The sequence below is a fragment of the Liolophura sinensis genome, chromosome 8 (genome assembly GCF_032854445.1).
Source record: "Liolophura sinensis isolate JHLJ2023 chromosome 8, CUHK_Ljap_v2, whole genome shotgun sequence".
NCBI classification, from domain to species: Eukaryota; Metazoa; Mollusca; class Polyplacophora; order Chitonida; family Chitonidae; genus Liolophura; species Liolophura sinensis.
This window is the reverse complement of record NC_088302.1, coordinates 19,893,880-20,038,058: the sequence shown is the minus strand read 5'-3', so window position 1 is coordinate 20,038,058 and position 144,179 is coordinate 19,893,880. Positions and strand designations below refer to the sequence as shown.

At 38.6% G+C, this 144,179-nt stretch overlaps 3 protein-coding genes across 3 annotated transcripts; 1 reads left to right on the top strand and 2 right to left on the bottom strand.

Annotated features, from left to right (window-relative positions):
- Nucleotides 1-9,334: 9,334 nt before the first annotated feature.
- On the bottom strand, nt 9,335-30,167 carry LOC135473284 (myosin-IIIb-like). The gene is given in 11 exon segments (XM_064753132.1): nt 9,335-9,447; nt 10,048-10,141; nt 10,349-10,419; nt 10,765-10,882; nt 11,613-11,733; nt 12,508-12,655; nt 13,606-13,696; nt 13,698-13,721; nt 16,154-16,381; nt 19,328-19,393; nt 30,069-30,167. Coding segments are annotated over 11 exon segments (1,173 nt in total).
- Nucleotides 30,168-63,342: 33,175 nt separating this feature from the next.
- LOC135472708 (isocitrate dehydrogenase [NAD] subunit alpha, mitochondrial-like) lies at nt 63,343-75,064 on the top strand. The gene is made up of 11 exons (XM_064752344.1): nt 63,343-63,429; nt 63,854-63,898; nt 64,559-64,642; nt 65,777-65,949; nt 66,690-66,819; nt 67,577-67,710; nt 68,092-68,194; nt 69,306-69,370; nt 70,664-70,745; nt 71,886-72,038; nt 73,645-75,064. Exons 1-11 carry the CDS (start codon nt 63,394-63,396, stop codon nt 73,723-73,725), a joined length of 1,086 nt encoding a protein of 361 aa, XP_064608414.1. The 5' UTR covers nt 63,343-63,393; the 3' UTR covers nt 73,726-75,064.
- Nucleotides 75,065-84,425: 9,361 nt separating this feature from the next.
- LOC135472761 (furin-like) lies at nt 84,426-141,004 on the bottom strand. The gene is made up of 24 exons (XM_064752426.1): nt 140,470-141,004; nt 125,242-125,346; nt 117,098-117,202; nt 109,538-109,666; nt 107,838-107,914; nt 107,030-107,118; nt 106,032-106,204; nt 105,423-105,635; nt 104,848-104,948; nt 104,569-104,672; nt 104,028-104,145; nt 103,058-103,365; nt 101,798-101,922; nt 101,036-101,124; nt 99,991-100,181; nt 99,349-99,511; nt 98,618-98,797; nt 96,374-96,495; nt 93,647-93,746; nt 90,506-90,721; nt 89,298-89,503; nt 87,899-88,005; nt 86,356-86,539; nt 84,426-85,796 (listed from the first exon to the last, which is right to left on the bottom strand). Exons 1-24 carry the CDS (start codon nt 140,668-140,670, stop codon nt 85,453-85,455), a joined length of 3,750 nt encoding a protein of 1,249 aa, XP_064608496.1. The 5' UTR covers nt 140,671-141,004; the 3' UTR covers nt 84,426-85,452.
- Nucleotides 141,005-144,179: the final 3,175 nt, after the last annotated feature.

Genomic DNA, 144,179 nt, shown 5'->3' with positions numbered 1-144,179 from the left:
CTAGTTCCTGAATCCGTCAGTATACTATACAGATGAGTTTGTTGACAAGGAAGCCTGTATGTATACACACCAGTGGTTATTTTGGGGAAACGGCTAAATCTCTTTCCAGAACCGATCTGGGTTAATTCGGGATTTCCAAACAGCAACTGTTTGTAGGCAGACGCCTCGTCAACATTGCACGCATTGCGTCACCATCGACTCATCTATTCCTCTCTGCCACCACAGTTGCATGTAGCACAGTTATCGCTGCTATGTGAAACATTTCGTTTGACAAGTAATTAAAATCGCCGAATTCACTTTTTCAATCTTTGATCGTAATTAGCTACACCAAACAGCCACATTCTTCCCTTTCCCCCAAATGGGTGGAGGATGACTCGTCCTTTTTTTGGCCTAAAAATAAAGCTGAAATAACCCAGAACAATGAAATTTGATTCTATCTGCTTTGCATTCAGGATCGGAGTGATTAACTGATGTACATGTTCATAAGGTTAGATAATGAATGCATCGTCAAAGGACTCCAAAGCCCGCAAATTCCGGGTGCGAGCTGACTCTATGCGTATGTCAGGAAGACAAAGGTTTCGGCTACATCATATTATTTATTTTTTATTGAAGAGAATTTATGAATGTTTGACTTACAGAACCATTATCTAGTTCATAATAGTAAGAAGCTGAGCACATAAACGTTGAAAAACGCTATCGCTCATCTCCAACAAATTATATAGGGATAGAAAGAAAACTGCAACAAACTTATTGTACGTTGGATTTGAACAGGCTATACCCTACTGCCCAAAGTCCTGATGGCCGCGAGCACTTTTTCTTTTATATAAACCCTACACAGGTAGACCAATTCACCAGAACGAAATGATATCCTATAGAACTTGGTGCATATACTGGAACAGAGCAGCATCAAACCTTTTCTCCCATGGCATACGACTGCAATGCACACAGTGCCCTATATCAGCAAACAAACTGTGTAAATATACCGTAATCACGTCTGGGCTATGTCATTTGTGATAGCTAAATAAGCATGGATACAAGATTCTCCAACGCCCAGTCCCTGCATTGACATTCATATACAACCAGGATACATGTATAAAGCATTTACGAATAATTACACGTATTTATATATGCGTGTATAGGCCCTTTCCCATACTTTGTGTCATTGACATATTTGTGTGTGCATGTGACGTCAGATCTTAGTTAACCCGCCCAAGTTTTCAGTTTTGCAGGTACATGCCTGCAAGTTTTAGATGTGTGTCATCATAGTAAATTCTACCAGTCAGATTTGTAATTTGTTAGAATTGTTTAGGTTTTGGTCCAGGCTAAACATAAAGATCATTAGCTTTAGGCCAACATCCTCTTAATTCGAACATAAACGTTGGCATCAAATATGATCTAAACAGCTTTAATCGACGCCTATGCGAAGTGGATCGGTGAAACGTGAGCTCGTCCAAATTTGGGACTAGCCAGCTAGTCCTCCAACAGGTTGTATAGTGTGGCCGCGGAGTTTAGCGCGACGATGCAGCAGTACAACGATGTAGTGCTGTTCTGTTACATAACCCCATTAAGATATACAAACACTACCCAAAGTACGATTATCATTTAAGGGTTCGTGTGATGACGTGAAATGTCGAGATTTTAACTCCATGAATCAACACACGAATCCATAACCATGTCTGTTCCGTCACATATGCTCATGCATGTATTCTTTACAGTCCATAGTGTCAAAAATACATGAATAGAATCTATGTTTAGAATTTGTAGACTGTGTACATACTGGTGGTAAAGACACATTTAGACACATTGTGGTGAACATTAAATCTATACTAAATGCTCAAATACTCCACTTGCTTTGGACGCAGAAGAAAGAAGCCCACTGCCCAACCCCACCCGCCCACAAATGTGTTGGCGTAGTTTATTTACAAAGGCTTCAAAATGTATAAGCGTCATGACCTGAATAACCACCAGTGGACCGGTTTCACTGGGCGAATATTGCGTTAGTATGTCATAACGATGTAAAGAAGCGAGGTAACGTATATGTAGTCACACCATAACGATGTGAAGAAGCGAGGTTACGTATATGTGGCCATACCACAACGATGTAAAGAAGCGAGGTTACGTATATGTTGTCATACAATGCATAACTAAGTAAAGACACGAACTTACGCGCAAGTAGCTATACCACAGCGGAGTAAAGACTCGTGACTACGACAGCGTAACTATTCTGACGGAGTAAAGACGTACATGTAACTATATTCATTTATTATTTGATTGATGTACTCAAGAATATTTCATTTATACGGCGGTGGCTAGCATTATCGTGGCTTGCTAACTCGGCCACGGAGGCCACCCTACCCTAACAGTGGCGTAAAAAGATACGCAGTTTCTTACACGTAACTACAGCCTTATGGAATACAGACAAGATGTTGTATAGACGTAACTATACCCCACGGCGGATTACAGAAACTAAATAGTGGGCAAGTTCTGTATACCTTTTACAGTCGCCCTGATAAAATGTCCGCATAATGTGAAATATGTTGAGTAGTAAAATTATACTTTAGCCATTTATTTCGAGTTAGTCGGCAGGTTTTATTGCACATAACACGAATGTCTTAACCTCTTACAGACATTTCCAGACCAAAGCCTTCCTACAGATAACCTTCAAGTATTAACATTGCAAACTTTGATTAATGCGATTAACTTTGATTGCAACTGCTGAAGGCTAAATTCGTTAGCTGTAAAAGCTGGAGAAATTCGCTTGTAATGCGTGTATGTATTTGTGCAGTGTTCGTGCTTATGATAGAGCGCGCGCGGTTGCGAAGGACAACAGCCGGTCGATGACGTCACAGATACACAATCTCTGCACTCAGCGCGCGCCTTCACTATACTGATTTCATGCCATTGTCTTAGTTCAACATTGTCTTGAAGTCGACTTGAATGAACCATCCATTGTTCATTCTTAAATGCCGTATTTACCGTTTCGACTTTGATTCACAAAGTTGAAAGCTTCCTGAAATTCGACAGAAGCGTGACATGAATGACTCTTCTGCAACAGAGCGGTAAACTTGCAAAGAAGCGAGTCCTAGAGTTCTCGGTAAACTGCACGCATGTGCGTATGTGTGTCTCCACAGAGGAACTGCCTCCACGCCTTTAGCCCGCTTTCTTTACACAATCGGGCCAGTGGCTAGTGGCGAAAAACTTCAATCCCGCTCTCGCTGTTTGTCAATAGAACAGACTCGATGTGTGTTTCGCGAAGCTCACGTGTCAACGTGGCTAGCTTCCCTCTGAGGGAAGTACGCCAGCTCGAGCTTAGATTCACCGAAATCAACAATACTTCAGATAGGCGGATCGGATCGAAGGATAAATCGCGAGAGTTTCTTCTTAGTCCTTTGACGTTGTCTTTGCCCACCTCTTCCTCGGTTGAGGTTAATGGGATTAAAATGAAGGCAATGTTCTACAGTTGGACGAATGAAAAACGGTGTTTATCGTAGTTAATTCGAACTTGATCCTGTTGATTCTATATATCTGTCGTTTGCCATTTCTTTGATTGCACAGCGTTCTACCTCTTGACGAATGACACAAGAAATTGTTTAGATTACCTGACTTCGTCCAAACAGCGAAGCAGGTAAATAGTCGGAAATCGGCCTCTTTGTTTCAGGAGTGGTCAGAGTGCTATTGTTGACGTGTCTTCTCTAAGCTCATAGAATCCTAAGATTACAGCGGGCAGGCGAGATCTCGACCTTACAATGTCCCCCATGACTTCCCTGCTATGTAAGAGATACAATCTATCAGGGTTTACGCAATGGCACGCCTGTTGACGCTTCCACTCATGGTTGTTGAAGCTTAAAGTGAAACAATACACCTAACCTAAGAAACCGTCAGTTGGATGACTGAAAATTATATGCCATACTACTTTTATATATATTTCATAGATATATTTACCTTATGCATTCTATACATGACATGTTTTAGTGCTTATAGGTGTCAATGACACCTAATATGGCCGACAAAAGGCATCACAGAATTCATGCATTTAATCCTATTTTATTTAGTCCCAAAAATATCTTAAACAATAGAGCAAAAAAGAAGCTTTAGATTTATTACCCAATGAGTTTTCCAACGATGCTTACTGTTGTATTTCTGTTGTAATACTTTACTTTAAGAACCTCTTAGCTCATTAGCAAGCATTCGTAGTTAAAGGTGATGAAAATGGTATAAACAAATTTTTAAAACAATTTATCTCGGTATACATTAGTAAAGCCGCGCTCACACGGTGCGAGTATGGGAACGCGTGAACTGAAAGCCAAGTTTAGTTGCAAATGTTGTATAATACAGAAATATCATGTGACAGGAAAATTTTTAATTTACCTGATTAACATTATCACACCAGTGTGTTATATTAACCTCATTAATCACTATGGTTACAACATATCAGTACATTATCACTCGATAATAATTACAACGTGAGGTTACTTATAAATGTCATAATTTGCAAGGAGTTAAAGTGTACATGATTATTCCTGTTAAGATGTCACGGTTATTACTTAATCCGACCTCAGAAGACGAATGGCAAGCTTTTTTATCTCCCTTTCTATGTATATTTCTTTATTAAATTATATTTTTCCACCACTACATATTTATTCCATATAGATGTTTACATACGTATATACCGATCAAACTTTATTTAATTATAAAATCATTATTTTTATGACTAGGGAAGAATTACAGTTCATTTCACGGTTTTGCCGATTATTTATAGTAGTAAAATGAAACTGTAGTAAAATGAAATGTTGTGATAAAAAGTTTGTACAAGTCGTAATGAGAACGATGCCTACAGTTGCTAAGTAAACAGTTCTTATCGATTTTTGCAGCCAATGTCTATAGACATCCAATGTCTAGAAGACAAATCGAACTCAGACCGATGTCCACAATGAGTATGCTTCTGGATAAGTTCAGGTTAAAATGGAGTTCCATTAACTTCACACGAACTAGGATTAGTTTATCTGTCAAAATGCAAGAAATATTTTTTTTTATAAAAACGCTTGCACACGTCAGCAATAATGTTGACAGACGCGCTTGAGATATCTTCTCGGTTTCCAAAACAAATAGCCCCGCTCAGTGGTGCGTCAGGAAGAAGATCCGAGAATGCAGAAAATAAAGTCCCCCAGAATTCGACCTGTTGGTTCCAGATTCGAGTTCTCATTTCAAGCTATTAAACACTGTATCACAAAATAAACCAAGTTCAGATTCTGACGAAAGTGTTGATCGTTCTTGAAATACTCAACAGACAGTTTGTTAAAACATTCGTCACGTGATAAAGACATCGCGTGTTAAAAACAAGGGAAGTAATTCCTGACATTACTATCGTGTCAGCGCACAACTACCAGGAAATACCGTGATGAACATGGAATGTGAAAATGTAAACACATCGAAAACCTGTCAAAGGAGCCGGCACATGAAAGCTGAACTGAGAGTCCGGTAAAAGATGTCACCACTTTAGGTAAAAAAAAACAAAACAAACAATATCGACTGTATAGGCCTAGCGAACCAATGGTTCGTTTAAATATGTAGCCCGGAACCATATTTGTTGTTATTATATTATTATTAAGTATATTAACTATATTAACATTAAGTATAATATCCATGGAATGACCGACGCACACGTTTAATTTCAATGCAGTTAATACAATAACAATGCCTGTGGGATTTTCTATTTGGTCTAAATGCACGTCAGTCAGAGAAAGTTGCTGTGGTAAAAATGTGATGCCTATTAGGGCATGCAAATATAGGGAAGTAAAGGACAGTCCGTTTACTTTACTTTTCCCATGACTGAGCAAACATTGAGTCTATATATGTCAGGAAAAGGGAGATAACTTTTGTGTTCTCTGTGCAACACAATGGATAACATGAATAACCCTTCTCTATTGCAATCTCGAATCGAATAATCCGTAATAATCCATACGACTGACCACAGCAGAATGTTTGGTCACTGTGGTAAAAATCAGTCGCTGTCATATATATTTAGCTCACCTATGGCCCGTTCTACAAAGCAATCGCGAGATAACACATAGTGAAGAGATATGTCACGTGGGGTCGAGTTGCGGCAACTTTGTACAACGCGCCCAAGGAATCTCCAGAGCCCTACGATCGCGTGAGTCCCCCCCCTCCACCCCCCCCCCCCCACCCCCGCTCTATCCGGTTTCTTCCCACCATAATGTGGTCGCATCGTATGATGAAATATTCTTGAGTACGGTGTAAAACACCAATCAAATAAATAAATCAAATTATGGAAACGTCATGGAAGCAGCAAATATTACGAAACACTGTATTGATGAAAATATTATGGATTGTAAGGACGCATAGCTTTTAAAGAGAGGTTATTTCAATTACAGGCCGTCTGTTCATCTGTTGTGATTTATAGCTCTGGGCCCAATTCCACAATTTGAAATATGATTTCAGAACTTATTTTCAAGTCTGTGAATTAAACTTTTGACCACCTCATCAATGCTATCTTATGACAAATTTTGCAAAAATTCAACTTCCATTACAGAAAACTAAACATTGTGACAACGTTTTAATTTTGACCGAAGTCAGAAATGTCTTTGTGGAATCTGTCCTAGAGCTTACAGTGTATGGCAACTAAAATCCAAACTTGTCTCCCCCAACCTCCATTCAACACCACAAGAAAAATACTGAGACAATTTTTGTTATCTGTTTTAATAGAGACAAATCTAACTCGCCCAAGCTTATTACATTTATTTTGTGCAATCTGAACCAGTGCTAATGTTTCCAACACTAAATGCCCCAGTGCAACGTGTTTCGTGTGTCACGCTGCATGCTGTTTCTGATGCATAGAGTGTCTTTAGTTCGTCTGAATGACGCTGCAACATCTAGTTGTGTGATACGTAATCGCTTGACCATCATGACGTCATAAAAAGCGGGTAATATTACAAAGGGGAGCAGCTAAAAAAGGTTTGGATAATTGATACTAATGCTAGGAAACTTCTTCTATTATGTGCTTTAAAATATTTTTAAAATCCCTCAAAGAACCCCGCAAAGTTGCATTAAAACCAAATGAGGATTATTTTACTAATGGCAAAGATATTGATGTGATTGAAATAAATTGGTTAGGCATAAATAGTAGCCTGCATTTGAAACATTGCCATCAAGGGTCAAGGGCTGATAATTTTTCCTGTGGAGTTCCTCAGAGTATACTATTTCCATTGCCTGGGGCAAAGGGTAGTAACAGGACGCCTAGATTCGAACACGTGACTTCACTGGCCAAGAGCTGGTAGTCCACGGGAGAACCAATCAAACATCTGAGTCAGTGACATCACCAAATACACGAGCGGTATCAATAATTCTAGACCAGTGACGTTCAATATATTAATTAATTTGCATTTTTTTTTTAAACTTATTCTGGCTAAGACCTTATTGCTAGGATGTGTTTAAGTTGCTGGTCTTACAAAACACTTATACTAACAGTTAGAATAAAACCTTAAATGAGGTAAATTAACAAGAGGCCGTATTTCATTGGTCATATGTGAGCATTTGACAATTATCACACCGTCGTACCTGGTCCTGGATTTACTTCCATACTGCAGTCTTTTATATTATACCCAATCCTAAACTATGCTCTCTGGAGTTGCGTCCCCTTGAAGGGTAAATGTATGCAAGTAAATATGTTCAGTAATTGTACTGCGTTCAACCAGGGACTATCAAGTAAACTATGATGGAGCGGTACATTTGGAAGACTTATCCCGCATTTTTCAGATTTTAGAGGTAAACCGCTACAGTATTGAATTTTCAGCTTATCTGACCTAAGTTACATTTTTTCAGATGAAAATCCAATAGCGCATGTCCTGGATATCTAATACAAGGCAGGCTGGTAGAGTTACAGCATGCTAGATAACATGTTTGGAAAAAAAACCGTTGTTGGAGAGTGTTCCGGGAACACAGCATAATTCTTCCATCAGGCTCCTTTGATGTAAGGTTAGATATTTTGAATAAAATTGAGACATCTTGCATCAGAATAGGTTTCAAAAACTGGTTGATTGTGAATGTTGATGGGCAGTACCAATAGAGGAATGGTGGATTAGACTCAAAGATATATACATGTACAAATGTGCGATATACCATTTCCCGTAAACTTTGACCCGGAAATTATTTACTTACCGTTCCTGCGTAGTGTGTGACGGAGAATCAAGGTTGCTTGTGAAGGACCTCTGGAAGTTGACGGGGTCAGTACAGTTTGTGGCCATCTTCTCCACGAGCGTGGCGTCCCGAGGCTTGTGGGAAGCGGGATTCTTCGTCCATGATTGCTAACAGACCCAGTGGTTTCTACAATAATGGCATAAATACAGACGTTGTGGCTAACAGACCCAGCGGTTTCTAACAATAATGGCATAAATACAGACGTTGTGGCTAACAGACCCAGCGTTTTCTACAATAATGCATTAATACAGACGTTGTGGCTAACAGACCCAGCGGTTTCTACAATAATGGCATAAATACAGACACTGTGGCCAACAAACAAACGTTTTACGTCAATGACATAAACACAGACGCTATGGTTATGGCTAACAGACCAGCGGCTCTACCCCAATTGCTTTAATACAGACGTTATGGTTATGTCTAACAGACCAGCGGCTCTACCCCAATGGCATAAATACAGACGTTGTGGCTGACACACCAGTGGCCAGATGTTTCTACACCAACGTAATGCGTTAATGCGATATTAACAACGTAATTATAGTGTCCATGCTCGTGGACATTCATACAGTTCTTGTACAGTAACATGATCCAAAAGCTTACAGCTAACTGCTGCGATAGACAATAGCGAACAGTAAAGTGGTAAACTGGTATAACTAACAAAGTGGTTACAGCTTAAGCCCTGAGCTGATTGTGTAACTAGCCGTGTGAGTGGTAGTTACATGAATTTCCATGAAAGAAAAGAACTTCACACAAAAAATGCTTATATACAGCACCCGTCTTTCCATTTTCGAATGTTTGATAGAGCTTTTATTCTCGACGTTTCACTATTTGCTATTTCACAAATATAAAATAAATAACATGATATAAATTTGTTACTATTATAGCATTTACATGAACAGTCAGAACAAAATTCTAGCTGAGGTACGTGTGACCAAGTTGTCAATTATCGTCCTGCTTTGACTTCTGTGAAAATATATATAAAACTGCACATAAATACACACTTACAGCCAGAAACATGCTGAGGAGTTCCTTGTTGTTTGGATGTTTGATATGAGTCCAGGGAACTCTCTCTGTCTCATACTCTCTCTGTTCCTCCACAAACAAATGATCGTTGAAGTAATTATTGCATCTGCTCATTGGCCACGTTGATGCACAACTGTTCAAAACTGTTGTTGGTGAAGTTTTCAAATCCAGACATATCCAATATTCCCACGCTCAAGTCGAGTTTTTTGCCTGGACAAAAATGACATCATATAAGAAATATATTTCTACATAGTATTATTAAATTTTGGACGGATTCTTGTACAAAAGCAGTCATCGTTTTTAAAGTCAAGAGGTATCTTGCGTTAAAATAGTTATTAAACTTACTTCGAAGTTTTTTCTCTTATTTTAACATTTGTCTATAATCCGTCTGGTTACTGAACACTTATACATCATTATATATTCTGACTCACAAATTCGTGTTTCATCATTTTAATTGCATTATCCGGTTTTGCGCATTCTTTCGCCTTTTAAAGACAACATCAGAACCTTCTTGTGTAGTTTGATATAGTGAGAAACTCATCTCGAAGTGAAAACAAGCCGACGTTACTTATGAAACTTTCATAATTGGACTAGCTTGTTACCTGATGTCATGCATGGAAAACATTTCATTCCTGAGAGAGCTTTTTTAGCAAACTGACATTGCCAGAGAACAATGATCAATTGAGCTTGAACCAGATTTGTGAAATACTCTTGAGTGTGGAGGTAAAACTACAATAAAATACATAAATAAATATAAAAAACTTACTTATATTCGACCTGTGGTTTCAGACGCATGTTGATCTGACGTACAATCAGCCAACAGCCGTGCGTTACAGCGCCTTGGCGATAGCATCCCGACCCATCCTTCGCTTGGTGGAGGTTTTTGTTCATGATGACTCGCTCCCTGAAACAGTAAAAGTATTTTGTCATCACTTACTAAATCATCCACTGTTATCATTACATTGTGTCATCATCAAATTGTGTTAACTCGTAAACAAATAAAGAAAGAAATAAAGAAATCTAACCGAACTCCCCTTACAACCTCGGACTTGACACCAAGGCGTTTCATTAGCCATCCCACACATATTGCAATTTGTACTGCAATGCTCACCTCTGGTGTATGTGGCACTGGAGAAAGGGACTCCGCCACGGCCGCTTCGTTCAATCCCATCAATTTACACACTGTAGAGAAATAAATGTAATATACAGACCCATTTAATTCCACATAAGTATGATAGCAAAATATATCCTTTTGGATACAGAGTTACGGTTAAAAATGGCCAATAATGCTTGACTTACGAAGTAAAAAATGACCTGAGAGTATCCTGCAAGAATCTGATTATCCTATAAGGAGTTATCTGCTTAATAAAGACAATGACTAATCGGATACCATGTAGCATTTTATGCAAAGACACACACACTGAAACAGGGCTACTGTACTCAACCATCATTGCCTTTATACAAAACACACAGAAAAAAATCAACGGATACTGATTTTGTATATTTTGTATATTCAGGACAACATACCAATGTGTAATGGCAACTCGTCCACAATATAGACAAGGTCCGATTCTTCGTGTTTTGGCAAGGTGATATTTGTGGTGTGGAGAACAGCGCCCAGCAAAGTGAAAATCATTGAAATCTCCTGTAATCAAAATGAAGAAGATTAAGAATAAATCAATCCAAGTTTGGTTGGGTTCATTAATCACTGAAGAATAACCTTTAGATTGGTTAATTATTGAAGAATAGCATTCACATTGGTTAATCCCTCTAGAATAACTTTAGAGTTTTCTTAATCATTGAAGAATAACTTTTTCTATTGGTTAATCACCCAGGAATAGGTTTTACATTGGTTAATCAATGAAAAAATATAACTTTCACATTGGCTAACTCTTGAAGACAAGACCTTACATTGGTTAATCACTGAAAATATAACTTTCGCATTGGTTAACTCTTGAAGACAAGATCTTACAGTGAATTAACCAATAAAGAGTAGCTTGTGTACCAATCCATCACTGAAGAATAATTTTACACTGGTTAACCCTTGAAAACTAGACCTTATATTGATTAATCAATAAAGAGAAGCATGTGTATCAGTCCATCACTGAAGAATAACTAACATTGGTTAACCACTGATATATACTTTCTCATAACACATCCTCTTTTAGATGTCATTCTTAAGTCACTTAATATCATGAAAGAAATTTGACTTCAAAAGAACTATACCCTCCTTAGACAACATTTTGTTACCAATGGCTCTGCGTTCATTTGACCAAGATGGAGAATCTTCTAACCTTGGCATTATCGACTAATCCTGTGTTATGACGTACCGGTGTATATGAGATAAAATGGTGTCTGAATCTAAATGTACCCACCCATTCCGTGAAGCCCACAAGTTTTAGGATGTTCAGTTGTTTGTGGAACATCAGTCTGTGGCTTTCTATATCAGCAGCTGAGTTGAATACCGGTCCTCCGCGGGCCTCGTCGCGAAGTATCCTGATAACAGAAAAGATCCGGTTGTCTCCCTTTAGTGACGACATTTCAGTTGTTACACGCTTAAAGCAACAGGTTAACCTCTCTTCGCCAGTATGGAAAGGTGACTTTTGCTTTAACTATCACTATTTTATAGATTATTTAAGTAGCAAAGTCACTTGTAAGAATACCGACTTCAAGATCGTACCTACCCGGACTAGTTAGACCAGCTGTATAAAAGCTGTAAAGAACATCGTAGTCCGATCTCTTGTTCAATCCAAGCATATACTTTTGTAATTATAGAAATGCTTGATCTCATCTAACCATGCGTTGTGCCACTTGATAACGACGTTAGTAACTAAACCCAAACGTCGTGTTTACAGACCTAAACCAAAAAGTTGTACATCCATATGGAACTTAGTGTTAGTGTACTTCCTCGCCAACTTCTATAAATGCCACCTCCACTACCAGTCCGATGAATTTCCATGTTTAAATCTGTCTTTATCAGGAACGTTTGTCTATATATCACGGCGTTCAGTGTTTGTGGATATGGCAAACTGAGAAACAACCGCACATCCAGAGGTACATGGCAAACATCCTGACTTAAAGCCGCAAGAGAAACCAAGCAGCGAGAGCTGGATTTGAACACGCGTCCTCACTGTCCAAAGCTAGGAAGTGAAGAAAAGCTAGGAAGTGAAGAAATTTGTTAACTTGTAATTGATTACTTCTCACCTGTAACCTTATTAGTTCTCAGCCGTAACCTAATTAGTTCTCACCTGTAACCTGATTAGTTCTCACCTGTAGTCCTCAGGTGTTTCCAGGTAGTAATTACTCAGCTCCTCTCGTGTCATGCCGGCAAACAGGTAATAGAAGATGTGGAAGCTCCTCTCGCCCGCCCCCTGTTGGGTAACGCGAGTTTTCTCCAGTAGGTAGTCCGTGATCTTAGCTAAGTAAAATAAGGAGATATGTCATAAGATGTGTAACATCAATTCCAGTAACCTCTCAGATCTGGGTTGTTACGTTTATAGTGCATAAACTACTGGTATCAAGCCTTCTGACAATACAACGCAAGGGGAGACAGCTCTAGAGTTTAGACATGGGTGGGATTCGGGCCAATATGGGACAGGCTCCGAAGCATGTAAGTCAGTTTTAGTATGGCTTAAGTATAAAGCTGGTTCATGAAAGCATGTGTGGCTATCTGTAAAAAGATATTTAATCTTGCACTATTGTTGTCAAATAAAAATCATGATACACCATACTCAGATCTATGTTTGCTAATCTGCATTAAAAAACATGACTTTCTTGCCTTATGCATAAAAGAATAAGTGTTGTATTTATTTCTTTGGTATTTCATGCCATACCTAAAGAATATTTTGTTATGTTACGTGTAACAGATTTATGAGTTCAGGAAAAGCTCGGACGAGATCGTCACACTTCGCCAGGGGCTATGGCAACCCGTGTGACGTAATATCGAAGCCGAACTACAGATAGCTGCACTCGAACACACAGCCAGTTTGCTTTTAGGCTAGTGGTAGCTGACATAACATAGATTTTTCAGTCAATCTGGTTCAGCCAGCCTGTTTCAGTCAACCTTGCTCAGCCAGCTTAGTTCAGCCACCCTTGTTTGGCAAACTTTTTTAGTTTAATTAGCCTTCTACAGCCGGCCTTTGTTAGTTCAGTCAACTTTTTTACTTTAACCTGTCTAGTTCAGCCAGCCTTTTTGTTCAGCCAGCCTGGTTCAGCCAGTTGTTAATCAGTCTTGTTCAGGTAGCCGTGTTCATCCAACCTGGTTCAACCAGCCTCGTTTAGCAAGCAAGATCCCGGAAATTAATGTATTGTTGCCCCCAACAAGCTTGGATATTGTGCTATTAGAACAACATATATGGATTATATTACCTCCTGTAAGTATTCCAGCTGGTGTGAACTTCAGTTCTAGATATTTGCCAAACCGACTAGAGTTGTCATTCATTGCAGTTTTGGCATTCCCCAAATGCCTCTAACAATGGATTCACCTGAAATAGATAATTAAAAATGAAATAAAGGTTCAAAGGTCAAATGTGGGAGCTGTCTGTAATCAACACTGCATCATCCTGTCACAAATAATCACAATCATAGTTTGCATATAACAATACATATTGCTGCAGATTAATTCATACTGAAGGAATCACTTTCCAACCACACCTGTTCATAAGGCACAGGTACAAGTATTCGCTATTTACCAAAACTTCTGAGCAAATCAAGGTAAAATTGAAAGATTCACAGAGATAACAAACCATGGCACTAACAGATAAGTTGGTAATAAATGACCCAATAACATCATACTGAAAGATTGTTTCTTACAAAAGAATGAAAAAATATTTATGGGTATTTGTGAAGCTGCTCTGGTCACAGATGAGAATGGCACTAACAGATAAAAACAAAAATGGTCTTCACTAACGATTTTCTACGCAAATTAACATGGGATTAATGTTCAGTAAAACTGGTATGAACAGACAATTTGTTTAGATTTAGTTCCAAACTTGTTGTAACATCAAGTTTATTTTTTTCATCTGACCAAAAGCTGAAACCAAGGTTAAAGGCAAATCGAATCGATACCAAAGTAGAGCCAGAGTAAATCTGACCAATGGGATTTGAGGTTTGGGGTCCGTGTTCACACAAATGTTGACCCCGTCGATAAACCTACAGGAGATCAAACACAGAGATTTTGAGAAGATGTGGGTGGCCAAAGGAAGGAAAGATTAACCTGGGGTTTAACCCGAGATATACAACTGGACAAATTGAGGTCGCGAATATTTCCTGTATTAAGACCTGAAGAGATTTTGAAACTTCTGTCTCTCTTTTTACCAAGTCAAAATAAGTTATTATTGGGACTACCTTATGGTAACCAATGTTAAAGGCAAAAACACACTAAATGTAGTACACCTCAGATGAAAGACCATTAAATACTGTTTGAAAAATTCCAGAGAATAGTTTGATTTATAGTTTGAATATTTTTCCACCCAGTAAAATGCAGTTAAAACTTTGGATATACCCTGGCCTATATTGGGACCAGTGATGTCATTTCAGCTTTTTGCCACTTGACACACTTAGATTGCTATATTTCATCATTCAAAACTCTCCATTTAGAGCGATGAATGTATTCAACAAATCGACCTTGAAACGAACTATTTCAAGACAAAAATAGTGCTTTGACGTATATATTGCACTGATACCATCTTGGTCCCAGCCGACCACCGTAGAATCCCGTGTTTTAAATGTATTTTAGTCAGTAAGAAAAATTCTAAAAAAATAAATCAGATTATTTTCCCGGGCTGTGTTCAATGGTCATTCATCTGTCAAATACATTATTATAGTGTTTTCTTCGCATTTGGATTAAAAGAAAGCTAAAATATGAAGTAAGGTTCAACATAAAGACAACTGAAAACAATGCGTAAAAATACTTTCATTTATTTTTCTTCCGATTTTTTTGAGTGTGTTGAAAGGCATTTTGGGCCATACTGACAGTATAAAAGGAACTCTGACGTCACATCACCTTTTTTCCTGATGTTCACCAGAAGGAAGAAATGTTTGGTAACATTATTTCAGTAACCTTTCTCCCATGAGTAAAAATAGTCATTCTAACATTCAGTGTCATGATTAGAGTTGGATAAACTTCCTGTGACGTCAGAGTCCCTAATCTCTGATAATATGGTCCCTAAAGTCCACCTTAGAAGTCAAATGTTTGAGTGCCTTTACTTCTATTCACAAAAATTAAACAAAAAATAAATGAAAGCATCTTTATGCATAGTTTTAAGTGGTCTACTTAATGATGCCTACTTCCTTTTTCAAGGCCTTTCACTTTAAAGAGATACGTAGCCATATTAGTGAAAATAAACTTCGGTTACAATCGTTTTGTGGAATTAACAAGTTACCCCAGCTGAAACATTCTAGCTATGGGGTTTTGCTTTTATTGGTAACCCTCCTTTCACTGAAGTCCTTACTGTTTCCATGTATAATCCATATCTCAGATTCGATCAGAAAGGAACAACTTGTTCCTTATATATATATTTTCAAATTTCCGTGGTTTCTCTCAGAGTCAGTTGGTTTACCCTGTTACCTATCTAGACATCCTAAGAGTTCAACTGCTGAAGTGACCCTGATATTGATAAAAGTTACAAAGTGTATTTGTTTTGTCCATTTCCATTAACTTTTACCATGTTATAGTAAGCAGTTGTTTATTCTTTAAGACTTTGAGCCTCTTCCATCAGTGGAATTGAGAAGCTGGAGATACACAGGTATTTTTATGGATAACGACGTATCTCCTGAGAAAATTGTATAAACGTTTCTAAGAACAGTTGTTTATTAATAATCATAATCATTCATGATCATATGTCCATTAAATGTGCATAGCGCATTATTGTGTAGTAAATGGCATGTGCTTTGTGGACTCAATTCAGTGGCTCACCTCGTTGATTTTGGCCTCCAGGAACGGATGGCTACTCTGACATATGAAGGTTATGTGCTGAACCATTAACTTAGAGTTCTCCGTCTTTCCAGACCCAGACTCCCCGCTGACCAGAATGCATTGCGGCGATCGTCTCTCGCGCATGCGCTTGTAGGCGTGGTCAGCCAACCAGAAGATATGGGGTTTCAGGTCACTCCGAAGTTTGGCTTTCTGGTATTTGTAGTGATACTGAAACAGAATAATGACAAAGGATAAATAATTGGAAATAAAATCAACATGATCTTCCTTCTTCCCGTACAATTCATATGGTCGGAGGCTCCATTTACGTCCTCGTTGGTTTTGCTATGTTTTTATGTCAGGAGGTTTGTCATGTACCCATTGCCATGGGTGATCAAAAATCAAAACCATAATAAAGGAGAATCACAAACCATCTCCAACCAACTTGAATATCCAGTCCGTAAAAAGAGTTCTTCAAAGATGGACAGATTCATCAAAGGAAGTATATTGAAATGGTGTAGTGAATTGCGAGTGTTAAAGACAAAAAAACGCTAACATGCAGTAGTTTTCAGATGAAAGACCAATGAACATTGTCTATAAAAATGATTCGATTTATTTTTTTAGAATTTTTTAAACAATAGTCAAAAGCATTTGGAAGTTTAGATTTTACAGTGGCCTTTTCTGAGATATATTGCTAGTAGCGCCGACACATTAGGTTTTTTGCCAGTTCACTCACAAACTTCTAGGTTTCACCATTAAAAATGCATACACATATAGATTTATGAATACATTCGCCGAATATGCTTTGAAACGACCTGTTTGAAGCAACAAATCCTTTTGTGCGTCACATTCCGGACCACCGTAGTATCTGAACTAAATCGAACTACCCAGGACAGTTTTTAGTGGTCTTACATCTGATATAAACTTCGTTTTAGTGGGTTTTTTTATCTTTAATACATTTTCTGCAGTTATTTTCTATTTTTGAACAGTCTGACTAAGTTAACGACGGGAAAATAAACAGGTCAGTAGTGAAAATAATATTTGTGTTTAACATACAATGCTATTTATTCATGTACTGTCCGTTTGGGGAAAACATTCGTACATCCACTAGTTTTTGTTTATAAAACATTTTCCAGCATGTGTGACTTTCTCCAACAAATGAAATCTACTTATTTACTTTGTACTTTACAGTGTACTCAAGAATACTTCACGTCAGCTATGTTTGTGTGCTGATTGCTCTGGACAGCGACCAATATGCAATGTTCTCTTACATGACTTCGTGAAACGTGTGCGATGTGTGAAAACCTTCAATGTACGTGCGTGCGGACAACGCGTGCAATGTGCACAGGAACGTAAAACGTCTCACGTGACAGAACCTGGACCTGCTTAGCTATTACAGTTAATGTTTACATAAATTACACATACGCATCTTTAGCATCTTTTCATTATTGGCGGACATTATTTGGAATCCTATCGATATTAGTGTTCTGGCAAACCAAGGTTGCGAGTCTTGCTTGTTGAACACGAAGTCAATGTGCTATCAATGCTAAAATAGCCGTTGCTAAAACATTTCGTTAGATCTACATATCACACAAGGTCACAGACGTGGATATACATGATACATTCAACCAACAATTCATGCATACCCACGTGACAATAATTTGTTACGAAAAACTCGAGTAAAGTCTGATAGCTAAGGCTATGTGCCTAAGAACCACCAGTACTGGAACAATGGCAGCATTCATGATACTGAGCGTTGGCGCGCAGTTCAAACAGTCCGAGACATCCGCGTTGTTTTCTGCCAATACCTGCATTGCTTTAATCAAACCACGAAGACATTCAAACGTGCTTAGTGCATACTTTCCCTGATTATCTTCAAAACGTGCTCAACCGTTGCACTTCACTTGCATGGACGCAATATTTTGAAAACTTTTGTCATAGCGTCAAACTAACGGTGAACCGTGAGTTATCCGAGGTAAGGCGATTTTTCTTTGAGACTGCATCTCCAGAAACAATGCCAGTTTGTGGAAACGGAGGTTTTTCGAATTAAAAACTGCAAAAAAGCCATTCATGTATGACTTTCATTGTCAGCTCCAATTGTCCGGAATTGTGCTGCATTGTTTCTGATGATTCGAAACAGACAAGAACGAAAACCAGGACATTCATACCGCGTGAGTTTTGTTGGGAACCAATCTAATCGGCAGCCGTAGGGATAAAGAACAGTCTGTTTGTTTCACGTGTGTGATGTCTCCATTATTCAGGTTCAAACTACGAAAACAACCCTTTCGGAGAAACAATGACGTGGAATTAACAAGTGTGTAACAAAGAAAAGCAAGTGTATTCCACTTATCATCTGGATAAGAATTTTTGCCTCATTTCAAGTGGGAAGACAAGATATATTCTCCACAAGCTACATTGTTAAAGTGACGTTCTGAGGAAAGTTTAAGACGAACATTCAATCGTCAGATCTAAGAAAATGACCTAAGTCAACGAAGGTAATGTTGACAATGACAATACAACTTATAACGTGACATGTTATAGAAGCTAAAGTGCCTGTGTGATGAAGGTTTTCACATTTTCACAAAGAATAATTTCTGATAACGGTGGTACGGTAAACTGGTAAAACTAATGATGACATTTACAATGATGACGATTTAAAGTTATTTTCGTGGTATAGCATGGTAAATGATGACAATGATATTGATGATGCAGTTAATTATTATGCTGCTTGTGACAATGATACTGTTTGCGACGACAAATAATAGAACTACAGTGTTGTTGTACCACATATGCACTGCGCTAGGTAAGCGATTATGCCGCAACCCTCAGTACCGATCTGAACTATGAGCTGTAGTTCGTTAGAAACATGATTGTTAGCAATAACACGGCAGAAATCACTCCGTACATCATTGTTTTTTCACAAGTTTACAAGCTTTCGAAAGCAACATTTTCCATCATCAGGTAAGTGACATATAGTGTATATACACTATCCTCCATAGCGTGTACCACTTTGCAGTTGTCACCTGATGATGGAAGGAGTTACTTGTAAACTTTTGATAAAGTAATCATGTACAGAGCGATTTTTGTCATGTTGTCTCTATCAAACATTGTGAAAATAACTCATGCCCATATATTCTTAATTTAGACCGTGTAAAAGTTTGAGCTGATAGCACCTACCTGTTTTCCATAGATGTTGAGCCTTTTGAAAGGGTTGACAGCAACAACAACATCGCCGATATATGTCTAGAAGGAGAAAAGAAAGTGATTATTTAAAAATAAAAAAATGTTACATTGTAAAGCTGCAAACTAGTTTGTATAGATTTTATGGGTGGATAGGGGATAGTCTGCAATCTTTTCAACTCATTTGCAGTCTTTAATATACAGAGCATCACAGTCTTTCGTTGAGTACTATTGCTTTCAATAAAACACAGTCTGCTACAAAGTATTACAGATTCGTAAGGTACCATTACTTCTTTAGAAGAACGCAAACCTCCACAAAGTATTATACATGTAGTTTCGATAAGTACCACAAGCACAATACACAGAGGATATTTACAACGGATCTAATACCTTGCATTAAACAGATATCTAATCGGAAGTACGTCTCAATTTATTATTTATTTGATTCGTGTTTTGTGTCTCACTTACTACTAGAGAGGCAGCATGAGCTGAACTTGAGCTCACGGCGATCACATTGATGAAAGTCTACTGGGTCATTGTCTGCAATAACACGCTAATCACTTGGCCACAGAGGCCCCGAGGTATCCTTCAAGGCATTCAAAGCTTCTGTGTACTCTCCTTTCAATGCTAGCCATTCATTTCTTTTGCTGACTTTTTCCTATTTTTTTTTCACCTATCATTGACTGACCTCGATAAAATAACCAAAAAGCCTGCTCAAAGAGAAAGGCTTGAGCCATGTACACATTTAGATAATTTACGTAATTGTCTGTGTCAAGTGAGAAGCAATCTGGGGGTAATTACGTGTTCATCTAATGTAACTTGGATGCTGCATCTGTCATTGTTCCGCTGTGAAACCCGGATATCGTCATGTACATAGGGCTTGGGGTACATGCTCCACTTAAGCCCAGCCAAGGTGAATTTCATTACCTCGTTTAATAGGATGATTCAGAGTAAGGACCCACCCGAGACTAGAGGTGGTTAAAGACAGAGAAACAGCCTTAAGAGTTTAGAGACGAGGGTTCTGTATTGGTTTCAAGGGCCACATCTGAAGGTTTTTGTAGTTTTTCAGACAAGGGAACTTTTGATCGGCAGCCGTTTTGGTATTTCTCCTCTAACCATGCACTAGTTCCAAATAATTGTACAAAAGACGGATTGTTTTACAATGTAAAAATAAGAAATGCAAATATATAAATTTTACGGCCCGGATAATTATCGATTCTCTGCTGCTACGCTGCAGTGTTTATAATCTACCGCCTTGCTTCACGAGTACAGCTTTACAGAAACTGTGACGTATCACAGAAAAGAACACCGCTTGGGCCCTCTTGTTTTAGGTGCGCTACATTGCCCATTGTACATAAATGGACTAAACAGAGTTTTTCATGTTTTGAGTGTATGTTTCATATGACTACAGCGCCACGACTGGAGAATCTTGTTACTCCATCAAAAGCCTGTCAGGATGAAGACCATAATCGGCTGTATTATTCAGATCAGTTACGCTATACACACGTCCTGATGCTAGATTCAACAAACAGAAGGATATTTCGTTATGCGGGTTACTTTGTTACGTGTTGCACCAACTATATGCGTTCATAGTAAAGGTCTTGAGCCTCTGCATTCATTATTCGGCATGAGTATCCAGATCTCACGCACACGTGTGTTATGAACAGTTTTTCTATTTTTACTCTCTGCACAAAACCCTTTTATCACGATTTAAAGATAGCTTTTGTGCAATCATTTGCTCGAAAAATATTACTATTTGAAGTTGGTTTCAAGTTCGAACACATATTGTTTGAATGTTCTTAGCACTGCTTATAATACTCCTCTGCAAGCCGCTGCAATCACCCAACAAATATTACATAAAGCTGCTGGTTTAGTTACACGTGTTCAGCCTCTGTATATGTATTATTTGAACACGGGTCAATTTTCACTGCCCTTACAGATATGCCTTGTGCAACTGAAGGCCAGTAGAGGTCGCCTCAGGCGATAGAATCAATTCTGTCAACATGTTTAATTGGCAAATTAGGATAATGTCAGCAAAAAAGGCTGATACGACTTCCACACACTGCTTTCGTTAGCAAAATTCATGTACTGTTTCAGTGTAATGAACCCTAATTTTCTACACGAAGATGGTGTAAAATGAGTTACTCTATGGCAAATTAATCGATGGATTCATTACATACATATACCAAGTGGTATTTGTAAATATAGTGTGATCCGTGTAGCCAAATTGTCGGAATTTGTAGACACTTTAGTTCTTTGTCACGATTCTGTAATTTTCCGAACACTTTTTTTTAATTTTATTTTAACAATATCGTCCTTTATGCTTTGGTGTCCACTTCATACGATCGGCCAGGCTAAATTTCAATAACGTTTCTATTTAATGTAAAACAGTTCTCTAAGATATTCGTTTAGTAGATCTATGTGTCGGTTGACGTTTTACAGGCTTCTGACCAATCATGATGTTCCTTGAGGCCAAATAACTAAAATGTACAATTAAAGGAATATCTTTGACCCAGTTGGATATTAGTATCAATATTAATGTAAAAATGGGGGGGGGGGTGTCAAATTAAAATCAACTTTATCAACTGTTCTTGTTGTGAGTAACTATTTACTTGTTGGCCATGAAATGTGTAACACAGGACTTTTCCTCAGGTGAACAGAATCTATATACTGTCTACATATTAAAAGTATTTATTATTTATTTGTTTGATTTGTGGTTTATGCCGTACTTAAGAATATTTCACTTATGCGACACCGGCCAGCATTATGGTGGGAGGAAACCGGGCACAGTCCGGGGGAACCCACGACCATCCGCAGGTTGCTGGCATATCCACGACCATCCGCAGACATATTAAAAGTAGAAAATATTCCAAACGTTTGATAACGTCTTACCCATATTCCCACGGGTAGGACGCATGTTTGTATATTGTGTTATGAACTGTCAAGTTTTCTGTGGCGTTCTTAAAATCTTCCTGGAAATCCGGGGAGCATTAAAAAAATCTAAAGTACAGAGTGAAAAAACCCGGTCGCCCTATAGACACGAGATTTCGCGAGATTTAACCCGCTCCCAAATGACTTCCGCCTAGACTCCTGCCTTGTGACCTACATGAATGAAACTGGGTGAGAAAGGCAAGTTACCGAGAAACGTCATGCTGTACACACACAGGGGCGATACACACCAAGTCAAACTGGTCACACGAGGTGTGAAAATTGCAGTGAAAGTGAAAGTGTGGGACAGACGGAAACGCCATCTTGTAGTCTGGTGGGCGTGGTAAGGTTAATTGATGTAATCGTTAAACATACAGACTACGTGTTTACCCTGACAATAGACCAGCCCTAGACAAACAAATATGAACAAGGACACATACATGTCCCCTCAGCTAGAAAGTGACTTTCCGACGGACAACGTCATTCTTTAACAACGGGTACGTAGTGCCTACTATTCGCGTTGCCACCGATGTTTTCGTGGCAAGGTTTGTTTGGGTCAACCGAATTGACAAACAGCATAACAGGGTGGACAGGGAGTCAAGTACGAAAAGTCACACTCAAGTCCAGAAGACAGAATAATGGCAGCGCGTGAGGAAGTCGGTTTTAAAATATCATCAGCCGTAAAGTGGGATGATCCTTAAATGCCTTCGGCTTGACTGGTATTTTGAGGGACATGTGACTTCTTTAAACCCACGCACTTTTTACCTTTGAAATTTTCGCAAGAGGAGTTAAGTTATTGATGTTAACGGCAGCTCCTTTTCGTTTCACGCCGCCATTAGTGTGTCTGCAGATCACCTCTCCCCCTTCCCCGTCCCCCTGTCTTAAACTTTCTCCACACTACCGACACACCTTAACACAGGTTCGATAACGGTAAGGGAATACTCGATGGGGACACAGCGTCTTGAAAGCATTCAAGCATTCAGAAACAGTTCCGGTTGTTTACAAGGTTAGAACATCACCAGCACGTACTGCGTTATGATATGGTTTAAAAAGTTCATTTCCCGGAACGAGCAACTTCAATGACGGACCGTGAAATATTTAACACCTTGTATCTTAAACTGTTCTGTTCACTTAACAAAGGAACTTTGTATGGGATGTTGCAGCATGTTTTCTCTATACTTACACTACTGCTGTTTAAAGCTATAGCAGCTCACCTAAGTTTTCACTTGTATCACAACAGTCGGATTCACAGATGGAGGAAAACGGACACTGGAGTTCAACCTTTTCTAAGTCTTTCTGGGGCGGTATGGGCCGTACTTTGCCGTTTACCAGTGAACATTTGCCAACATTTGCCAACTATGGCACGGTCTTCATTGCTCTGGTTTTGCCTTCTATATTTTAAAACTTCCCTGTCCAGAGTCTCATACGGTATGTCAGTATTTAACAGAATGACCACAGTCAGAGATCTACGAAACGATTTTATCCGTTTATTACATATACTCATTATTTTGTTTTGTTTGTGTGTGTGTTTTGTTTTTTGTTTTTTTTTGGGGGGGGGGGATTGTCCTATTTATAAAAATATAAATCTGTGGGAAACTTGGTATGAACAGTGGTGGGCTACCAATGGCGGAGATGAAGTGCAGAGGACATAGAATTTCCCAGGAATGCCCATGGGTCAGTATATACCGGAATAACTTTGTCTTTACTATTGGTTATCATAAGAGACAGTAAGATATTGTTGATTGTCCGAAAACGTTGTGTACTAGAAGGGGGTTGACTCGCTATAAACTCAATGTCAGATGTGACAGTTTAGACATACACAGCTACACATGCACCTGTTTAAGGGCATTCCGTGCGTTTTTTTGTTAAAAAGTCCACAGAGTTTTATCCCTCGGCATTTGTAGAATAACAGCGTTAATAAAACCGTGTTGTAATAAGTCATTTGTCAATGCCCAGGAATGTTTTCATGGCTCATCGTATTGTTGTCAGAGATGTGCGTTTAAGTTCGGAGGCAAAGGTTATCAGCAGAGGTCAAATCGTCCGGAAAGATGGACAGTTCCTCGACGTTCAATATCTCTGTTCTTAGCCCTATCCGTGTGTGTGTGTGTGCCATCAGAACCTCGCGGAGTAAAAAGTCGTCGCTTCTTGACAAAGACACGGTGCTGATAGCCTACGGTGTTTGATGACAAAACACGGTGGCCGGGTTCACAGACTGGCTCATCTTTTGGTCATCTTCTTGTCAGAATCTGTCTGAAGATTTGTAGGCCCAAGTGACTATATACATTTTACTTCTCACCCCTGAACCAGGGGTTATGCGTGCTTAGCGTCTGGTGCCTTTGGGTCACTTAAGTCTTTTCTGTTAAAACAAAGGCAGACTAAAGAATACCTCAATGTCCAGCTTTATGATGTCTTTTCAGGCGAAATATACATATTATAGCTAATTTAATACCAGTTCAACAGGTCTTTATAAAGTAATATTTAATATACTGACATAATTTAATGTATTTTATGTCCCATTTTGAGCATAAAATGCTTTGTTAAACCCATGTTCGACTAAACATAGAAGTCAGATACAAAGTATGTCCCTTGCCTCAAGTCCTTTTTTCCTACTGCAAACGATTTTCTCCGAGATTTCCACGGTTCTTAAGAACATTCAGGATTACAAAATCCGCTATGGATGGCAAATCGTGTCAGGGTGCTAAAACCTACCCAAACGTGCCTGTGCTTTGTCCTCAACCCAAAGCACACGCAATGTACCCCAAATTTCTTGATGCCCGTGTAGTTGGTCGAATGGGAAGAGAAACATCTTAGTGGTAGTATTATAAGCCGAATCACAAATCCAAAATCACATATTTGACGTTTCTGCCGTTTCCTTTGAATTTCGTGGGTGGTATGGATGTTTTCTTTTATACTTATTTAAAGTTGATAGTTTAGATATCTAAATGCTAGGAAATAGAAACACCTCAAAACGTCACATTTCTGACGCAACCCTTCACCCCAATGTTATGTAAAAAAGCACTTTTCACAGATATCTGAAAGAATGTGTGTACAAATAGCTGATGGTAGTACTACAGGGGCAAAGCTGTTGTGCTGTATGTTGGTTTAAAATGTTCTTGGCCCAGTGTCCGGAATGGGAAAGATATCCCTGAAGTGAGGAGAGTGTAAAATCACGATACATTGGCTATCAGATGGCGACAGAACATGGAAACATATGTTAGACTTCCTCATACGCTGTGTGTATGTTATCATGTCCAAAAGTTGCTTTGCTGTTTTCTTCCCTTTGTGAAAAGAAAAAACGAGAAGGTTTCCAGCGGACTCACCAACCCCATACACAATCAATACTTTTCACGAAGATTAGTTCACCCAGCACACTTAAGGCGAGGTGGGGGCCGATGGCGGCGGGGGAGGGGGTGGGGGTTGATGGAGCCTAAGTATGTCACTCGATCCATTCACTAGCTGTGATGGTTTCGTTTTAAGTTCATAACATGACTTCAGCAATGAGTGGGTTAGAAACCAAGTGTTCCTACCCTCCTCCACACCCCTGCCAACTTTTAGTCGTTCACGAATTATCCGGTTTTGACATAACAAAAGCAACATCCAGCAATCAGGACCATGGTCCCCGTTCAGTTACCGCCCGCCACTGTCAGGATTTGGCCATGGCATTAATATGCAGTCATACGTCTCTTGTCCAACCGCACTATCCGTGATCAAACCCAACACTACCCCCACATTTTCGCCTTAGGAATTTAAACAACTAATTTGTCGTTAATCGTCCTTTCACGTCTTCGTTGATTTGCCGAGAAAACACAACATCCGTGGTGTAGAATAACGTCAACCGAAGACGAACGACATGTCGTACAAGTGAATGAATCGACAGAATTGTTAACGGACAATCAGGAACGTGACGGGACAGAGGCACTACATCCTATTGCACGCCAGCTTCCTCTCGCCGACTGTCAATAAAGAAAAAAAAATCCTCCGACCTCATATAACATTTGCATGATTTTGTACAATTGTCATTTAGGATCAATTGTATTTATAACATTAACTATTGCAGTGTACGATGAAACGATTTGCCTAATTTGGAAACGCAATTTCTCCATGTCCCACACGGCATTTCCTTACATAACACGCCCGTTAAGTGTGAAGTTCAGAGATTCCTTCCTTTCTCGTTAGATAACCACCTGTCACAAGTGGTCCGCCAACATGTATTTACGCTATATTAAAGTTTGTGGTCGGTGCAAAAAAATCTACGATGTATCAAGATTAAAAGATACTTTTAAAATGTGGGCTTTGTAAAGCAGTCTCCTAGATTAGTGCCTCCTTTGAGAATAGTGTTTTCCAACATCGAACGGGTTTCCAAGCAACAGGAAACACAGAACTACGCATGTCTTGTCTAGGTTCATTATGGAGCATTCAACATGTAGCACTTAGTTCCCATTTGGAGTACAAGTAAACGAAATGTAATTGTCATATACCATTAGAATTAGCATTGGTTACTTTTAAATAATCTTCTAACAAGTACTGAAAGTAAACAGCCCAACTTTTCCTCAGTATGATGCTTTTGGGATATTATTTGCAACTGCGTATGATTCTATTTCTACTAAAATTTATTATCTTCACAACGAATTCCAGTTCAATAACATCAGCTAAGGACAAATTAAGAGTCGAGAAGATAAAGCCCATAAATTTAAGATATTGATATATAATGTTTCAGAAAGAAAATTTTTGACTACCCTCTGCTACTTTTTTTTTCCGTTAATTTTTTATTAAGGGTTCCAATAATTCGGTATTGCTCTGAAGCTACCTGGGGGACTGACCTGGAGAAGAGTTATTTGTCTAATAAAATAACAGTATTTATTTTAGCTTTCATTTCATTTCGTCACAAAGTTGTCAGCTTCCAAAAATGTTTACAAGTCAGATCTCGTTCAATGCCACTATCTGGATTCGGGTAATATTTCTCATTCGAACGACAATAAATCATTGCGCAATATTGACTGCTTGTGATCATAGACATCCCGACAAAAGTATACAGAGACCCGACGAGGTGAACGCCGTCATCGACCGCTTACATTCTTCTCTGGACGATTACGTATCCCACCAAGGTTATATCTGTGAGTGTGATGCAATTCAAGCATCAAGGATATTGTTCATGTCGCGACGTCTCATCCTTACATCTGAACATATTTTTGTTGATCAGTATACCAATGAAAACTGGCTTTATACAGATGCACGGCGACATCTTATGATATTTTCTCTTTGGTCTCTGTCGCCAGCCATCGTCTAGCTAGGTGGGTGACCAGGGCTGGGGAAAACCTGAGACACAGTTAAGATATTGACATGGTTTGGCCTTGGATGCTTTTAAGATCACCTGTTAGAAATTCCTTACCCTGCTCGAGCTATCGCAAGGATCATATCATCGAGCTTTTTTCTCAGTTCTGCGCCCTCGCGGGTGTCGTTTTTCTGTCGCTGTGGTAATGCCGAATAGCCATCGCTGTAAGGTGCTAAAGTCTTAGACACAACCCTACAGAATTCATAAATCATTGTTTCTGACGCACAAAGTAAATCGCAACGGATGTTGATCAAATATAAGCATTTGGGCAGTTGCACTTCTGTAGTTGACACATAATGCGTGCAGTGAAAAGTTTTTGTAATCGTGAAGTATTATATCAAGGCATTTTTTGAGAATTTCTGTTATTTCAGAAATAATGTGATCATTAATAGTTTAACTCTTAGCAAAAAAACTTTTTAGCAAAAAAAAAAAATTAATTCCATTTACAAGGCCAAATGGGTGACCAAAATGGTGGACAAAGATTTATGAATATACAATCTACATTAATCAGACTTAGTATTTGTTGGTCTGTTTTATTTGTGCTTTAGATAATCTTTGACCTGAGCTTTAGAATACTTTTTCTGTGGACTTCAGGGATAGCTAACAGGCCTACATCAATACAAATCCAGTGAATCCTTATAGTAACTGTTGAAACACTGATAAATCTGAAATAAAATCCCATGATGTCTAGATACAAATGAAACAGTGCAAAGAACTACAGCATGGCCATTGAGACCAAAGCAGTGACGACATTGTGATATAGTTGGCAAATGGCCACACGTAACCAGTGAAGCCCTTGTCAGTTTAGCTCAGTTAGGGTTTTATTGTAGCTATTGATATAAACGTAAAAAGTAGCATTTTATACACCCCTAAATTGGAAGGTTAAGATGTATTAGGTAAAAAAAATCAGTGATAGTGATTTCAATTTATTAGACGTTTCTGGTAAAACAGGACTCAAAATGCTGTGTTGTCATCACAGGCTGTGTGAATTATAGAAATGCTAAGAATAGCTTCAATCTGACCAAATTTAACTGCGCATTTTTTGCAGCTGAATCTGACAGTCGGAAGTGCAGTATTTTTGTGTGTGGCAAGGTTAAGTCTTTTTGGATTTGATATTATCCTCCAGGTATCCAAAAAAGAATCCCTGATCAACTGAGACAAGGTTCCGCCCTCTTTGAAAACACGGATGGTGACAGACGGGTATGTAACAGGCAATCTGCATCGTGAAGTTTTGGCCGGGCTACAGACACTAAAGCTGTGTAAGAATTCTAGGTGTGGTAAAAGAAGCCGTTAGGATCTCTCCGCATTAGCCTACAGCCAAATGCTAATTTTGGCACACAAAGATATTTGGAAGGAAAATCTGATAGCAAGGGGATCGATGGGACTTGGGTGTGTATTGAACTTCTTATTGATGGCAAAGATTGGTCATTTCTGGCTCGGTCATTTGATGGCTAAACATCCGGAGAAGTGATCACAATCTTGGTGTGGTCAACAAAACTGCATTTCAAAAGAAAATGGTGAAACTTTGACGTTTTAAGAGTGTCGTATGCATGTCAACATATGTGCACGGCGGCTGTCAATATTACAGGGGATGGAAAACATTTTTATATATGTAGCATAAGGGTATATTTTTTTACTTACGTCATAAGATCGACTTTTTTTCGCATAAACCTTTCCAATATTCCAATAATTTATTTTCCAGGCCATTTTTAGTGACGTTTTTCAAAGTCGTTTACTTTGTGTTAGGATTGTTATGCCGTATTTACACTACCGAATTATTGCGTATACCTACATGGGTGTTTAACTTTACACCTTGATCAACAACCCGATAGATGAACAATGCTGATATTGACTGGGCGGCATTGACCTGACATTGACTGGAACGTACTTTAAAAAATAATATAGGTTTTGTACATCTTGTACAACTCCGGGTGGTTTGAGTGAATACATGCAGAGAATTTAATTTGTTTTGGCCGTTTTTCTAGTTTTGGACAGAAACCACGTTTCACGTATTGGTTGTAACTACACACACAGCTTCAGAGAAATAGATTCAGATAGATTTACAGCAAAGGTTCTGCATTGTCCTTACCTTATCATTACATAATTTTGGAAAATCTTTCGGTTGTGTACAAAAGACATAATGAAATGTCAGGTTTACAGCCCATGTTGTCGTTATTTATGTTTGCCTTTATTAGGTATATAGCACAGAATGTTGCTATGAACAATGACTGAGATCAGCTTCACTGCATGACTTGTCTCTCTGATGGTTGCTGAAGGGAAAATTTCACTGCGTACATATATCGAATTTGTGGTTTAATGTCAGTTAATGACGCTGAAGACTCAACAACCTGGGGGCGATTCCATAAAGGCCTTTCGGGCGTATACGTCAAAATTTAATACATGTCCACAGTGTTTATTTTTTGGTACTCAACGTTGAAATTTTGACGCATTTGTGGAATTTAAAAGTCCTGTACTCACGTAGTATTGATTGCTGGCATGCCTCGATCGCAGATGTTCCAGAATAGCCCTTGCGTCCAAGCAAGGCAACGTGGCCAGGTCGTTCACCGTCTTCGTCATCTTGATTGGTTAATCCGTGTTAACCCAAGTGACAGTTATCAAATGTTTCGCCTGTTGAATAAACAGAAAAAATCACACTTAAACCAAGCTGTCATAAAATATAAAGTACTACACCAAGGATAAAACCACAGCATCGAGTGATAGTTGACAAATGGTCACATGTAAACGGCGAAACCCAGCCTATTGTCAATATGCCTCAGTTAGGACTGGAAAATTGAAAAAGAGCCGGTAAAAATCGCAACATAGCTAATAAACTTTAACAAAGCAAACAAAAAAACATACATTTGTCTTAGCATGGCATCACTGACGAAGGTACCAACGACAAGTGTTTCTCGAACTCAATCAACCCTGACAAAAGCTTTCCGTCCAAGTTACAAATGTACCCTGAAGCGTCCATATAGAAAATAATCATGTTCGGATGTTAGATTTTTCTACGGCACGTTTTGAGACAGCGTATTAGAAATGATTGCAGCTCCACTTCCTGTCTTCTTTCTAAATCCCGCGGAGATTGGCTTGTTATTAACACGCTGAGGTCACAAGGTGTCCTGACATCGTACGGGATTTGGACCGGAGGAGGTAAAAGATCCGTTATACCCATCAGTCGCACTCGGATTGGAAGCCTTCCAGAAAAGTCACGGACTACATGTGATATTCCAAGTTCCTGGTATCCCTGCATATCGCACACTGTCCTTTTCATGTCCGGATTTGGAGGATACTTTTGTTTCCCGTTCAACACTGAGTGTGGGTTGGGGAGGTTACTGTTATTGTTGTAAACACTGAAGGTCTTAAAAGATTTGGTTCGACTTTTGGGAAATTAAACACCTTGATTTTTTTTATTAAAATATCCTACTGTTGCTTTATATATGGAATTGTACAATTAGGTACTGTATAGTATTTCTTGGAAACAATATAGCCAACTACGTTTCCACTTTTTAAAGTACCAGTAACACTAACTCAGATATTTAGGGCATGTAAATTCCTCATAGTCGGTAGTATTGACGATTTTAACCAGATCTCCCTAGATTTAACCATGGGGTTTCATGTGACATTGTGTGACAAATGATCATAAAGCCATGTACGTATAATCTAAGCCTTGTCAAGACCAATTACACCTTTGTCTAATAAACACAAATCTCCAAGGCATTTTTATTTTAAAATTAACAAGAAAAGTGAACAACTTATTCCATTCATCTAGCGAAATGTTGTAGATTCAATGTAGTATTCGAATTTAGACATTCTATGTTTTACAGGGGAACGATTGTTTATGGGATTTATTTTTGGATTGTGTTGCCAAACACCATTCTACAACAAGCTGTGCATCCTCAATAAAAAGCTAATCTTGAGTAAGAAGCGCAAAACATTTAACTAATTATGTAGTCAAAGTTGTGGCAAAATGACAACCATGCCTTGGTTGTGACCTTACATGCTTGTTTAACGTCCATAGGGGATCACCTTGGCCTACCGGACATCTGTCAAACAGGCACAACAACAACGTTTGCTCTCAGTTTCGCTTGTACATGATTCTCTCCAGCGCACATATGTATTTCCAGTTCAGCGTCAATGTTGTCTTAATTAATTAGGCTAAACACGACACACAAAACCCGACCTTCACCCAACTCCGCATTTTTAACTTGACCGGAACAAGTCTCTGGAAGGTCAAAGGTTACGATCATTCTGACATAAGGGTCATTTATTCGCCATATAACATTTGGTTACGCCAACTTTGGCCTGATTTGGTTTGTTTAAAGCCTATATTTGTAACACAAAACCAAAAAACTCAGAACCACGGTTATATATGTATAATACGAAGATAAAATTAAACATCTTTAAATTTTGCTTGTTGGTTATGCATATATTCAGGAAAAGGAATCTGTGGGCGTTGACAATAAACAAAACAAAAAAGACTTGGATATTGTCTTTTTTCAACACTGCTTTGCGACGTATATATGTGAACTTTAGCAATTCTGCGTTGCTGTTTAGCAGTTGGGATCTCTCGCAACCCAGCAAGGTTATTGACGCAGGACAGTTTGTGGGAATGTCTACAGAGCTCGGCGAGTCTATAAACAACTTTCTCCCTTATGGGTGATTTACAGCTGTCCCTAGATACACGTCGCCTGCACAACCAAATGCCACTCACAGTCGCAGAGGAATATGTCCTGTATGTTCTAAAACATGATAGCTTTTCTATTCGAGAAAAAGAAGTTAGTGTACAATTTGTGAATTTTTCGTGGAATTGACCTCGTTGTGTGGGAAGAGGAATTGCGAAATCCCTAGGTCTGTCACCTGAGTGCGACTTCACAGCCACGTGTTACGTACTGCAAGAAACCAACTGTGTGAAATAAATCATGTGTCTAAGAAAAGAGACATGTGGAACTCCCAGAATGTATTTCTACACACACCACGCTTTTTAGCATAAAGGAAACGTGGAAAGGCTGAGCTTGATTTTGGAAACATGTGTGAAGTGTCAGGAGACGATACCTGTGAATTACAAAGTTGTGTTGGCCGTCAAGATACTCTATTTGCCAAAGTAACAGCCTCTCTAAAAGACATTAACTGCCTCATTGCAGGGCCTCGTTGTAGCAAATATATAAACACCTTGCGTTATATTTAGATTCGCTTTGGACGATTGAGAAGAACACACTGAGTGCGAAATGTTTGAGAACAAATATTCCCCTGGATGGTAATGGGACTAGCGGCATTATGTGGCCAGTTTTGGTTACATAGAGTGCCACCACCGAAGAAGGACTCTGACAGTCTTCGGCAAAATACCGTTATGACACTATCAAGGGACACATTTAAGTGCATGTCAGGGTAGTTAAATCAGGAATCGTAAAGCATTCCCCAGTGTCAACAGAGGGGTAGTAATGGAACACACTGCATGTAGTTGGCAGGTAATTCCCACGCTGTCATTTAGGGTGAGTTGAAGTGAAAGACTATTACATGCACATGTAAACAAAGGGAAAACATCTTTTTGTTATGAAAGGCATACAAGTCATCGTGTCTCTATTTCTTCCTCGTAAACATTATTTTATTGCTCAATGAGCAGCCAACTGCGTTTTTAATGTGTTGCATTTGGCTAGCTTATATAAGAAATTAGGAAGTAACTGAACAAAACCAGTTTCTGTTGGCGCTGGTGTACTGCTCGTCGACCATAATGGACCTTACAGGTTGATAATGGTAAGAGCCAATTCCGAATCATCAATTAGCATAAACCAAGAAAGAACTAAGAAAGTATTTAGATTAAGAAATTAATGCCGAGTCATTTAAAGAGAAGGCGCCAAGAGTTTTCAAGGACGCCGGACAGACAGAAGGAATGTTCTTGACGCTGGCATGTTAATCAGCATCCAAATCACTATGCTAGTTTACATTGTCGTTAATCAAAAATATATATTCCGGTTGCTCTTTGATAGCAACTCTTCGTATAGGCACATATTTCCAACAACACTGTATTCCAGCACGATACATGTAGAGCCCTAGCACTTTGCAGGTTATGTGATTTATTTATTTATTTGATTGATGTTTTACGCCGTACTCAAGAATATTTCACTTATACGACGGCGGCCAGCATTATGGTGGGCGGAAACCGAGCAGAGCCTGGGGGATACCAGCGACCAGCTGCAGGTTGCTGCAGACCTTCTTACCTACGATCGGAAAGGAAGCCAGCATGAGCTGGACTTGAACCCACAGCGACAGCATTGGTGAGAGGTTTCTGTGGGCATTACGCTGCGCTAGAGCGCTAACCAACTGAGCCATGGAGGCCCTTAGCAGGTTAAGTGGAATTAGTCACAACTATCCCTAGTCCTAACCTATCCGCCTACAGTGTGCGTGTGTGTGTGTGTGTTGGGGGGGGGGGGAGTCCCCATTGCCACCTTGTATTGTTACCTCATAGATTGATCATCCTTTGGAATTTCCGCTTGATTGAAACCCCCTAACAGCAACGAAGGCTAAGTTAAATAAGCCATCCTTACTCCTTGTTTTATCAAGCGATTCTGACGCGTCCGTGCTAATGCCTGATTAGGTCAGAAACGTAGCCTTCTCTCTGTTGTAATTGCGTTTCCGGTTTTCACAGTTTACACCTGTGCGAGACAGTCCATGATATGTCAGCTAGCCGCCTAATTAGTGAAAATAGGTACGGTCTCACAACACACAGACATATACACCTACAGGCTGCTCTTAAAATGGAGACCACGGACTTAAAAGAAAACGAAAACGGAAGTCTTTCTGACTCAGCTTCGATGAAAGCCATAAACGATGCTCCTAGCGTAAGGAGAAACATGATGAAGATTGTGGAAAGATGTCTGTAGAAGGTCGACAGACAAGACAGCTCATTGGAAGGGTTTATCAGCAAATTAAATGACACCCAATGTCTGACGATTTAGGGCCTCTGTGTCCACAAAGAGATCAGCGAAAAATAACAAGCGCTGTGACGTTACGTTTGGACTTGAAAGTAATACAAAAATCAAGGGTAAGTTCAGATGTTCTGTTGTATTTTACTACGATGCCAGTAACAAAAATGGTATCGCTTTTTGGATGTTCATATGGCTGTTACTGATTTTCTGTACCTTCAAATTTAAAATACATTTTGTAGATTACTCCCCTGGCAACTGGCAGTGATTTTTTCCTACATTTCCATCGTTTACAAATTACTTATTAAACTTATAAAACGTTTAAAAACGTTTATTGTTTTAGTATTAACTCTACAACTGAAGAGAAAATTATAAGACTGGGCTACTGGAAAAATAGTATGTATAAAACACTGACGTTGCTTTACATTTTTTGTGTAATTCATCTTAAATTTCACATTTCTGGTTCTCATACAGTTACTCGACAAAGACACTTGCTACAAAATCTGAAAGTTTCTGTTTAGGGTGCCATTTACCTATACAGTCTGTACAACAGATTCTTGTTGTACATATCGATGAGATGTTGACGGTGTCCAGCGAGCTTTCAGGAAGAAGTGCATAGGAGAACCCGCTGTTTTAAGGCTGGGGATTGAACACAGTTGGCTATTGATTAGGCTAACTCTCGAAAATGCCCCCTTCTCCAAACAGTTCTTATTGAATTAAAACTGCATCGTGCCTAGGTTCATAAACCTGCCCTTTAGCAGAAGACAGTCAGAGAAAGCTGTCTGAAGCGATCAGAAACCGAGCCGTCCTCCAAATCAAGTCCTCAGCCGCTTCCTGTATAAGCTGAGGTCATGATGCTTACTCTATTACACAATGCCAAAGGGATTTTGTATTTACAATCCAACTCTTTTATGACAGTTGGTTTTTGGATATTTGTCGGGCTAATCTTGTGCTAAATAGTAGAGAGTTGAAGCTAAACTCAGTGAATATCTGCTGAGGTAGTGGTTAGTCGATATCTCTATCTCTATAACACAGCCTTCATAAACCTTATATGGTGACATCACAGAAATTGTCACGTTTACATTTATCTGTTTCGCAGCCATCACCCGCATATTCCCACGTTGCATAAAACAAATTCTGTAGGTTGGCCATGGTGCCAGTGCGCGTGTACCCTAGCACTGGTGGTTTATCATACTGCTACATTTTTAAGCATACACATAAACAGTCAAGGTGAGAGTCTACCTGGGGTGGATTGACACGCGACCCGATTTCGCTGGCAATATGACTGACCACATGCCAATTATCACGTTGTGGTCTCTGCTCTGGTTTTAGTCTCTATGCTGTATAGTCTTCTATATTCAGTCGAACTTTTGTTCGATGTGGTCATGATAAGATTGTATGTGGGTACGATTAAACAGGAAGCATTTTATCATTATGAATGCACCTAATATTTCAAGGGCCGCTTGCACAAGGCGATTGTAAGCTAAGCTGACTGTTAACACATATTGCCATGGTAGTTACGATCAACTTAAACCCCGTCCAGACTACCCAACATCACTCAACTCTTGTTGACTCAACAAGAGTCACCTTGAAGTTGAGTCAACAAGTTGAGCCGAGTTGAGTAGTCTGGGAGGATTTTTCAACTCCGTTCAACAACACTGAACACCATCCAACTATGTTGAAGCGGAAATGTGCATGTGTATTTTTTGTAAACAAGTTCAGACAAGTTTAGTGAATGACCGTCTTAACGCTCGTGACCTGGGCAAAATGGCGGCGCCAAAGGCGAAAGAGAGAAACTGGTCTCACGATGAGATATTTCCTTGATACAATAAGCGCAGCCGATAAAGCCACGACACGATTCTTCCGGCATTCAACTTGTTGTTGAACCATGTTGGATAGTCTGGACGGGGTTTTAGCCTGCGATCGCTATGTGCAGTTTAAATTTCACAAAGTGGCGTAAGACATTTATTAAACGTACATTTGGAAGCCTCTGTGGCTCAATTGGTTAGCGCAATAACGCACCGTTATGACCTAGGAGCCTCTCACCAATGCGGTCGCTGTGAGTTCAAGTCCAGCTGATGCTGGCTTCCTCTCCGGCCGTACGTGGGAAGGCCTGCTAGCAACCTGCCGTGGCTTTCCCCCGGGCTCTACCCGGTTTCCGCCCACCATAATGCTGGCCTCCGTCGTATAAGTGAAATGTTCTTGAGTACGGCGTAAAACACCAGTCAAATAAATAAATATCGTACATTTGTGGTGATATTTTGAACTTCTCTTTTACCGTACCGTTGTCCAATATGTACGATTATTGCACATATACGACATCTTTGTGAAGCTAGGCCCAGGACTACAATTTTTCCGCCGATGGGCTGTCAGAGACAGATACATCCCAATCTGTGGGACCTTCATAATAGGGGATAATTTGTGTGTATGTAAACCCAAATGGAATGTGTGAAGAAAATCTCTGCGCAAAGAATCTTCGTTTGTCGAGTCTTTGTCGTCAGTTGTGAGAAGGCAATGGCAAAGAGCTGAGTTCGTCCAAACCCCAAATCACTGTCAGGGATAAATCCGCCTGTATTTGCTGAAAAGGTGTACCTCTGCCATTCAGCCATCTGTTTCGTGGGCCGGCCGCCACCGCAATGCTCTCCCAATTTGCTCGAAGGGCGATAGAATGGAAATGGAGAAACGGACCGAAAATGAAGGCATTCTAAATTTTCTAGCATCAAAAGATGGAGGTTACGGCATGCACAGACGACAATTACTTTCGTCAAGTGCTAACCAATGTAATATCTCTAGTGGGACTCGCGGCCTTCGCTAACCAAATAATCACAAAAAGGAGTTCAGTAAATGTCTACATCACACATGCCATTCTCACAGCACGGTGAAGTGTAAAATGGATTCCCATCGAGTATCGTACCACTGGTTTGAAACCAGTCCTTAGTGATTTCTATTCCATGTCCCAAAATGATTTATGTTGTAACTTACCTTGCCTTATCAACTGCTCTTAAGATGAATTACAAAAACAGTTAGCATGCATACTCAAATCAGGACGGACAAATGAAATAAGTCTTACAGTTATGAAGGAGAAAATGTTAACAGAACCATTTTATAGACGATCAGAGGTAAAAAGCAACATTTTAATCTCCATTCAGAATATATTAACGGATTTCTCCATAGAATTTCTGACATCCTATTTTATGATTTTAATTCTTCTGCGCTGATCAAGATTTGACAGCTAGAACCGATATACTTTTTCATGGATCACAGTGACGTGAAACTGTTTTACTTTAAGCGTTGTCAGGGTTGCTTCCCACATAAAAATATAATATTTACGTATCATAATCAACTTTAATCTACTACATACCACCTATTTCACTTTCACGAATGCAAACTGTGTAGAAGAGCATGTATTAGTACGAGTACGACAGTACGGGTAAACTGTAGCATTTTGCGTCGCTAAGAAAAAAGGACGGCTGACACATTAGATGCTAAAGCTATTTGTGTTGTCAGGGCTTCGATATGAAAACGATCATACACTTTTATCGACAATGTTTTTCTTTTCATGGCAGCCCGTGTTTGGTCATCCCTTCCTGTGTTCATTTCTTCCATATTTGGACAATTTTGATTGTATCGGACATTTCACTTCTGGCTCAGTGTTACACTAAAAACATCGGTCGCCATTTTGCACCTCAAATACTATTTTACCCTGGAATAACAGTAGTCTGTAAAACACATTACAATCAGTTTTTTGTGTTTTTTTTTAACATAAAAGTCGCAGATACGCTGAAATAAAGGCTAATGCTGACAAGTGGAGTTAAAGCTTCGCCCGTTCTCAATCCGTGACATCACTGGGGGAATGCGTACACATCTAAAGACTGTCAAGTCAGGGGAAAATTGTCACCTGAACGAGGTGTATGCCTGCTGCTTCAAAAGTAAGCCTAAATGTTACAAGTTGGGTAACACGAACCCGGTCACGTAATGCGGGATTCACCTGCATGTGGACAAACAAACTTGCTCTTACTTACATCTACGCCAACAGAAACCGCTGTGTATAGTCCTCAACACGATGTACTTGCCCTAACGCAGTGTCGTTCTCAGATTTTACAGCGACTTCTCTGGGTCTTCTGTTCTTTCACAGACTGAACATTAAGATGCAACTTACCCCAGAGCAATTATTCCTCTTGATCGGCAATATGTGTGACCGGGTTCATCTCTCTCAAGGTATCTAACTGTGTTTTTGGTAAACCCTTCCAGATATGATCCGTAAAGATTTGTAGCCTCCGCCACATGAGTATGCGATCGTTCGCTACTCTAACATTGCTCCGCAATACATCTGTTTGCAATGAGACGGGATCAACGATTGGTCCGAATCAGCCAAAGAAAAGACTCTGTGTGCTGCGGTCTGAGAAGACCCGGTACTTTACCAAGGACGGAGGCTGTTGTTTCAAGCATGCGCGTGTTTGTTTAGTGTGTGCATGCGGCATTGCCAGCAAGTCTCACCTCGGTATCACTTACCGCCCCATGATTACGTGCACAGGTTTTACAAGCCGACAGGTGGGAAATCCGTACTCACCTGTGTATCTATATTCACATAGCTAACGGATAGAAAGAAGTTCCTTCCACCATTGAAAAGTTTTATTTGATAAAGACATGACATCATATGAGCCAAAAAAGAAACCTCACCCTCACTGCGTGATACTTTTTCAAAAATACATGTAATGCGATAAAGTTCACCTTCTTCAGGAGTGTTCAGTCGGATATGGTTAGTTTATTGGAGGGAAAATCTTGTAGCAAAGTAGAATGGACTAATTAAGCACCGTCTGTACAAAATATAATAAAGGACGGAGAGCATATAGAAAGTAAAACAGGTGCAGTCAGGAAAGTGTGGTTGTGGGAAAAGTGTCATACGTGTGACGATAAAGATTAAGGGCTGAATAGGGTATACAGTTGATGGCCCCAGATTCCCGAGTTGCGATATATTTATGTTTACATAAGACTTTTGTGTTCCCAACTTTACTTTCAAAGTAACGCAAAATAAACATTTTCAGTCACTTTTCAAATTTCTGCTTTCTTCAATATTGCCTTTGTGAAATTGGCGTCTGTTCTGTAATGACTTCGTTTCCTTTGCTTCATCAACCGAATATTGAAATTAACATAGACAGGAAAACATGAGAAGTTTTTAAAAGTTTGAATGACGATGATAAATGATGAAGTAAGATTCCAAAGTTGTGCATAAAAACTGTTAAACCAGAATGACAACGCTTGTCCAATCTCGTACAATCCTAACAGCTTTGTTGTGATTATCAATTACGAACGTCCATTTTACGCTCCAAGAATGGTGTTTGAACGACGAAATTGAGGGTTAAATTACACGCCTTTACTATAAAATTCTTTTGTTGTGAGTAAATTTGGACGGGGTGTCCATAATCTGTGGCGCCCAGCTTCACTGTTGTGTCCAATTTTGCTTAAACCGAGGCTACGTAAAACGTACATCTATAAATCTGTCCAAAAAATGGCCACGCTTGATACGTGAACAGTTGTAATCATAGCGCAGATGAGACATGTTTTGCCTAATAAAAACATATAATTTTGCATGGTACACAATACTCGTTAAAATTTATACACATCCAGACCATACCACCCACCTCGAAAAACTGTTACCATTTTTATACTTGAATTGAATCGGTCCTAATGTCTTACTTTATATACTTACTTATTCTGTTCGGGATTTTATTGAACTTTGATTAGGAAATTGATTCTTCAATTATTGATCTGGAACGTCTATTATATAATAGTTGAGTATTGGTATAAATGAATATCTGTTATGACCTCTTGATCTTCAGGAGTTCGTTTGCAAATCATAGCCAATATTACGTGAGACCACGAAAGAACTTTATACATCATTGTTGTCCAAACATTGCTGCTCTTCCTTCATTGGAAAAAATTAATATTATTTCAAAATTTTAAGGTCACCGTTGTTGTAGCAATGAGGTCCTTGGCATAATAGAGGTGTTTTGCTGCGGGTCAGTTAGGGTAAGGATTTGGACCTGCGTTCCATAGCGCACTTAGGCCCTGTCAGTAATGAGACCCCTGGGATCACTGCACTGTTTACGATGCTTGGACGGGCAGTGGGGATGAATCTTTTTCTGATCCATATCTGACTGGGGTGATTCAAGAGTAAACAGGGCTTCATTTGAAGGGGAAGTGAAACTCCTGCCAAAGTCTTAACGACGTTTTTGTAATGATACCTCTGGAGATATTATCCGCATTAAAATTTTATATCTGACTGAAATTCTCGGAATATGTCTGGTCACTTCGTTTTCTGGCGCGTGAACCTTGTCGCTACAGGACGTGTGAACGCAAAGAAACACGTCGGCCTTTGTCACCAACTGAAACCTTTCAACAAAACGACGGACCTCTGTCCGCACGCAGAATCCCCTCTAAAACCTGTAAACGTTTGATCTACAACGCAAATCAAGGGTAACTTTACAAATGATTCCTTTATTCCTTACTACGTATTTTCGCACTATTAGCAGTCACCACAAAGACGCCAAAATCTTTCATGAAACGATCAGATTCTCAGCAGAGCGTTAATCCGCGAATTTGTCCGCTCCTCTATCCTCTCACCTTGGTTCGGAACACAGATATATTGTGGCAATTAAAATGGGATGGTCATGAATTATGTTGGTTTGTTTGTTTCTGTTTTAGTTTGGTTTTTTGTGTTGTTGTTGTTCTGTTTTGTTTTGTTTTTTTTTTTTGTTTTTTTTTTGTTTGTTTTTTTTCAACGCTGTTTTTGTGTTATGTGTAGACAATGTTAGTCCTTATATTTACAGACAACTGTGACTTTGGATGAATGATTGACGAATGAATCGGCAGGATCACACAACGAGAACTTGTGGAAATTAGGGAATATGATTTTCTATGATTTTGAAATCAAATTTCTATGATCACAACTTTTAATTTTTTTATGATATTGCCTTCGCGTTTAAATGCAGTTTTCCAAGCGTTATGAAATGGAATTAAATCAGCTTTCTTTACAGGCTATGAAAAGAAGACAGCATGTAGTTATAAAAGAATCCACAAATGGTATTATCAAGTTTGTTTGCCTGGAAATAGGCTCAAGGGCAAGTAAAATGTCCTGCACGTATGTTACTGTATAAATATTATTTTTACAGAGGCCAACTCTACGGTACAAGAAAAAGCTGCCATGTAAATAACATTGTAACTTTTTCTAATAATGTGAATAACTTAAAAATTTGCTGTTATGTAAAATTTATTCACAGGCTTCTTTCAGATGGAATATTGCTACAGAGGGTTGTTATCTTTGGCAGTTTTCCACAAAAAAATGACGTTTAAGATTTCTTACATGGTGGCTATTTGAGCACCACATTTTCCACAGTCGTTCCGTATTACTTTCAACATCTAAGAATTAACCCAATATAAATCTGGATTGACTCGCAGTTGGGTGATCGGAGATGAATTTACAAAATTTTTATTCTTTAAAATTTTTCAGTAAAACCCCTCCGTGTTGTTAAATGAACGTTTCTCTACATGCGCTATTCAACATTACTGCGCAAATAACGTTCAAAACAAACAACATAATTGTTTGCAGATTTGGATCTTGATGTTGTCTCGTTTGGTGGAACTGATGTTACTGGTTTACATTTGATCTTAAAACAAAATCATGTATGTTTCCTTTTAAATGCATGTCATTGATAACACCATTCATCATGAATAAATGAAGATTGGTGGCGGCAAAATTTGACGTAATATTTCAGCTTCTACCATTGATTCTGTTTTATTCATTATAGTCAGCTTTTTTGACTTTTTCAACTCTTTGTAAAATCATTCACAGTCACTATCCAAATTATCTTAATTTAGTGACATGTAACACCACCAACCCAGCACATTGATTTGATGGGTTGAACTTCCATACCAGTATTATTGTCAGGAAAATGCATCTATAATACTTTTCCTAATTCATAATTTAATCTACATCAGCTTAATCTTGTGCTGAATATAAGCAACAAGTTGAGAGAAAAGGACTACAGAAACAAAATAACTGAAACCTAGACAAAATACGTTTTCATAGTGAGGCTATATTGTCTTTTTGGGTAGAAAACTGCACAGTCGTCTTCGTTGACAAGGAGGTTGGCCAGTTCAGGCCTATTAATTGTTTGATGATGTGCTCTCATTATAAATATGAATTTTGTCACATCCGTCAATTTTAAAGTCCACTCGGGGCATGATATGACACACTACTGGAGTGTTTGTCTCTGAAGTCCATGGACAGACAAGTCCGTATCCGTAAAAACAACAAGAAACCGTTTCTCATACTCCGTGCCCGCATGTTTGCCAAGTCCGATGTTTGAGATGTGTCAGTTGCGATGTGTTCTGACCCCTGCATTCTCATGAAGATGTCACAACACGGTTGTGTCTTCTTGTGCTGTCTGTAAGAAACTTTTTCGAACATTCCAATCGCAAACGACTCATTCCCATCAACCAGAAATTAAATACTAGTCACTTGTAATATAGCCATATATGTTGAAAGAATAAGAAATCCTAACAGCCTAAGTAAACCCACGGCCATCCGCAGGTATCTGGCAAACCTTCCCACGTACCACTCACAGCGACCGCATTGGAGGTATGCTCCAGAGTTATTCCAATGCACTAACACGCTAACCACTCGGCCATAGATCCCTTGGATTATTACATCAGTATAACCTGGCCAGTAGCTCTGGTTTATTCCGGGCAATACGGTTTAAGCCTTGCCTAGTCTTATAAATGAAAACTGCCTTGGCTTAAGTGAAATATTCTTGAGGACAGCGTGAAACACCAATGAAATAAATAAAAAATACATTAAATTAAATTTTAAAACTAAGGAATATCGAAAAATATAAATAAATAAATAATTATAGGCCTGGCTCTCTGGATTAAGACTACTTAGACTCCACTGATTTCTTCCAACAGCGTGTAACACTCGTTTTAAAAAAAAATAAATTAAAATTTCTAAATCAACGAAAATTTCACGGTTAAAGTGGCACACGACCATCGCTGACTAGATTTCGATTGCCAGTTTTCAGGTTTCCAAGTTCGATGTTCGTGAAGATCATTATTGTAAATACATTATAGCAACCAGTAAACATCATTTTGTGAAAATGTTTTACATTGCCAACTGTGGATATCTCGTCAAGGAGGTGAAAAGTGCTGGCCTCTACCTGATTTCTGTTGTCTTGGTATGTGTACGCTGGTGCTGTTGGAATGTCAACGAAATATTACGGGAAATGGTTACGTGGCCTGTTATCTAACACTTCATCTAGGCAGGAGAATAGGTGTGGGGGGAAGGGACAGGGTTCTAAATCATCAACTGGTTGTAATGGAAGGAACTGTCCTCTCACCGGAAGATGGGTGTGGACTTTGGGCAGGGCACCGGGGCTCATTCTCACCAACAACATCACGTCTTTAGTCTGAGATGCAGTTGGGAATGCATATCCAGTCATCTGAACTCGTCTTCTCAGTGTAAACATATTACCTTTGCATAGACGAGCACGCAGGGTCAATATTTACGATATACGGATGACAAACATTCTCGTTCAAGAAACCATAACAAATCACGACTCATCTTCGTGGAATTCATCTACCTTGTATTATAGTTCGAACGCTGGGAGAGTGCCCACCCCACACATAATTAACATAGTAAAGGTTTTTCATCGATTAATTTCAGACTTCACAGAACCAAGAGATAGTTCCCAAAAAGACATTTTAAAAAACATCATCAACAATGCCATAAATATAGAGCTAACTTCCTCAAAAAATAATAAATAACACAAAAATATGTTTAATATTTAAATGCCAGGCAAATTTCATTTCCTCGTACCATCGTGCTTTTAGATTGTCTCTTATGTCAGTGATGTCACCCTTGGTTATAGGGCAGTATATACACAGTGCCATGTACAGCCGCTACGGGTACAGCAGTTTGCCTACGGTTAAGCTGAACACATCGAGTATAAAAGACTGCAGCACAGAGACTAAAACCTGACCGATGACAACAGTGGGACAGTGTGACACGCAGCCGATTAAATACGGACTCTTTGTCAGTTTACACCACGGTTAGGATTTTATCTTTTCTCATCCTGTAAATGTTAAAAATTAGCACCATACACAGCCCCTAACGCCACGGCTTAAGAATAATTAAGTCCAAAAAATTGATTTTAGACATCAATTTTTAAGACGTCACTACGTCTAGAATTTTTAAGACGTCTAGAATTACTCACATCTTTGTGTTGTCATCGCATTCAACAAACGATCCCACAAAAATGATGCAACAGGACCAGGTCTGGGAGGCTAATAGTTCACCAGCAGAATCCTGGAACTCACGACGCTCCCTACCCGATTAACGCCTGCATGTTCCATTCAGTAGACCTATGTTTACACAGCGCAAATCTTGACTCATTGTGAGAGCGTTGTTTTGTCTAGATAGATAAAATCATGTTTTGTGCAGTTTTATCATTCATTTAACCTTCAATACTTCTAATTAATATTTAAAGTGTGAAGATTTCGTAGTAACTCAAAACTGATATAGCCGAAGCAAGACATTACGGGAACAAGGAAGATTATAGGTATTGCCATAACTAATTGTAAAACATCTGGCGCCAACAACATGATAATAAAAGAAAATCATCATTTTCTTCCCATAAATACAATAATGGTTCTTATTACAGTGATTTTTTTCATTAAAAAAACGGTCATCAATATACAACATTCACCCTTGTCTCGGTTCATATATCGAACGTAAAATTATCTTTATTATGGATTAATTCAACTTTTTTTCACGAAGTACGAGTTTGAACTTTGATTTAGGTATCATGTCTAGATAGCATAATTTCTGCATCACTGATGGCTGATTCTTTCATATTTGCTACCAGCTTTATTTACCAAGTATAGGGATTTATTAGATATATTCCTTTCAGAACTCGTGTTTTAAGCTTCTGTTGGAAATGGGTCCTTGCGATCATCGACTTGGTCCAGGAGTGGTATACGAATGTCGGACTTGACGCTTCGACTTTCATATACCAGTATCAACTACGTTACCGATAAGATGATTTCATATTGTATCATCAACTTCTGCAAGCCACCGTTTTGACAGGGAATTTCTGGGTTCCCCTACTTTTACTGTCCCTGGGCATGGTGACAATAAGCCGTCGACTACTCTCGTTTGAGGTGTGCAGTCAAACGTTCGTTTAAGACCACTTGTCTTCCACCAATATGGAGTGAGTGAGTGAGTGCTTAGGGTTTAACGCCGTACTTAACAATTTTTCAGTCATATGACGACAAAGGAATCCTTAGAGTGCATGTAATGTGCCTCCTTGTTCCAGGACGGATTTACACCGCTCTTTCCTCTAGTGCTGCTTCACTGAGACGCCTTACCGAATCCACCAATATGGTGTTCAAAGCAGTACGTCATTTTGTGGGATCGTTTGTTTAGAAGTAAACTGACCAAGGCTTTGTGTTTTACCCTCGGCAATGCGGTATTCTCCATCAATAAAGCTGAGCGTTATCGCTTAAGTGAACAATTCTTAAAAATAACGTTAAGCATCAAGTGAATAAATAAATAAGTCTATGTGCCACAGAATGATAATAGCGTAAAATTTCATTCTTAGAAAAAAAAATCATTTTCACAGATAAGCGCATGACTGTATAAAATATTTCCATGCATTTGTGATAAATAAGAGGTGTAACCAACAAGAAAGTGTCTTTATGACTGGGCTCATCCTGATGGGGACACGGTTACAAAGAAAGATTTAATATCTTCAATGTAATATTCTGAAGTTAAACATATTATTTGTTCCCTGCCCTCTTACACCTTGTCGAGAGCTTGCAAAAGTGACACACTTCAATCGATTCCGGTTTAGCCACGGCCTTGCCCACTCTTCTCTAGTTCGTATCAACTTCGGCTTCAAAAAGCTTTTCAAATCAGTCTCAACAAAAAAAGAAACGCTGTCATAAATCATGGGACAATATTTACAGATGAACATCAAACTGTCAGCTTTTGTCAATTTGATCAAAATTTAAGTGTTGCTCCGCGCCGCGGTTTAACCGAAGAAAGGCGAGAATAAATTTCAGTGTAAATAAGCATCCTTAACCTTGAGCATACCACAATAATACGACTCGTGCGGTCATTGATTTCGAGTCGCTCTCGGGCATATAGCGTGAAACCATATAAGGGAGGTCTGAACACATCGATTCAGAGAATTAAACGACAAATATGTTCCTGTGCTAAACGAAAACAATCCTGTGAAATTTGCCAGCAGTAGCCTTGACCAACGTATATTCACATGTAGCTACCAAAACATTCTTATCATGTTTTCATTTCGTTCTATTCAAAACTGCTATTTCACACTCGAAATCTCCTTCTCGAACAGATACATTGTCCCTTATTAATTGTCCTACACTCAACAAATTAATCTGTTACATTTAACAGTAAGTCTATTGTCTGAGTAATGCTAGAATGTATTCTGTTATTATAACTCAATATTGAGTCACATTCAACGTAACCTCCTGTTAGTTTCATACAATGGTTATGTTGAATTAATAGAATATGTGTGCATTTAACAGAATAAAACATTCCAGCATCACTCAGATAACAGACTTTCGGTAAAATTTAACAGATTAAATTTTTGAGTATATCCTCTTTGGAGCTGCCTATGACTCCATGCACAATATAACATACAAATCTCAATGTACGCAATTTTGCTCTGTTAAACTGAAAACACTCACTTCTATCGCGAATGTTATCAGTATATCGCTGGTAGATTATTCACATTCAACCATCCCTCACAAGGTATACGCCACTCGATCCTTGCAGATGTGCTCTATTAGCTCACAAAGTATATATTTTCTTCTTTGTTGCTTAAAACATAGTGTTAAAAGAAGTAATGTATTGCAATTACGAACCCGAAAAAAAAGCTTTAAAATAGGCTTTCGTATATGTATAATAAAATATCAACTTGTTATTCTGTTTAGCTGTGCACATATTTTGTTAATTGTCTTTGAGTTTTTGCAACAACCATTGTCTATCATAGTTATATGGCGTGAAAATCACACTATGTATCACATATCATACGTGTATTAGCATGATTTAACGAAGAATACCGTTTTTCTCGAAGTTGGTTAGAGTCAGGCCTGATCCAGGTAAGTTAATTCAGGACGGAATCCACCGACAAAGCGATTACGTATATTCATTTGGAGAGTTCAGGGGCTAATCGCTAGAAACTGCGAGTCCTCTACCGTGTCGGAATCCTGTCTCCACGGATCGATGTTAAACCTTCTTAATACCCACACAAAGCACCTGCAAAGAGCACGCGATAAATGGCTCGGCAGCAGTCACACACCACACACATACACAGAGCAGCCGGCCATTATGGTTGTCATCGTCCCTTGGGAAAATGACGAGGAGTTAATTTGCCTATTACATGTGACAACGTGTTAAGTAAGACGGGATTTCTTTAAACCTGGGTAGATTTGAAGGGTTGATCCGAGCTGAAAGAGAGAAAGAGAGCGAGGGGAACCGGTGCATGCATTATAACCATCGATGACTTTTCCCAAATCAGATAACAACGTCTTGCATCCAACTGTGCACAAAAACCTGGAAAATGAATTTATATTACATACTCTAATTTTGCAACATTTTCAACCACGACACAAATGAATTTGATAATTGCATCATAGTTAATAAGTATGTTTGACCAAGGATAAGATCATATATTTTGAATAAAGAAAACGCGGTTTGTCTTATTTTCGATAAATTTCGACAAATTCATGAAAATTCATGAAGAGCGCTGTGTTCCCAGAAGTGTAGAATGTTGAATGACCGATTGTCAATATGTATAATACTTTCTTCATATTATACAAAATATTACATTCAGGGAGAGAGAAACCATAAATCGCACACTGCGAAAACATTGTGGTAGTTGGCAAATGATCACACGTAATTGACGTAATCCAATCACTTTGCCAGTTAAACTCAGTTAAGGTTTTATTCTAACTACTCATGTAAATAACTAAAAGTAACAATTTATATATCCCCTATATATCATCATATCTGAAGGCGACTTAGATAAAAAAAAGAGAGAGAGAACAGGGAAGTTAATTGCAGTTTATTACACGTCACTGGTCTAGATTTACTCAATATGCTGTGATGTAATCACGTTTAATCCATGCAGAAGTTAACCAGTAATTGTGTACCGCCAACAGGCCAGTCAATTTTTGTTTATCCATGATGTTGAGCGCCAGTGTCATATTCTTTACGAAATATCATGTAACTAACTTTAAATTTAAACATAAATTAGAAATTGTTCTAAGGTTTGCCAATGGTGATCTTGATGACAACTGTATGAAAGGCCACCATCACAGATAATGTGCACGTGCAAAATAGTTATTACCTGAGTTATACTATGTAAACATTTACATGCAGTATATTCCATGTGCCTCGTTTGTAGTTTGATGCGCAAAAACAGTCCAGTGACTAAATACCTTTTCTTGATCACCCTAATACTGTTAGTCGTTTGAGGGGAGAAAACGTTTATGCGAGACTTTCTGGTTTCTGCTATCGTTAAAATTAAATGCCTACAGTATTAAAGTCCCCCCCTACCAACCCCTCCAACCCCACCCCACCGGCAGTGAAATGTCGTTGTGGACAAGCAAACAACTGCATGGATGCCAAGACATTTCGCCGCCCAGATTGGCAAATAAAGTTTGAGTTTGGTTTTGGATTACTGTAATTAATCCCAGCTTAATCAGATTAAAACCTCGATGCAGCTATATAGCCTCACGTGTGCTGATGACTGCAATCTAGGCTTATCACCAGATTAAAAGTTTTAATTAAGATGCATACAAGACGACAGAAACAGACACGAGTACCCGCATGCATCAAACATTATCAATTTGATGACATCAAAAAGGGGCGTTTTTACATGTTTCGGCTGAAGCATTAAGTTAGGAGGTTGGTCAAGTACCTGGCGAAGGGCGGTGCATGATTCATTCCGGGCTCTTCCCCCCATTAACCTGACCGCCATCACATGTACGTGAAAAATACTGACTCACTCACTCAATCAATCAATCAATCAATCGATAAAGAATGTGTTCGTCTATACCACAAATCACATGTATTTCACAAGCATTAAAGGAACAACTTGGAAAACAAAGATATTTATCATGTTTTAAATTATTTGACAAGGGTTTAACGTCATACTTAGGAAAATTTCACAAAACTCAAAGGAGGTCAGCTTTGTAGGTGCAGGAAACTGCGGAGAAACAGGGTGAAACCGGTTACCTGACTATCAACTTGACTTAAAACTATTTATAGTAGAACCTGGACTGAAGTCAAGTAAAGCAAATTGTGAATGAAGACATGCATACAGTTTACCATATGTTTTGTATCGGAATGATTTGATCGATTTATTTATCTATTTGACTGGTGGCTAGCATGGTGATGGGAGGAAACCTGGAGTCCAGGAACATTATATATGTAGCAATTATTGGGTCTACTGCATGCATGTATCGTATGTGTCGCAAAGTATATACTGTAAGCCTATCTGTTGCAATGATAATGTGCCAAACGTATGTGCAGGCCCACGCGGTATTTGTCGCAGTGAATTGGGTCTGCAGTATGTACCGCATCTGTCGCAGTGGCGTGTATACCGCATGTATACTGTATTTTTCGCAATAAATTGGTCTAACACATGCACTGTAGCTGTCACAAAGATTTGGTCTATTGTATTGTATTTGATGCGAATGTTGGGTTTACCACCTACAACACAAGTCGATAAGACGAAGGCCCTCCCAATCGAGAAGCCCTGGATGCTGCAGAACTCCTTGCCAAATCTAGTCGTGTGGGGGAATATGAATTGGCCTCCCTGTTGCTATAGTTCAAATAAAAACTGACACTTGTGCATCGCAATATGCCAAGATCTATCTGCCTAACAATAATTTACTGCCTATTCACGTGTTGTTGTTGTTGTCAATATGCGAGTTTGGCCTGTCTCAAATAGCCACGAGACCCTGTTCTGACGCACAGTGTCTACTTTAGTTTACCCGCTGTTTCCATATTGTTTTCTTCAATATTTACAAAGATGTTTTTATTGTCCTCTGTCATAGCCTACAAACACAGGAATGCATTTCCTTTTTATACCCATCAGGTCTGTCTCTGTTACCCATGAGAACTTTTCTATTTGCCAGAGGAAGCAAAATATATGTAGGACATCGCACATCCGACAAATGATTGAAAAATATGTCAGGAGGTCTGCCAGGTACTTGTCCAAAGAAAGTAATTCTTGTACTTTATCCTGTTTAGTTTCCCTCCCTACACAGCTGAGAGCTCTTGAATGAGAGAACTATTGGAAGAACGCACAAATGAACCACATAATAAAGGTTCTCTTTAAATATGGGATAATATTTAAAAAAAAAAACCTTCGGAGTAAAATTTGTTCCCGGCAAATTTTCTTTTTTGATAAGAAGCATATTTATGTTAAAATTTTGATTGATTTATATATTTATTTGATTGGCGTTTTACGCCGTACTCAAGAATATTTACGACGGCGGCCAGCATTATGGTGGGAGGAAACCGGGCAGAGCCCAGGAGAAACCCATGACCATTTAATTTTTTTATATATATACCGTAATTATCTTATTCTGTAGTCCTTTGTTGCTTCTGCTGAAATCACAGAAATAAATATTATAATATATAAATAATAAATCAGAGGCGTTGGTAGATTTGTTAGCTTGAAGGTCGCGCAGCGGGAAAGAGGGGAGGGGCAGGTCGACTATCACCAGAAGTATTGCGTCAAGGCGAGGGGAATGTCCATGCCCCGGTAGCCACACTATCACGCTCTGACCAATTTTAGGCTAGTGTAGTGAATGATAATTTGGTCTTTGTCAACACCACATTGATGATACCAGGTCAGGCCGAAATTGGACACAAATATGTATATGAAAACTGCAAAAAAATCTTCTTCCAGCCCCACTTTGCAACATAATAAAATATTTACCAATTTTAATATTGTCAACACCAAAAACTTTGACTAAACCTATCCCCCTTGTACCATCTGACAAATGTCAATAAAATAATCTGAAGGGCAAAACATCCTCTTGTACAGGTAGATCTTCACATAAGCTATAAGTGACTTCGGTCTGGACTCCATAATCTCTGTGTGAAGTGATGCAAGCCGCTTTAGCCAGAACATCCTGAGCCTTCTTTACACTGCGGTTTTTGACGTGTCAGCACATGTAATCAACACACATGAACTACGGTCAATGTTCCCAAGCATAACACTTTTCGCATCGCACCTTTTTTGCGATGGCTTTTCTAAATCCTTTCCAGAAAACTAGCGATAACACATTGATGATAGTGATAAGCTATGAACCTATGCATTAAAACAGACATTTGTGTAATGCATCTGTTTATTTATTTGTCTGGTATTTTACGTTGTTTCGTATACCAGCCGTCACTAAAAATGGTCGCTCTGGGTCAATAATCGCAAGACCAATTTCCACGACAATGTTCAACACAGACCACCAAAAGTATATAAAGTATGCTATTATGGGACCGATTTGTGCACAAAAAAGCAGTAAGCAAATTTCAGCGTTGATCGAAAAAAGGCGCCGCATACCATACCAAGTTATCCAAGTCAAGCAGTTGTGCTTTGATTGCAACTGTTCATATACCGAACGTGACGATCGGACGTGTCCATACATCGGACGTGACTGAGCAGTACGTGGAATGGTCGGCCATCATCCTGTGAAATTATGGTGGGTGTCCGCCGAGCTCAGCTAGGTTTCCTCACACCATGCATAATGCTGGCCGAGTATGGCGTAAAACACCTTACTGGACACGATGAGACAAACATAAATCTGTGACATGTACGAGGAATATCTCCACGTAATTTGCTATTGTTTTCATCGTACATCATCTAGTACAATCATATTTCGTATATACCTATAAAGTACACGAGATTTTTCCGAGTCCACCCTAAGCCTGGCTTGATTATATGAAGAAAATCATGTACCATCAGCTTAGTGGTTTTGCCTACATGGCCTATAGCCTATATACCTTGGGACAGTCATCCACCCCTCAGCCCCCATACCCCATTTCTCCCTCCCCCAACCCTCCCCACTTTTCTGACGCCTGATAATCCATGTGTACACCGTGTGGGGATCGGTTACGTAAAGACTCTCATTCCGGGCTTAACTCACCGTGCACCTCAACCACCTGTCGACTAACACAAACCAGGAATCCCCAAACAAATACAGAAACAACCACAGCTTCCCCGCAAGACAGTTCAATGTTTGGGTATATTTACTTCAGATTGTCACTAAAACCTGTATTCGTGTAATATACAGGATGATATTGTATGACGAAGCCTCACGTGTGAAAAACATTGTGTTGTAAAATTCAGAAGTCTCAATAAAATAGTGAAACTGTCAGTAAAAATATGTAAATCCTGGGATTAAGACAGTCGATCTTAATCCCATATAAATCTTATACACACAACCTCTATAGTATTGGAGAAAAGAAACAGGAGTGGCTTGCCTGGTGTCAGTATATTGTGACTGGGTTGGGAGAGGTGTAAAGAAACAGGAGTGGCTTGCCTGGTGTCAGTATATTGTGACTGGGCTGGGAGAGGTGTAATGTCTGGTGTCTTCGGTATGATACTTATAGTGGCGGCAAATCTTTGGCTGCATGGACTCACAAGGTCACGAGAAGACACAGACAGTATATGTACACACACCTCCTCATCGTCAAATGACTGAAAAGTGATAAGTACAACCCAAGCACACATAACATAACGTACACGGAATCATTTACCTGGACTGTGGAAGGGTAGATAAGAACTAAATATGTTTAACTAGTGCCATAAAATTATTATTATAATTATTACCATTAATAATTTAAATGAAGTTACTCTCACTTGAGAACCCCAAGCATACACACATACATATAAAACCTCTATAGCTGGTTTGCCTCACTGAATCAAACAACGTCGCTGATCGGCGATACGCCCAGAAAATGTTCCACGCCATGAGGGGCAACGGAATACTTCCGTATACTAAAGGGACGTATTACTTTTGGAGAAAATACTTTCCCTAAGCCAACGAAATTCTAATGTACCAAATTTCCTTAAAAGATATCTATGTATACATTTGTATCCTGTATAATGTCAATATCTCATAATTAACGCCTTTCGCTCCTGTAACTTTTTAAACGATAAAAAAGTTCCACAGTTTTAAAATCCGTTGTCCCTAAGCCTATAAAACTATCATTATCATTAAATATACTTCAAACCATCCATAGTTTCAGTGAGAGAATGTGCTGATCGAAGCGCTATAGAGACAACTTCGCGATTCAACATACGACAAGTGATAAGTGATGTAGGCCTACATGTACATGCATGCCTGAAGTCCAGTATCGAGTGTGTTCTACAATCTATGACCACGTCATCCTCGCGTGAGCCAACACAAATATCAGTTAGCTGTGAGTGTATACGGACAACAACATTTACATCCTTATAGGTATAGTTTTGCACGCGGACATAAATGTATGATGAAGATCGACAGTCGTTGTCATGGTATATTATTGAAGGAAATTGCAGCAGCAAGCGATGGCCATTTTATCTCGAAAATAGGTGGAACGGAATTGGTGCTTTTATCCTGGGTAAGGTAGAAACACCATTGAATAACGTATGGACTTCATAAAGATGTAAGCAGAATAGCAATGGCATTATATTCCAACTACATAAGAAAATATTTTTCATTTTGACCTCGTCTATACACCTGTAAAAGTGAATACATTGTGAGAGTAACTTCATTTAAATTATTAATGAATAATTAAATGAATATAATAAGAAGAAGAAGAGGAAGAACTTTTAATGACGTAGTAAATCATGTTAAGTTTATAACCACATTTTTCAGGTAAATTATACGTGTAGCGTGTGTAAAATTTTACGTAAGTGAGATCATGGGCAGGAAGTGATGTCACAAAAATGTCGACTTGCTGTAAAATCTTTGGTGACACTTTGGATTTTTCTGACAACTCCTTTCCCGACTCACAGTGACATCCTGATATACACAATCCCGTGGGTTAGGCGAGCTGACAGAGTCTACGGAGACCAAAGGTCGGTAAGGGAATGTCAATTAGGGTAATAGTTGCCTGTGTTATTGACAGTTCAACATCACCTCTGGGAAGTCAATCCTGTCTGTTTTTACTTCCCTGCCCAGTGTTTGCCCTGACGACAGCGCATCCCCCTGAGGAGAACAGGAAGATTTCTGTCCCGATTTGTAACTCTCTATACGAACCGGTTATTAACCATGGTGTACTTTCGAGGAGTCACTGGCAGCTTTATAAGCGATACTTTGGTACTTGGCTAACCTTTGACCTATGCAAATGGGAATATCTGAAACCATTTGTGACCCGCCCTGTGGTTAGCTTAATTCGGGTCAGATCGATGTGTCTGTTCTTTCATGCTGTTGTGCATGATAGCCATCTTGGTGAGTTTCCCACACGAATTTGATGGTCGGAACTTTTAAAGTAAAAGATCTCTAAAGATCGAAGTAGGCATCACTTAATAGATCACTTAAAACTATGCATAAATATACTTTCATTTATTTTTCGATTTTTGTGAAGGCAATTAAAGGCGTCCAGACGTTGGAATTCTAAGATGGGCTTTATGCACCATATTATCAGACGTTAGGAACTCTGACGTCACATGAAGCTTTCCAAACTCCAATCACGAAACTGAATGTTGGAATAATTCTTTTTATCCATGAGTCAAAGATTAATGAAATAATGTTCCAAAAAAAAAGGTGATGTGACGTCAGAGTTCCTAGATACTGTCAGTACAGCTAGTAAAGCCGGCCATAGAATTTAAATATCTGAATGCCTTGCAACTCTCTTCGAAAAAATCTAAACAAATGAATGAAATTATTTTTACCCACTGTTTTCAGTTGTCTATCTGATGAACCTTACTTCATATTTTGGCTCTCTTTTACTTTAAACTCTTAACCCTACCGAAAATAAGAGCGTCCATTTCATTGGCTGAGCTGTCTGTGTTGCTAGGAACTGACCAATCATATGCACGATCCATTCTTCATCCTGATTCCCTATATTGGAATGTATGAAGCGCATTGGCAATACTTCAGCCATATCGTCATGACCCTTACATTGGAAGATAAGAGGCCCATGTAAAATGTTATTTTGGATTATGGTATGGACAAAAGCGTGGGAACGATGCCCCATGGGTTTGGTGAAAATCACAAGTGTAAAGAGACCATTGCCACTTTCTAGCTCTAGCAATATCGACTATATTGATATATACGTCGTACATTTTCTATTAAATACAGTGGTGAATGGAGCGGCGATATCATGGAGATGAATGGTCACATTACTCTTGGAAGACCCGATATCATGCAGATGAATGTTCACATTACTCGTGGAAGACCCGATATCATGCAGATGAATGTTCACATTACTCGCAGAAGACGTGATATCATGCAGATGAATGTTCACATTACTCCTGGAAGACTATGCTCATGCAACGCAACATATTGCGTACGAAACCATGAAGTTTCTAATCCTTTAGTATACATTACTGAATACAATGTTAAAATATATATAGCCCACAAAACACTCAATTATGAATTATTCCTTCCTTATTTCAATGTTCTGCCAATTTACTTGGAAAATGCATTCCACATACATTTAATTCAAACTATACCTTCCTCAAAGAGAGCATTTATTTATTTATTTATTTATTTATTTATTTATTTATTCATTTGTGTCTAACGTTATATCATGATACCCAAGAATTTTTCAGTCAGTTTTATGCCAAAGAAAGTAAAGCATTCTATTGGATATGAAATCGTATTTCACCTGTTCGCACACTGACTTTTATCTTTTGGAATTGTGAAACATCTTAGACTTCTCAAGAATTCCTTACATTCCACCGACACCGAAGCTAAGCTCTGTACTTTGACATCAACCCACTTTGCATGAAAGACCAGATTTACTGCTGGCCCCTTTTTCGCCAAAAAGGCCTTTTTGGAATTTAAGGCTATAGCGCCATATAATATTACATACATATATATGTCAGTGGTCGGCGTGAAGCTTCACGCGGGAATTCCAGTGTCTTCTGTCCCGCCATTTGGTCACACTGGATCTGTTGTCAGGTCGCGGCTTACATTTCACATTCTGAAGCCGCTGTTATCAACGTCTTATATACACCAAGGTCAAGAACGCCGCCTTGGTGCGAATTTAGATTCAGAAAAATGACACATATTCATAACTCAAGTTTGTTCCAGAAAATGTGTCATCTAATGTTATCCCTGTATTGAAGCTTACAGTTTCAAGAATTCTACATGCAGTTAAATGTAATGTACTGCACTGCGATAAGAGTATACATAACAAAGTTTACGCAGATGCAGGCCTGTATACATGCGCCTCAGAGCAAACTGATTGCTTTGAAATGGATACTTACCCCAAATCGCGAAACAATGCCTTAAAGCAGTCCTTTATTGAATGTTTCTTTCTCCTTTTTCCCCTTTTTTTTATATTGTTGCCCTGGGTATCCTCCCACCATAATGCTGGCCGGCGAGGTATAAATGAAATATTCCTGAGTACGACGCAAAACACCAATGAAATAATCTATGAAATATTTTGATGGTGTTACCTATAACTGCTATATTTTCCGACAAATTCTGAAGTATATAAGGTATCTAAGCGTCAAGTCCGACATTCGTGTACCACCCCTAGACCATGAATAGTGCGTTCCAATTTTAGTCGATAATCGCAAAACACACTTCGAAAACAACCTAAAATACGATCGATGTTAAATGGCTTGGCGCAATGTGATGCTACATGCATTATAATGTGGTCATTATGATGAGGCTAAAGATAATATTAGCCTAATATTTATTTATTTATTTGATTGGTGTTTTACGCCGTACAGGAAAGAATATTTCACTTATACGACGGCAGCCAGCATTATGGTTGGTGGAAAACGGACAGGGCCCAAGTGAAACCCACGACCATCCGCAGGTTGCTGGCAGACCTTCCCACTTACGGCCGGAGAGGAAGCCAGCATGAGCTGGACTTGAACTCACAGCGATCGCACTGGTGAGAGACTCCTGAGTCATTACGCTGCGCTAGCCAACTGAGCCATGGAGGCCCCAGTTAGCCTAATATAGAACTACAACGTCCCATGGATCCATCGGAGTACAATGTGTTTAAATTCAAATGTTTGCCCATTCAGATTAGGATGGGGTGAGGCTGTGGCAAATACATTCTCCTGATGGATACATGGTTAATTCTTTGTCATGAATAGATATGTTTATTTTATATTTCCATATTCATTTGTGGCGAGGGCAATCTCGTGACTGCAGTCAGTGAGTGAGTGCTTGGGGTTTAAGGTTGTAGTGAACAATTTTTCAGTCATGTGACAACGAAGGAATCTTCAGAGACGTCTTACCGAAGGCAAGAAAGCCGCCCCGCCATTATACTGATACAGGTCAACCAGTTGTTGCACTATCCCCTTCATGCTGAACGCCAAGCGAGGAAATTACAACTTCCTCTTTTAAGCCCTACCCAGGCATAGGTGTGACTCGACCCAGGATTGACCCTGGATCTACTGCCTCCCGAAGCGGACGCTCTACCAACTATCGGGGCAGGTCTCACGAATAGTATTCTCATGAATAGTGGTGGCTAGGGCTACATTTCCGTGAACGAATACTTGGTAAGTGCATTCTCATTAATGTGTTACTTTCGACTGTGTTCGCATGAACAGATCTCCAATATATGAGTGCAATTTTCATCGTTGAATCTCTGCTGATTTATTATCATAAATCGATTCGTGATAAGTGCCACATACAGTGGAATGGCGTCTTCAGTCAACCAAAACTGACAAAAAGACTGCCAATTATCACACTGTCTTCCCTGCTCCCACCCCCCACCCCACCCCACCCCACTCCCACCCCACTCTACTATTTCTGTGGTCTTTATAACATACGCATGTTTGGAGGGAATGCCCAAACTGAAATGAAAACCTTTGTGGTGTAATTAACCCAATGCCGTTCTCTTGTATGCAGAAACATGTCAAAAATATATGCACCATCTCAGCATGTAAAATTAACCTTAGACAGAATCCAAATATTTAATCTCATATATTTAGATAAAAGAATTGGAACATTTAGTGGACATATTTGAAGATATAGAACTCAGGGTTTTCTTTTTTTTTTTTTTTTTTGACGTTTAATTCTTCATTTTTGTTTTCTTTCACTTTGTGCAGCCTTTATTTGAGAGTTTACAATCCATTAGTTGAATGACTGCGCATAAGCATGTGAACACGTCCGTTTTTAGGTGAAACAAGACATGAAAATTAGCACACATGTTTTAAGACAGTGTGTAGCTTTTTTTTTTTTGGTTTTTTGTTGTTTTTTTTTTTTTTTTTTGACGACGCTGACTTCATCATTGTTTTCTGTCACTTTTGCAGCCTTTATCTGACAGTTTACAGTCACCTGTAACATCGCATTGTTCAATGACTGCGCACTAGTACATGTCCATATTTATCTATTTTACACGGACGTCATGACGTCCCATTGACGGATTTCCAGGAATTGCTATAGGCTGTGCCCTCTTCAACTTATGACCGACTTGTATTCAGTTCATAGTTAACAAACTCATACGTGATGTATACAATGCACGACGTCCTGACTCCTCCTACACCAAGATCGACTTTCACGCTGGCGTGAACACATGTTGGCACCATTAAACAAGTATGTAGTACTTGAAGTTATGCCAGAAAAGGGGGTCTTTAGTAAAGGGAGTCCATCCAGGTTTAGTTAGATCGTGTACCTTAATTCTTCTTTCGGCTCTGGGGGCAGAACCGTTGCCGAGTACTTCAGGTGCTTACCTTTCAGTCACTAGGACCCGCGATGACACTCATATTTCCGTTGGCGCAGTCTACAATGTTCGTTGAAGACCACTTGTCTCCCACCAACACGTAACACGTGAGAAAGTTTATTAGTAACTTGTCACGGGTGGATGGTTTATGCCGAGCTTTCTAGTTTCCTGCATTTATAAGAGCGGCCGGCATTGTACGAGTGAAAATTTTTGAGTGTGGCGTTAAACAACATAGACAAATGGATAAATAAATAATTGCATAAATACTGCATTGTGTTTACCGGGAACATGGACGGAAATAAAAATGACCCGAAAGAACTCTGCACGATATGCAGCCAGTCGCCGGAGCGTTCCACTTGGTTAGCATGTACAAAGTTGTCATATAGAGCGCCAGAACATGCCCCGTTGCCAACAACAGTCACAAAAGTGTCGAGGTGTAAATTCTAACACAAACAAAGAGATTTTCCATAATCTCCCACAAAACCAACTCCTTGTTAAAAGTAAATCTTTGCCATGAGGCCTTCTTGTTTTGGAATGTTTAGGCTTATTTTTGTTAGGCAGATCAATGAGGCCTATCTACAAGATAATGTTCCGGGTGCAGGCACAAAGCCTTGACCCCTGAAGCTAACCGTAACTGCCCATAAGGGTGTACCAGAGGGGAAGACAACGATGCTCGATTTATTTATTTATTTATTTATTTGATTGGAGTTTTACGCCGTACTCAAGAATATTTCACTTATACGACGGCAGCCAGCATTATGGTTGGTGGAAAACGGACAGGGCTCAGGTGAAACCCACGACCATCCGCAGGTTGCTGACAGACCTTCCCACGTACGGCCGGGGAGGAAGCCAGCATGAGCTGGACTTGAACTCACAGCGACCACATTGGTGAGGGACTCCTGGGTCATTACGCTGCGCTAGCGCGCTAACTAACTGAGCCACGGAGACGATGCTCGAACTGTCAACACTGCATCAGTCAATCAATCAGTCTACATCAACATATACATTGTATTTCTGCACATATATATTTTGCCTGTTGGACCAAGCGTCTTCGCCGTCTGGTCCCTTTCACTTGCAATCAGTTTATTATTTGCTAAATGTATGACAACACACCATTTTGAATAATTCTGGACCTGTTCAACGACGCCTAATAAATATTTATTAGCGTAACGTTCTACCATATTCTGTTTAAGCCATATACCTAATATTTATGCATCTATAGGAGCAGTTAGAATAAAGGTAAATTGACTAGGATCTGACCAGGAAATCCGATATCCGTATTTCACTCGAAGACCTAGCTCCTCGAGTGAAACTTACACCTGATTTTAACAATGTAATATTTACAACTCTCTAGCCCTGGACGTACCACTGGGCATTTATTGTCCGTTGGCCACGAATTTACAGCTCACCCTTACATTACCCTTTGGGAACATCATAGTAACTCTCCTAGTCTATGTAAATATGTATTTATTGTTCCAATATGAGTTGTACACACTAATCAACTTCAGCCCTGGCATTTTTTTTTTTTGTCATGATGAACAATGTTTTCAGCAGGATGATGGACTCTATCTGTGTGGAGTGAAGATAATACTCATGTAGAGATAGATCCAGAATGGAACGCTATAACTAAGCCTTGAATGCCTTCAAGTAATCAAATTTACTCTTTTTAATACCTCCTAATATAGGTGATAGTTCATTATGAATATACGATGTGAAACACGAGTTTTCATAATGTTACATACACAAAAATTAACTTCTTTGTTATGCGGGACAGCGAAATATCTCATAAGGTTCTGTGAACTATTTCATTAAAACTCAGTATTTAAACATGCACAGAGCCATTGCCCGAATAAATGCCAAAATCTGCCTTTCTGAGGACATGTAATTAAATTATGTTCTTCCTGGTTACACCAGTCACACGAAGACCATGATGTCCATACAACTGAAAAGCACTATAGGGTTGTCGCCCCTGAATTGTATTTTGTTGATGGCACTGCAGGCCAAAAAGGTTCCAAACGACACCATGCATGATTATATTTAGCTTTTGCACATGTAGCTCATATAGGTTGGCCAAAATTAAATCCATAATCCTCGTACATACGTATACATACACATTATGAGGTACATTACTCGTACATGCCCTCTACAAGGAATCCTTCGTCGATATATGACTTCAAAAATTGCCAAGAACGTTAAACCCTAAGAACTCACTCAGTCACTCATTCGATACTTCACGCAATATTTAATGCATTATGTTACATACACCTTTGTTGAAATTCTCAACATCATGATTGATAGACAGGTAAATGTCAACAAATTTCAAATGGCATTCACTTACACACGAAGTTTTACAGGTGGAGGAAACTGGAGTGCGTGTGGGGTAAACCACCGACCTTTAGCGAGCTATACGTATGACGTAGCCTACAGACTTGCACGACAACTTTAAACTTTGCACACAGTCCCATATAAGTCTCTGTACATTGTCACCAGAAGGGTCGCATTCATGGTGGTCTTAGTCTTACCTGCAAATGTTCTGCCAAAGGCCGGGATTGAACCCGCACCGGGGGTATGCATCGTGGTTGCGAGTCGCACACTTTGCTGACTGAGCTATACATGTAGATTCTACTCCGAGGGTAGCTATAGTCACCTAGACGCGATGTCCTTGTGTTTGGACATCTTGTTAAGTGACAAATACGGTTGTTAGAACTATTTCACCTGTCATGTGAACATTTTCATGGCAGGTGCATATAAATTCATTTAATGGAATGATATATGTGAAATAGGCCTATCGAAATCTTGTCTATAAAACATGTAGGTCTATTTTGAATAGGGTCTACCGGCCGGTACAGTGCCACTAGGCCTACAAGCCCATTATGAATTTATTTATTTATTTGATTGGTGTTTTACGCCGTACTCAAAAATATTTCACTTATACGACGCCGACCAGCATTATGGTGGGAGGAAACCGGGCAGAGCCCGGGGAAAACCCACGACCATCCGCAGGCTGCTGACAGACCTTCCCACATACGGCCGCATTACGAATTTAAGAGTGTAATATCTTTCTGATCGATATCGATGTATATCTGGACCTATATAGGCCTATAGATTAATATGCTAAACCACCGAAGGACGTTAATTTGCTACAGTCATGAAAAAACTGGCCTACTTGAGTATTCGACACTTGATCGAAGTAAGCCTACCGTTACCATGTAGCCTATTCCGTACGTTCTGACCAATAAATACACATAGGCCATTGACTGATGGCAATCAAGCCTGGTATTTGGTCCGAATTTTTAAAATTATTTATAACAGAAACTCAAAGGCGCTTCGTTTTATCATTATCAGAGGCTCTTGAAATTTTTTTTGGGACAAACTTCACTACAGGCTAAATTAAGTATGCCCTACCAGGTACCGGTTGATGGACCATCCATGGATGGATTAAATTTAAGCTGTGCGTTATGTTATGCAATATTTGGCATTAGATCTTGTGGGGATTATGTTAAATACATTAAAGCCAAGTAGTTTCTTCTCTCCACAAGTTATGTCAAATTACTTCATAATCGTGAACAATACTTTGGTAGGCCTAACTTACTCAAGGCTCAACTTGAAACATTGTAGCCCTCTTTGTCCTAAAAATTTGTCCTAAAAAATGCATTTTTAGAGGTAAGTAAAATATTACTTTTACATCTAAAACTTATATATCCCCAGTAGACTGTAATCTTACCTTCCAGTCAAACCTCAACAAGTTTTTTATTGACAACCTACAAAATTCTCAGAATCGGGTAAAAATGAGTACCTCACTGATGGTTGAAAATTTTGGGTCAATTACAGTAACAGTTTTTACAACCAAGTGCGCAGACGCTCGTTTAACAGCGCCCTCTGTCCAAAATTCCGTCTGCTAAGAAGGTTGCCTGCAGGTTGAAGTTCACTACAGAGAATGGCTGGTCGTTTTATCAAAATTCTGCTGAGACAGGTCAGTATGGACCATTCTGATGTCCATTCTGGTGTCCTGAATTATGTTCATTTCCATCAATATGTGTTTATATTTCTCTGTTATCGCCAACTGTGTATCTTGTTGTTGTTGTAAGAATGCAACCCCAGTTGCCCTCTGTTGATCCAAATAGCGTTATCGTTGTATTTGTGTCCTTAAAATTGCAGTATACTCAGAAATGTTTGCTTTCCTAAGTGTTAAAGAAAATTCCTTCCTTTTTGTCAAATCCTCACGCATTTTGACAGTCTTCTAGAGAAGTTAATGCATTCGATTTTAGTGATCATTTTAAACACATGTGGCCGACGTCATGGTGACATGGATTTACCACTGGCACAGACAACTACTTGTTTTGGAATTTTGTACTGAAAGATTACTACATGTTAATCTGTGGCTTTGTTTAAAACAGGGCAGTTCATTGCAGAAAATACATTGTCGACAGTATTCTGGAAAGGTTAGTATAAAAAATTTTCCTCATGTTTTCGATTCTTTTTTTTTCTTACCTTTTAATGTATAATTTAATATTAGGTCTGTGTCATTATTCCAAAGGAGGTAATTATACAGATTCTTATTTGTAAACAATAACTGGGTAAAAAGACCTTTTGTTGGATTTCAAAGTGTTGATAATACAAGTAGTTTTTGTGTTATGTATTGCACTAAGTGACCTTGAGAAGGAATGAAAAGGTCATATGATGATGGTTGATTTTCAAAACGATTTTCTATTGATAGACATGTTGTATCTGTTGCCAGTGAATCATTCAACAGAAAATATGCTTGTGTCTTTTAAAATATCCATTCTGCATTGAAAGGTAGTTGAACGGAAACTGCAGTTTTCCGCTATCATAAGTCAGCCTGAATTCATGTAAATTATAGTGTGTAAAAACACTTTGAAATGGTTCACCAGGAAGACAGAGCTTTTCAGCCATATCATGGCGATAATGGTCTTTGTAGAAAGGAGTACCAAAAATATGATTCAAATTTTTTCCTCACCAGACCAGTTTTGTAAGTGAAAATATCTTAATGCATTTATAACGGTTTTGAGTTAGGTGTCTTTCTCTAGTCTGATTGATGCAGAGAGTAATGATTTCATGACTGTGAATTTCCTATGTTTTAGGTGCGAACTGTCACTCTAATACCAGGGGACGGTATTGGTCCAGAGATCTCAGCTGCTGTTCAGAAAATCTTCGCTGCTGCTGGGGTAAGTCAGGTTCTCTAACACCTAGGCATGTTGATAGACTTCCTTGACTGCGGCTATACATTTGATGAGCACTTCAAGTAGAAGCCTGTATTCACCCATCTAATAGCTGTCAACTATGCCAGGGCTCTATTTTAGTATAGGTCCGTTAACCCGTGACAAGTGAAAACATCTGACAGCCAGGTACAACTTTTAAGCCACAAGCCCTCTTTGGCTAGTAAAAATTTTTTCTCAAAAGAATTCATATTCTTTCTTCAGTGGTGTGGGATGCTACAGTACTCGTAAGTATAGAGGGCATAAGCAGGTGTCCCTCACCCAGTCAGAAAACCGTCAGTAGGCTGACCTGATGAAGAGAGTAATTAACAGGTGTGTATAAGGTCAGCCTAGTGAAGGGCTTCTGGCTTGGTGAGAGATGCCTGCTGAGGGAGGATCACTGGTGGGTCCCAGACCTACTTTGCCTGTCAAAACAGAGCCATTTGCAAAATATATAAAATTGATTTGGCAGTTTATTTATACATAAATGTGGAATAGGGCAACATACCACATGTTGAAGCATAGGTGACAGTATGACGGGGAAGGCCGTACATGATCATCTCTAAACTAGTTGGTGGAAGGAAGGTGTTTTCAACATGATGCAGAGAAAAATGTTTTGCAAAGTGTCTGTATGGTATCCGTAGAGTTGCTCATGGAAAGCCAAATGTAATCAGCAACACCACCTTTATTATAACCTAAATTGCCATTTGTTGCTTGTTTCAGTAACTTTTGAAATAGTTACTAGGCAACAATGGCCTTTGTGCTTTTTTCTGTGATACGTCAGTGTTTGTATTCAAAGTGGGATGTGTGATGAGGTGGAACTGAGTACTTCCTTTGTTGGTTTATTTGTAATTTTCAAGGCACTAATGGTATGAGATTAGCATTAGGCAGCCACAGAAAACATTGTAAATGGGTGGAAATGCATCTGTCAAATTTTGTCTTTCACTGATTCAGTTCTTGTGTTTTATCACCTAGATACTAGTACATCATATTGTGTGTGGTTTAATCAGTGTTCGTCCTACTTTATACAACCTAATATTAAGGTTTCTCATTTTGACATTTGAGTGTCTTCCCTTCATCCAACATGCTCGTCTGATTTTACAGGCTCCTATAGACTGGGAACCAGTTGATGTTACACCTGTCATTGGTCCTGATGGGAAATCCACGATACCACAGAAAGTGTTTGACTCCATGGCCAGGACACAGGTGGGCCTCAAGGGACCACTTGCAACACCTGTAGGAAAAGGTCATAGGTCACTCAACCTTGCACTTAGAAAGTAAGTATCGATCAGAAGACAGTTGTGTGTAACAAAAGTTACAGTACATGCGTCACTCTTGTTGTTACCTTTATGTCACTTCCACCACTAGCAAATTTTGTACAGCAATCATGAACAAGGTCACTGTTGTCATGTTGATGAGGCAAGAAGTGATGTCAGAAAACAAAAAACACTCTGTCTCAGCCTGCATTTCTGTTAATACTTGATACACATGCATTCTTTTTAAAGGATGCACAACATGATTCTAAAGTACTTCTGAAAGAATTTTATTGATGAATGCTGATTATAGGTTGGCGCCAGGACATTAGTGGCAGTGATGTAAGGCGACCAAAGAGTGCGGCAGATGCGCTGTAAGGAGAATGTATGATATCATTGATGAAACTATATTATTAGGATTGTTTCCGTTTATTAGGGCCATTTGATATGATGCAGTTCTGGATGATTGTGTGTTGGGGGCCTCCGTGGCTCAGTCGGTTAGCGCGCTAGCGCAGCGTAATGACCCAGAAGCCTCTCACCAATGCGGTCGCTGTGAGTTCAAGTCCAGCTCATGCTGGCTTCCTCTCCGGCCGTAAGTGGGAAGGTCTGTCAGCAACCTGCGGATGGTCGTGGATTTCCCCCGGGCTCTGCCCGGTTTCCTCCCACCATAATGCTGGCTGCCGTTGTATAAGTGAAATATTCTTGAGTACGGCGTAAAACACCAATCAAATAAATAAATAAATAACTGGATGTTTGTGTTTCAGGGCCTTCAATTTGTATGCAAATGTTCGTCCATGTAGATCCATAGAAGGTTACAAAACTCCCTATGATGATGTTGACTTGGTGACAATCCGTGAAAACACAGAGGGCGAGTACAGCGGTATAGAACATGTGGTAAGTCAGTCCCAGGTGTTAGATAGGTGGGTCACAGGGGCTGTTTTTTTCAAAGCATTGATACAAGTGATATTTCTTACACGTAACTCTCTCCAATCACCAGGCCAGTAGCAAACCCCCTGATGAAAGCCACAGCACACAAACACAAGGAGGGGGACACATACATCACCTGCACATAATCAGGACATGTAGAGCTCTCTTGTTTAAAAATCTGGCATCACAAAGATAGTCATCAGGTGCTGTAATTCTTCAACCTTTTCGCACGTTTACATGGTGTTCATTCAGTCATATTCTGAAGGCATTATTCTGTGTTGACTGATAAAATTATACTTTTTTGTGAAGCCCTGAATCTGGCCAATGCAACCATTAAAATTTTGTCTCCAGAATCAACTTGAAAATGTGAATAAATTGCACTGAAAGTTGCGTTTTCATATGTGAAAAGGCTGAGGAATTAGGGTTGATACAAAAAGTGTGAAACCTTTTCACATACATATCCTCCACAAGTGTGACAATACTAAATCTGAATCTAAAAGGCTCTGCCATTAGATCAGTGTAGAGGACAGTAAAAAAATTACCTGTAATTATTCAGTTATTAAACATCTGTTGTGTTTATATTAGTATATCTTAAAGAGACCAAATATATTTAAATAGGTGCTGTATTCTCCATGAAAGGGCTATTGCTTAGGTCCTCAGGCATGTGGATATCATCCTTCTGCCTTAATCAGTCGTTAATTCATGAATGTTTGCTTATTACTAGATAGTAGATGGAGTGGTACAGAGTATCAAACTGATCACAGAGCAGGCTTCTCGTCGTGTCGCAGAGTTTGCCTTCCAGTATGCCAAAAGCAACAACAGGTCAACCGTGACAGCTGTACACAAAGCTAATATCATGTAAGTATGAATAGCTTTTTTACACCCCTAGCTAGGAAAAAATCAAAAGTGTATAAAACCCTCAAAAAAGGGTACAGAGGCATTTTTCACTGCCTTTCTGTTTACATTGTGTCTTACAAAAGAAAGGGCTGGGTGCACAGTTTAGGGGCTGGATGTAGGACCTTCTAAAAATAAAAAAAAGTTACCTGGGGGTATGTGTTTTCTTTGTGGGGGTATGTGTTTTCTTTATGGGGGTATGTGTTTTCTTTATTGTCTTTACTTTGTATACGATAATGTTGTCAAAAGGTTTATCACATGTATTTAATACTAACTCATTTAAATAATGTATGAAACATTTAATATTGTCATTATGTGCTGATCGAAATGTCTCGTGTGTTACAGGAGAATGTCTGACGGTTTGTTTCTGAGGTGTTGTCGAGAAGTCGCAGACAAAAACAGAGATATCAAGTTCCGAGAGATGTATTTAGACACTGTTTGTTTAAATGTAAGTACAGTAGGTCATTGTTAGTTTTTGGTCGAGATATCTCACCAACTGCAAGATTTTCTTTCTTGCATTTCATTGACTTCATAAAAGTTTCCTGAACAGTAGTCTTGCTGGCCCATTTGTTCAAAGTATTAATTGTTCTTTGTGCAGCAGACCAGTCTTTGACAACAGAGCTTGCAATCTTGAATTGAGCTCCAACTCTGTTTACATGGTTACTCAGTAATAGGATACGCAAATATATGGTGTCAGTAATCCTCATATTGGGCGAGGCGTCAGTCGAGTCCAGTATGAGGATTATTGACATCATATATTTGCGTATCCCATCACTGAGTCACCAGTTATCCTGCAATAACCCATCAATTCAGTGCAGAAGACCAATGTATAAGTGAACCGCTTTCCTGGGGTCCAACAATGGTCCCCAGGAAAGGGAGATAACCTACTCAGCAGGTACATTTGGCGTCGTCTGCAGGATTCAAGAATATATCTGTACCCCAAGTGACCGTTGTTGTTCAATGAAAAGTGGACTATTTTGTCTGATGCTGGATCAATTCAGCTATGGATTATAGTCAGGTGATTTTGCATTTATTTTCCTGGCAAAAGACATCTGTGGCATCCAGGTTTCCATCATCTGAATTTGAAATTGTTCTACTTCTCAAAACTGCTACCCCTAATTCGGGTGCAGCTTTATGTCAAGAGGTCTGTAAGTTACAGGACCTACGGCAGTGTTTTCTTGTCTGGCTATGAACAGCTTCCTGCATCCATAAATTTTGTCCATCATTCTGCAGAAAAAATGCATAAAAACTGTGCCCATCTTTCTTTAGAAAAAATGCATAGTACATGTAGTGGTATTATGTTCATCCATAATGAAGTAAAACAAAAACAATGGATTAGGTGAGAAAAACTGATTGAAAACCTGGCTAATATGTGGTAAATATTTTGTGGTGAATGTGTTGATATTCAAAGTATCATCTATAGGCTGTATTGTCTAAAAAAATCAGTGTTTCTCCTGATGCGCATGTGGTAATCAAGTGTTAGTTTGCATGAACAAATTGTATTTGGGTGTAGTTCAGTCTCATTTTATTTGAACAGACACTTCTGTTTATTTCAACAGATGGTTCAAGATCCCACCAAGTTTGATGTCCTGGTCATGCCAAACTTGTATGGAGACATTCTAAGGTGTGTTGTTAGTCAACTTTTTTCCAGTACAGTTTTTTACAGTACTCAGCTAGGTGTTGATATCGTCAGTACCCCATTGATGAACCAGACATTCCAGTCTCAGTAATTTCTGTTTGATGTTTCAGTGTGAATTATTTAGTATGCAGTGCTGATTTCTGATTTAGGGGCCTCCGTGTGTCAGATGGTTAGCGCACTAGCACAGCGTAATGACTCAGGAGCCTCTCACAAATGCGGTCGCCGTGAGTTCAAGTCCAGCTCTTGCTGGCCTCCTCTGTACGTGGGAAGGTCTGCCAGTAACCTGCAGATGGTTGTGGGTTTTCCCGGGCCATGCCCGGTTTCCTCCCATGATAATGCTGGCCGCCTTCGTGTAAGCACCAATCAGATAAGTAAATAAATGATTTCTCATTTCTTATTTTTTTCGAGATATGCAGTTTTCGAACTCCTTTTCAATTGTATTAAAAGATACATGTGTTTAGAACTTTGCTTTATTAGAACACATTACATGTACCAAATGCATGTGTGTTCACAGATTGATAAGATGTGGAATTTTCTTATCTGTTAATGCTGTTTTGTTCATTTTTCATGCTTTAAAGATTCCTCTTGTAACAATTTTACTGTTTCATGATGCAAATCCATAAATATGACTTCAAGTTTATCGCAAGACACTGTCTGTGAACAGAGAGTTTTAAGACTGGTTGCATGTGTCAAGTGAAGGTCTGAAGTGGGTTAAATTAAAGCCCAGTAAAGACTTCAAAAGAGCAGTCCAGGTTCATCCACCCATAGGCATACATGTATACCTGGCCACCTGTATATAAATGAACTCATTAGTTAAACACTAATCAGATAAATAAATAAGAGCACAACAGGTGTGAAAAATTTGTTGTTGTTTTTTTTTAAATGTCTCACATTTAGAAATCTTTCCAACAAATATACCAGTTTGACATAAATCTCAATGCTGCTGTTGAGACCAAAGAAAGCATACTGTAGTACCGCCAGTTTGAGTGAGACAAGCTATAAGCAGAAGAGAATGGCTCTTCCATTGAAATCGCAGCCACAAGCCATAAATATATTTCACATAAAATCATGTAGCATTTTAGTGTAAAGTACGATATGCAATAAATAAGGCATTTTAGAAACTGAAAGCAGTTATTGCCAGGGAATGCACCTATTTTCTTGTACAGAGACATGCACTTTAAACACCTGCTGAAATTCCTCTTCACTGTAGCTGGTCATACTGTATGAATTTAAACATTAAGTGACTGTGTGTTAATTTTTCTCTCATCTTTTCCTCAGCGATCTAGCAGCTGGTTTGATTGGTGGACTTGGAGTAACTCCTAGTGGGAACATCGGTGAAGATGGTGCCATATTTGAGTCGGTAGGATGTCAGTCTTCTTTGATGCAATTCTTGTATTGTAAATTTGGCTTTAGCGTCCTTCTTGCCCCAGGCAATTTGACCCTTTGACAGCACAATCCAGAAATTTGATCTACAAAAAAATCAAATTGCTGTTACCAGGATTTTTGCTGTGACTTACCCTTTACATTATGGCAGTGATCTCAGCAATCACGGATTGCCATCATGAATTGAATGGGCTGAACAAGGGCTGAATGCGGAAAGCCCTGTCTGGTTTCATAATGCTGTCCACCGTCCTATGAGTGAAATATTCCTGAGTATGATATGAAAAAGATCACTTGAGTTCGTGGAGTGTCAATCTTTAACACTCATAACAAAATCATATAACAACAAGATCAACCTGCAGACAGCTGATGTGGGTGATTTAATAATAATTAAAGTATGAATTTATGTAATATATTATAACTGTAACAGGCCCTGCAGTTTTTTTCTCACAGATGTTATGTATATACTTTTAGGTAAGCCAGGTGAGCCAAGATGGCCTGTTATGACTGTGATCTGACATGACCACAGACTTGAAATTGCAGGGACAATGCTCTGCTTTCTCAACGTTATACATGTATATGTAACTCAGAATCTTGTTTAACAAGATGTCAGTTCATATCAATGATGGTTTGTGTTTAAATTTAGTACTAAGTAATTTAATTAATGCAGATATTTCAAAATAGTCGCACCAGTGGTGTTGAAAGTCTTTTTTCACATACATGTAGCTGTTTTGGGAAGCAATATTCTCAACAGAAATTCAGGGGGTCAATTGTTTATGCAGGCCAGTTCATCCGCCACGATGGTTACAATTTATAAACCTTCCATACAGGCCGGTAGCCAGGGGAGATCACATCCGTTCACATGAAGGCGGCTCAAGTTCCTCCTTAGCTGTCACATTTTTTAATATTTTTCAAGTATTACTCACTTTTTTATTATGGCTGGTTGTGTGCCTGCATGGTTTATGTGTTGAAATCTTACGTTGGCAGGGTGGAACTTAAAAACTTATGAAAACTGTAAAAGATACATACACGCAGAGACTGTTCATCTTGGTTTATTTGTGATCTGTCTGTGATGTGGAGGTCATGTGCTGTTGTTAAAGTATCTAGACTTGTGTTTCAGGTCCATGGAACAGCCCCCGATATAGCTGGACATGACAAGGCTAACCCTACAGCCCTCTTACTCAGTGCTGTCATGATGTTACGTTATATGGACCTGGGGGAGTATGCCAAGAGAATTGAGACAGCCTGCTTAGACGTCATCAGAGAGGGCCAGGTCAGTGTATGCTTTTATGGCAAAGTTTTTGAAACTTTGAATGTGTATGATGTTAGACCTCATGCAGAATTTGTATAATGGGCCTGAAAGATCTTGAAAGATCTTGAAAGACCTTGAAAATGAGAATAAAAATTCCAGGTCCTGGAAAACCTTGAAAAATCAAGAGCAGAGCTTTATTTGGAAAGTAAAGAATTATAACAGCACAGTTCCGAAATTCCCACAGCACAGTTTGTGGGAATTCCACAAATTCCCCAAAATATCCTTGCATTTAGGAAGAAGTTGTACTTTCGCATTGTCTCTGGTATGACACAATTCTCTATATTCTTATCTAATGGTAATTCTGCTTTTCATTGCGAAATTTATATCTACAACAGACAAACTGTTGTTATTAAATAGAATATTGAAGATAAAAGCATTATCATAGTTCTTATCCTAGAAGAAGTGTGTGTCCAAGTTGTAAGTCTGGCTTTTTGTAGCTGTTTGTCTTAGAGAAATTACGAGTTATGTAGGCCTTGAATATTTAGTTAATTAGCCCCCAAAGTCCTTCAAAAGTCCTTGAATTTTGAGCGGCCAAAATGTATGAATACTGTACATGTCCATACAACCCAGTCTTTATACTGTGCACAGTGACCAGATATTTTATTCAGGCTACATGTATTTTTTTTTTTTTTTTTCACAAGTTTATGTACATTTGCTTCAGTGTCTAAGAGATCTTTGGATACAAGTTTTAAGAGTTACCAGTAACATGTAAATGTAGTTATCTCACAAGTTAATGTACATTTGCCTCAGTGTCTAAGAGATCTTTGGATACAAGTTTTAAGAGTTACCAGTAACATGTAAATGTAGTTATTTCACAAGTTAATGTACATTTGCTTCAGTGTTTAAGAGATTTTTTGATAGAAGTTTTAAAGTGTTAGCAGTAACATGTAAATTGCTTAAAAGGGGATTATCAGCAAGTTGGGGGACTTAAGACAACCATAAACCTGATTGAGGATGAAAATCAAACAAGTGTAGTAAAAAAAATATTTAGCTGCAGATTGTTTTACCCTGATTGGAATAAAAGGAAGCAGAATTGACACAGATTGGCTTCTGTTCAAGACAAACAAGAGTAGGCCCGGCTAATTTTAGGCAGTTAGATTTTTTATACATAATGTTCTACCAAGTGTGACCAAACTAGAAGCTTTAACACAGGATTCTGTATATTTTTAAGCTCAGTGATAATTGGTGTGGGTTCTATCCCGGCCTTTGACAGGGAATTACCTTCTCCTGATATTATTCTTTTCGGGCCTGTTTGCACGCTCTGTGTTCGTTGATGACCACATGTCATCAACCAGTACGGAAGATTGTCATCCTCAGCTTGCCAAGGGTGGGTTGTTTACCCTGCTTACCCAGGCACTCTGGTTTCCTAGCACTCATTTTTACTCCTGATTCTGTAAGCTCTGTTGATCTGAAAAAGATGTCATGCACATGTAAGCTGAAAGCCTAATAGTGAAATGTAAATTTCAGCATTATAAGGAATATTTTGTCACATATTTCATAAATAAATGTTAAAAGGCTGGATCTGGATGTTTATGTATGTACATGTATGTGTTTTTTGTTTACACAGTTGAGGACAGCTGATCTGGGTGGCAATGCCAAATGTTCAGACTTTACTGATGCTATCTGCAAAAAGGTGGAGAGCTCTTGATGAGATGCATCAGACCTTCTAGTCAGATGACCACTGTAATGACTGCATTGCCGCAGGTGAAGTGGAATCCAGAGTCGGGTCGTAGCAGACGCTGATATTTGTCAGTTACTTGGATATTTGTACAGCTCACCATTAGAATCTCTAATATATGTATTTATCTCTTTGGAAACATGGTAAGCCATCTCTGTAGATATGTTGTCCATTTTCACAAGTTTGTCAAGAAGCATATAAAGTGTAACGTAGAAGCTACATGTAATGCAAGACTGACCAATGCTCGCTTAACTTGTAATTTGACTCACGTATGCTTCTCATATTTGCAGCAAAAAAATTTATATTTCATTTGATGAAGAACTTGCTCTTTCCTTTACCACGTGCGTTAATTTCAGTTTTGAATGCAGAACACAGGAAACATTTACAAGGAGTGAGTAATATTGCATTTATCACCATGACATCGACCAATACTTCAGCTCATTTGAGATTTCATGTTACATCTCTGCACTCATCGGTTAAATACTTTTCTTACATTCAAGAGTGTGTGATGCTGAGTATAGGTCAGAGTATTAATCTCCAACTGTTATGAAAGAAAAAGAATGGTAAGATTTGCATAGTCGTATGATCTGCCTTAAATATTAGATGTACATGTAGATATCGTTTGATAGAAGAAATCCAGCCTGCATTGAGGTGGTATAGACAACTATAATAGTATACAACAGTGCTTCAAATTTTGTTATTATGTTATGACCAAAGTTTTCAAAAGATTTTTTTTCTAATTTTCATTGTCTTCCTGTGAATAATGTCACATTTGCTAATCTATGAAACATAAGTCAGAATACATTTCCATGTTGGCATTGGGCTACAGCTTCTGTGTACAGTAAAACAAAGCCACTCTTGCTTTTGTAGTTGTATTATCACAGAAATTCTGTGAATATACTATCTGTACTATATACTATCTGTGCTTGTACAACAAGAGTGAATGAACAAATAATGAGCAGAGAAATACAGGGGCCCGGTTTTAAAACGTGACTGGGGTGCCTCCATGGCTCAGTTGGTTAGCGGGCTAGCACAGCCTAATGACCCAGGAGCCTCTCACCAATGCAGTCGCTGTGAGTTCAAGTGAAGCCCCTGCTCGCTTCTTCTCCGGCCGTAAGTAGGAAGGTCTGCCAGCAATCTGCGGATGGTCATGGGTTTCCTCCCACAATATTGCTGGCCACCATTGTGTAAGTGAAATATTCTTGAGTACGGTATAAAACACCAATCAAATAAATAAATAAATAAAACGAGACTGTCATTCATGGTATTCAAAGTAGGGGTTTTTGAGCTATGACATTTTTGATAGAAGTTTTAAAGTGTTAGCAGTAACATGTAAATTGCTTAAAAGGGGATTATCAGCAAGTTGGGGGACTTAAGACAACCATAAACCTGATTGAGGATGAAAATCAAACAAGTGTAGTAAAAAAAATATTTAGCTGCAGATTGTTTTACCCTGATTGGAATAAAAGGAAGCAGAATTGACACAGATTGGCTTCTGTTCAAGACAAACAAGAACAAATATAGGAGTTTTACTGCACAGTAACTAGCCACTTCAGTGTCCTTTATCATGATAGGGCCTTCAATTTAAGCCAAAAGCGATCAATTTAAGCCAAACAACTGTCAGAATTTCATCAGATGTTACCCTTAAGGAAATAGCCTCTCTGTACCAACTTGGTCAAAAAGATTGTCATCCCACAAATGAACATGACTCTGTTGTCATAACATAAAGCTATGATATTTTCTCACTCTTGAATGAATATCCTGTACCTGTACTCCTTGATTGTGTGGTCACTATTAACCATATGACCAAGGAGCATTTGTAAGATACATGTATTGATTTATTGAGATGGGAGGTTCTGCCTTCTAAGAATGCCAATATTATATTTTCAGTTCTATGTTTATTTCAATCTTATAATTTCTTGGAAATATCATGAATTATTTAAAAAAAAGTATTTTCTTTTTGTTTAAATTTGCTCAAGTTCTTTTCTTTCTCCCAAATCTGTGTAATGATGTTTAAACATCCAGAGCGACTGCTTCTGAAGAAGAAATTGAGTAATGTCGAAAGATGTAATTTTAATATATTTAATTCAAAAGTTGTGATACTGAACGTGGATCATTATTTTCCTCAGGCCTGAAAGTTTTAATTATTAAGTCGCGAGACGTTGAGCAGTTGAGTACCTGCGTGTGTACCTTTGTGTACATGTACATTGTATGTGTGGAGAGCTTATTTACATTGTTAGAGATGTTTCACATAGCATTTTCCTTTGGCTGTTACAATTTTCGTATTATTATTTAACTTTTGTCTATACACAGTTTATTAGGAATAAACCAATTTTTTCTACCTCTGTATTAGTCCGATGAGTTTCTTCACTATGGTGTTCTAATTTGGTGATGACCTTGAGAAAATCGGTCAAGGTCACTGGAAATAAATTTGTTAGGTTTTTCATGTATTTTGCAAAGAATGTACAGGTTGTTATTGCTCTGTAGTGGAGAAATATAGATAATGCATATTGACAATTTTCAGTACATGAATTGATTCTGAAGTACCTGGTAACTTTTGTATTGATCACTTTTTATTTTGTATTTTGATTGTTTTTGTGACATCATACAGGAGAATTTTTCACATACGTGGTGGCAGTCAGTTTTGTTGGTGGGAAAAAACAGAGTGCCATAAGTAAACCACTGAGAAACATCCTAGAAGTGCTGCATTCCCTATAAAAGTCCTGTTCAAGCTGTCAGAATATTAGTAGTATGTCAAATATGGTCATAATTGTTTAGGAAATGGATGACAAGGCCCAAAACTTTCTGATGATCTGTAACTTGTCTCAGTGAAGCCTTACACACCAAGTTCAATTCATTATGACAATCCGTTGTACAAAAAAGTCCAGAAAGCTGTCGAAAACGGATGTGTGAACTTCAGATGTGCTGAAATCACACTTTAGTACGTTAGTACGAGGTTCGCATGTTATCAGATAGGTACATGTCCATCTGTCTCCTATGATTTTGAAAGAAATTCACCCTGAGAAGCAGGATTTCTTATTACATGAACTGCATCTCCCTAAACAGGTCAAAAACAGCCATAATATCCCCCAAACAGAAAAAAAAACATTTTTTAAATACGGACGAAACAGCCAAAAACTTAACCTCAATGGGCCATTTTCACAAAGTCAGTTTTGAACGATATAAAAATTTCAAATGTGAATTGAACACTTAATGTTAAACCATTATATTTAGGTTTTAATTTTTGTATAAAATCACATTGGGCGATCGGCCCCAACTGAAACCGTGTACTGAGAAAGTATCCACTCAATATGGTGAACCACTAATAAAGAAAAGATGTCTGGGAACCTGTTTTCTGACAGATGACTTGTAAATTTACAGTCCCCTCTTGTACAGGTAGGAGACTAATAAATCTGTAAAAGAAAATTCCCGGATGCCGGGTACGTCATTTATTATGGCCTGGGACATTGAATACTACAGCACAGCATCATAACTGGTGAATGGTAAGTCGCTAGTCTTGCCTCTCTCCATTACTAAGCATTGCCTTCAAGCTTCAGAAAAGTTGAACTTTGAAGTTGGTGCTTTTAATTTTGATTGATTGGTTTTGAAAGCCATTCAAGAATTTTTTTCTTTTATAAGACCTGGGTTAAGTTCCCACAGAAACTTCCCGACTTGAAACTTCTGTTTTTGAAAATGCATTCAAAGGCCTTCAAGTTATACTTTCTACATGTACGTGTTTTACATCTTGTCTTTTCCTTGTACAAATCCATGAAGAAATCCTGGCATGGACATATTTTTCTGTACAAACACCACACAACAGGAAAATAAAGTTATACAAGGCTTTTATTCGCTCATAAACATCATACACAGTACAAATATAGAATTTCTGATCTGATTCACGCAACCCTTCAACAACGACAAGCAGCATGATCTATGGTGGGATGTATGTATATATATATATATATATATATGTATGTATCGTGAAAGCAAAAAAAAGACAAAATTTACGCAATAACCATATATATATATATATCTAAGGCTTATATTCAATACAACATAACATTTACATTGACCCTACAGTAAATTTTATGCGTTAGAATACCAACGAATGAAAATCAATATTTTTCTCTGCTTCTATAAACTTTTAAGCAGAAATATACAGAAGAAAAAGTTTAAAGGTGACGAAGAATGCAAGTGGAAAATACATAAAATTCAAAAGACGCAATTTTCAGATCTACAGATTCATCAAACGAACCTGATATTAAAGGCTCACATCTGTACTTTGTTACGAAGGAAGGCAATGGGACACAGTTGAGCAAAGTCACCACCCTTGTCCCAGTCATGCAGGTTGTGGCTTGACATGTTATGCATAGCAAGAGTAGTAACTAAAGCAAAACAATATAAAATGCATATATACATTGTCAATACATCTCAAACTTCACATTATAGCTCAATATTTTCAGGATATAACTGAATAAATGCAGCAAAATCTAACATAATTATACTTAAGATAGAGGTTATTAACAACAAAAATAGAAAATAAACCGTACACTTACTGCTACAAGTTCAAGTTTCACGTAAAATTTCCTTCATTTAAAGTATTGTTTGGTATCAAGATCAATTCCTGGCTTGTTCCTCTGTGTTCTTACACATTCAGATAAGAAAGGAGAAAGTATATTTCAGGTGACTAGGCCGGAGATTTTTGGCAAAAAATCAATTAGCACCAATCCAACTGAACATGTGCTACTAATTATATCCTCCTTGCCTGTGCACGTGTTACCATTCAAAAATTGATACTAAAGTTCCTAAGATTGATTAATTGGATCACATTATAACCTTTTTCAAACTTCAGAGTCATATTAAGACTCCAAAAACCAGTCTGACATTTACTGAAAGGCAAATAATTTCAGCTATTCTTGGTAAATAGAAAACTTGATGAGATTAGAGAATATTGATTTTTTTGTCAAAAATCTGTGGTACACCCTCTTCATAAAGCTATGAGCAAAAAACATATTTATGTCAAAGGAAAAATTGACAGATTTTAAAGTTCATAGGAGATGCTAGACAGACAAGTCTGAACTTGTGTGCTTGGTTTTTCTAACGCTGTTAGCACTGGTAAAATAATGTCAATATTTAAACATCAAAGCACATCTACAATAAAGCACGACAGAGCGTGATTTTCTACGTGAAAAAGTATAACATTTATAAGTGTACACATCTGAATGAAAAACACATGACACATACCATAATTTATGTCCAGCATGTGAATATACTAACAGCCAAATTGTAATTTTAAAGTCTTACAAATCAAAAAACAAAATACATGTATTACATATATTACAAAAGGTTCTGGTGTTGAAAAGGGTACTTTTACCTCTCTCGCATACTCTTTAATATAACAATGAACTGATACTGATATGTGTACAAATTCCATCTAGATTGTACATTTCTTGTATTACTATCAAATCAGTATAAGCATGTTCTTTTATAGTAATGCCCACTCTATCAAGATTGGTCAGTTTGCATAGATATGTTTAATAATGCAGCATTAAATATTTCATAGTTCTGTACAGGGTAAACCTCTTCTTTTTTTTGGGTTTTTTTTTTTTTTTTTTTCATAATTCTAATTTTTACAATAAAACAAGGAAAATGACCAAGAAAACAGGAAAGGGCTCACAGACCTGTATCTTAGTGATCCATTAAAGTCATTATTTTCTCTCAAGTTAATGTGTAAAATCAGACTGACATACAGGTCAAATCTTACACCTTGTTCTTACAACAAAAACAATGTGTAACAAATCATCATCACACACAAACATATAGAGAGATTTTAAGATTATTGTATCACATAAAATGGCAATATTAGGCCTACACTACCCATCTAGATTTCATTAAACATCTATCATAACAACAGCATATGGAAGATAACAAAATATGACCACGGCAAGTTCTTCCACCCACTCTGATTACACGTGTGGTTTATAGCTCATCATGTTCAATTACCGCCTTTGAGAGAAAACTAATTCTTCAAACTTTTCACATCTTTGCAAGGTGTTCGTTCATTTAAGCATGTTCCAAGGGCATTGTTATGTGTAGTTTGATAAAATTATGTTTGTGAAGCCCCGATAGGCCAACCAAATGAATGTATTCTTGTCTACAAATACAAATTAAAAGCATGCAGAAATCACCCGGAAAGTTGCCCATTCGTATGCAAAAAGGTTGAGGAATTAGGGTAGAACAGAAATTGTTTCCCTAAACAAGACTGCTACGACACACCACATGAAACAGAACAAGCATTGCAAATTTGCAAGAATATGCAGTACATGAAGAGGATGACACATAAGCCTGGCAGTCTTTCACAGCTGTCAGTTGTCATAGGAAGACACAATTTCCCACACATGCATGGGTGTATATACTGATGGACATGTGAAAAGAGCACCACTATTGACCACACAGGATGGCGATACACATGCAAATAATTGCAAGACATATACTGGTACCAATGGTTTTACGTAAAAAGCCATCCTGGCTTTGCCTAACCATAATAATGTTACCTTATATACAAGTACTCCTGTAGTTTGAGCTTTTAAAATGACTGACTACCCTAGCTACCCCTTTAACCACCTGATTTACCCATTTACAGACATGACATCTAGTGACACATTTTTATTTTACAAGGTTACCTGTATGTAGGCTTTTGGATTTGGTGAGAACACACAGAATACACAAGTAAATGTATACAACAACGTAAACCAAAATCACCAGGCATCAAGACTGACTGGTGGAGACTTCCCAGTAACAAGACAGCTAAAACACAAACACAGAATACTATATCTACTGAATGTCTTAATCCCTTCCCAATACTTTGATGGAATTTTAAACACAAGATATTCCTACCCTACAAATTGTGCCGTACCCAAATTCTGTGTGCCAAAATCTGTGAATTATCCTCGATGCACAATGCGTATTACCGTATTTCACCTATGCAAATATTCTCAACACTCAAAATTCATATTTTATCTTCTATAATACATGTATACATACCTTCACCATCACAACACATGGATACCAACTAAAAAAGTAGGCCACACTAATTATAAATTGTTTTATGGGCAAAATAAATCTTTACCAGAGAGGCAATGGTCTGTTTATGAACTACAACTGGCTGAATGATCCACAGGTCCCAGTGTGGTAGACTGATAATGAACCATAAGCAGGTACACAAATTTTCTCATTCCATATTTATCTTGGTAAGAACATTCGTGTCAATAATAAAGAAGTAAAGGACTACAATTTTACCCAATCCACACTAGCTTACGATCAACACTAGCTTACGATCATCACTAGCTTACGATCAACACTAGCTTACGATCATCACTAGCTTACGATTAACACTAGCTTACGATCAACACTAGCTTACGATCAACACCCTGGAACATACCTTAAATCAACAGTTTAAGCTAAATACCTGTACAAGGATTGAAAGCAAGTGCAAACCGTTAAAATTCCATGGAAATGCATTTACTTCTCCTAGATTTTCATGGAACCCACACACACTATGAGTCTACACCAGTGCATTAACATCTGTCTGGTTTAACTCTGGAACTTATGTTCTGAGATGAGCTGTCAATCACATATATGTAGACATGCTATCACAGGATTTCTACCATGATCACTGGAGAGCGGATATCACAATAAATATCATAAAAGGCATGTTGTTCATCCCAATCCCCACAGGATTGGAACAGAAAAACACAGATTACCCTTACTCAGGTTCACAGTACATGGGTTGTTTTTTTTTTCTATCAACTTTAGTCAAGGAGTATTACAACTATTTCGGTCGCATGCAAATTTTGGAATATTTTTACCGAAAATAATCATGAATACATACCAATAACTGAAACCAAACTAGTAAAAAAGATTTGGGTATATTCTTATAAGCAATTAAAGAATGGACTCAATGCAAGAAAGCACCTAGTTGCACTTACATGAAACAAACAATTCTGCTTACATGTATTTTCAACTTAAATAGAATATAATCAACACTGACTTCGGTTGTCTTTTGTATGCTGAAAATCGCAGAACATCTACAGCTTAATATATACCTTCAATGTTTTCACATGGGTGTGTAGTCAAGTATAAAGCAAATTGAGTGCTCTGTATTAATATGCAAATAAGATATTCTAAGTTTTGGATATATTGAAATACACAGCGAGATAAATGTTGACCAAGGTCAGCTTCGATTTGGGAGTGGAAAGACAAAATGCCTGTAAGCTGATTACAATCAAAATGACCTAATGTCTCTCTCAGCCGCTAGCAAACCCCCAGCTTGCTCATGGCATTCCACCAGCTTGCTCACAGCACACCACCAGCTTGCTCATAGCACACCACCAGCTTGCTCATAGCACACCACCAGCTTGCTCACAGCACACCACCAGCTTGCTCATAGCACACCACCAGCTTGCTCATAGCAAACCACCACCTTGCTCATAGCAAACCCCCAGCTTGCTAACGACACACCACCAGTTTACTAAAAGCAAACTGTCAGAATGCTCATAGCACACCACCAGCCTGCTCATAGCACACCACTAGCTTGCTCATAGCAAACCACCACTTTGCTCATAGCAAACCACCACTTTGCTCATAGCACACCACCAGCTTGCTAACGACACACCACCAGTTTGCTAATCGCACACTTCTGTGCATGCCAATTTCATTCCACTGTACTCCGACTTCTGACGATGACAAAAGATAAATTAACGGAGCGATTTGTGGATATGGTGACACTTTCACAAAGTTTTGAAAGTTTTTTTTTTGGAAACCTTGTTTGTAAATCACATCCTTTTTACCTAGACGTAAATTTTGAAAAAAAAGTTACAAAAATTTCAATGTATGATTCCGCATCCTCGCTACAACCTGGTCACTGGCAGACTAGCGGTATGCTACAGGGATACCTCTGGAGAACTTTCAGTCTAGCTTGTACTGTACCAATGATCTTTCTTAATTAAAAATAAATGTCTCTCCATAAAATAACTCTATTAATTAATTACAATTACTGTGTAATAACATCACAAACAGTATGGCAATGTGTAAATTGGCTTCCCATAAACCCAATGCATGCATTCATCAAGTGTTCTCCACAACAACAGGAATGTACTAATTACGTCTTTCTACACTCTGATGCATGTAATCAGAATCCACTATTCAGAAACGGAAGGAATGTGCACTGGTCTTCAGTCTGCTCATTGACATTACTCTACAAGGAAGACAATGGTTAATACTCTGCCAAAACATGTATATGTGCATAAAATCAACCCTTCTGACATTAACACTTAACATTCAAATATCATTCTATCCTGACCAGAGGACCATTTGTAAATTCCCAACTTATAAATTAATCATTCATATGTCAAATAATACATGTGCTTCCATAGCAGTGATGCGGACACGCATAACAGTAGTGTGGACACAGCATAGCCATAATGTGGACACAGCACAGCAGTGTGGACACAGCATAGCAGTAGTGTGGACACAGCACAGCAGTTGTGTCGACACAGCATAGCCTTAATGTGGACAAAGCATAGCAGTTGTGTGGACACAGCACAGCAGTAACATGGACACAGCATAGTAGTTATCTGGACAATCTACATTTAATAGTGTGTTTAGTCCGCATTTGATAGCATGGTCCATCCACAACAATAGCGTGGACACTCTACATTTAATAGCAAGGAAACTCCACATTTAATAGCGTAGACACTCCACATTTAATAGCGTAGACACTCCACATTTAATAGCGTGAACACTCCACATTTAATAGTGAGGACACTCCACATTTAATAGCAAGGACACTCCACATTTAACAATCCTGCTGATTTTGTTTGTAATTGTATGCATGAAACTTTTGAATATTGACATAAATGTACACATGCACCACGATGTTCTGTATCCCACAAATGGATAACCTTAATTGAAATGCTCAAATGATGTTGTGGATCCATTTACTTTGCCTTTCCCCAAACAGGCCTACCCCCTGTCAGCAGTATAGTGTCCCCTTGACATGCACAAAAGCAGTTATCCTATATGCACTGAATTGTATATAGAATGGTGTATGTTTTGCACCTGGGCCCCAGCTGTTCCAAAGTGTATTAGCTAATACTGGTCATATTTTATTTTTAAGATTTTAGCCAAATTTAGCAAAATATCCAATGGTCCAAAATGAGAGTAGGCCTATAAAAGAAGCAGATTTAGTTTATATTTAATATTCTGTTGCACAATTATGTTTGGGCTAAGTACAAAATTGAAGACTTGGCTTAAAGTTAAATCTGGTATTAAGTCTCAAAACAGTTTTCAATCAGTTGCTCAAATATAAATTAGCAATTAAGCCGAGGGGCCTGTCTCACAAAGTAATTTCATGGTTTAGCCTTAAATTCTCATCCAACCTAAATTCCTAAATACACAGCTTCTGGCTGTATGTGGCAAGGTTTGCTTGCTACCTGCAGATGGTCGTGGGTTTCCCCGGGTTCTGCCCATTTTCCTCCCACCATAATGCTAGCCGCTGTTGTATACGTGAAATATTCAGTATGGCATAAAACACCAATCAAATAAATAAATTTGATGCACGCATCAAATCCACAAAAATGTGAGCATCCAGCTTAAAACATTTTTCTTTATATAAAGATTTAAGTTTTGGACAACAAAATGGCTGTGGGAAACAATCGTCTGTATTAATTTTAGCCTGTACTGAAGTCTCAGACTTGTATTCAGCTTTTAATATACATCTGAACAACAGTCACTAGGAGCTTTGTTAATCTTTGCTAAATGGGTAAAGCAAAAAAAAAAAATGTGAAACTGCTTGTTCATGAGAAAAGTCATCTGACTCATCTATACAATTTACAGTTTTGCGTGGCCCAACCTTTATTTATAAGGGCTGGTTAATATTGACCTCAGTTTGTACCCAACTCTATGAAAGCCATTAGAAAATAGCACCAGGCAGACTTATGATATGAACACTGTACCGTCTGCGCTCAGTACATCTTAGAATTCTTCTCACATAATTTTGTTTAAAAAGCATTTTTTCTGTGTATATATATGTTGTTCCATGGCCAAATTTAACCAAATAAGTTCACTGAATACAAAAAACACCCTTTACAACAAGGGCAGTACAGTTCCCATTATGAACACCATGAATGTACATTGAGGCTGTAGATTTTAAATGAGGGCATAACTTAAAATTCTAGCTGACTTGGTTGAGTGTCAATAGGCTCTTGGTGTAGAGGTAGAGGTGTTGGAGTATCTCTATAATCCAACCAAATTTTAATAATAGGTGTGTGGAAAAGCCACATTTTAATAACAGGTGTGTGGAATGAGAGATAACAGACACTGATTCTCCAGGGTTTGTTTTCTACAAGTGGAATCATTCTCCACTTACAGTGGTAAGACCTACCAGCAGACATTAATTAAAATAATTTTTGTAGTCAAGAAATTCACGAAAGAGTGCATGAAAAGTTGTTTGTGTATTTTTGTTAATTTTTTTTTTTTGTTTGTGATGAATAGAAAGTGATAACCCTTTCTTTGTTTTCTGTTCACTTGTGATGGTAAATTGTTGGGGTCCTAGTACTAGCCCCCACTATGTCGGCATATTGTGACTGGGGTCCTTGTATTGTTCCCCCTTGTGTCTGTATTCTGTAGTTGGGGGCCCTAGTATTGGTCCCGTTGTGTCCGCATATTGTGGTTGGGGTCAGTGGGTCGACCATTAAACAGCTCTTCATCCTCACCGTTCTCTTCGTCACCTAGATACGTCAGCTTCTCTGATACAGGGTCAAAGGTCAGGGGTACCTTGGCATATCGGTGGCGCCAGCAGAGCTTGTTATTGGAGCGCAGCTGAAGGACAATGAAGACGAAACACGAGAAGACAACAGGGATAAAACAGAGTGCCAGAATAACACCGAGATATCCAGTCTCTATTTGTTGCTCTACCTTCTGCGACACAACTTCTTCAGGCCGGCGATGTGACTTACTGGAGTCGCTGAGGACACACTCAACTGGGCAAAAAAATAAATGAATAAATAATTTCATAACTAACATTCACTCTGGAAGCATAAACCTCTGCTAAAGGTAACTCTACAAATTCACCTACTACAGCAACGCCACCCTGGAATGCAAGGTGAGTTGCGACAAAGGACAATCCTCAGCTAGGCATTACAATGGGCAGGTATACAGTCCAGACCAATTTTAATTCTTCTTTTTCAGTGTTGGAGGAGAGTAAAAAAAATAAAAATAAAACACAACCAGCATCTAATTTGTGGAATATGTAGTCTATATAGACAACTTTTCCTCTTGAACACATATTTACATGATCGGAAAGTCTTGAAAAAAAGGAAAATCATAACAACATCAAGATCAAACATATTTAAAAAATGGATTTCAGTTGTATTTTTATTACATTTTTAGATTTTTTCAGTGTCAGCTCACCCATAAATACAAAATAAAAAAAAAAAATTGGCATTTGCATGATACATCTACCTGGTAAAGAATTGTCACAAAATTCCTGATAAATTTATCCATTTCGGATACTTTTGATTGCAGCCGATTTCAATTTACCTTTGTTATCCCATGGATTCAGGTCTGACCTGCAGGAGCAGCAGGGAGCCTGTTTACTGTTTGTACAGCAAGGAAGGCAGCGACTTGAATGGGCCTCATATAACAGAGAGCCAGAACAGGAGAGGCACTCATTAGGCTTAGGCCCTGAGCAACTGGCACAGTCAGAGAAACATGCCTGGCATTTCTACAGCAAAGAAGTCAAGCAAAAGTAAGAAACAAGAGACCATTGAAACCATTTAACAACAACCAATAAGTTCTTGAAATTATAGAGAAAAAAAATCCTGTGTGTTTAACACAGCCTGAATGATATGCCCTATTTTTTCTAATTTTGGGACACCTGGTCAGCACTTTTAAGCATTAATACAGGTAACTGTATAAGAACTGTTTAGTCTCCTCTTTCTTTTTTTTACGTGGTTAATAGTCGGCCTAATGAACAACATATGCATATTCAAAAAAAAAAAAATTTTCCTATTCAAAATAAAAAAATAAAAAACTGAGAAAGAAACGCATTCTTTCCCATCAGAACTACTAATATCTAAAAATTATAAGAATTTGGTAATTATAAAGCTTCAGGCTTCCCACCCATGCATGAGAAACTTTTTAAAGGACTAGGATATCATATGACTTCCAGCACTTAAACAAAAAGTAGAGTACCTAAGATTTGCTAGCAAAAGCTACCAAACAACTCGCCTGTAAGAGATACATGACTGCAAAGCTCAATATGTAACATACTGAAATTGTGAACTGGGTAATTAACTGTGATTAATATGTACACAGAACATGAGCAATGGACCACCCCCCTGTCATTGTAATATATATGCATGTAAAACATCAACTCAATACATGCAGCACTTTCTGAGTAACCACCCCTAAAATTTTGTTTATAAACAGTGATTCTAATACATAATTTCAGTTTACAGTATTTAATATGTACACACCGAATCAACAACTGAATATCCTCCTCGTACTGTTGTGCTATACATGTGTGCAAACCCTGATCTCAATATCGGTAGTACTTTTTAAGACACCACCCTTAACATTTTGTTTAACACTGCTGGATGCTGACGTTCTGGGTACGACATAAGCTACAAAAAAAAAAAATCCTGTGTGTTTGAGTCCATATTATACCAACCCATGAAAGAAAACAACTCAGCAAATCAAGTCTGCAATATATGGGCAAACAACCAAATTGATCTGATGTTTACCACACATTCCTTTTATCTTAAATTTTTGTGCTTTTTAGTCTATATTATACCCCTAGTTCATACTTACAATCGGTGATTAAAAATCATAAGAGTTCCAAACCTTTTAAACTTGCTCTGTTGTAGATGTTTGGTAAAGAGTTCAGAGCGGAAGCAGTTTAAGTATTCCACCCACCATTTTAATTTATTAGTGTACATATGTATACCGTGGGTGTACTTTCACCTTGTTCTCCGTTAAAGACATTTGCTGAGTGTCGCAATGTAAGAAATTGTTTAAATACATATCCGGTTGACTAGATTCAGTGTTTTGTTTAAGATTTCCTAGTACTCCATGAACTTACCCCTGATGTCGGATCAAAGAACTGTTTCAGGTCACATGACTGGACACAGCCAGAGCTCTCTTTTCTGTAGCCCTCTATACATTCTCGACACTCGCCAGTACTGGGGCCTACAGCAAAGACAACACAACCAGTGGTCATTTCGTCTGACTGTGAATCAGCTTTACAAACTTCTGATGTTTACTCATATTATAAGGTATAAATGATGAGGACAGGGCATGGGTTAAACCATGGCTCATTTTGCCCACACATGCTAACTGAAGTGTTAAAAGTAATACTTAATGGTAAAAAAGAAGAGGAACAAGTGAAAATTACAAAAAAATTCAAAACACACAAAAAGTTAAATGCATTCAAACTTTTTTAATTTCATTTATTATATTTATATATTTTATTTTTTTTTTCTTTATAACATATTCACCCACAAGAGAAAGCTGTGTGAACATTATTTAAGTAATTTTTTACTTATGGGGGATAAGACTTATTCAATCACTATAAACAGCTGATAAAGAGAGGGAAAAACTTCTTGTGATGTCACTCTAACATTCAATGGATTTAATTCTCTTAAACGCAGTGAACGGTTGTCCATCTTTTCCGGCTTATCCACCTTTTCATATTTCACTTTACATCAGCAGTCCGCTTTACGAGAGGAGGACACCAAATCCACTGATAATCCTGTAAATGCTGAATTCAAATACGGAGTTCAACCTTGTATTCTAAATTTACTTATTTGAGGTTTAACTCTGTACCAGTACTCAAGAATATTTCACTTATGCCACAAGAATCAGTTTTGTGAGGTGGAAATCAGAGTGCCTGGATTAAGCCAGCAGCCATTCACTAAGTCACTACCACACTTTCCTAAAACTGACCCACAGATTTTCACACACACACAGCAAGCCCAATACAAATGTCAAATATATGGAAGGCATTTGATCTTCACAAAACTTCATTTAAAGCCGCATGGACTAGTGGTTAGTGTGCTGCAATGTCCATTGACCCAGGAGCCTCTCACCAATGCAGCCCGTGTGAGTTGAAATCCAACTCATGCTGGCTTCCTCTCGAGCCGTACGTAGGAAGATCTTCTAGCAACCAGCGGATGGTTGTGGGTGTCCCCTTAGCTCTGCTTCGTTTCCTCCCACCATAATGCTAGTCAACGTTGTAGAAGTGAAATACTCTTGAGTACGGCGTAAAACACCAATCAAATAAGTAAATCAAACAAACATAAGTGAAATATTATGAAGTACAGCGTAAACCACCCTTCAAATAAAATAAATAAAAACTCTTGTTCAAGCAAATGATATTGCCACCTAAGCCCATAAAACACTGTACGCAGTAGGAATATCAGTGATTCCCTGTCCCAGGCTGGAACTGAACCCTCTACCTGCGAATTTTATAAAGATCTTACCTGTACATGATTTGCATGTGTCATGACAAGGCAGGCAGGTGTTGTCTGAGGATGGGTAGAAGCGAAGAGGGCAGATAGGTTGACAGCTGCCGTCCAGGAGGTAGGAGAAGCTACACGAGAGACACTGCGTGGGGCCAGGCCCCTTACAACTGTCACAGGAGGGGTGACATTGTTGACACGAATGTTGGTCCAGGTCTATGTATTCTCTGAAAACGGGACAGAATACCAGTATGGCATTTTTTTATGTACTATACAAAGTCCTAGTAACTCTGACACCTCAAATACATCCCTCTATATCAAGGTGGAACACTGTACCTTCACATACATGTTTTTAACAATAGGAGTGAATTGGTATATCACAATACCAATTATTAAGGTAAAATGACAAAAAAAGCTCCAAACTGTAACTAAACCTATCTTGTGACAATCTATATATTGAACACACAATGCTTTGATAAACAAGGACCTCAAAGACAGTATGGATTAGTATTAGCAGATTTACATGTATGTTAGCATTGAAACCACAAATTAGAATTGAATAAGCCAATCTTAAAACTGGAAATCAAAGCAAAATACAACACTGCATATGAAATTTGAGAATTTATCTCTAATGGTATGTCCCTCTATCTTCATGTCGTCTCTATTGTATACCATCAATAAATATTATATTGCCATGGAAACTGCAAAATTTTAGATGAATGACTCCACTATAAATAAGGATCTCAGGAACCATATCAAAATCTGAAAACAGTGTGGGTTTTATCCAGTTTATCTGATTTTGACAGACAAATGGACAGACTTCACACATAATCCCACAGTATGCCACTGGAATTATTATATAACAGCCTTCAGGCACAAAATTAAATTGTCTACTGGATCATAAATTTCACTTAAATTTGCCATTTATTTTAAGGCTATAATGTGAGTTAAGTGAAACAGGGGATTACTCTCTTTAAATCAAGTCCTGTTGTAATTCTTCGAGACACCTTGTACGCTGTTTTTAGCCAATTTTTAGGAATATTTAGTTTCTTTTTTTTTTTTCAAGTGATTAGTCCATCTAATGAAAAACAAATTCACATCTTTACTTTTCCCCAAAAAACTTACAGAGAAATGTAATTCTTTGCCCTCAGCACCAGCAATAGGGAAATCAGGGACCGTTCAGGTTATACATGTATAACCTTTGTAGAAGCAGCTGTATCAAAACTCACGATTTCTGACAGATTGCGCTCTTGCAGAGTCCATTCTGCGCCTGCAGCGGGGGGCGACAGGTGATGCACTCGGCCTCAGTGCCTCCAGTGCAGCTAGCACAGGTCTCGTGGCACTCTAAACACTTGGATAGCACCTTCACACCATTTGGACTAGTAGTATATGTCGGGTACGTGCCCGGTGCACAAGAACTTACACACTCCCCAGACTGCCAGTGGCTGCAGTGAGAGAAAAAACAGAGACGTACAAATTGTGAGATAGACTGGTTTATCATCACATCATTATCACAGCATTTAACAGGATACCGAATCAACACTGATTGGCTGACAGTGGAGATAGTGTTTTCTGGGTTAAACCCTGCAGCCTTGGTCATGCTTGAATAAATCGGCCATACTTAAAATTCAGCCTAACCCATGCATAACCTGGACTTGTCTATCTCTCACATCAGCCAATCAGAAACGATTCTGTATCCCTTTTAGGCAAGACTTTCAACACTGTCTTGGTCTGATCACAATTAACTATTTAATCCCACTATATACAGGTCACAATCATAACACTGAATTTTTTATGCTGCCTCACTGAATCATAATGAAACACAAAGGAGGCAGTGTCAGGTGAGGTCAAATGAGGGAGATGGGGTGGAATGAAGTGGAGATGGGGCAAGATGAGGTGGACTGAGACTGGATTGGATGGTTTGAGGTGGGAGATAAGTGATGACATGTACATCAATTCTTCTGCTTTTAGGATAATCTTCAAAAATAGCGAAAACTGTAAATGTTTGAAAGGTGAATGTGAGGCTATCTGATATGATGTTAACTTCAAATGAGGTTATACAGTACAGCTCAGACTAAAAGTCAAAACCAGGTAGGAGATTAGCGTGATCCTAGAGGTCTGGTAGAGAGTTTGTAGAGCACCTGTAGAGAACTCTGGGACAGACAGTCACCTGTTGAGTCAGTGATTCCTCCACTGTGACTATCACACACATGGTTGGATAGTTGATGACGGAAAATTTTGTTCTTCTTCAGAATGATTTAAAAGAATTTCTGAAATACTATCACCATACATGAAACTGAAGTAAATTATCTAGATGTGTGTCTTTTTGATTGCAACAGGACAGTCTTCTTTTAAAGTAGTGATTTACAAGTCAGCCCATGCAAGATTCATAATGGATCACCACAACTTGCTAGAGATAGTTCTGCATTTTCATCTCCCTTAAAAGTAGACAAATATCTTTTGCTTCTTCCGTAGAAGGTTTTTCTTGTTGTGAGAGTCATTTGCCACTGAAAAAGTATCTGCCAACGTGCAACAAACAACAACACAGTACTGCAATATGAATTTCATGTACAAATGTTGAAACAATGAAAAACATGATGAAGGACAAGGTAGATTTAGTCTATATAATATAACTCTGTGGAGAATTTGTAGTCTGTACCAAACCACACAGACTAAACCATGTAAGAAAAGCAACCACATACATGTAGCAAATGTATGACAGAAAAGTTTTTCTCACAGAAAAAGAAAGAATTTCCCGTTTGCAAAAACACACTTTATCTGAATTTTTGGCTTACCGAGCAGAGCAGAGCACAGCCTACGCTACCTTAAATTTTTCCTTACTTGACTACACAACTTGACTACAAATAATTCCACTTTGTTAATTTATGCTTAACAATAGATTATTTGAACCAGCCCCCAAATGAAATCTGATAGCAATATTTATTTGTGAACTTGAATAATAGTCCAATCAAAATGTATGTGAATAGCTTATACACGTATGTATGTTAAGGAGCTGTTGTTGTTTTTTTCGGTTTGTTTTAGTGTATATCGATACTATATTTGTGTAAAAAATATCAGCAACAGTAAAGCAATTTACTGAAGATTTAATGAAAATACTCAGAAGTTTCATGCAGGGACTTGGAAGAAGAACTCAAACAGTCTTAAGAGTCCAGCGGTGACACTTTGCCAAGATTGAAGAACAATAGGCATGTCATATTGGAGTAAGTAAATAATACTCACAAGTGTTAAATTTTATTAAGTGACACACACTTTGTGGTTTTGAAAATTTTAAACAATAGAAATGAATCAATCTCTGAAAACTGCTAGGTCTGGTTTCACAGTTTCTGTGTAAATCCCTCTCCTGTATAACTTTCCGGGTGGTATTCTGATCAGCAATTGCATCTGAAGACAATCAATAAAGTAGGCTAATCTTGTAAACTTTGTAAACACACCAGTCAAATTGAAAAACAAAAAAAAAAACCCGGCCATTTCGGGTTACTAGTTGAAAACACTGATATCTGCGATCAGACCTACATGTCCGTCAACCAGATGTAGCCTACGGTGAAAAGTCGGCAGCACCCTGATGCCCGATTCCGTCCTGAACACACACGTTTTAGGTTTATTTTCTTTTTAGTTCTTTCAATGCGAGGCTTCCAGTAATATAAATACATGATGTTATTTAGATGTTTTTTTTATACAAATGCGACAAATGATAAGACGAATGTGAAGGATCGCACAAAGGCACAGCCACACGAGACTGCTGTATGCCTGTGTTGGGGCAATGCTCTAGGTGGGAGGTGTGTGGTATTGCAAGTTCTTTATTGCGTTGGTTTGTAATGTTTTTGTGAAGATTTGTCGAGTTTACTAGAAATTATCTTCTGTAAGGTTAAATATGGCATAACATAAATGTATAAAATACCCATCCATAACTTTGATCGCATATTAACTCCCTTAATTTACAAAGGTTACATACTGCAAGACAAACTTTCTACTTTTCACGGCTAGTATATGTTCACATAGCTGAATGCACGGTGACTGCGCCTTCCCTTGCAAACTAGCTAGGATTAGTCAGTAGACGGAACAAAATTCACACCTTCGACAATAATCCTGCACGTCTCAGCTGGTCTCCGACACAGCTCAGTAGAGCGTTACTCACTATCTAGAAGTGCGATACGAGCGCTAAACAATTGACTTTTAGCCTGAGCTGTACTGTAATTGTCTTGGAATTACCTCCCCTGGAGTCTACATGCTCTAATCTGCTACAACTCGTTAAGTCATATGACAATTCCCACTCCGTCTGAACAGGGAGTGTGATGCTATGTAATGTGATGTTATACAATATGAGGCTATAACTGATATGGTCGACTTACCTGCCCTGGGGACAGCTTAAACAGTCAGTGTGTTCCGAACCACTACAGCTCTGACAGCTCGCGTGACAATTCAAACACTGACCCGCAACGGCATGCTGGCCTGATAATCACACAATGAAATTCAGTTTGAACACCTTGTAGGAACAAGTGGACCTCTCGGACAACGACAACATTGATGAGCTGACTTAATGCATATATATGATGAAAGTGCTTGGATTAAACCACCATCTTTCGCCATGTACCTGACAAGCCTGCAAACTGAAAGCTGCCACCAAAACGGCATGACTATGGGTGGAGGAATCAAGGTATTTAAAGCCAAGCCTACATGGCGAAGATCCTGAATTAAAATTGCAGCCTAACCAGTGATAGCTGGATTTGAACACACAACCTCACTGGTGAAAGGTCTGACAGCCAAAGGTATTCCTGAACAACGCACATGGACTGTTCGCTTTACGATCACACTTACATGTAAATACTGCCGTTTCAAAACATTACCGAAACAAAAGAGTGCACTGCTTGGGTGGACCTGTTTTAGACAAGCAATGATCTTGATTAATACATGAACAAAGAAGCCGTAACACCCACATACCTTGTCAAAAACAAGCGGATCTAAACTCTATCCACCTGAGCAAAATGACTGTCCAGCCAACGCGATACAAACTGCACGCAACTGCATATCTATAAGCTTCAGTCGCAAATGCAGAGAAAGGCGCGACCACGACATAAACTCGCAAGTCAAAGTTAGTAGGGCAAAGTTGGAAAGGCAAATTCGTCAAAACCAGATGCGGTTAATTGTAAAGTGTTGGATTGAGTTATTCTGTAACTGTTTGGTATTATCAAGATGCTCTGGTAATAATGAGGGCAAAACAACCCTGCAGGAGTTAATAGAATGTGTGGAGTATTACTTAAGACAGTTAATAATGGCCAAGAAAAGCAAAAAGGACAAAACAGAAGACAGCACCCGGTGTCACCTTCGATTCTCAAGTAAGAAAATTCTCTTAAAATGAATTTTTCTGATCACTTATTAAACACGGTAAAGTTTACATGTGCACAAAATCATTTTATTGTGTGTGTAGTGGCCAAACTTTGCTGGCTGTACTGGTCTCATGCATATTAGTCCGTTTTCGATATAGTTTGTCTTCGGCGTTTACTTGGACCCCGATAGAACAGACACTGTGTGCGAGACGCACGCTGTTCGCCTCTAAGATTTTCAGTCTTATTTCGTGGATAACAGAGGTCTACCAAAACGGTAAAGTATTTAATATGTTTTATCTGATACTCATGTGTAACAAAGTAATGATTTCCTTCATATTTAATGGCTAAAGTTTAGTCTATCTATGAAACTTTGACGTTTGTGTGATGTTTGTGTGTCAACATTAAATGCCTAACTGTACTCTGACAGCGATAGGTACAAACAATGGGAGGTAACTCCATGTGAATTACTGAACTGCAAAGCAGCTTGCTGGTTAATTCTAAAACTTATGTTGTTTTTTGCTTTCAGTCAATCTGACACGAATACTGATTTAGACACTGATACAGAAACTACTGATTCGTACTGGACTGTGGTCCAAGATAAAAGGATGGTGTAAATATATATCACTGGGCACCAAAAATAAAGACTACTTATATCTATATCAGTATTAGTGTATATCCTCGTTATTGCGTTTACAACGTGGTACTTTTTTTTCAGTGCACCAAGGGAATATCCATACCCTAAGCCACAGACTAACACATAGTCACTGTAGTTGAGCAGAATAAAATACCCAGATCTTCACAAAGTGGTGTCCTATTATTTAGAACATTACAAAGTGGTCTTTGTACAGGTTGGCTGGACAGTCAGGTAAATGCAACCTAGCTGGGCTTAGGATATACAGTACATACACTGGGGGTGGTTGTTCAAAAGTTTACTGAAACTTAGGTCAGGCTTGACGAAATTTTAATATCAGACTCATGACCTGAATCGAGACTAAAGCCTCGTATTATGCCTCGTATAATACACTTCAGAGCAACTCTGGGGCAGATTCAACATAGCCAATTTTGATTCCAAATTAAAATTTAAAACCTCATCAGAACTTCTTTTACTATTGGAAGTTGATATTTTGATTTGTCCTTAGATAATAGTATGAGGTAGCCCGAAAATAAGCTCTAAAATTGTTGTTCAAATTTGGATGTTGGTCAGTTGGTCAGAAATGGCTTTGTGGACTACGCCCACGACCCACAAAAAGATAAAAAAAAATGGTAGATATTTTACAGGTTAACACAAGGTAGATTATAAGGAAACAACAACAACAAGGTGCAAACATTATCATGCCACACCAATACTGAATAGAAGGGTATTTGTGGGTGAAATACTTAATAGCAATGAAGATGATACATGATACATACACATAATCATTCCTCAAAATTTAGATACAGCATTGTATGTTTGGTAGTGTACATTCAACAAAAATGTATGCCAGCTGTCCTACATGTACATTCAGACGATATGTGCGCATATTTTATAGTCTATATAAAATATAAAAAGTGTATAAATATACTAGATGAACATTGGTAACATTTACTCCACAACACTGTTACCTATGGCATCTGAAGAAAGCAATCGCCAACAATATTACAGTATTTGTAGTTTATCCCAATTTCAAATTCTGAACTAGAGATAACTAAGCAAAAGCGTAAAGGCACACAAAAAATAATAACTTTGGAATGTACACATTAAAACAAACGTACCAAGTGGACATGGTTTAGGCGTTGATGTTGTGCATTGGCCACTGACCAATGAGAGTCCATTCTCACAGGAGCTGCAGTCCTCCAACCCTGGACCCTTACAGCTCTTACAGCTCTGGTGACACCTGCAAATAAGGATGCAAAACAATCTGGAGAGAGGAGCGATAACAGTTGTTGGCATATGGCACATCAGACGGAGAGGAACAAGAACAGCTCGTGATTGTGGTAATCCAGTGATGAGCAACAAGGGTGGTGGAGAGGAGCACCAGGAGCAGAGGAATAAAACAACAGTGGCAGATAGCAGCTTCAGCAGGAGAGAATTGGAGCAACACTGGTAGTGAGGATCAACAAGAGTGCTCAAGAAGAGTGTCAACAGCAGAGAAATGGAACAACAGTGGAAGAGAGGAGAAACAACACTTACAGTGAGGAGCAACAACAGTAAAAGAGAAGAGAAGAGCAACAGTGGCAATGAGAAGGAACAATGGCAGTGAGGCACAACAACAGTAGAGGACTGAGAAAAGCAACCACAGTTGATGTGGGGAAGGGTTGTAGTGATGAACAATTATAGTAGAGAAGAATAATCACAGTGGCAATGAGGGGCAACAACTGTAGAGGAAACGAGCAACAGAAGAGGGATCAACAACATTGTGATGAGGACCAACAACAGATGAGGGATCAGCAACACTGGCGAGGAGCACCAATAAAAGAGAGAAGAGCAACAGTGGCAATGAGAAGGAACAATAGCAGTGAGGCGCAACAACAGTAGAGGACTGAGAAAAGCAACCACAGTTGATGTGGGGAAGGGCTGTAGTGATGAACAATTATAGTAGAGAAGAATAATCACAGTGGCAATGAGGGGCAACAACTGTAAACGAAACGAGCAACAGAAGAGGGATCAACAACATTGTGATGAGGACCAACAACAGATGAGGGATCAGCAACACTGGCGAGGAGCACTGATAAAAGAGAGAAGAGCAACAGTGACAATGAGAAGCAACAATAGTAGTGAGGAGCAACAACAATAGAGGAGAAGAAGGGCAACAAAAAAAAAAGGAGCAACAGTGGTAATGAGGAGAACCACAAAAGAGACAATGAGGAGAAACAAAAGTAAAGGAGAAGAGCAACAGTGGCAATGAGGAGCAACAACAGTAAAGGAAAACAACAAAAGTGACAATGAGGAGCAACAGTAGTAAAGAAGGAGCAACAGCAGTAATAAGGAGCAACAACAGTACAGGAGAAAAACAAAAGAGACAATGAGGAGAAACAGCAGTATAGGAGAAGAGTAACAGTGGCAGTGAGGAGTAACAAGAGTTGATGAGAGGAGGGGTTTTAGTGATGAATAATAACAGTAAAGGAGACCCACAAAAGTGACAATGAGGAGCAACAGCAGTAAAGGGGAACCACCAGTGGCAATGAGGAGCAACAATACTAAAGGGATCAACAACAGTGGCAATGTGGTGCAACAACAGAAGAGAGATCAACAACAGTGGCATTGAGGAGCAACAACAGTGGCAATGAGCAACAAAAGTGGCAATGAGGCGCAACAATAGTGGCAATGAGGAGCAACAACAGAAGAGGGACCAATAACAGTGGTAATAAGGGGCAACAACAGAACAGGGTTCAACAACAGTCGCAATGAAAAGCAACAACAGAAGAGGGATCAATAACAGTGATAATAAGGGGCAACAGCAGAAGAGGGGTCAACAACAATGGCAATGAGGAGACACAACAGAAATCAACAACAGTGGCATTGAGGAGCAACAACAGTAAAGAAAAAGGACAACTGTGGCAATGAGGAGCAACCCTGGCTGAGATGAGGAGCAACCCTGGCTGAGATGAGGAGCAACGGCAGCTGTGAAGAGAAGCAGCAGTTGTATTGAGGAGTAACAAACGTAGAGAAGAGGAACAAGGGCTATGAAGAGAAGCAACAGTGGATGGATAGAAGAGCAACACTGAAAAAGAGGATGATTATTATTAACACAAGTGAAAATCACTAAGGAGACATCAAAACTTACAACATAAATTTTGTAAAAAGAAGTGAAAGGTAAACTTCGACAATGAGTACAATATTCACACGAGAATTTACGTGTAAAGGGAACCAGTAAATAGCTTTTAGTAACAGATACGCATTTTAAGAGTTTTTATATTTACATGCACTTGTATACATTCAGTGGCAAGACAAATCAAAATACGCATCTCACAAGTGTGTCACTTGTTTTATGTTTTAACCTGAGTAGTTTTACACACCTAATGCAGGAGCCTGAATGAACACTGTTAGGGTGAGACAGGTAATAATGCTCGCTACACTCTGTGACACAGGTGTTCTCCTGCAGGTAGGTGGTTAACGAGTCATCAGTCACACAGGAGATGCAGTCAGTCAGCAAAGGGCCTGTACAGGTGCCACAGACAATATGACATGCCTCACAACTACAGGCATTTCAAAGAAAACAAAAAAACACAGATATAACCAAAACAGCAAAAAAAGTCCGAGCAAATCACACAAAATAAGTAAACACAAAAGTTTATAACAATATACACTGCTGTTTTCATATCAAAGCATACTGATGCAAAGAACGGTGTACAAGCTTATTACTGACTTCAGCAGTACAGTAGAGTAACAAGTTCTGTTCAACTGCATGTATCACACTTGCATCACAATGAAAATGTGCATGTACACCAACAACTACATACAAGCAGAATGAATACTTTAATTGCAACTGAACACATGCATGGAGATACCTGATACTGATACAAGTGTAGATGAAATAATACAATTCGTCCTGTACATGTCAAGGTTTGGTGGTTTCCCCTCTACTGTACCTGGTTCCCTCCATCAGTGAATACAGTTGCTGTCATATTATTATAAAAAGTAAGAGAAATATTCTCTATAAGAAGGTGCATGAACACCAATCAAGTAGATTTAGAGATGGGCAGTAGCTTTAAGAGGCTGATGGGATAATTGATACTAGAAAACCTACACTCCTCGCTGGTTCTTGAACTCATTGTCCTGGCACCCAGTGTTGACTACACATGCACCGTTCTTCAGGATGTGTCCCTCGTAACAGCTGGTGCAAGTGTTGGCAGTGCCCTGACAGGTACGACATGTGGGGTCACAGTTTGAGCAGCGGCCCGAGGGGTCCTCTGGTAACATATCACATATGTACATACATGTATAGTGTTCACAAAACAATCAAATCTTGAATACTTTTCTAAAGACACAACAGTGTTGAACCAGGAATTCTTGTAGGGTCCTTAACTGAATTTTTTTTTTAAAACATTTCTGCCCAGCACAGTGAGGTAGATGTAAAACGGACCAAAATAGCTGGAGGTCTGGAGGCCACAGATTTGTGTATGCTTGGAAATGCATTCTCAGCCATTTCAAGCTATTTCTGTGTGCATTATAAAATGTATCTCACTGAAACCAAGCAAGTTAATAAAGCAAACATTTAGTTCTGAAGAAAAAAACTGCTTGATTTTTTAAAATTTTTGCCCATGTGATTTTTCCTTCTGACAGACACAACAAGTATTTATCTCTACAAAGTCTGGTTCAGATGAGCTGCCTAAATATTTAGTTTAAATGAGCTACCTCTTAATTATCCACCTGTACAGGCCACACATACCCTCAAAGTAACCCTCAGCACATTCCATGACACAGGTGTTGTTCTCAGTCATCAGGAACCACCCCCCAAAACAGCTCTGGCACTGTGTCACCTCGGGGCCGTCACATGTTTGACAGGTAGGGTCACACTTGTGACAGGTCTTGTTTGACTCTATAGCATAGTGCTTGGCTGGGCAGGAGCTCACACACGGGCTGAAAGCAATGGAAATAAGTAAATACATGGACTGTATACAGAATGAACTGATTTTGTCACTTACACATTTACCTGGCTGTTGTTAGTTTATTTATTTATTTGATAGGTGTTTACGCTGTAATCAAGACTATTTCACTTACACGATGGTGGCCAGCATTATCGTGGGAGGAAACCAGGCTGTTGTTAGTACCATCATGCATGTCAAGTTAATATTTCTATGTTTATTTCTTTGCTTGGATTTATTTATTTATTTATTTGATTGGTGTTTTACGCCGTACTCAAGAATATTTCACTTATATGACGGCGGCCAGCATTATGGTGGGTGGAAACCGGGCACAGCCCGGGGGAAACCCACGACCATCCGCAGGTTGCTGGCAGACCTTCCCACTTACAGCCGGAGAGGAAGCCAGCACAAGCTGGACTTGAACTCACAGCGACCGCATCTTTGCTTTGAGTTATCCCATTTAACATAATTTGGTCATATTATGCCAGTGTCTCTTTGCACTATGTCACACTTAAAAAGGCAAGAAAGGAGAATTACATTTACCCACTAGTCTCTACTCTGTAGTGTTTACATCTATAACAGAATTACACTTACCCACTGGTCTTAACTCTGTAGTGTTTACAGCTATCACAGTCTCACACTTACCCACTGGTCTTAACTCTGTAGTGTTTACATCTATAACAGAATTACACTTACCCACTGGTCTTAACTCTGTAGTGTTTACAGCTATCACAGTGTCACACTTACCCACTGGTCTTAACTCTGTAGTGTTTACAGTTATCACAGACTTACACTTACCCACTAGTCTCTACCCTGTAGTGTTTACAGCTATCACAGACTTACACTTACCCGCTGGTCTCTACCCTGTAGTGTTTACAGCTATCACAGTCCTCGGCTTTGGGCCCATTGCATGTCTCCACACATTCGGAGTGACAGGTCTGAAAGACAAACTTCCATGCAGATTATCTGTTTATCTATTTGTTCATTTTGTAGGCGTGTGGTATCAACCACCCTCATCCTGATAAATATGATTGAGTCATACAATACAATACAATTAAACTCACTAATTAAATGAAGCTGATTGGTGGGTTAATGTTCAGGAAATCTAAGTTAATTTAATTTTGGCCTAAACAGGTCAAAAAGTGTATACTGATTCTTTATTTTTCTCTGCTCCATACATTTTCAAGCCTTGTTAACCTAGTTTTACACGAAAATATATATATATATATATGTATTTATATATGCACAGGAAAAAACTGCACCTGTCATAAATACAACTGATAATCTTAAAAAACTTAATAAAAACTCATTTAATGTCTAATTTAAATTCAATTATTTTTTAATGTTACGATTTTAATTGAGTAGTGTTTTACGCCGCACTCCAGAATATTTCACTTATACAACGGCAGGAAAGCCGGCAGAGCAAGTGGGAAATCCACGACCATCAATAGGATGCTGGTAGATCTTCAATGTGCCAGTCGGAGCGGAATGACTTATAGCAAAGCCAATGTCAAGCTTATTATTATGCCTTTTATGCTACAGAATTAAATCACTACAATGTTCTGCTCTGAGATGCGCTGCTAAACATGTGTTGTATTTGTATGAGCTCACAATGATAGGAGCTGTTGTAGTTGTAGCCTCTTTCCTGGGTGTGGTGACTAAGACCTTGATGGGGCTCTCAGACAGCGGATCTGTGGCAGTGCCGTGCAGCCTGAGGGACCAAGAGCTCAGCATACCTACAAAAACACACAACATTTTCAAACACTATCATATATACCATAAATGAGCTGAAATTTTGCCTACAAGTGTGCATTTATAAAGGCAAATAAATGTCACAAAATATTACTTTCGGCACTGAAATTTACAATTTTCCAGTAGAATATCATCCCATGTCTTTAAAATCAACAGAACCATCACAGGGATCAGGAAAAATGTGAAGCTTAGTCTTGGACGAAATTGATGGTCATCCAAGCTATGTCCACCGCACCTGAATACTCCAGTAAATAGCACAACCACTTTCATGTCCACTTTTTACCTGTTGTATGCAGATAAAAAAGGAGAGTTTCAAGCACGAACTCTTTTAACGCCAAAGTAAAGAAGTCCTACTGTATCATGTGATCTGTCAGAAAAGTTAGGGAACTATCGTGGCATCACATTAACTTTGAAACGGGCATCTGATAAAGTTTCACAAATAGTTATTTAGAGCACACCAACGATGGAGAAATTGATGAGCTGAATATTTGTGAACTTGAGAAATTTCTAAAGGAAGGAGGTGTCATGTATGCCTCTAGAACATGGTGCGATAAGTTAATCGGTAAACTGATGTCTACAAAGGTTGCCTAACATTTTTCACAACTCACAAGATACAGGAGGAGTGTTTTTACCTGCACCAACAAAAAAGTTTGAACGTGACACAAATGTCCTTTAATTGGTGTTCAACACCTCTTTTCTCAAGAGGAATTGAGCAATAAGAGGACAACACCTGATAGTCCATCAAACCTATTATAGAAGCAAGCCAGAGATACATTATTTTGTCTCTTGAGTACCTCCCTTTATCACAAGAGAGGGCAGAGGGCTACACTGATGCCATGTAATTTGGAGCAGTATTCGTTAAAACTGATGTTAGCCCTCTATAATAAGAACTACATGCATCTTTCAAAATGTCTCATTTCCCCGGAGAAATTCCTCATTCGTTTTAATCAATCTGAGAATCTTCCCGGATGAAATTTTTAGTTGCATACACCACCATCATGTAACAAGGGGACATAACTCATAACATCACCAAATTATACCTACATTACCTGTTCATTACTGATACCCTTTCTGTAACAACCCATCCTACGGCTGAACATAATAAGCTTGCTTGCTTACCATGGTTAGAGAGTATGCCTTCATTCCTGACTTCAAGCTTCCAGGTGCCCGTTGGGTCTTCTCCCCAAAAGTGCACAGACATGAACGGCCAGTTGTCAAACTTTCCGATATTGCGATCATTCCGACGCTTGGGCAACAGCGTAGATGTTGTGCCTTGTGGCGAGGTCAAGTGCAGAGAGATGTCACCACGGCGACTGTACGACAGCGTGACATTAATCTGCACGTGCTCCAGGAATTTGATGACGTTTGGTTGACCATCACATCCATCTGCCTCGATGGTCGTGGAGTATGGGGAACCAGTTAAAGGCCTACAACACCAGACAGACCCCATCTACTCAGCACAGGAAAATTAAACTACCGTCTGGCATGGGTTTATTGTATACAAGTACGGGTTCTTATAAAAATTCACTTCAGTATTATCATCACAGGATACATTTTATTAGATTGGTTTCTGGTTTTCAACAATTTCTAAGCAATATACTCATGAAAAAAACTTTGTAAACCACATCAAAAACAGTGAACAAAGAGCTCACTTTTATACACAATGGAGATGTGTATTGAGACTGGCAACTTTCTCACAGATGTGCTACTCTGGAATGTTTACAGCATAGCATGTACACACATGTAAATCATAACACTGGCAAAACATGACACTTCAAATGAATGAATGTATGATTTGGCTTTACTGTTGTACAATTTTCCAGTCATGTGATGACGGCGAGTCATTCAGTACATGTATACAGTGTATCTCCTTGAGGCAGGCAAGTCCATGCCACCAAAGTGCTGCCTGCCTCTGAAGTACCATGCTGCAGACACCTAACATGACACCCTACCCAGTCACATTATACTGACACCAGGTTAACCAGTCATGTTTCCTTGCTCTAACCTCTAAATGCTGAGCGCCAAGCGAGGCAGCAACAAGTACCATTTTTGAAGTCTTTGGTATAACCCGACCCTGCACGACACTTACACATCAGTGGTATTGGCGACTTTTTCACAGGTATGTTGTTCAGGGACATTATTCCAGGTCTCTGCCAGGTTCACCATGGCAGAGGTGTCCATTAGGCCATAGCCATATTTCAGGCTCACTACAAGCATAAACAGACCAAGTTAGTATGGTTTTCACGAATCAAAGTGAAGTCAAACAACTTAACTATGCACAGATAAAACCTTCATGTCAAAATTGTGGCTGAGGGTTTCCCCCACGTACTGTTTCCTCCCACCATAATTCTGTCTGCTGTCGTATAAGTGAAATTTTCTTGAGTAAGGCGTAAAACACCAATCAAAAAAAAAAATAAATGTGAAAATTGCTTTTAAAATTATTAAAACAATGACCAACTGTAGCAAACCTGGCTCTCTTGATTAAAGGATTTCCTTAATAAACAACACTAAATAATTTCCTAAATTTGAATGTTTGTTACACAGATATTTAAACATATTGTTGAATACAGATTATTAAATACAGATATCGCTAATTTATAACCAATCCAGGAGATTATTAGTAGATTTACCTTTTCTGCCCAGACTGTTGACGCTCCACTCTGCATCTTTGAACACATCTGTGCGCGCAGTCAACATCGTGATATATTGTACATCCCTCCATGTCAGCTTAGGGCTAAAAAACATTAACAACACAATAAAGATCAGCTCAGATGAAAAACAGCCCTACTTCACCATGAGGCAGTGATAAAGAACCCATTCACAAGCACTTAAACAAAGAGACAATGAATTATGTAACCCGATTTGTAGTGTGAGTGCCCATGAGTGTAGACTGAGGGGAGATAACTCACTTGGCTTCCAAAACAAGGGCAACTATCCCAGCAGCCAGCGGAGCAGCAGCAGACGTGCCGGTGTGCGTCTTTGTGCACAAGTTATGTAAATCTGTGGTTACCTGGAAAAATACGAATAGGAACAGTGAATAACATTGGGAAAAATGTCATGAAATTCTAATCCGAGTGGAATCTGTTTACTTCTGTATATAAAACCATAAAACCATTATTTGTCTTTACTTGTACACCTCCTCATAATTTCATGTATGAAGAAAACTATGAACAGTCTGCGAGAAACAATAGCATCTTGCCAAATGCAAAAGTTAATGCTACATTTGGCCAATTTACAACTTCCCTGGGTGTTAAATGGTGAATTTACTTTATTCACACACCCACTGCGACTCAATTTCAATAGTCAAAGTTTCCTCTATAAAACATTCTGTACATCTGTACATAAATCAGACAGTCAGTTAAACTTTTAACATCATCGTCCCGATATGGGTCTTTCAAAATAAAAGAAGTGACATCAGTGCATCAGTAGCTGTCACCTCAGTTGTAAATTAGCACTTGTTCCTTTTACTGCTCCTAGGACTTACAATCTGTCTTTCGCGGTAGCCGCCGCTGCTGTAGGTAGTGGCCAGTGTAGAGGAGCACTCCTCCAGGTACCAGGGCTTAGTGCCAAATTCGGACGTACTGCTCACCGACAACGTAAACACGCTGTTAGTGTAGCCGTCACAGTTACAGGAGTCGTGGGAATTCCCTCCATTCCCGGAGGCCCACACGAAGATAGACCCTAAACCATTCCGGCCCTGCAAACAGATATGCACAAATATTTAATGTACTCATTCTATTGCATTATTTCTATAATTAACATAAAGCAATAGGACAGTTTCCAAAATTGATATATGTTGAATTTATTCATTTATTTAATTTTTTATCATTAAGCAATTCTCAAATGCCCGGCAGACGATGGTCACTCAATTGTCTCCCTTTAAAAGCCTCTTTTTAAATACATCAAAGCAATTCCAAACATGGTTTGTTCACCAATTCAAAATGGAGAATTGTCCATGCAGACATGCCATGAACAAACAACACACACTCTACCGAGTCCATCCTATCTAGCCATAGCCCATCTGAGCCTAACTGCTTATACCACTTATAAGACTGATTTACCTGCTCATGGCATTTCATCCAACTGTCATTACCTTGGTGATGCCGTTAATGAAGGCTTGTTTAGCAAGCCGCCCCGGCCCATCCACCACCCTCCCATCATCATCTGGGCCCCAGCTAGCCGAGTAGATGTGGATATGTTGAGGGTTAAGGCTTAGAGAGGCTGCCTCTACAGCGTCTGTTACATCCCCATCCAACATACGCACGCCTACAAGCATATGTTGTGCATTTATAAGGTTCGTGCTTTATAAAGCACCTTCCAAGACTACTGTAGTTAACCCAAAGTTTGTTATGTAAAAATGTACTTTAAGGAGCACAAAAAGGCCGTAAAATGATATTTTTTGATGATCTCAACATTTAATTTCTTTAGAATAGAAATTAATCAAACTTAACAAAAGAACTCTTAAGTGACCATCTACTATGGATGATTCAAGCAAAATGTGTAACTTGGGAAAAACTAAACTAACTACCAAATACAGTATTTCACTTTTACAACAGCGAGTTCATTTATGGATACAGACTCTGTATGAATCTGGATACTGGATGAATCTGTCTTAAAAACTCATTAGACAAATTAAAATCTTTATTTAATTCAACTGAACATATAATATTATGTGTATTGCAAGTTTAGAAAGTTTTAAGGCTATTCATAAACCTTGTCTATTGAAACAAGGAAGGAAATCAACAAACTTTGTAAAGTTTTATCTGTTTTTTTTTGTTTGTTTGTTTGTTTGTTTGTTTTATTCTTTCATGCTTTTACATTTTTGAAAATTCAGATTACCAATATCTTGTACACCTGTACACATGCCGGAATCTATCACAAACCTCTTCCCATTGCATTTCCCATAGAGAGCATATTTATGCTGTGAGACTTTTTCCTGCGGGGTTTGCCCAGTTTCCTCCCACCATGATGCTGGCCACCTTCATATTTAAGTGAAATCTTCTTCAATACGTGGTATAACAACAATCAAATAAAGCACCATGAGACTTTCACTACCAAGAACAACAAACAGAGCTGGTATTAGAGTCATACCTCCTATATTAGACTTGAAGGCAACGCCCACTCCACAGACACTGTTGTTTGCTGATGCAGACACTTCCCCAGCACAGCGGGTGCCATGTCTGAAATGTATATCATAAGGTCTACATGAGACACACAAGACATGGCAGATTTTAGGTCAGAACCATATGTTACCCTATTCAATGGAAATGTTACCCTATTCAAATGGAAATGTTACCCTATTCAAATGGAAATCACAATACAATATTCAACTGGAAAGTACAAAAGTCACTTATTGCACAGTAGTCAGCTATATGGCTGGGGGGAAATGACCCACCCTTCTCCAGGCACCCAAAGAACATAAGGTAGCATCTGATCCAACAAAAAACTGGACTAGAACAAGTAGCATAGCTGGTGAATTTGCCTGAAGCACTTTTGACATACATCTAAAAATGCTGGACCTTTAAGTGTACAATCAAAGTTTTTTGATATATGAACAGTTAGTGACTGAGATGAATTTCACATTCAAACTCTATCACTAAAAATAAAAAAAAAAAGCCTATCAGATATCTTAGGTAACCATTTTTGTTTAAATTTACCATAACATGGTCAGAAAATGGTTGAAAAGTTATTTCGAGCAGACGAACAATGGAGAACACTGAGAAGTAGAACATTTGTGAAGTTTCTGAAGGAAAGAAGTGTCACTGGTACCTCTTTAACATGGCGAGCCAGATGATGGGTGAACTACTGTCAACAAACTTTGCTTAACATTTGCTTACAGTAGACTTTTTTCACCCTTAGCAAGAGTGAGAAGTTGAAACTCTTTTTCAAAGGTTCTCACCTATTCTCATTAGTTGGATCGTAACGAGGCATCGGGTCAGAGTCTCTGGCATTGATGTCATAACTGGCCTGCGGATCCTGTCAAAAAACACCAACACTTGACATGTGGGGAAAACTCAGCTACACAAGACAGTTGGAAGCCATCCATGAATTTGCTTATCATAACAGTGCTTTTTACGGAATTGTAACAGTCATCTGAACATTATGTATAAACAGAGTTGTACTCTATGAGAATCTCATCATTACTGTGGCAAGAGTAATATGCTATATTTTGATGTCACACATTTTATATGTTTGCTAACAAAACTAAATCGTATCGACTGTACTCCAAACACAGCCAGTAATATAACTCACATGTATAACGCTATTCATGAATTTACGCATCACTGAAGTGGTCACAGACTTTTATTCAAATTGCGTAATGACCCAGAAGTCTCTGACGATTGTGGTCGCTGTAAGTTCAAGTCCAGCTCATGCTGGCTTCCTCTCCGGCCGCACGTGGGAAGGTCTGTTAGCAACCTGCGGATGGTCGTGGGTTTCCCCTGGGCTCTGCCCGGTTTCCTCCCAACATAATGCTGGCCGCCGCCGTCGTATAAGTGAAATATTCTTGAGTATGGCGTAAAACTCCAATCAAATAAATAAATAAATTTATTCAAATTATTAGATTGGAGTGACACATAATGAACCTCAAAAATATCACTCAGGAAGAAAAGGAATTTACTTTATATCATAAAACTGACTTGTTTACTCTCCACACTGTTATTGTATGACAAAATCTATTTGTAATAAATACATGTAAATGCTTTCATTCCACTGGATAAAACTCAATATAAAGTCTGTATCACCTAAAAGTATGTAACATCACTACAGCTAGTCTCTACAGCACTTTATACTTTTCTTGGACCTCTAACACTTTACGTGACAAATCTGCACAGCTATGTATATTTTTTTCCCCTATTGTTTAAGAAATGGCTGATACATGGTGGGGGGAAAAATGTTCCAAACGCATTTGTGTTGAAATAGACTTGAAAACAATTTATGACTGTGGAGAGTTTTGTAAAAGGACAATAATAGCTTGTATAGTAATTGTCTTAGAGTTGCTTGGAAATACAAAAATAGTCAATGGGTTCTTAACTGCACAGCATCAATGATTAGCGAAATCATACTTTTTAAATACAGAGTTTCGGTTTCATAGTGTGGCCAGTTCTTGCAGGAGCTGTCTACATTAGATTTCCCATGATTCAGTTCACAATTTCCACTCAAAAGGTTGGTATGTTTCTCTGCCAGGTGGCTCGAGCATCTACAGACATAACATGTGTAGTGTGCTGTGGAGACTAGCTATAGGGAAGTTGCATAATTCTAGGTAATGGACTCCTGTACATGTAGAAAGAAGGTTATAAACATCAGCTAACAGTCTGGCTATATATTCAAGGGAGACAACTCTTGTGAGCAACCATACCATACAAGCCAAAATACAATTATATTTTCTTTATATTTTAAATTCCTTCTATTCCATTTCCAGTTCTAATAATTCATTACTTGCACAACTTTTCTCCCATTCTTAAACAGCTCAAACACAGCATGTGACAGCTGCATTTACAAATACCCGCTTACACATAATTAAAGTGTACCATTCGTTGCCACAACTACAATGTACATTGTACTCGACTATATATGGAAGTCACCAAATGTAAGCCTTACATAGTTTTCCATCAGGTCTGAGTGGTTTCTCTCGATGCCGTCGTCCAGTATGGTTATCACCACACCTTTTCCCGTGTAGCCTTTCTGCCAAGCCGGGATCACATTCATGTCCATGTGTTGTTCCCGATGCTGAAAACACAACCAAATATCCATTCCATAGTCAGCATAAAAAAAAAAATTATTTTCTTCAATTTTTTTTCTCAAAACTTTTCATACAAAATAGACAACAACTACATTATCTTTATTACAGTTACAGATAGTTTTATATTGGTATGTAGTGCACAGAGATGCATAATCATACATCATCAATAAGTCATGATCACAGTAATTCTCTGTTCTGAACATGACCATGGAGATGAAATGATAGAACCTTGCTATGCTGGACATATCCAAAGAAGAAAAGAAATGAAACCTTCTTCAGCACAAGTATCTCTTATTATTAGAGTATAATTCATCTTCCTCAAACTTTGTCACATAGAGGATTTTTTTCAGGTTTTACACTTCATGGTAATCAATGTTCATGCAATTCTTTGTCTGATCTGAGATCACAAAAATTGTTTCTGTGTCTTGAGGCTTCTTGGGGAGCAATAAAATTCAAACAACGGAGACCACAGGTTTACAGGAGAAGTGTGGAATAAAAAAACTTCAATACTATATAATATACATACATGCATGTGCAGCCACATAAATTTAGCTGCATTCAAATTCTAATATCACAAATATCATAAATTCATTTGTCAAACCCTCGATCTGCCTTGTGTCTATGTATTTTAATGCTTGACTTTATTTGTGTTCTCGTGACAATATGGCTGAAATACTGTAGTGTTAAATCCTAATCAGTCATTTAATTTGTTAGTATTTGAGTAGATTTAATGTCCTTCAAAAGATAGAACATTTATTGCCCTTCAAAAGATAATTTCACTCATAGATAACAATGATCTGCTCCACTGGTGGGGTTAACTGCAATGCCACAGCGTAAAACCCTTAGTCTTTAACAAGTAACTGACAATCTTTTCGACGTAAAGCACAGATTTCTTAGTACTAGCAGGGTTAAAGTGCATACCATATTGTCAGACGGCAAATGGGCCCAAATAAATTTCATCCACACAACCATCAAGCCATCCTGCATGTCACCAAGACAACATAACCTTAGTTGTAGCTGTGGTACAGGTGTTATTTGTAAGGAGTCCATTAGGAAGATAAAGTAACCAATCAGCAAACAGCATTCACTGGTTTTAATGGTACTTTTGCACAGACATTATTGACTAGGATATTTGGCAGTCCAAATGACTAATGGCACTATAGAGATATAAAATAGAAGGAAAGCATTAAGTCATAGCTGTCGATCTTTATTTCGGCTGCCATGTTTGTGCCATCATCAGGAGATCCATGTATGAACTGAAAAGAATCCATGAACGTACATGTACATCACGGCTAATACACATGTGCATGTTGCTCTTTATGGTTCTATAAAACTAGAAACCTTAGTCTACATAAAACCTTGTAGATTTACAGCTCATGCTGGCTTCATCTTCGGCCATACGTGGGAAGATCTGTGAGCAACCTTTGGATGGTCGCAAGTTTCCACCGGGCTCTACCTGGTTTCCTACCACCATAATGCTGGCTGCCGTCATATAAGTGAAATTTTCTTAAGTATGGTGTAAAACACCAATAAAATAAATAAATAAATAAAAAACCTTGTAGATTCATCCACAGCAAAGGACATGATATATAGAGGTAGTATAAAAATAACACAAAGGCGTATGTAAATTACCTATCATTTTGCCCCCTAAATTATCTTAAAATCATCAAAATTTTATATATGAATGCATATATATGCAAAAACACAAACATGGTAGATAAAAGCATGAAAAAAATCTCAATTCATCTGATTTTATAATTTCCCTTGCTTGCTAATTCCAGAATGGATTTAACTCCTTTCAAAGAAGTCTGCAAGATCTTCTATTTATCTGGTGTAGCAGAAACATTATTGCTGCTGAAACATACCCCTACTACTAATCCTTCGCAGACATTCACAGTTACAATATGTAACAGTAAATCCTATATACTAGTATGCCCTAGAGCTCAGGCCACACCAACTTTATTTTGTGTTTAACAAGGCAACTCAAATCCATGTCGATAAAATTTCCCTGTTGTTCAAGGATTTCTGATCAGGTAAATTTGAACCCTAATTCTTCAACCTTTTCACATATGAAAGAGCAACTTTCAGTGCAATTTATGTACATTTTAATTTGATTTTGGAGAAAAAGTTGAAGAATTACAGTATGTCTTTAAAAGGAAAAATTTCCAGGATTATCCACATTTTCTAAAAATTAGACGACTTCCTAGTTTTTATTTTCATACCCTTCTCTAACATTGCTTTATTTATTTATTTCATTAGTGTTTTCAACAATATTCACACTTATACGATGATGGTCAACTTTATGGTGAGAGGAAAACAAGTAAAGCTAGTGGAAACCCACAATCATTCACAGGTTGCCGGGAGACCTTTCCATGTATGACCGACACTGAAAACAGATTTTTTGCCTGTAAAACAACAATTAAAATTGGTGTGGCCTTAACAAGACAAAGGCAACACTACACATTGTGAGACCACTTGTTATCCCACACACTGCACTGATAAGATTTTTCTGTAAAAAAAACCAATGTAATGCAGAGCACAATCAGGAGAAATGTCAAAAAAACAACATTTATCAGAGAGAGAGAAAATATAATGGAGCCAATATAGTCTAGCTATTTATATTTGATAAAGCAATTTGCAATATTGTCTGGGAAAACACACTGTACAGAATTTATATGATTTCCAATACTGGATTAGACAGAAACCAGCCAAAATGTCATTCACCACACATACACTTAACTACACTCCTAAAGAGTCAATCCCTATTAGCCCATCAGAGAAGTGGCACCTGGTGTTAATATGTGTAGATCATCATGAGTTCAAGTCTCATTCGGGCCCATCTTAATCCTATATTTGTGTGATTGTAATGATTGTGGTTTATAGTTTAGTAAGATAGTAGACTTAAATGCAACAGTATTCAGGTCACTTACATGTATGTGGTGGAAACCGGCCTCTGGAAACCAATGCCAAGCCAAGCCCTAACGAGGGAAACCTTGGGTGGCCAGGCGCCAGTTGCATGCACGGGGGCTGGCATGGTAAATAACTGAGCCAATGAAAACACTCTGTCTAGTGTGCATGTACAAAAAAATTCCCTTCTAACAGAAAATTTACTTTATACAAGTGTATTTATTAAATTTTTATTCATTCGATGGCAGTCAGTTTGGTGAGGGAGCGATAATTAAGCCACTGACATACGGCAACTTACTGATAGTAACTTTCTCAGGCATAAAGTACACGGATGCAGCATATGCATATTGTATTGGCATAAGATAAGTCGCTTACAACAAATGTTGTAGCTGAGCTAACGGACCGACAACCGTCGTTGACTGTCACTAACTGTCACAAAGGAATGAAAAGTTACAAATTTCCTGTCCAATACACTGGTATTGAACCCTCACCATGTTTCCTAGTGATTAACGGGAAAGCTCAACCACCACCTCCTGCCCTCCTGACAATAAAAGATACTGTCAGAATCCGCCAGACCAGACTGGCCAAATACATGTTGTCTGCCTCAAGCCATGATATACACTATATGACAGAGCCTGTGAGTGCCCCCATTCTCCATCTGACACAATTATAAAGCTCAAATGGGCTGTGTGAAAAGGAGTGAAAGGTGTTGATGTACATGTAAGGCTTACACACCAAGGAACATGAGAAGGTAATCAAGTCAGGTATCAGTGGCATGTGTCCAGGCCCCTGCAAGGGGTCTTGGTTATTTAAAGCACACAAACAGATGTAGTGTAAGTTACATGCACCTGCCTGTTGACAAGGCTACAAAGGGGATTTAATGAGTGAGTGCTTGGGGTTTAACATCATACTAAACAATCATGATGTAATTATATAATTAATCATAAACAATGATGTCATATGACGGCGAAGGAATTCTTAAGGTTTATGTAATGTGCCTCCTTGTAGCAGGAAGGATTTCCACCGTTCTTTTATCTATTGCTGCCTCACTAAGACGACTTACCGAAGGCAAGTAAGCCGCCCTGCCCAAGCCATTATACTGATACGGGTCAACCAGTCATTACACTATCCCCTATATGCTGAACATCAAGCGAGGAAGTTACAACTTCCTCTTTTTAAAGTCTTAGGTGTGACTCGACCCTGGATTGATCTTGGATCTATCGCCCCCGAAGAGGGCGCTCTACTAACTGTGCTATTGGGGCTGCTAGTATGGGGAGTTAAATCCTGTGAAATTGTAACCTTGAGCCAGGTTAAAGTTCCCATCATAAACAAGTGGATAACGATTTTACCTACAATATTTATCACATAAAAAGTCAGTTTTGCATACATATATTTAAAAGTTGGGATAGGAAAACCCTGCACGCCATCTCCACTGCAGACAAAGCTCTGATTTAGTGGTGTGACATCACAATGACGTGCCACAAAACGCAGCGCCTCAAAGAAGAATGACGTCAGTCGAACTGGTCATGCTTTAATATTTCTGTGTAGTAATTTAGTAATTCATTAAACTCCAGATGTGACATCTATATACCCCATGGGGCCATAGCCTACAGCTCTGACAAGTGTGTGTTGATATTTTAACCAGTCTAATCAAGCTAATGGCAACATGCATAATAACTCACACAAGCGCTGTCCATGTCAAAAGCAGGATTTACATGACAGTTTACGGCCCAACACAACTTTATATAAGAAGACTGATGTGCCAATAAAGAATTTTCTAACTCTAGTTGGACTCCGCAGTCATTACTTGTACATCAGTGAATCTACAAGTCACACGGTCATCAGCGACTTGGACCAGCTGAACCGGTGAGTTGATTGGGAGTCTAGTGTAGAACACCAATTAAGATACAGGCATGGAATACAAAACAGAGGTTGAGTATAAACCTATAGTGGACAATTCCACAAAGCAATGCCCAACTTGCAAAAATTTTAATTTTGACAATAATGAAAATTTCATCATTCCATATGTTATGATAAGACTTCCTTCAAGATAATTAGCCCTTCTCTTGCTTTCATAATTCCGAGTAATATGATCCAATTATAGATCCAGTTATAAGCATTTGAATCAAAGCCTTGTGAAATCTGCCCTTAGCCCCATGTTCACACCTGAGGCAAATTGGCTGGGAAATCAGCACGCATTTGTGCTAACAGGTGAAACAGCCTTCCCTAACAAGGTTTACTTGTCCAATACACTCTGCACCATTACATAAACACTACACCTTTGGTTTCCAGCAGCTGTAATTGATTTTCGCATCAGATTTGCCATTATTAAAGGATATGCCATCACCAAATTACACTGCTCAGGAGGGGAGTCAAAGGAAAAGGCATTTCTTAAACCGGCGGGAATTAATGAAAAACACACACATGCATTTCTTGTGCACACTGACAAACACTTCTCACAAACACAATAAAAACAGCAATCAATTTATCACAGTCAAGAACATGCAGTGACAATCACTATAACAGGCTCAAGGGACAGCCACCAATGTGCATAAAAAAAAAAACCTTCACTGAATTCCATTAAGACAGAAACTGCAGTGCCGTACAGGGAGGCCAAAACTCAATGTGCAGAGTTTCAGAGCCTCAAGACAGAGTGAATAACAAATACAGCCATCAGATTTTGTATTTATGATCAAAATACACAGGTTTGTCCTATTTCAAACTCTTAAAGGCAAAGACTACTTTACAATGAAGTATACATCAGATGAAAGACCATTAAAATTGTCCAGGAAAACATAATTTTTCTAACCGAGCAAAAATTGTGTTATAAGATCAGATTCTACAATGGTCTTTTGTGAGCCAAAGTCACGTCTATACTTTTTGCCTGAAATAATTTGTTTCAAGGTCAAATCAGTGGCTGCATTCATAGGCCTATACATATTTGCAATTTGGATGATGAAATGTAGCAGTTGAATGTGTCAAGTAGAAAAAACCTCATGTGACATCACTGGTTCCATTGTGGCCAGAACAGGACACCATAGAATAAAATATTCAAATACATTTAACAAGGTTAAACCAACAAAGAAAAAAAGTAAATCCAACTGTTTTCCTGAAGAGTTTTTAATGGTCTTTCATCTGATAATACTTCATGTAAGCGTTTTCTTTGCCTTTAGGTTAAGCAGTTCTTCAAGTGCAGAGCTGACAAGTATCAGACCTATACACAAAAGAGGCATAGATTTTAAAGCTTTGTTTTCAAAAGACTACCGCTCTGGTGGTAGAGATATGAAGTGAAGCAAATTTTATAACTCTGAGTGAATTTGCTCTGTAGAAATAATGCCAATGCCATGAAGTTTACGTATAGATGGTCAAAGTATCCAAACAATATTCTACCATGATACAATCTGTAATACGTGCCCTTTAAAACAGATGCATGCCCACAGCAACCATGTCTTGGCCACTGGCAGTTTTTGTTGTTATGCATACAGCCAATGAGATACGGTACATGAAGAGAACTTAGAGCGAAACTCATTTCAATTTTATATCCCCGCAAGACAAACCAGAGCTATTAAACTTGATTCATGTAGCTATGTACCTTTGAAGTCTACATGATTTATTTATCTACCTGATTGTACTCAACAAAATTTACTTACTAACGGTCATGATGATGGGTGAAAACCATGCAGAACCCGATAGAAACCCACAACCATTCACAGGTTGCTGGCAGAAATTCCCGCCTATGAATGGACAGGAAGCCAACACGAGCTGGACTTGAACTCGTAGGTTTCCAGTCATTAAATATGATATTTTTTTCATGGTTGGTGGAAACCAGAGTGGTTGGAATAAACCATGTTCCTTGGCCAAAGACACAGAAGCAAGAGATGGATTTGAACCTGTGGCCACTTCATTGTTTATTGCTGAGGAGATGACTGAAGCAAGAACAAAGCTTTAGCCTACAAGGCCCCAAACTAAACCTTAAATGATTTAAACATATTGCTGAGCTTATACACTATGTAGAGAAAAGAATACAATGTAATGTTTGCAAGGTGTTTACTTAAGCAAATTCTGAGGGAATTTCTCTGTGTGGGCAGATAAAATTACACTTTTTGTGAAGCTGTGAAACTGGCCAATCTACCAATGTATATTTGTCTCCAAAATCAAATTAAAAATTTGCATAAATTGCACTGAAAGCTGCCCTTTTATATGCAAAAAACGTTGAGGAATTAGGGTAGTGTAATGTAAGAAGCAACTACTCATATGTCCAACAGCTACTTTAGCACATGCGAAGTTACAGCATGAGATACTTTGATTTTACTAACCCCGCTAAAATCTACCATACCTAGATTAATGAGTAACAGGTTTCCAATATCAAACGTCATTGCTGTCAGGAAGTCCTCGCCCACTGATCAATAGATTCTCGTCTGATCTTGGAGACGTTGAGATGTGGTCGTGATTCAGGCCGAGAGCCGAGCCATATGGAGACGACCATGCGTCAATATTTACTGATCACTTACCAAGTACCACTGATCTCCCCAGTTAGGATCCACCATTGTGTAAGGCGCTTCGGTAAAACCTCGCTTTTTTCGTGATAAAACTGCTTGCTGTTCCAACCATCTCACCTGTGAGAAAAAAAGAATAAATACAGCAATTATAAAGACTACATGTATATAATCTTCAAGATCTGGAGTACTGAGATTTGTATTGTTGGTAAAATAATTGGTGAATTAGGATCCAAGCCTTTTTTTATACAAACATGTTATATTTGATGAAGTTTGATGCTGAGTATCCACGAAAAAAGATTCAATCTGGCTCAACAATCTTTAGACTACAGTGAGACACTACACGTACCTGTAGGTCCATCCCTTGTACATGAAGATTTATGGTTTACATTCATTCGGTAAACCCGAAAAGTCCACATCTGCACATATGCTAATAGTCAGCAATTACTGATAGTGACTGACTGATAGTCTGTCTCCATGGAAACCAAAAAAAAAATTCTGGAAGACATTTCTGATATTTCTTTCTTACACAAATATAAAAGGTCCATGATTGATTCATATGTACGTGGTAAATTTGAAACGCTGAGTAAGTAATAATCAACAGATGGTCAGGACAAGCAATTAGTATGATTTGTGAGTCCAAAATCAGGAAAATGGATGCCTCCTGCATCCCATCCATCATGTATACTGTGGAAGGTGCGGTAACTTTTTTTAACCTCTATTTTTCAATTTTCAAGCTATCAATAAAATTTCTTGGTAGATACTTGTACACTGCCTTCACACTTTAGAACAGACCACAAATACATGTATACTTGATACTAACATATGTCCCCCCATATCACACACATTTGTCCCACTGTGGTTTGTTGCAACTGTAACACTGAATCACAAACGCATGTTACTTTCTATTCACGCCGTAACTAGGAAACAGCATTTTGCAGGTTGCTTTGTATTCTTCTTTTGACCATATGCCCAAGTTGCTAAATTGCATGACTGGATGGCATTGTGAACAAAACAGGTTTCATATATTTATTTATCTGATTGGTGTTTTACATCGTATTCAAGAATATTTCACTTATATTATGGTGGTGCATTATGCTGGGAGGAAACCGAGGAGAGCCGGGGGAAAACCCACAACCTGCCGAAGGTTGCTGCCAGACCTTCCAACCTACGACCGGAGAGAAAGCCATGCTGAGCTGGACTTGAACTCACAGCAACCGCATTGATGGGAGGCTCCAGGGTCACATGATGGCAGTCAGGTTTATGGATGGAGGAAACCAGAGTGTGTCTGAAGTAAAACACAGGCCTTTGCCAGGTTCTTTACAAAACCACTATCTTAAAGTTGCAGCCAACACAGCGATAGCTGGTTAGGAGACCCAACCTCACTGGTTAAGGCCGGAAAGTCAGAACCTGTGTGAATGCTTCTGAGGTCATCAGACACAAGCTTATATACTGACACCTGTATTACAGAATTGTGTAGTGGGATATTGAGAGATTAGCACATGAAATCAGTGTATATGTACACGTACAATTCAGATAATGCAAATGTGCACATTTTAATATCCTGTCGGCTTGAGAAATGCACTATGAACAAGTATATACAGTGCATATATATGTAAAATGGTCACCTGTGTATTATGTGTAAATTCAATTACACAAAACGAACTTAACCAATTTGCTTTTCACGAATTATTAAAGAGCCATACAATTTGCATGAGACTTTATGGTCACATTTGTCTTCGCTGACTGAATCAATAAATGTGAAATTGTGAATCTATCAGGAATGGAGGTACAGAGGATCCTTAAAAGGACGCTATTCACATCCGAATTTCCCAATCAATATATACCTGCACAGAATTAATTCCTTTCGTACAAACTATTCCAACAAAAGGGAGAGGCCAGCGTGGGTGAGTCTATGACAAGTCATAAGGTCAAACCAGCCAAATGTCCAGCCAAATATAAACAACACAATATTGATTGCTGTTAACATGCATAAGCATGTGCCCAGTTACAAGTATAATTAATCTGATACTCCATTTACTGTATTTAATCTATAGTCTGGCCTGTAAAGAATGAACATTTAGAAGCAAAAGGATACTTTCAATGGCAACACTTAAAAAGTTTTCAGATAACTAATAAATCAAACTTCACAAAAAACTTCTTCACTGGCCCTATAAGGTTGATAAATCCATCACAATCAAGCAAAATGTGTCCTCTGAAAAAAACTAAACTTAAGTTGAAATACAATACACGTTAACATGTAAAGAACGTAAATAATCGTTTTACTATTCGAAGCATGTCTTCCCAGGTTCATCTGCGTTTCTTTACTGTTTATGAAGGTGAAAACAAACTTAAACAAAAGTACAGAGGTGGCAGGACAAATAATTATTTTGACACAGTTATTCCATTTGTAAATCATGTACTGCTAAATACTGCAGTGTGCAGTATGGTATTCTGCTGTTGAATAATATTGGGGGAGACAGTAAACGACAGTCAGTCAATTCTCAACATTCAACACGGCTTTAAGAATTACGGTTTTAAAAATGCCAATTGTCTGTACAAAATTGCTTCTGAGACAAGCACTAAACGCTAAACACAAAGAAGCAATCAGCTTCATGATTCTTCAGTTACAGGTAATACAATATTTAAACAGGTACTAGTAGTATAAGGCACAAGTTAAAGTCAATCTACCCGTTCAGCCCGCATTCTAAATAGCACAGTTTACCGATAAAGCGTTAACGCCTAATAACGGCTATCTCCGTGAGTCCATTTATCAACCCAACAGGTGGTCCAAAACCGGCCAAAATACACACCACGTTTAATAGCTGCCTTCGATTAAATGGAAATTCCATTGGTAAATTAACGATTGGGAGCGTTTAGTCTTTTTCAGTGTTTATCTACAATTCTGCTCTACTCAGCTGGCATGAAACGTAACTTCCACACAGTGCATTCCTGTCACGTTTCGTACTGCCAACGGTTTTGCTACAGAGTGAGTATTCTAGTTAAATTACAAGTCCACAGGAAAATGACCAAAGTAAATAGTGATCTTCACAGCCAGGAAACCTTAGAGGATAACCAATTCTGGGCGGATATTGAAAACGCAGCTTGGTGCCAGAGAGAGAAAGATTCTGGCCATTGTGCAATGTCAGAAGAAAAAAACACCACACAATCATGTCACTCTTTAAAAAGCATATGAAATTGCCCTTTAAAAAGTATAAAATGAGGTCGTACTTTTTTTTAATATCTGAAGTAAAAAGTTAAACACTAATGTGTTATTAATACAGGTTCAGCTACATGTACTTTGTTACCTGTCATTTACTTGTTAAGTACACAGAAACCATTAGTTTAATGTAAATCATTTGTCGTCAATTCCTGAACCAATCAAGGTTGGCTATCTTCAGAACTTTCCAGTAATTGGGGCACCAGGAAAACTTTTAAATGCCAGATTTCAGATTTTGACTGTTGGTTCCAGGATCACTGAAGGTTCAATTTTATAAGTTGAAATTAGATGTTTGATGCAATCAGGTTTCTTAAACCCATAACCTTTACAACAAATAAATGGAATAATTCAATAAGCTCATATCATTATCAGTCCCTCGTAGCAGTTTACAAGTACTTAGAGGCTGTGGTTTTCGTGCTCAAGACTGTATTCTTGCCGCCAGCCAAAACAGGTTATCGGAACAATGGTTAAACATTCCAACCGTGTCTGTAGCCGAAACAGTTGAAATGCCAATAAACTTTTAACACGCAGTGACTCTCTTTTGCCAGAAAGCATGAAAAATTTCTACAGATGTAGCAGAAATCAACATGCCTTTATTTGGTAAATGCTGTAAATGCATCATTTAGACCGCTTCAGTGCCTAATGGCTAGGGCATTCGCCTCAAAGTCAGGAGACCTGTGATCAAACTCAGGTTGGATTATACCAAAGACTTGGTACCCAAAAAAATGGTACTTGTTACTGCCTCGCTTGGTGCTCAGCATTGAGCAGGACTGGTTGGAAGGGTGTCAGCATAATGTGACTGGGTGGGGTATCGTGTCTGGTGGCATGATACTTCTTTGGCCGCATGGACTTGCTCTGCCAGAAGAAGACACAATATATGTACACGCACCTAATGACTCCATGCCATACAACTGACAAATTGTTAAGTACGATGTTAAACCCCAAGCATTCATTCATTCATCCATTAAAAGAGATTAAATTTAATGTTACGTGCTGTATTCTTGTTTCTACATGAGTATTACGTAGATCACCATTAACCAGCCGAACTCTGATTGTACACGGATGTCTCTCATCAAAATTATTAAGTTAGCCTGGAAAGCCCTAGCCATGTGTTGCTCTTTAACATCAACCTTGCTACTTCACCAAAAATTTGATTTTGCTGATATAAAATCTATATTTACAGTATTGTCGCAATTTCCTGGCTTCCTGTTTTGGGGTTTCTTTTTGTGTTTTGTTTTTTTTATTTTTGCAGTAGTTTATCTTTCCAGAACACAGAACACTGGTTACTTTTACAGACCAGAGTGGCTAATTATATTGGATGAGCATTTAAGGAGATCAAACAAACAGATCATATCTACATGTACGGTGACACATCCAAAATCTGCTTCTCAGCAATATAGCTAGAAGAAAATCTGAGATGGCAGCTATCGTTCTGATACGCCTACACAATTCTTTAATACAATAGGCTGGACAAAAACAGTGAAAGCCTAAAGGCTAAAGAGGACGAGACGTTCTAAAGTTAATAAAGCAAGCTTCTGTTTCAAAGGTTCCCAACGGCTGACATTTACCATCTCCTTCATTGCCAGGATATTCCCTTCCGTAAGGTCTGACAAGCAATATCTCCAACGATCAGCAATCCCTGCCCCACACAAACTGTGTCAGTCCAGACGAGATACCCCTGGGGGTGAGGATGACCTGAACCTGTCAAATTTCTGGTGCCACCAAAGGGAAAACTAAAGATCTGCCTGCAATATCTGGTACCATAATGAATATTCCAGGATTTATTGTCACTTAGGCCAACAGACTTTAAACTGAATCCTGCAAACATCTTTGAAGATCCTAACAAGCCTCCTTGAACACATACAAAAATCCTTGTCCCAAAGGAGGTTGATTGAACCTAAGATACAACCAGTCTCTTAATCAAAAACTACCAGACCACATTTATTAGATTATATATTGCCATTCGCATTGTTTCAGATTTCATTAGTGAGCATTGTTTGTTCTGTAACAACAAATGGATGGTGGTGAGAAAGGGAAACAGACATACATGTCGCTGACCTCACCAAACATCCAAAGGATGCTGGTCATGCTAAAACCTCCAACACTAATGAGATCAAGACAGGAGGCAGCCATACCAATCGATGTGTTGTCAAACTATGGTTTCGAAAACGTCAACCTAATCAGAGTTTTAACAGGAAGTGATCCTAATCCCAATATACATGTCTAGCCCAAGAATTCAAAGTCGTAGCTGTAAAACGACATGTTTGTGTCCACCCTGCAACGTACACTACAGTGACAATTTGCAGCAATCATCAGTGACAAAATCAAGTCGGATCATTCACAGCTTTGGTATGTGCAGTAAAATAAATGCAGCTGACTTCAAGTGAAAGCGGTTACATGTATGTGAATGTTAAATGGAAATGTTAAAATGTACATGTACCTCCCTGAAATCTTTACGAAATGTGCAATATGTTTCAAATTTGCCATACTCACATTACTCACTGAGTTTAATTTATTTATTTATTTGACATATTTGGTGTTTTACACTGTAATCAAGAATATTCCACTAATACGGCGGCCAGCACTAAGGTGGGAGGAAACCAAGCAGAGCCTGGGGGAAACTCACGACCATCCACAGGCTTCTGGAATACCTTCCCTGGTACGGCCGGAGAAGAAGCCAGCATGTGCTGTACTTGCACTCACAGCGACTGCATTGGTGAGAGTCTCCTGGGTCATTACGCTGTGCTAGCGTGCTAACCAGCTGAGCTGTTGAGGAATCCGTCATTGAGTTTAAACATATATGCATCAATAATGAGTACAGAAAGCCAAAAAACGATGTTTTCATGCAATATACTTAAGAAATAATGGCTCATTTAGTTTGTTTTACATGTTTACAATACATGTGGCGTACTAGCCTATTAACGCTGGATGCTATGACATTACTCTTCGACAACACTGTTTGGTCATGTGAAAAAATTCACTGGGTATATATTGACGTCTCTATTTTCTGTTTTAGAATAAAGGTTTAAACTTTCTAAAATAGAGATTATAACAATGAGAGGAACATTTCATTTATTAGAGTGCAAGATATATCCTGCTTCAAAATACATGCACTGAGTGCTTTATGTCCCATGAGTATTTATCATTAATTTAGCATATGTATATCATCAAAAATTAAATCTGTCCAGTAATTTGAAATAAAGACCTCAGATATTAATATTCACTCATTCTGACATTTAAAGAACCCAGAAATTCAATCTGGAATACAAAATGCCCAGACATCTACAGTGATGTATATGCAGGAGCATGATCATCAAACAATAAAGCATATTCAGCAAACATTAATATCTCAATTATTCTGCCTGCCAGTAATATTGGAAGTGGTCAAATACCACAGATTTCCATTTCATAGATTTACCACCTGCTACCTGTTCTGGGCAAGGCAACTTATCAGATGGCGTCGGCATAGGAACAAAACGACCGAAAGAGTTAATGTATTGTCACAGATGCTGGTATTACTAAGGTGACCGTTCGTCATGTCCATAAAGCTTAGGCAAAGGAGCCTACGCATGGATGCATCCATCAGGTCTATCAGATTGCTTTGGCAAACATGGCGGCTGCACAGCTAATATCATATTTACATGCCAGTCCAATACAACAGGTGTCTCGGACAACTAGCTAAACTTCATTAATGGGAAACTGGTAATGGTGTCTGTGCAAGGCTTGCCTATTCAGTAATTTGCCGAAGAAAATGCATTTTTAGAGCCAAAACAAAGATTATAAAATATCACCCACATGGGCCAATAAAAGCACTCTCAGAGTCAGGCAAAATGAGTAACTTAGCCATGGACAAAATTTTTATTTAAAATACAATAACTCATTATCTATATCATTTTAATCATTTTCTTTGTTGAAAGTAAAAGTAAAACTAAATTCAAATTCATCATTTGGTAAACAAATGAAATCCTTCCTGAAAATTTATTCTTTTATTTTTTTTATATTTCAAAAAACTCAATTTGGAGCAGAAAGGAAGTTCTGTGAGTCTTGAATGTAAAACCATAAATTGTCGTCCAGAAATCCTTACTTAAAATCCAACATCTGAATGCATACAAATCTGAGAAAATCATTCTCAAAAGGAACAGTGTATCATGACATTTTTTTAGTGTGTATCATGAAATTATATTTAGTGTGTATCATGACATTATTTTAGCGTGTATCACGACATTATTTTTAGTTTGTATCATGACATTATTTTTAGTGTGTATCGATCAGCTAGATAATGCTTAAATGTATTTTTTCTTTGCCTTTAACCTTAAACCAATACAGTTCAGTAGCAGCAATCCTTCTATTTACACTGTACAATAGCATCAAGAACTGTGTGACGGATGTCAAAAGTACAAGCAACAGTGATCCATAGTTGGTATTTAGGGGCGGCATTTCAACGGTGCAAAGAATTAAGGACAAGATTCGGCTTTTCAGACACACCAGCAACAGTTTTCAAAAGATATTTTAGTGTAATCTGCATGATAAGCAGTATTTCTTTATTTACTTATTTGATTCAATTTCCTGTTTTACACCATACTCAAGAACATTTTCACTTATACGATGGTGGCCAAGATTATGGTGAAAAGAAATCCAGCAGATGCCACAAGAAAAGTTACAAAAGCATGATCGTGTCTTCCAGTTTCTAGAATACAACGGTTTTCATACTTGCATGATGAAATCAATAGAAACCATGTAAATCCATCATTGCGCAGTGACTGAGTGTAAAGCCATTAACACAGGAATGATATTAATTTTAATGAGAAGATATTAAATGTGTGTTTCTTAAATACATCATAAGATACAAAATTAAAAAACATCCATGTAAACAACAGAATGGCAAAAATGAAAAATGTCAAAAGTCTAAATTCTCATCAGCATAATACGTTACACTCACCTCTGGTTCTCTGTTTAGCTTTTCATGGTGTTTGTGACTTATAGATGCAGATCTCTTCACAATATGCGGATGTTCAAATAAATAATGATCTTCTAAAGCACCAATCTGAAAGTAAGAACAAGAAGACATTTACAGGTGTAACTGTTAGAAATGTTCAACCACCAATCTGGCTGTACAAAAGTGCTAGACCTAAATGTTTCCCCCTAAATGACCTAAAATTTCATCTAAAAAAAGACCATTTTTAAAAGCAAGCAAATGCCACAAAATATTCGTTTTTGGTGTTGAAACTTACAATTTTCCAGTATAATAGCATCCTATGTTCCCAGCAAACCTCAAAAAAACCTTATTAAAATCAACAAAACTGTCACAATCAGAAAAAAATGTCAAAGTTACTCATGAATGAAATTTAATGCCATTTTAATAGGGTAGTAATAGACAAATTGGAATTGTCATCATTGTGCTTGACACTACCAATATGATCCCACAAACCCACCACAGCAATTGTTAGTCTGATTACATACGTGTATACAGGTAATTCGCAGAGAGAAAACATCTTAATTAATAAAGTGAAGGTACATTGTATTTTGAGGTGCTGTTGTACCGATTTTAATTCTTGTGATTATTAAATTATTTTGATAATGTCAGTGCCACTACGGTAGATCAGGGTTTAATCAATTTTATTCCATCTTTTTTTTCTTAAAATATTGCTGCTTGTGGGTATACCTTTACTCAACATTTTGTTTCACTCATACCACGGCCACTAGATCTCCTGACTTTTCAGCTGAAGTAAGAAAAACTGTGTTCAAGCAGATTCAGCTGTGACTTCACAAAAGCCATTGACCAATGACAGATCAACGGGTAAACTGAGTAAACCCTCAGTTTGATGAATACGCAGTTTTATGGGAAGGTTGAAATTGAGCCTTCCATGTAATTACAAACTTTAACTCTCATGTAACCAAACCCAGAGTGAGTAGGAGTTGAGGAGACCTCACAGTTCTGGTAATTGTTTTCATAACCATCTCTACAATCTGCTACATTAGCGTGAACACGGTGAAGGATATTAGCTACATTCCATTATTGATAGGTATATAAATATGTCAAGAGATTTGGCCATGAAAGTCACAGAAAAGGTAGCACATGGGTTCTTACAAGAATTATAACACTCTCAGAAACAATAAATGTCTGCTTTCTCTCATGTATCAAGTCAGATGAGGAAATCTTTACACAGCCTTTATACCACATGTCCCTATGATTATAAAGGGTCATTACAAGCCTGCCCTATACAATTCCCTCCTTTTCTCATTAATTTTCCACACTAATTACAAGGTAGCTGATGTATATGTCAGATTAGACAGCTTGTACACCAGTATACATCAAACAGTAATCTACATCACAGGCTGAAATCTCCCACAGCACGGATGATTCTCTATCAGCTGCCTCGAGTAAAATGAAGAAGGCATGCCCTTCTCATCTCCTTCATAATGAAAATGTCTCCTGAGCTACAGATGCATGTAGCTCTAGATCTAATACAACTGTGCATGAACAAGTATTTATTTACTCAAAGAATATTTCATTTGCATGATGGCTGTCAACATTAAGATGGGAGGAAACCGAGCAAGGCCCTGGGGGAGCCAAGACCATCCGCAGGTCGCTCACAGACCTTACCACAAACAGCCAGAGAGGGAACCAGCATGAGCCGGAGTTGAACTCACAGTGACAGTGAACAAAAATTGATCAAATGGTTAAGACGCATCTCTTTCAATCATGTCTAAGATATAGGCTCAATCCAGACCTTAGACATGAAATCTGTAGATTCCCCTGGCTCTCAGTGTTCTTAAGGCCATGGTGACAACAAGCGGTCGACAATTGTACAGCTATTTCAACAGACTAATGTTTGCTGAAGACCACATGTCTCCCACCAATACAGGGTGGATCTCTGTACATGTACATGTGTACCACGTGAGAAAGTTTTTCAGTTCCTTGCCCGAGGTCAATGGTTTTCTCCAGCCACTCCGGTTTCCTCCACAATAAAAGGAATGTCTTTGTATATGTGAAAAATTCTTGAGCATGGCGTAAATTCAATTAAAAAGGCCAATATTAAAAAAAAATAAATTAAACACTTGCGGTACAGTACATTCATGTACCGGTACTGTTCTAATACCCTGAATATATGTATCTTTATCGAATTCAGTTAAATCATCATACTATACACCTATAGTACCTTAGTGTGGGTAAAATACAATCGGCAAAATTTACCCTGAAGCATAATAAGTGCTTGCTAACACTGTGTATATATAACTCTGCCCGATGACACAGAAGTGCATCTAAGCTAGGTTTGTTATGTTTGTATAAAGGCTTAAGAGCCCACATATAGCTCTCACCAGCATGCATTAAAACCGACGGAACCATATTATTGCATTAGTCGCCACGACCGCCGGACAAACTAATGACATAATCTTCTCAAGTCATGACAGTTGATGACATACAAGTACGGCTAGTTGTGAGTCGTATGTGTCACACCGGCTGCTGTTGATGCTGGAAATGCCTGCCACAGTCAAATCCTTATTGAGTTAAACGCTACCCGCGACAATCACCTGGCTGTTAGATTACACCAATTCCTTCGTCTCAGGATCAATACCTGACCGGCTCGGGGTCAGGACACTGCCTGTGGACTGCCGTAGCTAGCCAGCTAGCCGACAAACATACCGGAGATTCCCTCTCCGCTTCACCAAAGGCCACTTAATTCACGCCCAATTTGCCGGATGGTAACAGGTATCCATTACCAGGCATGGACAGTTCTGGAGGAACTGTTGTACAACATACATGTATATATCTCTGAGGGTTTACGGACAGTATATTGGTCATTTCCAGACTAATCAGTTGTGGTGTGAATGTCATGACAGTAATGTCTGAGCGCATACCACACATTATGTGAACTATTACCATTCAGTCTACCTGTATACAGCCCAGCTCACCTCTATTCCAAAGCTATAATTTGGCTGAAATATTGCCCATGAATGAGGCAAGGGTTTCATCCTGGGCATTTTTAAACCCGACAAAAGTGTTTGGGGCTCAAAAGTTTAATACTTAATGAAAAAATTCTGAAATTTCATGTACAAAAATGGTAAAACTGAGACTTGAGGATCAAAAAAAAATGCTTAAACTATACATGTACAAGCAGATCAACCCCTGAAAGCACAACACAATACTTATTCATTGATCGCTTCTTTGGAATGATTTAACACTTCAGTTACTACCTTTGTTGGTGTCTAATTAAAATAGATGTGCTCAGGTTGTTATTTACCATCCCTAACTGACATGACCTCACTGACAGCCCGGCTAAGGTGATCCCATGCCTATTAATCATTCAGTAACGTGACTCATGGGACTGTGCTAATCACTCGGTCACATGACTCATGGGTACAGTGTATCTGTTAATCACTCGGTCACATGAACCATGGATATGTGTTAATCACTCAGTCACATGACCATGGGTATGTTAATCACTCAGTCACATGACCATCGGTATGTGTTAATCACTCAGTCACATGACCCATGGGTATGTGTTAATCACTGTCACATGACTCATGGGTACAGTGTATCTGTTAATCACTCGGTCACATGAACCATAGGTATGTGTTAATCACTCAGTCACATGACCCATGGGTATGTGTTAATCACTCAGTCACATGACCATGGGTATGTGTTAATCACTCAGTCACATGACCCATGGGTATGTGTTAATCACTCAGTCACATGACTCAAGGGTTCAGTCCCATTCTCAAACTACAGGAATTTTCAAGATTTCTGTTGTTTTCAAAGCCTTTGTCGACGGAAGCTGTCCACGACATTCTGTTCTGCAGTCTTACATGAAGTCCACTGAACTCAGCAAGCTTGCAGAACATCAGGGAAAAAGCAACTTGTCACCTGCTGAATCACTTGGCCACCTGAGCCATAGGTTAAACACCATTCTCAGACCTGGGCAATTTTCAAGATTTCCATTGTTATCTGGGAAAAGCAACTTGTCACCTGCTGAATCACTTGGTCACCGAAGCCATAGGTTAAGCACCATTCTCAGACCTGGGCAATTTTCAAGATTTCCCTGGTTTCTATTGTTTACAAAGACTTTGTGGTCTTATATGAAGTCCACTAGAACACCTTCCTACAATGACAATTGTAACAGTGACATGTGGTAAACTTAATGATGAAATTAAAATCACATACACCCACCTAAAAGTTGCCACAAAAAAAAGCAATTTCAAATTAAAAAAAATCACCCAACAGTGCAATCATAAAATTGTTTAAGTACACAATTAACTATGGGCTATTGGGCTAAGTTATGGGCTACTGATTGGTGATTAAATAATAACACACACATTTTTTTCCAAAACAAATTTTTTGTCAGAACTCATTTTAAAAGGCTGGCTTTTTTCCCTAGAAAAATGCAGGATTCAAGTTAATCCCTACTTCAGACACCTGAAGTGTGTACGTCACAGCTTCCTACGGTTATCTAGGAAGTCCAAGAATTCACCATGGTGACATTTACCAAGAAAAGAAACACACGAACATGTTTCCAAGGCAACTGACAACTTTTCACTTCTTGGTCATCATCCTCATGGCATGTCATTTATATTGGATAACTTTGAACTTAGTGGATACTCGCTTAAGCAGATGGTGACAAGTTCCTCTTTGCTGATGTTCCACATAGCCTGCTGAGTTCATACAAAACACCCTGTCTCATCAAATCCATCCCGTGGATGTATTTAATAACCATACATATCAGTCATAAGTACAGTATTACCACTGACAGCGCCATTGTAACAAGTGACCGAACAACTCAAAATTCAATGGATAAGCCGTCTTCGGTAATGGAGGCCTAATGAGCCCAGCTACGCTTCAGGACTCCTGCTCAAACAGATGACATTTGCAAGCTCTCACATAGAACATCTATACAATTCTTGACAGTGCGAACTATTACAGCGTGGAATGATTTAAAAGCATTATGATTAGTTAACATCCGGCAACTGCAATGAAGTCTCATTTATTACACCCATGGTGCTAATCTCTAACTGTGCAGCCTATACTCTAGTTACATGTACACGTACATCACTGCAGTGCATAACATGGGAACTTGCCTAGCCATATTAATAAATGGAAATTTATCTTTTTATAGAATTCTAATTTTCGGTGATATACATTCAATCATTGCACTTTGCTTTCAACTATTTCTATGCACATTTGCATTTATACACCACATACATGATATGTAAATGTGTACATCACCTAAAAGATCAAGATTTTCAACACAGATAAAGAGCTATAGATTTTATAATAGCATTATTACATTCGACAATACATCCTTGTTGTGACAACTAGTATTATAGGTAGATGGCTCCCTTTTGATTTTATTAAACATTATTTCATTTTTGAGCATCAACAAGGAGCTCTGTAAGTCTGTTGGTTGTTTGGTCAAACTGTTGCTATTCTATCTTGGTTGTTTGGTCACATTGTTGCTATTCCATCTTGATTGTTTGGTCAAATTGTTGCTAATCTATCGTGGTTGTTTGGTCAAATTGATGCTAATCATCAACAAGGAGCTCTGTAAGTCTGTTGGTTGTTTGGTCAAATTGTTGTTATCTATCTTGGCTGTTTGGTCCAATTGTTGCTATTCTATCTTGGTTCCTTGGTCAAATTGTTGCTATTCTATCTTGGTTCCTTGGTCAAATTGTTGCTATTCTATCTTGGTTGTTTGGTCAAATTGTTGCTATTCTATCTTGGTTGTTTGGTCACATTGTTGCTATTCTATCTGTAAACTTGAGTGCAATGCATCAACAGTTTGCGTGAAGTCACAGCTATTGCGAAATTGTGATTATTATTTACAAACTATAAAACACATGTATCAAAGAGAAAACAGGACATCACTAAGCTACATTCGGACACTGTCAATAAATACAACACTCTGCTCTTGGGACTGAACTGAACTCAATCAGGCCCAAGCAACCAATGCTTCATTTTTTGTAAATTAGATCTTTATTTTTTAAATATTATTGCTCTTTGCAGGATCCTTGTGCCAAACGAACTTAGTGTTATATGTCCAACCAGAGGGAGGACCTCTGTCATATACAAGTAATGTTGAACACTCATTCCACAGCAAATGAAATAATGCTGAATGTCACAGTAGAATCCAAAAGATACGCTTAAGAGAACATCAAATTTTAACATCTGAGGAATGACATTTGTGATGCTACAACGGAAAAAGCATGTACCACAAGGGACCATGCTATGGGTTGTTCCTGGTGACCGCTTTTGCATAAATCATATCAATGGACAACTGCTGTGAAGCCTTTAGTGAATGAAATCCTCAAAGGCCTAGACGAATTCCGGTATCAATATTTCATTACATGTTTAATGTAAGTATTTAAATTATCAATCTAGTGCTCACAACGGTGTAGATTAAATTATACAGTCAGTTAAGCGTACAGGCTACATGTATCTTAAAACTGCATATGTATTAATTTATTAACTTCAGACTGATCTATCTGATCTGCATGCTTTAAATATACATTACAGCATTAAATGTTGAGCAGCACATGCAACGTAGGCACTTATAGACAGATCTGTGTATTATGTACAAGGGCATGGTCTGCTCACCCATGCAGCGTTCTTACAGAAACACACATGCGCCCAAATTCCTCAACCTTTTCACACGTGAAACAGCAACTTTCAGTGCAGTTTATTCACGTTTTTAATTCAATTTTGGAGACAGAACTACATTGCCTGGATTAGCCAACTTCCCAAAAAGTATAATTTCATCAGTCCACACAGAATAATGCATTAAGAATAGGCTTCAATGAACACCTTACATGCATGCAAAAGTGTTGAAGAATTACAGTACACACACTCACCTACAGACATACACATGAACAAAGAGATGTACTTTGTCAACTGGTTAGGATATATTCAGACCAAGTTCGCCGTTGTTTTCAAACAGTCAAGTAGACTAATTTACGAATAAAAATTAGTTACTACCATGACATGAATGAAATCCTCTAACTTAATGAAGTACGAAACAATATTTGCACAATTCCTGATGACCATATCGATATGGCAAGCTAGTTTCCTACTTTAATAATTATTTTATCCTATCCATAAAAATGTCTAGCTGAGCTTCAATATTTTATATCCCCAATGTATATCATTTAAGACATCTGTACATACATGTATCTGTAAATCATTTAATCACATCACCAATTTAACCTCAATGGCAGATATCTGCAAAATTTCATTTGATGACATGATATTTGTCTCTTCCAACGATAGTATTAAAACCACTGTACAGCTCACTGAGCAGAAAGCTGATCACTGATCAGATCATTACAAAGAAATTATATTTTTGCAAGCTTGTCAGAGAAATCTCAGGAATCATCAAGATTTCCACCATTAGAAAAAGATCTTAAGACTCCATGCAAATGTTCATGTAACTAAAAGAAAGTAGGATAAGCACCTCTGCTTATCCTCTGCTGATAGGAAAGCACAAAATCAACAAAGCGCTATCTGTCGCCAAGGAACCATCAAGAACAAGCACTAATTTATACATCCAAAAGCCAACCTTCTAAATGATCATTAAATCATTGCAAGGCATCTATTAACAGCAACTGGATGATATCATCAAACCCTTAAAAGCCATCTTCAAACAGCCTTTCTACATCTTAAAATCATTTGATAACTCATTTGGAGTAAATGATGTTATCAAATGATGTAAATTTGGTGACCGCACATAAAGTGTACAGGCATTAAAATCGTAAAAAAAAACAAACCTTGAGCTAATTTTGGGAGCAAAATTTGTTACAATTCCACCAAAATTACAACTGCAACTTAACCAAAATTATAATTACAATTTTGCCAAAAGAAATGAAATTATATACTTTAAAATATTCTCCCATTTTTCAGCCTTTTGTTCCCTTTTCTTTCTTTAAAGGTTCTATTTTTGCTGTCATATATTTATTTATCTGAATGGTGTTTACACTGTACTCAAGAATATTTGTATTATACGAGGATAGCCAGCATTATGGTGGGAGGAAACCAGGCAGAACCAGCAGGAAACTCATGACCATCTGCAGGTTGCTCACAAACCTTACCACAAACAGCCATATAGGAAGCCAGCAGGAGCTGTACTTGAACTCACAAGAACATGAACAAGTATTGATCAAATGGTTAAGACGCATTTCTTTCAATCATGCCTAAGGTACAGGTTCAATCCAGACCTTGGACATGAAATCTGTAGATTCCCCTGACTCTTACTGTTCTTAAGGCCATGATGACAATAAGCGGTCGACAAGTGTATGGATATTTCAGTAGACTAATGTTTGCTGAAGACCAAGTCTCCCACCAATATGGGGTGGATATCTGTACATGTATATCACATGTGAGAAAGTTTTTCCGTACCTTGCCTGAGGCCAATGGTTTATTTTGTTTCCTTTTTTTCCTTCATAGTTCCTGTTGTTGCTGTCATATATTTATTTATTTGACTGGTGGTTTACGCCATGCTCAGCAATAATTCTATTATACGACGGCCGCCAGCATTATGGTAGGAGGAACCGGGCAGAGCCAGGGGGAAACCCACGACAATCCACTGGTTGCTGGCAATCTCACCCATGTGGTGTCCAGAGAGGAAGCCAACATGAGCTGAACAGACTGGACTTGAACTCACAGAGACCGCACTGGTGGAAGGCTACTTGGTCATTGCGCCATGCTGGTACGCTAACCACCTTGGCCACGGTAGCCTCTGTTACTGCCATTGTTGCACAGAATCCATGTTCCTCATTATAGCTGCATTTTATCATTTATCAAGAAATTCATAGCAACACATGTACACACTATATTCATTTATTTATTTATTTGATTGGTGTTTTACGCCGTACTCAAGAACATTTTACTTATACAATGGTGGCCAGCGTTATGATGAGTGGAAACCGGGGAGAGCCTGGGGGGAACCCACGACCGTCCACAGGTTGCTGGCGGACCTTCCCACATACAGCCAGCGAGTTCAACCACACAGCTAACTACACTGGTGAGAAGCTCCTGGGTCATTACGCTGCCCTAGCATGCTAACCAACTGTGAACACCATAGGTAATAGTATGGCATGGGACTCTACAAGCAACACAAATGTACTAGCCTTAAAACAAAACGTTGTGCAACGCAAACGAAAAAAAAAAAAAAACCCACCACACATTAGGTTGCACAACAACATTGTAAACCATCTCCCTAAAGAAGGAACCTGCCTTCGGGAAATACGCTTGGCTTCCTTAATGGTGGTTTTTCACATGACTTGAAAAACATGACAATACAGGAACTAGGCAATATCAGTTGATGTTCTGCAATTTGCAGACATCTTTTAGCCGCATTATCTTCTAACATTGTTGGCTAAAAAGGTATGGAGAAATCTAGGCTTTCCGCTCATGAAATATTCAAGCCTGGAAGTGCGGGCCATCCCCTCTGGAGTGTCATTAGTTGAGCCTCAAGGCCGCAGACGCTAAGCCCTCCTGACAGGTTGACATGTTGTACAAACCGATAACATACTGCTATCCTGGCTAGAGAGACAAGTCAGAATTCTGTAACCATTATAAAATATGATGTATATGTTCCAGAGGGCTGAAGTAGGGACTATGTAAGTAAGTACTGGTTGGGCTTACCTAGGTCGATCAGGCGGCAGGCATGAGAACTGATAGATGTATTCAGGTCCATGTTCCTATTGAAATATTCAGTGCATACGGATATTCTCAGGCAATTGTTCCGATGCCATTTCCGCTGTCTTCTAACTTCTACCTGTTTATGAGAGGGCTTGCTGGTATCTATGGTATGCAGTGCAAGGAAGACAAGCGGTCTGCAACAACCATTAGACTGCATATACGGCCACAAGAGCGCATTGTCGACTGCTCAGTATCACCAAGGCCCCATAAAGAGCAGGAGTGAGAGCAGGAGACGTTACAATTTCCGTGTCCAATCCCAGGATTGAACCCGCACCATGTGACTGAAATTCGGTGTCTTTACACTCAGCCACAACCTGACTCAACATACCCACCCAAGCAGCCAAATGTAAACAGGAAAAACTCAGACATGCATATAGAAAAGCACAGAAAGAGAGATTGGATGAGAGACATATAATATATAGAAACTTATATACATGCTAGAGTACAGCCACATCATGTACATGTGTATATAGTCATACAGTGTGTGCATGATTTCTCAGCTTGTTCAGATGGTTTGTTTTTTGTTTTGTTTTTTTCTCAAGAGTTTCACTATCCTTTTGAATTATGCTAAGCTTACTGGTGAATCAACAAGATGTTGGTGAATCAACAAATTTTGTGTGTGCATGTACAGTGTATCAGGAGTTTTACAAGTCTGTGATGTACCCTAACTCCTCAACCTTTTTACATATGATAGTGCAACTTTCAGTGCAATTGATGCACATGAATTGTTTGATTTTTGGAGACAAAACCACATTGGTTGGGTTGGCTTCACATAAAGTATAATTTACCAGCCAACACAGGAAAATGCCATCAGAATATGACTGAATAAACACCATGCAAACATGCAAAAAACTTGAAGGATTACAGTAGTACAAACTAACAGCACTTCATCTCTCTCTAATTATATCCTTCTTCGTCTGATCTAATTTTAATTCACATGAACATACTGTCGTCAAATCAAAATGTGTCTGTCTTTTCCCATGTAGTCCCACTGATCTCTTTGTTCATTTATATTTACTGTCACATCATCACAGGACAAAGGGATGATATGGGAACAGTGGTGGGGGGTGGGGAGTTGCTCATACTTACCACGACAAACACCATATGTTAGCTTGTGCTGGGCCTTGCTAGTTTATATATAAACACTAGGAAGTATGTGAAATTTTCACATCAATGCAGTTTTTTCATCAACTCAAAACCAGTCATCCATAACCAAAGCTACATGTATGTGGTTGCAGGAAAACCAAGGACAAGTTACCCATAGAAGAAAAGTTACGACCCTGATATTCTACAGAACAAGAAATAGAGGAAGGTTGGTCTAGAGGCCAACAGTTAAAAAGCCACGAACTACCAATATATATATATACATACACGTACATGTAGCTATGCAAAGGTGAATTCTTCTATATTACATAGATGTAATCTGACATGACAGGGGAAGATACTCAAACAAATAACATGTACAAAGATCACACAAAAATATATGAAACATACATCATACATGTTTATGTGACAGTACATGTAGTTTTGAAAGGAACATGTCAACTCTCAACTTTTCTCTCAACTCTTCAGCAAAAATATTCTGAAAAAGTCTTTTTCAGTCAACACACACTGAAATAATACTTCTGAAAGCTGTCAGTATACATGTATAAGTAAAATAAGAATTGTGTGTGTAACAAATGCAACATACTGACATGATCAACACCTGCTACACCTGAGCACCATTCAAAACAAAGAGAGAAAAAAAACCCAAGCTTTTACATCAGGTTCATGTTCCAAAAGTATGTACAAATGTATATGTACAAGAAATGCACAGACACCAATATTATTCCGCCAGGTGTTTCTGATGCCTCAGAGATCACAAGGCAAATTCTGATAGAACTCAAATGCAATATTTTTTATGCATGGCACATCAGTTACATGTGTTTCTATCTTCCTTTGTCACCAGTTTGCTAAAACACCACGCAACGTCACATGAGTAAATTTCAGAATTTTGATCAGTGTCAGGTTAGGTAGATTCTTCAAATCATTTTAACAACCGCAGGTATAATTTAAAGCAAATTCATTTTAATTTTTGTGTCAAAATTATTATTCTTTTTGTATTATGAATGACTTCACAAAAATAGAACCATCACTTCAAATAACATCATATCTATAAAATATTTACATTTAGAAAAGAAAATGAAGCCTAATTTCCTTTTTTTGTATTGGGACACAAATTGTAACTAATGGTCACTGAATTTGATTGGTTTATATTTTGCCAAAGATGTTGTGATAATGGATCCCTATATACATGTATGATGTTCAAGAAAGCTACACTGCATGTGTTTGTACAGGTACATCCTGTAACTTTACAGCCCTTCTTCATATTCAAACCTACAGATCAAGAATATTGTCTGTTTGTATGTCAGACGAATTATGTTCCTTTCAACATTACTTTGTCCAGATCACATCATTGTACACTGCAACAAATTCAATGTTTATACATTGCTACATGTAGCTCACTGTATTACATGTAAATGCAATACTGAATCAGTATGCTCAGATGGCTGGTATGTACCGGATATATACATGTCCATGTACACAGCTGACTAAGACTTCACTGTAATGCCATACTAAATACTCCATTTATACACAAGTCATGGTGTCCTATCCAATGACAGTTTGCTCAGACAGCAGGCATGTGTACATACATGTCCATGTATAATGCTGACGGTTTTCTCAAATGGTTTAATGCCCGGTTTCCTCAAATGGTCTTCGATGAAGGTTAGGCTGTACAAAGGCTCACACCAGTGCTGTCAAGCACTTACTGTCACCAAGGACCCACGAAAAATGAGAGCGTCAAGCACAAGAGCATCAAGACTACTAGACATATGATACTAAATGCCTTACAGGCCAGATCAGACTTGAGACAGAACCTTTGTCTTTCATTTTCTAAGCAAACACTTTAATGGAGTTTGCTGGCCATCTACAAAGGGAAGCAAATATTGTACCTTATGGAAGAACAGTGCCCTCTACCTACTTTAAAAACAGTATCTGTAATTTCAATAGCAAAACAAATGATCATGAATAATGAAAGCCAGTATTGTTGTAAACCTCATTCATATCAGATGACCGGTATTGTTTTAGTTGAAATGAAGTGTGATTTTGCAGCACACAGGAGCTGAGAGATAATCTTCCACTCAACAGCTTACATGCTTTAACCTAGTTGTGGCCTGCTTACTACCTTAGATATCTGTTTCACTGAAATTCTGTATTGGAGGTTGTATCCTAATTCAGTCGCTTGCAGTAAAGTAAAAACAATGGGAAAAACTGAAACTGCCGAGCAGAAAGTGTGACTTTGAAATACAGCCATTTTATTTGCTGTGGAAACTTCCAAGCCCACTGTCCATGACAGGGTGGTCATTTGATCGCGGCTGACCTGATGTGGCTAGTGATGTAGCATGCAGCCTGGAATGTGAATGTGGCTGATATTCGGTAGACAGAAGGCACTGATATTCCATGGCTTACAAGATTTGCTTCCCATTGTAAATGTTTGGTGAGCCCTATTAAATATGTTGTACTTTCAGAAGAATTCTGGAAGGGTTCAACTCTAAAAGACACAAAAAATTACCCTACAACGAAGATTACGGTTATTTGAGAAATACAAAAAATTATTCCAAAAGTGACAAATATGTTTGTTTAAGTTCATAATTTTCATTTTCAAGGTTATATTTTATGTCCCAAAAGTTTTTCATCAATGGTGGAATTTTCAGAAATTGTGTCAAATTATGACATGGTGGAACAAGTCAATCAGTATGTACAAGTTTAGCATAAATAGCCTGTAGATGGAGGCTACTAAGATCATAGGACAAACTTATAAATGTAATTTCTAAACTGGAACCCGTACATCTGAGAACTAGGTCACTTGTCACAGTCCGACTGTTTGCTTGGTTGTTTGCTAGCTTCAGGTTTCATGACTGCTATTGGTTTTCTGATTACATCCTGATGCACACACACACACACACACACACACACACACACACACACACGTGTGTTACTTACCCTCTTACCAACATGTGCTATACAATGTAATATTCTGTGTCTTTCCGGGTTGTGGGGCACTTTCCACCATTGTGTTTTGCTAAATGCTTAGATGCCACATTAGTTAAGATATTAACAATAAAAGGACTTTGGCATTGTGCAAGCTGTCTCTGTCATCCACATCAAGCTGCATGTATGTTTTCATGGCGAAGCAATTGTGCTAACACTTCCTAGCCATAACATAAGTCAGTGTGGTAGACCCACAATACAACATCATTTTGAGAGCAGGGAGTTAGCCAGAAATGTGAAAGAGGGTGTCCAAACATCAAATTTTGAGACCATTTTGTTATAGCAGGGCGTCCAGATTTTGTTTTCTCCTACTGTAAAACAGGGTGTTCAAATAGGGACACCTTTCTATTTCACCCGTGGTTGGCAAACCCTGTATTTTACAGGAGGGATATTCACTTCTTTATTTATTAACACTGTACTGAATAATTTTTCACGAGGTATGATATCAGGGGCCTGTGCTACGAAGCAGCAGCAAATTACGCCAATGCACTTGGCGTAGTGCTACGCCAGCTTCATAAAATGGGCCCCAGGCAGGTTTATGGGTGGAGGAAACATCTAGTGACCACACTAAACTACTGCTCATTGCCATTCTCTCCTGCCTAAAAGCTGCTCAAAAAGGGGCTTATAAACACAGGTCAGATAGAAAGAAAGACGTTTTTAACATGAAAAATATAAAAACTAAGGTGTATCCTTATGGCACTGCTTTCTGTCCATTAACATCCGTGTTAAATTAAGCTTGTTTAACCAATCCCATCATCCCAGCCCCTATACCCAATGTTTTTGCCTCTAGCCTTATGTTTAACTTGGGAAAGATGAGGTGGCTGAGATTTTCACCTTCAGGGGGGGTCACCAAGTTTTACAAGCACTATTCATGCACATAAACTACATTACAGCCATGGTAGCTTTGGCAAGCTTACCCCTGTAAGCAATACTCAAGTTCTGCAGAAATCTTGCTGGTTATACAAGTGGAAGCAACAGATTGCGGAAAGGCTTGTCACTTCAGGTGGATTTCTCAACTTGACACGAAGGTACTCAACACTGTACTGTTAAGAACTGAGAATATACGTCATCTGCGTTTCTTTCGTATCTGTGTTGTGTATATACAAAGCACTCCATGAATTTTTAAGTAGGAGTTAATGCACTCATAGACAAGGGCTAAAATAAATGATCAAAATCCCCACACAAATCCATGATAAAGTAATATGCCTTCTCACAATCTGTTAACTACTTTCCAAATCCTGTGGCTCTCAAGTGATTTCTTCTGGTATCAAATACTGCTAATTGGCTTTTTTTTTTTTTTCCATATAACACACTTGCAATCATGTCAATTCAGACATTAAAACAAACGAAAGAAATGTTTACAAGAACATTCAACAGTATATTTACCTGTCCTAGATTTATAAAGCCATGTCGTTTAGCTATCCGATGGGCCACCTCTGGTCCCCCTTCGACGTGCACGGCTAACTGGTTAGTGTACAACCCCGAAACCACGCTGTCCGTCAAAACAAGCACTAACCACAATACAACAACAACAGAGTGTATTACATTTGCTAGAAAACAATCCCTTCCATTTGATAACCGGCGCATTTTGGTCAAACTTTTGTTGATGGCCGACTTTCCAGTGGGCCAGTTGACGATACAAAAGTATTTCCTTCACTTCCGATAGTGAGAAATTCTGAGTAGAAGTTTACACTTTATAGGCAGATGAGGCCTGAAGTTGAAAAGCACCGACTTCTGCCAGTTCACTTGTGAGCGAACTGGGCGAGCGTCAAACTGCAGCGCGAGCAGTGAACATGATTTGGATGAGCTCTCAGAAACAGCTCTGAGTACAGCATATACCCGTGAAAGAGTGGAAGAAATAAAGATGGGAGCTCGCCCAGAATTATACAGAGACACAGACGATCGTTAACGACGTTGTTCCCTTCTGTGAAACGGACGTCAATTAGTGTAAACTCGAGGACCACGTCACCGTGAGAGCACGAATCCGGCTCCTGCCAGCCAACGATCGGGAAGCACTGCTGAACTTTGACCTCAATCACACTCCTCGCAGTGTCGTTTTGCGGAGACAGCTGTGCTCTGCTCTCCAGGATTTACGATCGAAATTCGACCCAAGTGTCAGGTTATTTCATACGTAACAAATGCCTGGATTTTGATTTGAATGTATAACTTCGGGATTGCCAGGCAATCACGAGAGCACATTTTATTGGGGTTTTGTAGACGGTTAACTACAACACAACTACTGATATAATATTTCAAATGGCACTTCAACGAGTCAAGCTCAAACTCCAGTGCAGATTTACATATAAATAGACATTCAGATGTATATATAAAAATATACATAAATATCTATATATTTGACTTACTTTTCATTTGAATGTTGTATTAAAATTAGTCACATATTCTGAAATACGATTTTCAGCATTAGATTCCGAAATATAAATACTTTACTTAAAGTTAGCATTTTTCAATTTGGTGAAAATGATTTGTTTATAACCTCTTTTGTTGGAAATTTATCATTGATACATGTAAATCATTATGGCATTAAACCTCATGGGTAGTATTTCAGCCATTTCGTTGAAATTAAACCAGAAAAAAATGATTTAACCAGAAAGCGATATGACAACCAAAAAAGACAAATTTTTTTAACCATCATAAAAATATCGAGAATCCTGGTTCAATTGAGAAAACCACAAACTTTTTTTATAGCTTATCAGAATAATACATTGATATTGTATCTTGTAATATATATAGGCTATAGCCTTTTCAGAAGAAGGGCAGCTGTGCTGTTCAAACGTTATTAAAACAGAGTAGGCCTTGCACATATTTCCGCGTATTCACGACGTTGTGTCGACCTATTTACTCTGCTGTCTAACTGGAATATTGTGTGTTTATATAAATGCATGCGGAAGACTCCAAGATGACACACCCTTGATGCAGTCATTTTATACGTGTCTTCACAATAGTTCACTGAGCGGCTAATATACCATAATATACCTTATCTATGGCTTTATATCCATCTGTGTAAAGCTGACGGTCAAGGAATATGACCAAATCGTTCATGAGGGAAAGTCTAAGACAAATCGTTGAAGAGTTGATCAAATCTTCCAAGTTATTGAATCATATCGTCCAAGATACATAATCATTTAGTAAACACAGTGGAGTCCACTTTCATAGCAAGATTTGTTTATTTATTTGATTGTTTTTTTTACGCCGTACTCAAGAATATTTCACTTGTACGACGGTGGCCATGCAGTAATGTGCTGGCAGGCCTTACCACTTACGGCCAGAGAGGAAGTCAGATCGAGATGGACTTCAACTCATAGCATAATAAGATTTGAGTTTATTATATAAGATACTACAGCTCGACATAGGTTTATGGACATAGCATTATGATGGGAGGAAACCGGGCAGAGCCCGGGGGAAACCCACGACCATCCGTAGGTTTCTGGAAGACCTTCCCACATACGGCCGGAGATTAAGTCAGCATGAGCTGGACTTGAACTCACAGCGACCGCATTGGAGAGAGACTCCTGGGTCATTACGCTGCGCTAGCGTGCTAACCAACTGAGCCACGGAGGTCCCCTTGTGATATATAAATACATTTAGCACATTTCCGAAAATCGACCTACTTGTACTGAAAAGCACAACCCTATAAACAACGGCCATAAGAAAAATATCCTTGAGTCGTTACCAAATCCTTGTCTCAAAATCACAGACAACCACCGTGATCAATCTGCGTGATTTTGAGAAGTTGTTGCATGGTATCTTTTGTTTTTTTTAAAGAAAATGCCTATGGTATTTCTGGTGGGTTAGACGTGGAGTCAGATCACTTCTCATCACCCGACTATAGACAATTTTTGAGTAACTTAGTTTAATAATCTTACGCGTTAATCCCGCTTACCAACAAAAGCAAAAGTATAATTGGATCAATCCTTCGATTTAGATGGCTCCTTTTAGGTGACATTGGTCCCCTCAGCTCACACGGGCTTAACCAGTTAATTCGCAGCTGAAGATATATATAGGCAGATCTTTACTAGATTGTCTATAACAGTTGACCCCGTAATAAATAATTCGCCTGGAATTAATTCCAATGTTATTTTAGTCTTTGGCGATATGACTAAATATCTTGAACAGTTAGACCAACTTTCTTGGACGATTTTTCTTGGAGGATTTTGCACTAGATTTTCCACGATTTAACTGACAATGATCAATGGGTACGACTGCCAATTTTAATTTCTTTTGTCTGTAAACTCTCGAGCGAGGTACTTGGAATGAAGACGTATGGAATAAGCTATAAGTTTCGAAGTAAACATTGCTCTTTTTCAATCCATAAATGTTGGATATAATATTATTAAAGTTTTAAATAGCTTTAGGGAAGTAGTTATTAACTTTGTAAATGCATGCATGTAAGGTTTGATTTTGTTTGTGAAGTACATTAATACAGGTATATACATTATACACTGTGATTTATACTGTAAATCTTCAATTTTTTGAACCACTAAAGCACTTTTCAGTGGAATTTATGCATTAATTAAATATTATGACAATGACTCTAAGTGCCTGTTTCATTAAAGATACAAGCCTCGTAAAACTGTGCAAATTATATTTCTACACCCCACAGTTCTTTCAAAATGTTTCAAAATATTCGTTGCAGAGTCGGTTGACAAGGCTGAAGAATTAGAGTGTACATGTATACATGTAGCTATTTGTGAATCAACACTAAAAATATGTCGCTAAAGAAAACGGCCGGTTATATGACCGTAGGCCTATGCGTCGTGATATGACCGAAACGATATTGAAAGGTATCCACACGATAGCTCATTTATAAGTGAACAAACAGTGTACTTGTGACCAGAACCTATACATGAAGTAGGGTACAGTTTTGAAGAAAACATTGCCCTTTTTCACTGCTTAGGAAACTCAGATCTGCATACAATTTTGCCTTTGACGTCTACATTTTGGTATATCTTATTCAATGGTTGTTTGCATGTTGTGTGAAAATTACCAATCTATGTCCATTTCGTATATGAATATATCCCATATTCTACATATAACCGAATTCGGTCAGCGTGACAGACACGCATACATGCACTGAC

Coding starts and splice junctions, on each gene's coding strand:
- LOC135472708 (XM_064752344.1), top strand. CDS start 63,394: ATGGCTGGTCGTTTTATCAAAATTCTGCTGAGACAG. Junction 63,430..63,853: donor TCAAAATTCTGCTGAGACAG/GTCAGTATGGAC, acceptor TGTTTAAAACAG/GGCAGTTCATTGCAGAAAAT. Junction 64,643..65,776: donor AAATCTTCGCTGCTGCTGGG/GTAAGTCAGGTT, acceptor CTGATTTTACAG/GCTCCTATAGACTGGGAACC.
- LOC135472761 (XM_064752426.1), bottom strand. CDS start 140,670: ATGCGCCGGTTATCAAATGGAAGGGATTGTTTTCTAGCAAATGTAATA. Junction 107,119..107,837: donor GATCCAACTAATGAGAATAG/GTGAGAACCTTT, acceptor TATACATTTCAG/ACATGGCACCCGCTGTGCTG. Junction 98,798..99,348: donor TTCAAGAACCAGCGAGGAGT/GTAGGTTTTCTA, acceptor AAATGCCTGTAG/TTGTGAGGCATGTCATATTG.